Source organism: Saccoglossus kowalevskii, chromosome 10 (genome assembly GCF_978046115.1).
Source record: "Saccoglossus kowalevskii chromosome 10, keSacKowa6.1, whole genome shotgun sequence".
Classification (NCBI taxonomy): domain Eukaryota; kingdom Metazoa; phylum Hemichordata; class Enteropneusta; family Harrimaniidae; genus Saccoglossus; species Saccoglossus kowalevskii.
The window spans coordinates 27,209,875-27,354,053 of NC_140650.1; the positions used below are offsets into that span (position 1 = coordinate 27,209,875).

At 36.6% G+C, this 144,179-nt stretch overlaps 2 protein-coding genes across 2 annotated transcripts; one reads left to right on the plus strand and one right to left on the minus strand.

Moving 5' to 3' along the window:
* Positions 1-1,348: 1,348 nt before the first annotated feature.
* On the minus strand, positions 1,349-11,546 carry LOC144350404 (uncharacterized). Its single transcript, XM_085504662.1, has 4 exons — positions 11,466-11,546; positions 8,455-8,651; positions 5,629-5,705; positions 1,349-4,616 (listed from the first exon to the last, which is right to left on the minus strand). Exons 2-4 carry the CDS (start codon positions 8,633-8,635, stop codon positions 2,730-2,732), a joined length of 2,145 nt encoding a protein of 714 aa, XP_085360788.1. The 5' UTR covers positions 8,636-8,651; positions 11,466-11,546; the 3' UTR covers positions 1,349-2,729.
* A 100-nt stretch (positions 11,547-11,646) lies between these two features.
* On the plus strand, positions 11,647-121,226 carry LOC100374497 (protein mono-ADP-ribosyltransferase PARP14-like). Its single transcript, XM_085504445.1, has 24 exons — positions 11,647-11,920; positions 14,813-15,009; positions 22,101-22,749; positions 29,635-29,817; positions 32,191-32,301; positions 33,435-33,617; positions 84,094-84,357; positions 84,746-84,982; positions 85,429-87,171; positions 87,949-88,449; positions 91,979-92,175; positions 95,944-96,183; positions 102,564-102,785; positions 104,144-104,360; positions 104,891-105,058; positions 105,852-105,917; positions 107,453-107,623; positions 111,172-111,378; positions 111,617-111,780; positions 113,603-113,680; positions 114,092-114,461; positions 117,037-117,185; positions 118,131-118,308; positions 118,877-121,226. The coding sequence occupies exons 1-24, from the start codon at positions 11,728-11,730 to the stop codon at positions 119,164-119,166; spliced, it is 6,978 nt and encodes a 2,325-aa protein (XP_085360571.1). The 5' UTR covers positions 11,647-11,727; the 3' UTR covers positions 119,167-121,226.
* Positions 121,227-144,179: the final 22,953 nt, after the last annotated feature.

The window sequence follows — 144,179 nt, forward strand, 5'->3', positions numbered from 1 at the left end:
GTGACATAAGGTGATATGGGTTGATGTTTAGTGTCAGAAGGTGACATATGATGATAGGGGTTGGTGTTCGGTGTCAGAAGGTGACATACAGTGATATGGGTTGGTGTTTAGTGTCAGAAGGTGACATATGGTGATAGGGGTTGGTGTTCAGTGTCAGAAGGTGACATATGGCGATAGGGGTTGGTGTTCAGTGTCAGAAAGTGAAATATGGTGATAGGGGTTGGTGTTCAATGTCAGAAGATGACATATGGTGATAGGGGTTGGTGTTCAGTGTCAGAAGGTGAAATATGGTGATAGGGCTTGGTGTTCAGTGTCAGAAAGTGACATATGGTGATAGGGGTTGGTGTTCAGTGTCAGAAGGTGACATATGGCGATAGGGGTTGGTGTTCAGTGTCAGAAGGTGAAATATGGTGATAGGGCTTGGTGTTCAGTGTCAGAAAGTGACATATGGTGATAGGGGTTGGTGTTCAGTGTCAGAAGGTGACATATGGCGATAGGGGTTGGTGTTCAGTGTCAGAAAGTGACATATGGTGATAGGGGTTGGTGTTCAGTGTCAGAAGGTGACATATGGCGATAGGGGTTGGTGTTCAGTGTCAGAAAGTGAAATATGGTGATAGGGGTTGGTGTTCAATGTCAGAAGATGACATATGGTGATAGGGGTTGGTGTTCAGTGTCAGAAGGTGAAATATGGTGATAGAGCTTGGTGTTCAGTGTCAGAAAGTGACATATGGTGATAGCGGTTGGTGTTCAGTGTCAGAAGGTGACATATGGCGATAGGGGTTGGTGTTCAGTGTCAGAAGGTGAAATATGGTGATAGGGCTTGGTGTTCAGTGTCAGAAAGTGACATATGGTGATAGGGGTTGGTGTTCAGTGTCAGAAGGTGACATATGGCGATAGGGGTTAGTGTTCAGTGTCAGAAGGTGACATAAGGTGATAGGATAGGTGTTTAGTGTCAGAAGATGACATAAGGTGATAGGACAGGGTTGGTGTTCAGTGTTAGAAGGTAACATACGGTGATAGAGGTTGGTGTTCAGTGTCAGATGACATATGGCAATATGAGTAGGTGTTCAGTGTTAGGTGGCACATGGTGAGAAAGATTGGCGTATATAGTATTAGTAAATGATATACGGTGATGGGTGTTGACCTCCAGATTTAGAAGAAGTCATATGGTGATAAAAAGTAATGTCAGGTGTTTTGAATTTGTGTACAATGTTCTGACTGACTAATTCGCTAATTTACATTAATTATGCATTTGTGTTTAAGGCACTACCGTGAGAATTGTATTATTATATTTAGTAATTAAATCAACAAAAGCAATATTTACAAGTAAACAAGACAAGATGGTAAATAAAATTTGAATCATTATTTTAAAAATTTATTAAAATTGTCAATATTACTATCTGAAATATCAAAGTTGTCCATGTCATGATTGCTTAAATCTAAAAAGAATCATGGTATTATGAATAAAGACGTAGATATTTTCAATTATAACACTGTTAGTCGAAAGCAAGGCCTTGTATCTGGCACCAGAAGACCTGTGATCCTGCCATGAAACTGAATGAACTGGCTTAAATATCTAACTGAATCTAGATCATATGACTGTGGGCTCTGTTCATTGAAGGTGATTGAAGGTATGAGATCAACTGATCAAAGCAGGAAATAACCTGGTACCAGTATGAATTATTATTGCCAAATTCATATTGTGCATTTTGTGCATTTTCAAATTAAGCATGTGAAATTATCAATGCAGCCACTTGCCAGGCCCATCATATGCTTCGTAAATCGATGTAAATGCAAAAAATCACATTTAAAAAAAATTACTTTTTATAACTTTTTTTTGCTCTGTTTATGTGCCAAAATAAAGCATGATTGGTTTACAGGGAGTTCCTTGAAATATACTAGAATTGTTGTTGATTTTGTCATGCGTCTTGTATATATGTATGTTGTATGGAGTGTGTTTTAGTGCTGGAATTTGAATATAAAACACAACACAGTGGGTAAATTCTGATCCCTCAAAATGTGTTAAAATGTCAGTTGTCACAAATAAAACCTGTAATGTATGTGGAAATCATTATATAACACAATATAGTGAAAATCAGGGTATTTAGAATTATCAACAATTAAGTGTTTTTAAAAACATGAGGCTTTTCATCACCTTTTACAATAGTGATATAATCCAAGAAAGAATTGGAAATTAACACATAGGAATGTGATATAAACAACTATTTTGTAGTATATATTTGCTGTCCGAAATATGCTAATTTTACCTAGAGAAGTTTTAGATCCACCACCAAATACCCTGGCCTGTCATTTATAACCTCTGAATAATACCATGCATTGTCTCTATTAAGCATCAAATGTGCAACTATATTGTGCAGAACATTAACCCAGGGCTCAATCTTGAAAATAAATCAGCTCTCAAAATAAAGTAAACAAGTCACAACAAAAGTTGAAATGGTCACATGATTAGTCAGATCTACATGGAATGTTGCTGTATCATGTTTATGAATTATGTCTTTCAATAAACAAAACAACATTCAATCAGCTTTATACTATCAATAGTGATATAAATTTGGGAACGATTGTGTCTGTCAATATCAACATACAATGCAACATTCATAAGGTTACAAACTAAAAACACTGGCTAGTCTGCAGCCAGTGAATATGGACATGTATCTTCATAGATAACACGATATCATTCAAATACATACATACATACATGTTATTCGCTAGTTAATTAATTTAATTACCCATCCACCACTAGATGTTGAAGAGTCTCTGCTTGTTTCTCCTCCTACATTTCCCTTGTTCCCTTGACTACCAGAAGATTGATTTCCAGTCTTGGTATCATAATGTGGAGACGTTTCGTTTCCATGACTACCAAATGATTCATACTGAGTACTCTTGCGGGTAGTATGTTCAGATGTTACTCTGGATCCTTGACTACCAAAATATGTTTTCTGGCTGTGATATTGTCCAGTTGAACTCCCACGGTCATGAGATGAGCCATCCCGAGTTCTTGTTTTGTCACTATATCCTGAAGATATGTCTCTGCCTTCATGCCATGACTGCATGTGCCTATCACTTCCACCACCGCGGGATGAATATCTATCAATTTCAGATGAATAGACGCTGCGTCGCTGATACGATGATGGCTGAAATTTTTCCCAAAACTTGTCTTTTATAGCTGCAGTACTGTCATAATCAATATTTACTACATGAATTTCTTGCAGTATTCCACGGCGTTCCTTACACTCACAGAATTCATCTAGTGCATTGAATAGTGAATCAGAGCATATTTCTTTTGGAACTCCAAATATACCAGAGCTAAAAGCAGGGATAGCAAGTGAAGTTAATTCATTAATTTCTGCTTCCTTGAAACAGTTTAAAAAAGTCTGTTTTAGTAATTCTTTGCATTGACTTTTATCATGAAAGTCATACCATCTTGGTCCTACTGCATGAATAATCATTTTACATGGGAGCCTGTATGAATCAGTTGTTAATACTTCACTCACATTCAGAGATCCTTGATTGCGAATAATGCGATCACAGTCAGTTTGTAGTGTACGACCAGCAGCTTTTAAAATAGCACCAGCCAAACCTCCAATATGCGCCAGCCGTTCATTTGCTGCATTTACTATGGCATCTGTCTTTTCATGAGTTAAATCACCTCGATAGACCTTTATATTGATTCTTTTGTTTGTGGTAATATACAACTTTTCATTTTTTTCATTAATTTCAGCTGACAATGGACCAGATAAAGATTGTGAAATTCTGGCTCCACTCTCACTCTCCCATTTAACTGTAGGTATATCTGTCTTTGAAGCGGTTATAGTGCTGGATTCATCATCATAAGTTGATTCATCATGTTCCACATCTTTGCTATCTTTGGACATACCAAGTAATTTCAAACAAGCATCCTTGGCTTCCTTCACAGCTTCTTTAGTACCATACAGAACTACATGTTTTCCAGTCTCACCAATTTGGATGAAGACATTAGGATACTTCATTTGAATGTCACCCACTCTGTAAATGTCATCACCACAGTCAATATGTTCTTGTATTACTGTGGAAACCGTCTGACGGTATAGATCCATTGTTTTACGTGTTGCTTCATGAAGTTGCTCTCTTGATTGCAGAGTTAACGACTCTATGAAGAACTTTATTGAACCATCATGTGTTTTATTCTTACTTAACTTGACGTTATATTTACTTTCAACATCTTTCACCTTTTGACCAAATACATGCATAATGTAGGATAATATGTCAGGCGTCACATCATCAAGACAGTATCTGCCATCATCATCTGCTGGCTTTGTTGATTTTTCTTCATGTCTAAAAATACTTGCACTGGTGGCTTGGGAAGATTTCTGAATTCCAACACCTGCATCTTTTGGTGGATGCCTACTACGTTTGGTTTTGTGATGCTTATTCTCAGAAAAATGTTCGAGGCATTCCAAAGCATTTAGCAATTGGTAATAACTGCCACTGATTGTTACTTCAGGCCCTTCCTGTACGGCGACTCCAGTTTTTTTCAGCTCACTCAGGAATGCATTCTTACTTTGAAGCCCTTCAAGAAAGCCCTTGGTAACAGTTGCACTTATATTACTCAGAGGCTGTGGAACAGAACAAATGAAAATATGCATCAGTCCTTTGAAGTCTGTTAATTCATTCAGTGCAACTATCTATGTATAACCACAATAGAGCAAACAGTGTCGCACAGGGAGCTATTTATGGCCAAATTTGGCTGAGTTGATTTGCATACAAATGGGCAGGTCAACTTCTCAAGAATAAATTTCTATCTACACAACTGAAGGGAGTTACATGTACATACCAAGAGAAGAAGTGACCCATAGTAGTAATCCCCCGAAAACGTTTGGTACATTGGCAAGTCATACCAAACTACCATTATTTTCATTGTGACCTGAGACAATATTGTTCATGAGTTATGCATATTATAGTAATCTGACTCATTTTCAATGATTTGCAACATAATTAATAATAAACTACTCTAAATGTGTAATTTCTCTTTCCTGCTAACAATTTATTTTGTTGTTAATATACTGGAAATGCATTGTTGTTAATATACTGGAAATGCACAGATTTTTTCCAGTGGGTTCTATTGTTATTATTACATGTTTACATAGATTTAATTTAAAATAACGTATATAAAACCCAGTGTTTAATTAATGACTTATATCTAACAAATGTCAACTGTTATCCTATGACTTCTGTAAAAACAAAGTAGTTGACCAGTAATACAGTCAGCCGTAGAGGGCGCTGTATAACTATCTTGCAAGACATTGAACAGGCTTTCATCACATACATTGTTGTTGCTGTAATATGTTAGTTTTTATTCTCACTTGTAATTTATTTTCCGCGTCTTGGTGTCAGCAAAAATCAAGTCCAGGATTGTATACAATACATTATTTTGTAACCAGGTTTTAATTGTTTTGGTAAGTGAAATATGTTAAACTGAATCTTTGTGAACATATTAGACGGAAAATTAAACTTGTTGTTTGGTTTTTTGTATTTTAGTGTATAATTCAAATACAATATCTTATATTTAAATAACTTATTTTGTAATGTTTTGTTGCTGCCTTTTTCATGCATTTTATGATTGCTTACCTCTGGTGGATGCAGGCTAACATCAACATTATTGCCATTGATCTTGTGGTGCTGGAAGCCCACAATTTTTCTTGCAACTAGGAATTAAAAAGAATGAATAAATAGAATTGTAATGTATGCATTTCAGTTCACTTTACATGTATGACACATAAAATGTTTGCAGATAATTACATGTACATTACTGAAAACAAATATACATAAACAAGTGGTCATCTACATGTACATTGTTTCCAATTAAGCATACATTAATTATTTCACTGAAAAGTTATATCCTACACTCCTCCTGGTAGCTGTTAAGTAAAGACCAGTAGTTGACATGTATAGACTGGTAGCTGACACATATATACTGGTAGCTGACACATATATACTGGTAGCTGACACATATATACTGGTAGCTGACATATATATATACTGGTAGCTGACACATATATACTGGTAGCTGACACATATATACTGGTAGCTGACACATATATACTGGTAGCTGACATATATATATATATACTGGTAGCTGACACATATATACTGGTAGTTGACACATATATACTGGAAGCTGACACATATACTGGTAGCTGACACATATATACTGGTAGCTGATACGTATATACTGGTAGTTGACACATATATACTGGTAGCTGACACACATATACTGGTAGCTGACACATATATACTGGTAGCTGACACATATATACTTGTAGTTGACACATATATACTGGAAGCTGACACATATACTGGTAGCTGACACATATATACTGGTAGCTGATATGTATATACTGGTAGTTGACACATATATACTGGTAGCTGACACATATATACTGGTAGCTGACACATATATACTGGTAGCTGACACATATATACTGGTAGTTGACACATATATACTGGTAGTTGACACATATACTGGTAGCTGACACATATATACTGGTAGTTGACATATATACTGGTAGTTGACACATATATACTGGTAGTTGACACATATACTGGTAGCTGACACATATATACTGGTAGCTGACACATATATACTGGTAGCTGACACATATATACTGGTAGTTGACACATATATACTGGTAGTTGACACATATATACTGATAGTTGACATGTATATACTGGTAGTTGACACATATATACTGGTAGTTGACATGTATATACTGGTAGTTGACACATATATACTGGTAGTTGACATGTATGGACTGGTAGTTGACACATATATACTGGTAGCTGACACATATATACTGGTAGTTGACACATATATACTGGTAGTTGACACATATATACTGGTAGTTGACATGTATATACTGGTAGTTGACACATATATACTGGTAGTTGACATGTATAGACTGGTAGTTGACACATATATACTGGTAGCTGACACATATATACTGGTAGTTGACACATATATACTGGTAGTTGACATGTATATACTGGTATTTGAAATGTCTATACTGGTAGCTGACACATATATACTGGTATTTGATGACATATACTGGTAGTTGACATGTATATACTGCTATTTGAAATGTATATACTGGTAGTTGACACATATATACTGGTATTTGAAATGTACAAACTGGTAGCTGACACATATAGGCTGGTAGTTGACATGTATATGCTGGTAGTTGACATGTATATACTGGTAGTTGACATGCATAGATCTGTAGCTGACACATTTAGACTGATAGTTGATATGTATAGACAGGTAGTTGACATGTATATACTGGTAGTTGACACATATATACTGGCAGTTGACATGTATATACTGGTATTTGAAATGTATAAACTGGTAGCTGACACATATATACTGGTATTTGAAATGTACAAACTGGTAGCTGACACATATAGGCTGGTAGTTGACATGTATATGCTGGTAGTTGACATGTATATACTGGTAGTTGACATGCATAGATCTGTAGCTGACACATTTAGACTGATAGTTGATATGTATAGACAGGTAGTTGACATGTATAGACTGGTAGCTGACACATATATACTGGAAGATGCCCCATTTAGACTGGTAGTTGACTCATGTAGATCAGTAGCTGACATATAGGACTGGTAGTTGACATGTGTAGACTAGCAGTTGACATGAATGTATAGACTGGTAGCTATCACATATAAACTGGCAGTTTACATGTATATACTGGTAGCTGACAAAAATAGATGAGTAGCTGACATGTATAGACCTATAGTTGACCTGTATGGACTGGTAGTTGATATATATGAATTGGTAGTTGCCATATTTGAACCAGTAGTTGCCATATATGGACTGGTAGTTGATATATATGGATTGGTAGTTGCCATATTTGGACTGGTAGTTGCCATATTTGGACTGGTAGTTGACATATATGGACTGGTAGTTGACATATATGGACTAGTAGTTAACATATAAGAACTGTTATTTGACATATTTAGACTGGTAGTTGACATATAAGAACTGGTATTTGACATATTTGGACTAGTAGTTGACATATATCGACTGGTAGTTGCCATATTCGGACTTGTAGTTGACATATATGGACTTGTAGTTGTCATATATGGACTGGTAGTTGATATATATGGACTGGTAGTTGAGATATAAAGACTGGTAATTGACATATATGGACTTGTAGTTGACATATATGGACTGATTGTTGACATATAAAGACTGGTAGTTTAACCATATACTGGTAAAATGGTAGTTGGCATATATACAAAGTAATATATTTATATACATATTCACATATAAAAGGTTTGTCATTTTATGTCATTCAATGCTTTCAAAACCACCACATATTACATTGCAGCAAATGATATGATATACTAATTAAGCCATGCAAAATCATTTTAAGATCATACCTTTTGCATCAGGACAAATGATAATAGCAGAGTTTGGTTTTCTAGTTGACAAGACCACATCTACTGTATAACCTCCAACTTCTGGTTTCTTAAAATAGTCCTTGAGACATTTTTTAATACCGTCATCATTTTGAGGTGATATACGACTGAAACCAGACACTAGGACATTCTTTGTATTCATTATAAATAGTGCACTGCTGTGGGAAAAAAAAATATTATAAAAGTAAATTAACATCATAATGAAAATAAAGTCAAATTTATTAGTTTTGAGTAATGCCATATTTTATTTAGCTCTCTTAACAAAGCTAAAAATTATTATTACCAACTAACAGTGTTGGAAATTAGTCCTAGAGGGGTGAGAACAGTTATTCAAGAATCTCTCAAGTACGTTCTAAAACACCTGTCATCATTCCCCATTTAGATTCATTGTGGATTGAACTGCAATTATCACCGAGGTCCACATTTAGATATTATATATAGGAAACCAGGTACGAGTGTTGGAGAATTTACTTCAGGACTTGAAAGTTACCTAGAAAATATTAACTCCAGCCTGTTGATCTCATATTAACCATTTCAATGCACCCTCCTCCCCTAATTTTGAACAATTAATTTCACAGCCACCCCCAACATGATTAAAATCCGATGTAGGTATGAGGCTCCAATTTTTTTTTTTTTTTTTAAGAGGCGACTGGGACACGATTCTCCAAGAACTGATTAACGGCAAGTAAAACCAAAAAAATCTTCAAATCAAAATACAAATAAATATTATATAAAGAAATAATAATAAAAAAACAAAAATTGGTGCCTCAAACCTACATGGGATTTTAATCAGATTGAGCCAACCCAAAATAACAATTTACTTTGCAACGGTAACAGACCATATTTATGCCAACTATTCTGAACACTGTGACGATTGTGTAAGAGTTTTTACTGACATTATCGATTATCTTCTACTCATATTGACAAATTCCACAGAAAACTTATTTATAAATTGGTTCAATAATTTTAACAATGTTGACTCAGCATATAATAAATTTGTCAAGATCTTTAATGATATGTGTATGGCTTCATTAAAAATAAACACATCAAACCATAAAAATATAACTATATGCAAAACATGTTATAAGTAATTATGACCAAAAAGTTCAAAGAAATCACAATTTGTACAAAAATTATCTTACCTCTGTCCTAGATCGAAAAAAATGGTCTTAATAATAATATAATAAAAGAAGATGGTTTCACCACATATTCAGGGTTAAACTATTGATAAACATTTTACATGGAAACCCCACTAGTGAAAATAACACCACTTATTGGTCTGATTGGTAAACTATGGCAGTATCTTCCTATACATCTATAACTCACATATTTCATATGTTTTGGAGACAACGGGCAGACCACAGACGATATTCGAAACAGCCCCACCAAAGAAACCTAATGAAGCTATTGGTAGAAAAATTGTGGTATCCAAGAACATTGCTAAGACCTCATTGACTATTTATTTTTACCCTCAGTATATATTTTCTGCTATTTTATTAGATCTTGTATCATATTGTATTGTCAAAATATGTGGATTACTACTTCGTTAATGATCATTTGATTTTTAAAACAAATACATACCAAAACTGATTTAAGAGTTTTGTTACAATTAAAGTGCCTGTGAAATGCACACCCACACATTTCCCATTTTAGATTTGTGTAACACTGCGTAATTCAATATACTTTTACCCCGGTAATGGTATACATTTTTCGGTCAGAGTTTTTAGAAGTTGTTATGATGGTTAAACGTTTTGTGGGCGGATGCAGTAATACGTATAAACACAGGGAAAGTATTTACATGTTTCTAATTGATCCGAAGGTTGTCGACATTGTGGACAAAAGCAGTGAAAGCAACAAAGAAATGTTGAACCTTCTCCGTAAACATATGTGTACATTTTTTCTCTGATTTTTTTGCCGAACAACTGTCCTCATTTATGCACACAACTAGGTTTTAAAGAGAAACGCAGAAAACTTAAACCTGGTGCAATACCAACACTTTTTAAAGAACAAGATTCTGGACCAGCCCATGTTCACAGTGGCGTAATTTTAGAAGAGAGAAGGACGTCGAGTAAGCGTTTCAAATTTGACATTTTTGCAATCCTGAATATCGCTGTATAGAGACCATTTAGTTTGTGTTATGTAATAGGTAGCAATAATTTTGATAGTGATGCGATAACCGAAGTGTCGGACAAACAGGAAATTACGCAGAACTTACAAACTGCTAATTGTTTTTCAATTTCGCTGTCTAAAAGTTTCTGAATTGTGATCGGTGTTGAATGACGACTTCACATGTCTGTGATCTTTAATGGCAGCTTGATCTGTGTAATAATCTATGGAAAAGGAATACAGGCCTGGGCTGTGTTTAGACCAAGTAATTTTTATTTTGATGTCATAATTATGCCGGTGACAATTAATAATATTGATGTACCAATTTAGACGAGAAAGTAGCATGCATTTCACAGGCACTTTAAAGAGTGTTAAAATTTTATGGAGAGTACGTGGCATATGGTGGAAAATATGATGTACTAAACACGTCAGAATTTGATGATCAGTTCAGCTTCAAATTTGCATTGTGTTTTTTAACTATTGAATACATGTATACGAGTGCTTGTCAACCCCTAGATTTTGTGGGAATTCTGATAGTTTATCGTTTAGCTTATGGTATGATATCTCCCAATACTAAATATAGTGTTAAAATTAATAGTATATCAGAGTGCAATTAACATTTCACCGCGAATTAGAATCTAGAATAGATCCCTGTATTTACATCAAACACTTGAAACAATTGAATAGGTACGAATAGTGTATATGAACACCGTTAATATTAGTAGTCAGTGCAGTTGAATTGCATTCTAAAAGCAATTGCATTGGAACGATCGAATTGTCAACGACGTAAATACATCATCATAAACAATCTCGTCTTTGAATCATAATCAGTCCTATATGCTCTTTGGAATAATAATAATACTCACAAACGAGTCAACAGTCGAATAAAATAAAACGCTGAGGGAAATAAAAATGTCTTCTCTGCAACTCAGGGGTTGTGTGTCTGCGCAGTCGTGTTGTGAAAGATGGGAATTCCCGTATGACGTAAACGGTCCAACAACCAATCACGCAGGCTCAAATACCTGGGTTTCCCCGAACTGACGACTGGACAGTTTCTGCGTATACCCAGACACGGAAGAACCACTATGTAGCAGGTTTTTACAGACCATTTCAATTCATCACAGAGAAATGGCATATTCCTCTAAATCGATTTTAGTCGCGGGTGTTCCTGCCAACGCCGACGTCGATACAGTGACGAACAAATTGACCATACACTTTCAAAAAAAGGAATTTGGTGGCGAAGTCGAACAAGTGATACTTCTTGCCAACGATCGTCGCAATGGCGACCAGGTATGCTTGGTCGCATTTCATTCCCCTCAAGGTATGTATCGAGTTATAATTTTCACTTGAAAATATTAACATACTTTGTAGTGTCCGTGGTAAGTCATAGGTTGTGTTTTTCGGCACAGTATGTATGGAGCTCCGGGGGGGGGGGGGGGGGGGTACTTGGCTGCTGATATGGTATAGGTGTGTAGCCCACACTGCAAAACCCAGGGCCCATTTAAGACCAAATTGAACCAAAAATGTATACCCCATCTTAGACCAAAATGTTGTCTGGTAAACCCCATTTTAGACCCGCCATTTGTCCAGCAGACCCCATTTTAGTCTTGGCATATTAAAAGTAGACCGAAATTATCTTAATAAATACATATACTTTGTATTAAATCATACAAGTATGCATGCATTCCATCAAAACTATAGATAGCTGAATAAACCGCCTTTTTAGACCCATGTCCATTTGACAATCAGTCATTGTGGACCACATTTTAGACCAATGTCCTAAATTTGTGGATCTCATTTAAGACCAGATGGCTTAAAAAACACATCCCAAAGGGCGGCACATCCGCGTAAGGTAAATTGCAGGGAGTAGCCAATCCTCCCCCCCCCCTCCCCAGATGGAGCTTGGCCGTGTATACCGGCAGACAAAATCAATGATCCAGTACTCGCTGTTTCAATTCTGTGCTCCTAGTTTTCCACATTCGTGAAAATATTTATACCAATTTTATATGCCTTTTATAATTGTCTTCGTAATTTTCAACCACCAATCGCATATACTTTCGTTGACTTTGCATGATGGATGTCAGTGTCACAGCATTTCAAAATTCAGGTCTATTTTCAGCAAATCAAAAATCACTCATTACTGTAAAACCATTTATTTTCACTGACATTTAATTTCACTATATTGATATTTTGAGCATATTCATTGGGTTTTAAGTTCAAGAATTTACCAGTGAAACAATGGATTTAATTTAGCGGAATTTAATTTTTAGCAAAAATAGCAAAATTAAAACCCAGTGAACCCAGTTTTTTTTTTTTACCTTTGCATCTTAGTTTATTTAATATTTGCATTTGCATAACACCATAGACCATAGAAAACAAGGACATTCAAAAGATATTCCAACTTCCTGTGTGCAATTTGGGTTATAATCTTCAGTAAAGTAGATTACATTAGTCCATATAACTGTCAAATTTAGCATCTGGAAACAGTTTCAGTACAGTTGTTAATTATTTATAGCTTTTGATATATATATATGCTTTAAAATTTGTGCTGTGATAATATTTTTCATATTAGTATAATTGGTTAACAAGTCTATGCCAGTTTTAAATATTATAACAAATTCTATTTATCTATGGATACAAAAGTTGACAGGTCATTGTTTGATTTCAGGCAGTTTTGTTTTCTTGTATATAAAACTGGTTATTTTTGTTACTCTTTTCTGTTCTTATAATGAGATAAAAATCATTATTATCACAATAGTGGAAATGGATCGTCTATTTGCCCGAATAGTGGAAATGAATGTGATATTCGAATAACCACTGCCTATACAAAATGCGTCAAAAGATGCTTAAAAACTTTCTGCTTCACTGAATATATTGACATTTATACAGTTGTTTTTTAGCAACTTTGTGAAAAGCACACTTGGTTTGGCTGCCATATTGAATTTTTTTCAAACAGGAAGTATTTTTTTTTTACAGATATGCCTGATGTAGTTGTCCTATTTCTTCAAAATTTGCTATGTTGCATCTCTCAATCATGTAGTTTGTCCACCGTATTTTTGGCAAAAATTGCTACAATTTGGGGCATGTCCATGTGTCTCATGAATGTTTTAACCAATCAACTTGCTATTTTGCATGTATAACCAAAGCATCTTCTACATATCTATGTGTACATATTAGGCATATTCAGCCTTCAGCTTTAATTTTAGTGAATATTCTTGCCATTTTTGGTAAAAATTATGCTATTTTCACCTGTCAGACTAGCAGAGCTATATCAGCTAACATTTAAGCTACATGTTACTAAATTTAAGAGCCATGAGATGCAAATGTTATGTTTATTAAATTCAGTTGGTCTTTATTGAAAAATTTTGTAGCAGAATGGCGAAAGTAAATGGATTGATGTGTTCATCATATTTTTATGAGCATTGTCACAGAAGAAGACACAGCACAGATGTTCATATTATCAGCCATTGTTCATTGATCATTCGTGGTTCATCAACAATTCTATATTTTTGACTTCTTTTTTTATCTTCAATTCTCTACTTTGAGAACATAATTTTGTCATTTTTGGTAAAAATTGCTATTTTTATTTCTGCTTAAAAACTACATGTAACTGGCTAAATTGCTTTTGGTATTTGGGTTTCACCTCTGTGATATTTTATTTTTGTGACGATATTTTCAATTCTCTTTTTTTTTAATGTCAATATTTTTGTCCTATTCTGTAAAAAAATGCCATGGTATAGTTTAAAACAAGTTGATAGGAATTGTAATTGATGTAGAAAAAACGTGTAAACTACTATGTTTGTGATATGGTATGAACATTATGGGAACAATAACCATGGAAAATAGCTAATACCAGTACATCATCATATAGGACATTATCAACTTTTTCTAAGGAAGACACTCCACAAAGATAGCAGAGCTATTTTAATTTTGATCCTGAAGTCAATTGTTTAATTGAAATTTTCAGAAACCTATTAGCACACAACTGAGTTTTTAAACAACAATTATGCTTATACAAGTGACCATTAGTTTGCTAATTGGAGTATTGTACATGCCATGATACACCCGACAACCTGTGAGATCCATGCTGACATTGTCAATTCTGAATAAGAACAATTTAAAAAAACAAAATTTGTAGCCATATTTTAATTAATATTTCTACCTTTAGAACTTATAATAAATATTTATCATACATGTTTTATTTTATTTTTAGGAGTGAATGCAGCTCTTAGGACACATGATGACAAAGTACATAGGGTTAGATTTGGAACGGGTCAGCAAAAAGTTCAACTTACAGTCACTGCTTGTCCTCTGGATTTGGAATCAAAATATTTAGGTAAAGGGTCAGGTGATACATCAACCTCCAATGCACAAGCTGACAGTATACATGGAAAGAAACCATCAACAGAGGTGAGATTGTAATCTCTAGATGATTCACTGAGATTGGACTATATACATCTCACAATACAATGAACATAATTAGCACTTTTGAACATGCATACATATTAAATGCTCAAAAGGTACTAAGAAATAATTGTAAATTCCCCTGTCATTTGTTGGTGTTATTTCCTATATGTTATAAAAGTGACAATGCATTATGTAAATGTGTTACTTATACAAAAAGAGCAATTTAACTAAAGTGTGCTGAATCATTTTTATGCAGATTTTTGTCAGGATAGTACACACTTAAAACCTCAGTGGTGCCATGGGATACTATTAGTCATTTTCAGGCTACATGTAGTATGTACCAGCTAAGATTTAAGCTAATCTCATATGTTTGCATATTGGCCAGATGCACAGCCAGCATGAGAGAGGACACTGTTTAAACTTGTTTTAAGCTGTTGACATAGCTTTGTTTTAGGCAGAATTAATCCTATTAAAATAAGCTTTTTACACCATGATTGAGACCGCATATTTACTTATGCTAATTGCTGCGTTTCAAGATATTGCTGAACAAGAAAATGTTTTTCATTCATAAAAACGAATATGCATTTCATTTCATGATGATATCTTCAATTTTCTAATTTTGATGAATAATTTTGTTATTTTTGGTGAAAAGTTATCTTTTCGACTTCTTGTTAAAAACAGCTAGTCCGATTGCTTTGATACTATACATATTATTCATGTTCTAATGATATCTTCAGTTCTTAATTGAAATGTGCATTGCTAACAGCGGAGCTATCTCAGCCGAGAGGCTAATTGCTTGTCTAGACGATGTCAAACTTTTTACATGGAGGTAAAATAGGTGGTTTTTAATTATGATTGGTGGGTGTAGATGGATTATTTTTCAGGTCATTGAGTGTAGAGCGAGTAAATGTACAATATTCTAGTAACTCTGTTGGTTTTTTTACTGTAAATCGTTTATTTTTTATTTTTTTAAGTTGTTGCCTATCCGTGACCAATTTTATTAATTATAACATTTATGTGATGAGATGTTTTCAAATGTTTTTTTTTGTTTTTTTGTAATTATTTACTTTTCGTGTCACTTCAAGTAAAATACAATTCTGGCACTGCTCAAAATACATAATCGATATTCATCAAAGCTATACATTGACATTTACAAGTAGTCAGGTCAGTGCAACACTTTAAATAACTTTTCCCATTTTTTGATGCATTTCCCAAGCTTCCCGGTTTTATTTGCAATATAAAATTCAGTATTCTGAATGCCCTGAACAAAGTCCTGAAATCCCTCAAAACGTGGTATTTTTTGTTGACATCGTCCTATGTAAATAAACCTCTTGGCAACCAAGTTTTCACATGTTAGTGACATTACGGTTCAACATGGATTTCTATTTTTATTGTAGTCTTACAAGAAATTTATCAGATATACAACAGTTACTTTTGTGAGCATAAAGGCAAAACACCATGTCGTCTACTTCACAATTGAATATTTCATTTTGCAGTAATTATATATTTTACTATAGTTACTTTACTTTGTTTTTAAAGTATAACATGAAAATAGAAATTCCTATTTCGTATAGCAATTTGATGTAAAGGGCCAGATATTTACTGGGTTTTAATTTTGTCTATTTTGCGCTAATTTAAAACCCAGTGAATATATGTCTGAAATGATAAATCAGTGAAATTTAAACCAGGGAAAATTAGTCATTTTACCCATATGAAAATATCTGCTTACAACTGGTTTTAATCCGTGTCGAAAACATGCACAGAATGGTCATTTTGTGCATGTTTTCGACACGGCTTATCAGCCACCTCAAGCGCCAAATCCATGAAATAAACAGCCAATGTCAATAGAGTAGCCTAGGTGTTAAAAATGGTACAAAAACTACAAATCTGTCTAGATTTCACGTTTTCCTAGTAAAAGTGATGCTGGCTGTTTCCTCTGTGGACTCCCCCCTCGCGTATACTAGTACAACCAACTCCTACCATGTCCTTATTTGGTGACGAATGTCAAGCTATAAATGGGCACCAATACTCATTTTGCCCAATCTTTCGCTTTTATCGCATTTTGATCAACCGCATATCGCTTAATTTCCGACCAGAAAACGGACATATATTTATCCCTTTCTTTTCTCACTCGCTTATTAAAAACACTGACCGCTTGTTTAAACACTGAACACTGGTACATGAGTTGTCAAAATGGTTGTTTTAGTGCTAAAGTTTGAGGATTCAACGAGTATTAACCATTATTCAAATTCGAACGACACTTCCAATCCATCATACTTTGTATCGTTTGCGAATGCAACTTGAACTATGATCTTTTGTTATGTGAACGTTCCACAACAAGCTGTGTTCTGTTGGAATTCGTTTGCGAATGCAACTTGAACTATGACCTCTTGATATGTGAACGTTCAACAACAAGCTGTGTTCAGTTGGAATCCAGGATTGCAACCTCTTTTCAACAATATGATTATCGAGACATTTACGTGATACAGGCAACTCCTTAGGGCAGAAAGCACAGAAACCAGGAACATATTGATGTGTTTTCAAAAATATTTATGTAGGTCCAATCAGTACTGTTGTATCGTCTATTTCGTCAACCGAACGTTACAACCCGGACCTGCTCATACATCATACATTATATCAGACATACAACAATGTATGCACATGCATTTGTTTCATGATCTGATTTAAGATGGCCAATTGGCATCAATTTTAAGGCTTAAAACATGTCAAAATCACACATTTTAACCATGGTGCAACCTGATCTCAATCATGCATGGACGGATTATGTTCTAACTTGGTATATACATTGTACATAAATGGGTCTTTGATGGCCTCCATTTTATTATTCTGATTGGTTTTAAAATGGACATTTTAATTGTTTCAAAGAGTGCAGTTCCAGATTCATATACTATACTGACATGCCTGAACCGATTGAGTTCAAATTTTACACAAACATCCTATTGGACAAAAAGAAACATACATTTTTGTCTTTTTATCCAAAATGGCTGACTGGCAGTCATCTTGTTGAAACAAATGCAGTTCCATGGAGCCATATACTCGGACATATACTTCAGTCATATATCACACATTAGGTCACACCTATGCCAATAATTGTTATATGTGCTGTATAAGAAATATTATTATCTTGCATCTTTAAGGTAGCGAGACTATTATTTGTGTTGAAAACTATGATTTTCATATTTATTTATAAATTGATATTTGCATCCCTTTTGTTCCAGTGCGTGCAAACAATTAATAGAAAATAGGGTTCTTCCCACAGTCAGCTGGCGCACATCTGATATAATAAAATAAATGCGATATTTATTATAAGGGGGCCGCCATCTTGAATGACGCATAAAACTAAATAAGAGACAAGTTGTGAAACGCGTTTTTCAGATTCCTACAAATCAGGACAAAAATTCCAATCTTTCACAAAAATACGATCCGTTGGGGTTATATTAAGCCAACCGATAACAAAATTCGGCCGAATTCGTCGTTTTTGTGTGGAAAAGTCCCTTGCATACGAACACCTAATTACACGAAGAACATAGAACACTAAGCCGGGGTATTTGAAACTAAAAATTGGCATTCCAGCACAGCAGCCAATCAGCGACGGCCTAACGCTTAGATGACAATTTCGGTTTCAAATACCCCGGCTTAGTGTTCTATGTTCTTCGCGTAATTAGGTGTTCGTATGCAAGGGATTTTTCCACACAAAAACGACGATTTCGGCCGAATTTTGTTATCGGTTGGCTTAATATAACCCCAACGGACCTTATTTTTGTGAAAGATTGGTATTTTTGTCCTGATTTGTAGGAATCTGAAAAACACGTTTCACAACTTGTCTCTTATTTAGTTTTATGCGTCATTCAAGATGGCGGCCCCCATATAGTAAATATCGTATTTATTTTATTATCACGTGTGCGCCAGCTGACTGTGGTTCTTCCATATTGAGACAGAGATCAGTCAAAAACACTAATGTGAAAATATGACATTTAAAATTCAAGATTAATTTCTCTCGCTGCCTACTACGGCATGAAAGGTCCGACATACTAGAAGTTCTAATCACATACACCGCTGTAAGTATTGCAAAGTTCTGAGAAGTATGAATATTATTGTTCTCACTTTGAAATCAGACTACTATCTATAGTCATAGACGTGTTAGTACGTCCATGCTATAGTAGTCTGAGCCCTGAACAATCGAAGCAATTTTTCAAAACTAATCAGTTCTGGGAACGTCTATTGTACACCTGCCTGTGCCTTGGGTTTACGTTGTTGACTGCTTGATTATTTTATGGCCTTAACTAAATTAACTGCTGCTTGTCTGCATTTGGGGATCTCACACTCCTTCCCAACTCATGTAATCCATAAAGTTAGTACGGTAGCTATCTGATACACAATGAATGTTTACAAACATTTGAGTGGTTTGTCTCCACCCTTGTTTTTTCACAGATTAGCATTTGCATATGAATGTGTCAGATACACTCTGCCAATAAAAAGTCATTGATTTAGGTGTTCTCATCTTCCGATTTATTTTTTTGGTTTCCAATAGCCTTATACATTTGAATGGCCCTACAACATGTTAAGACAGACCTTGATGTGAAAATAAATCGCTTGTGCCGATAAACAAGCTTGAACATCTTTGCTGTGACTTCATCAACGTTTTTTAGGAGTTTATGTTTTTCAAAATACAAGGTCTTTAACAAAAAATAACGTATATATATTGTCGTCGGATTAACACCAAATTTTCATAGCTTTGAGGTAGAAGCCTACTCACAATTTTTGACAAAATTGGTCATGAATCGCATGACAATGTTCGTTAGTTTATTATGTACAATCATGAAATAGCATTATTTTGTGTGTTACAGTTAAGTTTGTTGAGAAACGTGTCCTAATATTTCTTGAAAATCACTATTTTTAGAACAATTCCATAGAACACAATGTTAAAGAAAAATTGCATTTTTTGACACTTTTTAAAACCCAGATTTTTAAAATAATTCAGAACAACAAAAAGTACTCCTGTCATTAACAATATATGATTTTTCCAGCCGATGTCACCAGGCTAGATTTTGAGATATTGCATAATATCTCTGCCATAGGAACCTATGATAAAAGCATTATGATTGTGCCAAAATGGCGACTTTCCACTAAAATAAAACCATCAATATCTCGAAAATAAGGCTGGTGACCCCCAACTTTTTTTAAGTCAATATCCCCATATTGCTTTGGAGTACAGTTATTGCAAAATGAATAAATTCTGGGTTTTTTTAATTTATGAGTAGGCTTCTACCTTAAGGTTACAATGAAAGAAACTTGAATGTGTCCAGACAAACTTTTTCGTGGATTATTTACCAACGTATTGTGGTTTGAGTTGGGTAATGCTACTAAAACTGCAATTAAATTCATAATAAATTCAGCACACTACTTTTTAAAACGCGTTGCTTGAATAAAACTGACAAGACGCATTCAATTTACCAGACTAATGAACCATTAGAGAAAGAGAAAGAGAAAAAAACACTTATTATCACCAGCATAAATGCGTAATTATTTTTTTTACTGAAAAAGTATTTTTTTTATCTTTAACGCGTCGTAGAATGCAGATACGGGCATGAAAAACACACGCTTGAAACTCTTGAAGTCTGGCGATTCCAAAAATATATACTTTTCTGTGTCTTATTGTAGTCATTTAGTCACAATTAGAAGATGAAAACAAGTATGCAAATAATAGTCTCGCTACCTCAATACAAACAGGGACGATGTTATTGACAATAACTTGTTTTCAAAAAACTGAAACTGTAGGTGGTCCCAACAAAACTGAAAAGCAAAAAAAATTTTATTCAAAAAAGTGGTTGTTTTGACTGGTAGGTCTATACACTACAGTGGTGCACACAGGAATGCGAGAGAAGGCAAGCCCAACTTATTTGGAAGCAACAGACAATATACGTGAACCCTGCATGTGGTTTGTTTATAATTGCCTGATATCATTTATTTGGCAGTTGTAAATTTAGTACACTTCAGGCTAAATTAATAATTTATTGTCAGAAATCATACTGCACAGAAAGATTACAGCTATAGAATAGTATCAGATCCAATACACTTAGGTCACTTGACTATTGATAATGACTGGACATAGTCCAAAATGGGGACTTAAGTTTTATAATCTGTCCGTGGGTACTGACATACCTGGACTGATTTAGTCTATGGTACAAAGATTTAGTCATTATTGATTTATTGTTTTTTTTGTTTTGATGACCTTTGACCGACTTGACGCCAACTCATAGAAAAGAAATACTTTGGCTAGTGCACCACTATATGTATCTATTCATGAACTTTTAAATAAATAAAGTTAAAATATTTGAATGCATATACTTTCGGATGTGCTAATTTACATGGCACAGTATCAGTGCATGCACCAATGGAGGTTGATTGTGGCACATGAGTTGAAATCTTGTGGTGCATGAGCCACAACAGTGAACCAGAAGACAGAAAATTTGTGGGATAATTGTTCCTCCCAAATCTTTAGTAAATTTACATTTATTATATCATATGAGCAACTATGAGCAGCAAACTTACAATGTTATGGCTTCGTCTTGTTGACAATGAGCTCCTTGGGTCATCGCTGTTTGGGTGAATATCGATTTGTATGTTCAAGTCAATTCTGAAAATGGGGATGATGTCATTGACGATGGCTTGTTTCAAATTATTTGATATTTCTTACATTAATTCATACCTTCACTCGATCAATTCCATATTCTCAATCAGCATACAGTAATATCAAAGCTGTCTTAGATTATTATTCTCTGTGACTCGATTAATAGTAATAAATTTCAAAAACATTTATTAACTTTGAATATTTGTCTTATTAAATCAGGTTATCACAGGCAGTTGTAGTTAGGCCTATGCTAACATGATAATTTTGTGATTTATTTCATTCATATAATAATAAACAGCAGTCCCCAATTATTTGAGGACCAGCGAAACATACATGAATGAATCATTTTGAACATTTGTGACATTTGTCTCCACTACCATTATGTCTATAACATATGTGATTTTGTTAACAATTATAAACATATTTTGATTTATTATTATAGGCTTCCTCCTCAACAAGCATTCCATCTGATGCCAGTAAACAAACAACGGGATCACCATTTAATTCAGTGCCACAAACTCACTATGGTGAGGGAGACAAAATGCCACCACTGGCTGGAATGGTGCCAGATGTAGTGATAAATAAACAGCCTGGTATCAACCTTCACAATCCAGGACAGTCAGGACTACCTCCAAACTATGCCTCTCAACCCGGTCAGACAGGACTACCTCCCCAATACCCTTCTCCACCAAGGCAGTCTGGCCCACCACCAAACTATGCCTCTCAATCCAGACAGTCAGGACCACCTCCCCAACAATCCTCCCCTGCAGGTCAGTCTGGACAACCTCCAAACTATGCCGTACACCCTGGACAGCCTGGAGTACCTTTTAGCTTTGACAATCCAATGGAACAATATGGACCACATTCTCAGCAACCATATTTTCATCCCCATCAACAACATCCTATGTTATTCATGCAACAACTGTTTCATAGCCTTCCACCTGCTAAACAACAAGAAATGATGATGATGATGATGAGCCAAAACATGTCTGCCAGTATGTCCACAAATCATCCAACTTCAGAGATAAGAACTGAAACACACCCAGAAAAAGAACAAAGTCCTGCTGACCCTATTTCTAGTGATGATGAAGGTGAGATTATTACTATCATTAAGAATTATAGCTAAATAGAACATTGAAGAAATTATATTGTGTACCATAGTTGTTTTTATATTTGTCTTTATGTTTTGGGTTCCGGCGTGATAGTCATCACTATCGCTATTGGTAAAAAATGTGAGATTATAGCGAGAAAGTGTCATTCACACAAATTCTTGGTGCACTATTGGCACAAAAACAAATTCTCACTGCTCCATTGCTTCTAATGCAAAATCTTGCCATTTATTAGGAATCAATACACCGATGATTAACTCTCTAGAGGGGGGGCAAGAGGGGTAGCTGGTACAGTTTTACCGGAAATGAAAAGGGCTTTATACAATTTACAAGAAAAAAAAGACGTTTTTACTGTTTACAATGAAAATTGAATTTTGCAGTGAATTGTGTCATATAGTAGTTTTATAGTTTCGAAAAAGTAATTTCCCTGGATCATTCTTTACGACTTTTTTTTATTTTGATGTAAATTTTTGTACGTATCGAGAAAAATTACAGATTTTTACAGTGTACGAAAACAAATATTTGATTGATTACATTGTACGACTTGCCTGTGATTACAGAATTACGGAATTTATTTTTTCAATTTACGTTGTACGAACATTAAAATATTGCAATTACGTCTCTAATTTTGATCAAGAAGATGAAAATTGGCTAATTATGCAAATTATGCAAATTATGCAAATCAGCTCTTCTGCATTTTTGACCAGGCACCTATGTTTTATTGAATCCAATTACAGGTTGGAAAGCTGAAAATTGGTTATTTATTTTGCAAATTAGAAAAGTATGCATAGTTCTTAACCTCAAACTGAGGTCTATGCATTGTCTCCTCTCGCCTTGGGGTAACAAGTTCCATTGAAACGTATTGAGAGGCAGAAAATTAATTATTTTCCAATTAGATAATTAATTCAGCTCTAAACTGCTAAGGTCTGTTCATTGTTCCTGAGCAACTATGTACTAAGTTTCATTGAGATGCAATAAATCAGTTTTTGAGATATCAGTGTAAAAGCTCACAAACTAATTATTATGCAAATTAGGTATATACAAAGAGATTAACCTAAGTTTCGTCAGGTCTTCACATTGTTCAAGATCATAAACCAAGTTTCAGTAAAATACAATGATTAGCACTTAAGATACCGGAAAAGCCAAAAGGTGAATAATTATTATTCAAGCTAGGTGATTAATATGCACATATTTTAAAGGTTTTACAATGTACCAGAGCATTTATCTACAAAGGTTCATTGAAATGTGATGATTAGTACAAAGGGAAAGTTGAAAATTGATTTTAACCCACAACTAATCAGATGTGTGCATTGTCCCAAAGCATCTATGTACAAAGTTTCATTGAAATGCAATGATAGTTTTTTGTGATAACGTTGGAACAGAAACACATACATATGGATCTAGAAAGACAGGCATACATACATACATACATACAGACATGTTCACACATACATGATTACATGTAACTGCAAAGATTCCCTTTGTGAATTTTGCACATGGAAGTTAAGAATGCTATAGAAATCTTTGGCTAATCTCATTGCTCTGAAATTTGATATATCATGTGTATAGTGAGTACATTCAAGTTTTTTTGTAATTGCATGGTCGCATGGTTCGGCACCTTTTATAATATTTCTGGGGTAATATTTTCTTTTATTTCTTCACTTGTTCAATACCTTAATGGTATTGATCAATGGATACTAATTTGACTCTGTCAGCTGTACAATAAACCAGTATTAAATATTGTGTAACACTCGGTAGGTGTATGACGACTCTATTGTGGCAGCCTGTCATCACAGATGCCTAATCTAAACCATGTTCTATTACTTCACATTTCAGAATATTTTTACTCTCAAATTGTTGTAATTTTTGATAACGAATGTTTTTTTTCAATTTTTGCAAATGAAATTTACTTGAAGGAGCTGATACATAGCAATTTGTTTGTAAGATGTAGATTATTTTAGTAAGATGTAGATCACTCTGTGAGGTAGAACTATATATACCATGAAAATTATTGTTTCCTTTACCTAGTTTTTTTAGCTCCGCTGTCGACTTTGTTGAGCGGAGCTTATCATATGAGTGATTGTCCGTCGTCGTCGTTCGTCGTCGTCCGTGTCAATCAATGTTTTACTTTTTCGACTTCTTCTTGAAAACTACAAGCCTAAATGCTTTGATACTTGGTGTATATGTACCTTGGGTAGACCTCTCTTAGTTAGGTTTGTTCATTTCATGTTGATATCTTTAATTCTCTAATTTTGGTGAATATTTTTGTCATTTTTGGTAAAAACTGATATTTTCGACTTCTTGTTAAAAACCGCAAGTGCAATTGCTTTGATATTACATCTATAGGTACTACATGTGGACCTCTCTCAGATTTGTTAATTTTGTAATGATATCTTTAATTTTTTAATTTTGGTGAATATTTTTGTCATTTTTGGTAAAAACTGATATTTTTGACTTCTTGTTAAAAACCGCAAGTCCAATTGCTTTGATACTACATAGATAGGTACTACATGTGGACCTCTCTCAGATTTGTTCATTTCGTGATGATATCTTCAATTCTCTAATTTTGGTGAATATTTTTGTCATTTTTGGTAAAAACTGATATTTTCGACTTCTTGTTAAAAACCGCAAGTGCAATTGCTTTGATATTACATATACAGGTACTACATGTGGACCTCTCTCAGATTTGTTCATTTTGTAATGATATCTTTAATTCTCTAATTTTGGTGAATATTTTTGTCATTTTTGGTAAAAACTGATATTTTCGACTTCTTGTTAAAAACCGCAAGTGCAATTGCTTTGATATTACATATATAGGTACTACATGTGGACCTCTCTCAGATTTGTTCATTTTGTAATGATATCTTTAATTCTCTAATTTTGGTGAATATTTTTGTCATTTTTGGTAAAAACTGATATTTTCGACTTCTTGTTAAAAACCGCAAGTGCAATTGCTTTGATATTACATATATAGGTACTACATGTGGACCTCTCTCAGATTTGTTCATTTTGTAATGATATCTTTAATTCTCTAATTTTGGTGAATATTTTTGTCATTTTTGGTAAAAACTGATATTTTCGACTTCTTGTTAAAAACCGCAAGTGCAAATGCTTTGATATTACATATATAGGTACTACATGTGGACCTCTCTCAGATTTGTTCATTTTGTGATGATATCTTCAATTCTCTAATTTTGGTGAATATTTTTGTCATTTTTGGTAAAAAGTGATATTTTCGACTTCTTGTTGAAAACTGTAAGTCCGATTGCTTTGATATTACATATATAGGTACTACATGTGGACCTCTCTCAGATTTGTTCGTTTTGTGATGATATCTTCAATTCTCTAATTAATTTATTTTGGTGAATATTTTTGTAATTTTTGGTAAAAAGTGATATTTTCGACTTCTTGTTAAAAACTGTAAGTCCGATTGCTTTGATACTATTCATATTGTTCATTTTCTAATGATGTCTTCAGTTCTTTAATTGAAATGTGCATTGCTAACAGCGGAGCTATCTCAGCCGATAGGCTGCTTGTTTTTAAGAACATGTGACTGTCAAATTTCTACAAACATCTTGAGAACCGCTAATCTAAATTCAATGAAACTGGACATAGGGATAATGTTAAATATTTATTATTAAATATTTTTTTAAATATGAAATAACATTTTATTCCCTTACTCCCAAATGATATGGCATCTGTTTTTTGGCAAAAGCCTTAGATGTACTGGCCAATTGGCCTATTTTTAAATTGTTTCAATTAATTGTAGATTCCAACACTTGAACAATTGCCGCTTGAATGTCTTTGATGCTATCATATGATGTGTGTCAAATAATTTAATATTTCCCACATTTATTCATTATCTCAATCACTTAAATCTATATTCTCGATCAGCATACAGTAATATCAAAGCTGTCCTTAATTGGTAAACTCTTTGACTCAATTGATTAAAATTATCATATTACTGACTCATATTAGTGTGACATTTTTGACTTCTTATTTTTTGAAAACCATTAGCCCCATTGCTTTGATATCTTTGTAGGTACCTTGAACAGACCTCTGTCAGATTTGTTCTTGATAAAATCTTCTAGTTTTGTCATTTTCCCCAATTGCATTGCTGTATTTTATATTAGCTATCTTGATGTCAGATTAGATAAATATAAATATAAAAAAAAGATAAAGCACTTGGGGCTTGAATTTTTGTCTGTTAGTTGTTCAGTAACATCAACAAATAAAAAATTCACACAGGAGAACTATCTAGCATCTCTAGTTTGAGAAATATTGACATTAAATGAATGAATTTTTTTTTACTATAAAACATATACAGATAATAATATATACATATGATATATAAACAAATGAGTACATTAAGTAAAATTAAGTACTAAATAATTGACTCTATAATTTGAATTTTGAGTTACCGGTATATTTTTGACTCCCGTGTGCGAAGCACAAAAAGGGAGTCTTTGCAGTTAGTGTGTCTGTATGTGTGTGTGTGTGTGTGTGTGTGTGTGTGGGTGTGGGTGTGTGTGTGGGTGTGTGTGTGTGTGTGTGTGTGTATGTGTGTCCGTCTGTTCCACTGATCTCAAGAACCATACATCAGTTTTTGATGAAACTTGGTGCATAGATGCTCTGGGCTAATGTGCAGATTTGATTAGGTTTTGGTAAAAATCCATGCATATTAATTACCTAATTTGCATGATAATTAGCTGATTTTTGGCTGTTTCATGACTGTTCCACTGATATCTAAAGAACCACTCATTGGATTTTGATGAAACTTGGCACACAGATGCTCCAAACTAATGCGCAGATTTGATTAGTTTTGGGTAAAAATCTGTGCAATATTGATTACCTAATTTGCATAATGATTAATCAAATTTCGGCTTTTCCACTGATATCTCAAGTACTAATTATCACATTTCAATAAAACTTGGTACATAGATGTCATAGGACACTGCACAAACCTGATAGCTTTTAGGGTAATATCAGTAGATATTAATTACCTAATTAGCATAATTAATTAATTTTCAGCTTTTGATATTTCAAGTAGTAATCATCACATTTCAATGAAACTTGGTACATAGATGTCATAGGACACTGCACAGACCTGATAGTTTTTAGGGTAATACGAGTACATATTAATTACCTAATTAGCATAACAAATTATTTTTCAGCTTTTGATATTTCAAGTAGTAATCATCACATTTCAATGAAATTTGGTACATAGATGTCATAGGCCACTGCACAGACCTGATAGTTTTTTGGGTAATATCAGTATATATTAATTAGCTAATTTGCATAATTAATTATATTTCAGCTTTTGATATTTCAAGTAGTAATCATCACATTTCATTGAAATTTGGTACATAGATGTCATAGGACACTGCACAGACCTGATAGTTTTTAAGGTAATATGAGTACATATTAATTACCTAATTTGCATAATTAATTAATTTTCAGCTTTTGATATTTCAAGAAGTAATCATCACATTTCAATGACACTTGGTACATAGATGTCATAGGACACTGCACAGACCTGATAGTTTTTTGGGTAATATCAGTATATATTAATTAGCTAATTTGCATAATTAATTAACTTTCAGCTTTTGATATTTCAAGTAGTAATCATCACATTTCAATGAAATTTGATACATAGATGTCATAGGACACTGCACAGACCTGATAGTTTTTAAGGTAATATGAAGACATATTAATTACCTAATTTGCATAATTAATTAATTTTCAGCTGTTGATATTTCAAGTAGTAATCATCACAATTCAATGACACTTGGTACATAGATGTCATAGGACACTGCACAGACCTGATAGTTTTTAGGGTAATATGAGTACATATTAATTACCTAATTTGCATAATTAATTAATTTTCAGCTTTTGATATTTCAAGTAGTAATCATCACATTTCAATGACACTTGGTACATAGCTGTCATAGGACACTGCACAGACCTGATAGTTTTTAGGGTAATATGAGTACATATTAATTACCTAATTTGCATAATTAATTAATTTTTAGCTTTTGATATATCAAGTAGTAATCATCACATTTCAATGACACTTGGTACATAGCTGTCATAGGACACTGCACAGACCTGATAGTTTTTAGGGTAATATGAGTACATATTAATTACCTAATTTGCATAATTAATTAATTTTTAGCTTTTGATATATCAAGTAGTACCTAATCATCATATTTCAATGAGACTTGCTACATAGATCTTCTAGGATTATGCAGAGACCTGATTAGTTTTAATTGGATATTAATTACCTAATTTGCATAATGTTCCACTGATATATAAAGAACCACAAATTGGATTTTAATGAAACTTTTAAAGAGAACTATGCAGAAACCCAATTAGTTTTTGGTAAATATTTATGCTTATTAATCACCTAATTAACATAATTAATTAACACTGATATTTCAATTACTGATCATCACATTTGAATAAACTTTGGTACATAAATGCTTTAGGACAATAGACAGGCCTGATTAATTTTGGGTTAAAATTTGTTCATATTAATTCTCTAATTAGCATAATAATTCATAATTTTTTTTGTTCATATTAGTTACCTGATGTACATAATTAGTTTTCAGCTTTTCCATCAATATCTCATGTACAAGTAATTTTGAATTAATTTTCTTCAATACTCTCAGCACACGGGAGTTCTTTCTAAGCTTTCTTTGATTAGATATTTAATATGTAAATTCGCTAGAACAAGTCTAGTCCATAAGCCTTGAAAAGAATATACAAAAAAAAAAAAACAGTAATTAATAATAAGTTATATATAAGTACATAGTTTTGTGAATATATGAATAGATTCAAAGTCTTAAATTGTTCATCTTATTTCAGAAATGGTTGATGTATCTGATGCTGATACCAATTACACTATAGAAGTTAGTAGTTGTAACCCAAACACTAGCGAAGAAACCATAGAGATGTATTTTGACAACAAACGTCGGTCTGGAGGTGGTGATGTCAGTAAATGTCGACAGGAAGGTGACAAGTTTTTTGTGACCTTTGAAAACCAAGATGGTCAGTACTGTTATAACATACATGTACCGGTACCCTATATTTAAAATATGTTTTTGAAATTCACTCCCTCATCTCTTTTGCTATTATCAATGATTTTTTGTCGCCTGAGTGATTAACATTTCCAATTTTGGTTCCTCGTGCAGCTCAAATGAATAACCTATCTAACCGCTGTACTGAATTAATGATATTATCAAAAAATCATAAAAGATTTGGCTAAAATCTGTTGTTTTTGGCATCAATGTATTTTCGCTCGGAAACACAAGGGCGATAAGAAACGATTTTCAAGTCCGAATCGGACTGTTTCTTTTGTTTTGAGTTCGTTGTGAGTCTAGAAACATAACATTGTTATTTTTTAGTGAATATGGAATTTGTTCTGTTTCAATACAAGATTTTGATATGCCAATCGGACAATTTTAACAATTTCTTACTGGAGCGTCTCCTGTATAAATAGTCCTCTACTCTCCAAAAATTGACAATGGTACTAGCCCAGAATGGACTTCCTGTTTAGCCCATCTTTGATTGTAGCAATGTTTACGACACTGTACGAAAATACACACACTCAAGAATTTGACAACATTCACTTGAGCATTTTAGGATAGTGGGAATAGAAACAAATAGAAGATTGATGATTTAATTGCTGGCCAGGATAACTGTATTTAGTAATCATTTTGATGTAATGTGTCTACACCTGCGATTTTCAAATTTGATGTGTAAAATCATATCGCTGCTGTGGATGGTGGCGGCTGACAGATAGTTGTAGTTCTGCGGTTCTCTTGGCACAAGCAACTAATTTTTAGCTTTCTTTTTTTTACTATTCTGACATTTTCTTGGTTGCAATTTGTATATATCAGTCAGACACTGATATTGCAAAACCGCCTATTGTGAACTGAACGTTTAAATCTCATTATCATTTCCACATTAGTATTCAATTTATTTTGTGACGATGCCTATATAATTCCCCCCTAGTTTTGGTGAATACTTTTGTCATTTTTGTTATAACAATGTTATTTTTGACTTGAGAACAATCAGCCTGATCACTTTGAAATATGTTATATTATGTTATATTAATATATTATTATTATTATATGTTATATATAATATAGTACCTTGGGTGGACTTCCATCAGATATTTTTTTCTTCAAATGTTTTGTGCCAGGTGACGGTGTCACTGTTGTCTCTCCTGCCTTTTTATATGTGCAAATTGCAAGTGCTAGTGCAGACACATAGTGCATTTTGCCACAGAAGCCATATTCATGTTTGGGGCTACAGGACTGTGCGGCCATCTCTCTATCAAATGGCAAGTTAATGCGTTATCCAGGCCCCGTCAAACACAAGCACCTTCCCATAAAGTCGCATATGTCAGTGAATGAATCTTGACCAGTGGAATTTGCCTTCCCATTGAGTCTGTGATACACTCACCCAGGGTAGGGGTCGACCCCCTTTTGGTGTTCAGCCTAAGGTAGGATTTGAACTAGGTTTTACCGATCATGAGTCTGATGCCGCAACCACTATGCTACCAGTGAATAGTCTATTAGATTTGTTCATTTCAGGCTGATATGATCAATGCTGTATAATTGGCAAATATTTTTGTAATTTTTGGTAAAAAATTATATTTTCAAATATTTCTTGAACATTACCAACATGATTGCTTGATATTTGAGGTATACATTATTTTTGTGAACAATTTTCTAGTTTTAGTGAATATTTTTTTCATTTTGGGTTAAAAATGCTGTTTTTGACTACTTCTTTAAAATTGCTAGTCATTTTAAAATGCTTTGATATTTTATATATTCATAGAACTTGGGTGCATCTCAGTCAGATTTTGTAATGATTCTAAAGTTGTTAGTGAATATTTTTGTCATATTAGATTGAATGTTGACTTCAGTTATTTAAATTTGAATTTTGATGAAATTTAGTTACACATCAGGCATCACAAATAACAAAATTTGAAACAAAACAATCTTAGCCATGCCTCTGTCGATTTCATTCATTCATAGTGGGTTACTGATGCATGTCAGTTTGTTTTGTGATTTCATTAAAAGTGGCTGACTTGCAGCCATGCTGGTTTTATTTTCATGTTTCTTAACCATTTCTCAGACATGCTTTAACTGATTATATGAACAAAACACTTTATGTTTTGTTTTGTTATTTGATTTATGTGTAGATTATATTGTAACAGTTTTACATGGTATGAGAATCATGTAGGTGTCAATTTTACAGAACAAAACCTGAATAAGGTGCCATTAGTGACTCCATATTTTTAGTATGTTGAATACTTTACCAACATTTAACTGTCAAAATCTATCCTTGTTTATAATTGTCAGTAAAAACTTATGTCACTGACATTGTATATATATGTTGATTGACTTTCAGCTATGATGAGAGTATTGGAACAATCAAGACATGTTGTTGAAGATTCAACACTAACAGTTCGAAAAGCAATAACAGATAACAAATCTACACTGAAAGCTGCTGGAGATGAGGGTAAATTTAGTATTTTAATTTTGTTGTCTGATTAATCTCTTTTATTATTTCTTTGATGGTGATTGTCTGCCATGTGTCAGTCTACTTTATGAAAGATAAGTTTCTTACTGCTAGTCTCATTGCTTAGATATTTGACATTTTAGTTTGGCAGCTTATGTTTCCGCTCGTTGCATTATCTCTATATAATACATCAACTAAAGTTGATATCTGTTACAATCCAGTTCAAGATGGTCGACTGTCAGCCATTTTGTTTGATAATTTGCTGTCTTATTAGATTGAAACTTTGTTTTTACAGGCAATTATGTTCTTTAGACTAGCATATCAACAACAGTTGATTTGTGTCACAATACAATCGAAGATGATTAACTAGCTGCCATAGACCATATCGCAATCCCAAATCATAGTGTATTGTGGGACAGTTGTGACATAACTTTGCCAATCATTAAGTGTGTCTGCTCTCGCAATCTGACATAACTATCTCACCATGCACTACAGTTTGGATATGATATATACGTTTTTACATTTTGCCAACATAGACATTAGAGACTCACACATGTTAAATTGTCTGGCAGTCATTAGTTCAATGTAGAACAGGTATACATACACTTGAACAAAAAGGAGTATACAAATGCTGACATTTTATTTGGCATCTTTTATGTACATTACGCTGTGACATTACCAATGGCTTGTTTGGTAAAATATTGTGTTTCTTCTTTCTCATTAAAATGCTTTTTACCATATAGTTTATTCTGCATTCTGTTATAAAGACAACTGATTTGTTTAGCCTTATGTTATACTGTGTTTATAGTATTATTTTAAATTCCAGTAAACTTGACTAATAGCACCACATACAAAATTATAATCTAAGTTATAGATTTATCAGCAATGTTGAAGACAATGTCATTGTATTTTGCATTATTGTCACCTCTTATCAAATCAATGTGAAAGATAAAGCCTATTTAACTATTTTATCTGAACTAAATGTTTAAATTCTTTTTTTTCCAAGACAACCAGAATTAAAACAACCCAAATGCTATGATTATAATTTCAAAGTAGGATCAGTTCAGAAAGCGATTTGTGATGTGGTATTATCACTAAATATGTTATATATATATAAATATTTGTTCTTCCAGATGTGTCACCTGAGGAGGATCCCTACATTGACTGTAGGCTAGAAGTCACTGGATTCAACCCAGAAACAAGTGTTGAAACATTAGAAATGTATTTTGAAAACAGACGATCTGGTGGAGGAAGTATAAGAAATATTGAGATGCAAGGTTCAGACAAGGTTATCATAACCTTTGAAAATTCTGAAGGTAACAACATAGTACTACATGTATGTATACAGTCATCTTCACCAGCCAAGGTTTGTTTATTCGACCATGGCCTCACCAATACACCTAAATATATGCTATACAGCCAATGTATATTTAAGTGCAGCCTCCCTGGCAATACAAGAGATTTTTTCTCCAGTGCAGTGTTTCGTCAGATTGTTCGTTATTGCTGCATCAAAGACAGAATTGTAGAAGATTTCCTTCCCAGCCATATATTGAGCTGACATTTTACAATTTGTTACTTGAGGGCTAAAATCCAGCCAAATAGGTCAACCATCATGAATAAAATCAACTGTGATGTCTTCTCTGTAGAATCCCAAACTGGTATGTGGGGAGTATGTTTACCGCAAAACGATGCAATTCGGACGAGAATAGTGAGAATAGTTAGAATACATTTAATTACAGATTTGTTAGTGAGAAATTTAAGCCAACCAGACTCACCAGTCACATGCTAGTGTTATTGATGTATGTAGATTTGGCTTTTCGGGCTTTTTAGTCATGATGTTGTTGTTAGTGAGGAATTTAAGATTGGCCAACTAGACTCACCAGTCAAACGCTAGTGCTATTGATGTATGTAGAGTTGGCCTTTCGGACTCTCAAGTCATGTTGTTGTTAGTGAGAAATTTAAGATTGGCCAACTAGACTCACCAGACACATTGCTAGTGTTATTGATGTATGTAGTTTTGGCCTTTCAGACTCTCAAGTCATGTTGTTGTTGGTGAGGAATTTAAGATTTAACAACCAGATTCAACAGTCACATTGCTAGTGCTATTGATGTATGTAGTGTTGGCCTTTCAGACTCTATAGTCATGTTGTTGTTGTTAGTGAGGAATTTAAGATTGGCCAACTAGACTCACCAGTCACATTGCTAGTGTTATTGATGTATGTAGGGTTGGCCTTTCAGAATCTCAAGTCATGTTGTTGTTGGTGAGGAATTTAAAATTTAACAACCAGATTCACCAGTCACATTGCTAGTGCTATTAATGTATGTAGTGTTGGCCTTTTAGACTCTCAAGTCATGTTATTGTTGTTGGTGAGGAATTTAAGATTTGACAACCAGATTCACCAGTCAAACGCTAGTGCTATTGGTGTATGTAGAGTTGGCTTTTCGGACTCTCAAGTCATGTTGTTGTTGGTGAGGAATTTAAGATCCGCCAACTCGACTCACCAGCCAAATGTTAGTGCTATTAATCTATGTAGAGTTGGCCTTTCGGACTCTCAAGTCATGTTGTTGTTGTTGGTGAGGAATTTAAGATTTGCCAACTCGACTCACCAGTCGAATGCTAGTGATATTGATGTATGTAGTGTTGGCCTTTTAGACTCTCAAGTCATGTTATTGTTGTTGGTGAGGAATTTAAGATTTGACAACCAGATTCACCAGTCACATTGCTAGTGCTATTGATGTATGTAGGGTATATAGTGTTATTGATGTATGTAGAGTTGGCTTTTCGGACTCTCAAGTCATGTTGTTGTTGTTGATAAGGAATTTAAGATTTAACAACCAGATTAACCAGTCACATTGCTAGTGCTATTGATGTATGTAGTGTTGGCCTTTCAGACTCTCAAGTCGTGTTGTTGTTGTTAGTAGTGAGGAATTTAAGATTGGCCAACTCGACTCATCAGTCGAATGCTAGTGTTATTGATGTATGTAGGGTTGGCCTTTCAGACTCTCAAGTCATGTTATTGTTGTTGGTGAGGAATTTAAGATTTGACAACCAGATTCACCAGTCACATTGCTAGTGCTATTGATGTATGTAGTGTTGGCCTTTCAGACTCTCAAGTCATGTTGCTGTTGTTAGGGTGGAATTTAAGATCCGCCAACTAGACTCACCAGCCAAATGCTAGTGCTATTAATCTATGTAGAGTTGGCCTCTCGGACTCTCAAGTCATGTTGTTGTTGTTGGTGAGGAATTTAAGATTGGTCAACTAGACTCACCAGTGAAATGCTAGTGTTATTGATGTATGTAGGGTTGCCCTTTCAGACTCTCAAGTCATGTTGTTGTTGTTAGTGAGAAATTTAAGATTGGCCAACTAGACTCACCAGACACATTGCTAGTGTTATTGATGTATGTAGTGTTGGCCTTTCAGACTCTCAAGTCATGTTGTTGTTGTTGATAAGGAATTTAAGATTTAACAACCAGATTCACCAGTCACATTGCTAGTGCTATTGATGTATGTAGTGTTGGCCTTTCAGACTCTCAAGTCATGTTGTTGTTGTTAGGGTGGAATTTAAGATTGGCCAACTAGACTCACCAGCCAAATGCTAGTGCTATTAATCTATGTAGAGTTGGCCTTTCGGACTCTCAAGTCATGTTGTTGTTGTTGGTGAGGAATTTAAGATTGGTCAACTAGACTCACCAGTCAAATGCTAGTGTTATTGATGTGTGTAGGGTTGCCCTTTCAGACTCTCAAGTCATGTTGTTGTTGTTAGTGAGGAATTTAAGATTGGCCAACTAGACTCACCAGACACATTGCTAGTGTTATTGATGTATGTAGGGATGGTCTTTCAGACTCTCAAGTCATGTTGTTGTTGTTGTTAGGGTGGAATTTAAGATCTGCCAACTAGACTCACCAGCCAAATGCTAGTGCTATTAATCTATGTAGAGTTGGCCGGTCGGACTCTCAAGTCATGTTGTTGTTGTTGGTGAGGAATTTAAGATTGGTCAACTAGACTCACCAGTCAAATGCTAGTGTTATTGATGTATGTAGGGTTGGCCTTTCAGACTCTCAAGTCATGTTGTTGTTGTTAGTGAGGAATTTAAGATTGGCTAACTAGACTCACCAGACACATTGCTAGTGTTATTGATGTATGTAGGGTTGGTCTTTCAGACTCTCAAGTCATGTTGTTGTTGTTGTTAGGGTGGAATTTAAGATCTGCCAACTAGACTCACCAGCCAAATGCTAGTGCTATTAATCTATGTAGAGTTGGTCGGTCGGACTCTCAAGTCATGTTGTTGTTGTTGGTGAGGAATTTAAGATTGGTCAACTAGACTCACCAGTCAAATGCTAGTGTTATTGATGTATGTAGGGTTGGCCTTTCAGACTCTCAAGTCATGTTGTTGTTGGTGAGGAATTTAAGATTGGCCAACTAGACTCACCAGTCACACGCTAGTGCTATTAATGTATGTAGTGTTGGCCTTTCAGGCTCTCAAGTCATGTTGTTGTTGTTGTTAGGGTGGAATTTAAGATCTGCCAACTAGACTCACCAGCCAAATGCTAGTGCTATTAATCTATGTAGAGTTGGTCGGTCGGACTCTCAAGTCATGTTGTTGTTGTTGGTGAGGAATTTAAGATTGGTCAACTAGACTCACCAGTCAAATGCTAGTGTTATTGATGTATGTAGGGTTGGCCTTTCAGACTCTCAAGTCATGTTGTTGTTGTTGGTGAGGAATTTAAGATTGGCCAACTAGACTCACCAGTCACATTGCTAATGCTATTAATGTATGTAGTGTTGGCCTTTCAGACTCTCAAGTCATGTTGTTGTTAGTGAGAAATTTAAGATTTAACAACCAGATTCACCAGTCACATTGCTAGTGCTATTAATGTATGTAGTGTTGGCCTTTTAGACTCTCAAGTCATGTTATTGTTGTTGGTGAGGAATTTAAGATTTGACAACCAGATTCACCAGTCAAACGCTAGTGCTATTGGTGTATGTAGAGTTGGCTTTTCGGACTCTCAAGTCATGTTGTTGTTGGTGAGGAATTTAAGATCCGCCAACTCGACTCACCAGCCAAATGTTAGTGCTATTAATCTATGTAGAGTTGGCCTTTCGGACTCTCAAGTCATGTTGTTGTTGTTGGTGAGGAATTTAAGATTTGCCAACTCGACTCACCAGTCGAATGCTAGTGATATTGATGTATGTAGTGTTGGCCTTTTAGACTCTCAAGTCATGTTATTGTTGTTGGTGAGGAATTTAAGATTTGACAACCAGATTCACCAGTCACATTGCTAGTGCTATTGATGTATGTAGGGTATATAGTGTTATTGATGTATGTAGAGTTGGCTTTTCGGACTCTCAAGTCATGTTGTTGTTGTTGATAAGGAATTTAAGATTTAACAACCAGATTAACCAGTCACATTGCTAGTGCTATTGATGTATGTAGTGTTGGCCTTTCAGACTCTCAAGTCGTGTTGTTGTTGTTAGTAGTGAGGAATTTAAGATTGGCCAACTCGACTCATCAGTCGAATGCTAGTGTTATTGATGTATGTAGGGTTGGCCTTTCAGACTCTCAAGTCATGTTATTGTTGTTGGTGAGGAATTTAAGATTTGACAACCAGATTCACCAGTCACATTGCTAGTGCTATTGATGTATGTAGTGTTGGCCTTTCAGACTCTCAAGTCATGTTGCTGTTGTTAGGGTGGAATTTAAGATCCGCCAACTAGACTCACCAGCCAAATGCTAGTGCTATTAATCTATGTAGAGTTGGCCTCTCGGACTCTCAAGTCATGTTGTTGTTGTTGGTGAGGAATTTAAGATTGGTCAACTAGACTCACCAGTGAAATGCTAGTGTTATTGATGTATGTAGGGTTGGCCTTTCAGACTCTCAAGTCATGTTGTTGTTGTTAGTGAGAAATTTAAGATTGGCCAACTAGACTCACCAGACACATTGCTAGTGTTATTGATGTATGTAGTGTTGGCCTTTCAGACTCTCAAGTCATGTTGTTGTTGTTGATAATGAATTTAAGATTTAACAACCAGATTCACCAGTCACATTGCTAGTGCTATTGATGTATGTAGTGTTGGCCTTTCAGACTCTCAAGTCATGTTGTTGTTGTTAGGGTGGAATTTAAGATTGGCCAACTAGACTCACCAGCCAAATGCTAGTGCTATTAATCTATGTAGAGTTGGCCTTTCGGACTCTCAAGTCATGTTGTTGTTGTTGGTGAGGAATTTAAGATTGGTCAACTAGACTCACCAGTCAAATGCTAGTGTTATTGATGTGTGTAGGGTTGCCCTTTCAGACTCTCAAGTCATGTTGTTGTTGTTAGTGAGGAATTTAAGATTGGCCAACTAGACTCCCCAGACACATTGCTAGTGTTATTGATGTATGTAGGGATGGTCTTTCAGACTCTCAAGTCATGTTGTTGTTGTTGTTAGGGTGGAATTTAAGATCTGCCAACTAGACTCACCAGCCAAATGCTAGTGCTATTAATCTATGTAGAGTTGGTCGGTCGGACTCTCAAGTCATGTTGTTGTTGTTGGTGAGGAATTTAAGATTGGTCAACTAGACTCACCAGTCAAATGCTAGTGTTATTGATGTATGTAGGGTTGGCCTTTCAGACTCTCAAGTCATGTTGTTGTTGTTGGTGAGGAATTTAAGATTGGCCAACTAGACTCACCAGTCACATTGCTAATGCTATTAATGTATGTAGTGTTGGCCTTTCAGACTCTCAAGTCATGTTGTTGTTAGTGAGAAATTTAAGATTGGCCAACTAGACTCACCAGACACATTGCTAGTGTTATTGATGTATGTAGTTTTGGCCTTTCAGACTCTCAAGTCATGTTGTTGTTGGTGAGGAATTTAAGATTTAACAACCAGATTCAACAGTCACATTGCTAGTGCTATTGATGTATGTAGTGTTGGCCTTTCAGACACTATAGTCATGTTGTTGTTGTTAGTGAGGAATTTAAGATTGGCCAACTAGACTCACCAGTCACATTGCTAGTGTTATTGATGTATGTAGGGTTGGCCTTTCAGACTCTCAAGTCATGTTGTTGTTGGTGAGGAATTTAAAATTTAACAACCAGATTCACCAGTCACATTGCTAGTGCTATTAATGTATGTAGTGTTGGCCTTTTAGACTCTCAAGTCATGTTATTGTTGTTGGTGAGGAATTTAAGATTTGACAACCAGATTCACTAGTCAAACGCTAGTGCTATTGGTGTATGTAGAGTTGGCTTTTCGGACTCTCAAGTCATGTTGTTGTTGGTGAGGAATTTAAGATCCACCAACTCGACTCACCAGCCAAATGCTAGTGCTATTAATCTATGTAGAGTTGGCCTTTCGGACTCTCAAGTCATGTTGTTGTTGTTGGTGAGGAATTTAAGATTTGCCAACTCGACTCACCAGTCGAATGCTAGTGATATTGATGTATGTAGTGTTGGCCTTTTAGACTCTCAAGTCATGTTATTGTTGTTGGTGAGGAATTTAAGATTTGACAACCAGATTCACCAGTCACATTGCTAGTGCTATTGATGTATGTAGGGTATATAGTGTTATTGATGTATGTAGAGTTGGCTTTTCGGACTCTCAAGTCATGTTGTTGTTGTTGATAAGGAATTTAAGATTTAACAACCAGATTAACCAGTCACATTGCTAGTGCTATTGATGTATGTAGTGTTGGCCTTTCAGACTCTCAAGTCGTGTTGTTGTTGTTAGTAGTGAGGAATTTAAGATTGGCCAACTCGACTCATAAGTCGAATGCTAGTGTTATTGATGTATGTAGGGTTGGCCTTTCAGACTCTCAAGTCATGTTATTGTTGTTGGTGAGGAATTTAAGATTTGACAACCAGATTCACCAGTCACATTGCTAGTGCTATTGATGTATGTAGTGTTGGCCTTTCAGACTCTCAAGTCATGTTGCTGTTGTTAGGGTGGAATTTAAGATCCGCCAACTAGACTCACCAGCCAAATGCTAGTGCTATTAATCTATGTAGAGTTGGCCTCTCGGACTCTCAAGTCATGTTGTTGTTGTTGGTGAGGAATTTAAGATTGGTCAACTAGACTCACCAGTGAAATGCTAGTGTTATTGATGTATGTAGGGTTGCCCTTTCAGACTCTCAAGTCATGTTGTTGTTGTTAGTGAGAAATTTAAGATTGGCCAACTAGACTCACCAGACACATTGCTAGTGTTATTGATGTATGTAGTGTTGGCCTTTCAGACTCTCAAGTCATGTTGTTGTTGTTGATAAGGAATTTAAGATTTAACAACCAGATTAACCAGTCACATTGCTAGTGCTATTGATGTATGTAGTGTTGGCCTTTCAGACTCTCAAGTCGTGTTGTTGTTGTTAGTAGTGAGGAATTTAAGATTGGCCAACTCGACTCATCAGTCGAATGCTAGTGTTATTGATGTATGTAGGGTTGGCCTTTCAGACTCTCAAGTCATGTTATTGTTGTTGGTGAGGAATTTAAGATTTGACAACCAGATTCACCAGTCACATTGCTAGTGCTATTGATGTATGTAGTGTTGGCCTTTCAGACTCTCAAGTCATGTTGTTGTTGTTAGGGTGGAATTTAAGATTGGCCAACTAGACTCACCAGCCAAATGCTAGTGCTATTAATCTATGTAGAGTTGGCCGGTCGGACTCTCAAGTCATGTTGTTGTTGTTGGTGAGGAATTTAAGATTGGTCAACTAGACTCACCAGTCAAATGCTAGTGTTATTGATGTATGTAGGGTTGGCCTTTCAGACTATCAAGTCATGTTCTTGTTGTTAGTGAGGAATTTAAGATTGGCCAACTAGACTCACCAGACACATTGCTCGTGTTATTGATGTATGTAGGGTTTGCCTTTCGGACTCTCTAGTCATGTTGTTGTTGGTGAGGAATTTAAGATTGGCCAACTAGACTCATCAGTCAAACGCTAGTATTATTGATGTATGTAGTGTTGGCCTTTCAGACTGTCAAGTCATGTTGTTGTTGGTGAGGAATTTAAGATTGGCCAACTAGACTCACCAGTCACATTGCTAATGCTATTAATGTATGTAGTGTTGGCCTTTCAGACTCTCAAGTCATGTTGTTGTTGTTAGTGAGGAATTTAAGATTGGCCAACTAGACTCACCAGACACATTGCTCGTGTTATTGATGTATGTAGGGTTTGCCTTTCGGACTCTCTAGTCATGTTGTTGTTGGTGAGGAATTTAAGATTGGCCAACTAGACTCATCAGTCAAACGCTAGTGCTATTGATGTATGTAGAGTTGGCCTTTCGGACTCTCAAGTCATGTTGTTGTTGGTGAGGAATTTAAGATTGGCCAACTAGACTCACCAGTCACACGCTAGTGCTATTAATGTATGTAGTGTTGGCCTTTCAGGCTCTCAAGTCATGTTGTTGTTGTTGTTAGGGTGGAATTTAAGATCTGCCAACTAGACTCACCAGCCAAATGCTAGTGCTATTAATCTATGTAGAGTTGGCCGGTCGGACTCTCAAGTCATGTTGTTGTTGTTGGTGAGGAATTTAAGATTGGTCAACCAGACTCACCAGTCAAATGCTAGTGTTATTGATGTATGTAGGGTTGGCCTTTCAGACTATCAAGTCATGTTCTTGTTAGTGAGGAATTTAAGATTGGCCAACTAGACTCACCAGACACATTGCTCGTGTTATTGATGTATGTAGGGTTTGCCTTTCGGACTCTCTAGTCATGTTGTTGTTGGTGAGGAATTTAAGATTGGCCAACTAGACTCACCAGTCACATTGCTAATGCTATTAATGTATGTAGTGTTGGCCTTTCAGACTCTCAAGTCATGTTGTTGTTGTTAGTGAGGAATTTAAGATTGGCCAACTAGACTCACCAGACACATTGCTCGTGTTATTGATGTATGTAGGGTTTGCCTTTCGGACTCTCTAGTCATGTTGTTGTTGGTGAGGAATTTAAGATTGGCCAACTAGACTCATCAGTCAAACGCTAGTGCTATTGATGTATGTAGAGTTGGCCTTTCGGACTCTCAAGTCATGTTGTTGTTGGTGAGGAATTTAAGATTGGCCAACTAGACTCACCAGTCACACGCTAGTGCTATTAATGTATGTAGTGTTGGCCTTTCAGGCTCTCAAGTCATGTTGTTGTTGTTGTTAGGGTGGAATTTAAGATCTGCCAACTAGACTCACCAGCCAAATGCTAGTGCTATTAATCTATGTAGAGTTGGCCGGTCGGACTCTCAAGTCATGTTGTTGTTGTTGGTGAGGAATTTAAGATTGGTCAACTAGACTCACCAGTCAAATGCTAGTGTTATTGATGTATGTAGGGTTGGCCTTTCAGACTATCAAGTCATGTTCTTGTTGTTAGTGAGAAATTTAAGATTGGCCAACTAGACTCACCAGACACATTGCTAGTGTTATTGATGTATGTAGTGTTGGCCTTTCAGACTCTCAAGTCATGTTGTTGTTGTTGATAAGGAATTTAAGATTTAACAACCAGATTAACCAGTCACATTGCTAGTGCTATTGATGTATGTAGTGTTGGCCTTTCAGACTCTCAAGTCGTGTTGTTGTTGTTAGTAGTGAGGAATTTAAGATTGGCCAACTCGACTCATCAGTCGAATGCTAGTGTTATTGATGTATGTAGGGTTGGCCTTTCAGACTCTCAAGTCATGTTATTGTTGTTGGTGAGGAATTTAAGATTTGACAACCAGATTCACCAGTCACATTGCTAGTGCTATTGATGTATGTAGTGTTGGCCTTTCAGACTCTCAAGTCATGTTGTTGTTGTTAGGGTGGAATTTAAGATTGGCCAACTAGACTCACCAGCCAAATGCTAGTGCTATTAATCTATGTAGAGTTGGCCGGTCGGACTCTCAAGTCATGTTGTTGTTGTTGGTGAGGAATTTAAGATTGGTCAACTAGACTCACCAGTCAAATGCTAGTGTTATTGATGTATGTAGGGTTGGCCTTTCAGACTATCAAGTCATGTTCTTGTTGTTAGTGAGGAATTTAAGATTGGCCAACTAGACTCACCAGACACATTGCTCGTGTTATTGATGTATGTAGGGTTTGCCTTTCGGACTCTCTAGTCATGTTGTTGTTGGTGAGGAATTTAAGATTGGCCAACTAGACTCATCAGTCAAACGCTAGTATTATTGATGTATGTAGTGTTGGCCTTTCAGACTGTCAAGTCATGTTGTTGTTGGTGAGGAATTTAAGATTGGCCAACTAGACTCACCAGTCACATTGCTAATGCTATTAATGTATGTAGTGTTGGCCTTTCAGACTCTCAAGTCATGTTGTTGTTGTTAGTGAGGAATTTAAGATTGGCCAACTAGACTCACCAGACACATTGCTCGTGTTATTGATGTATGTAGGGTTTGCCTTTCGGACTCTCTAGTCATGTTGTTGTTGGTGAGGAATTTAAGATTGGCCAACTAGACTCATCAGTCAAACGCTAGTGCTATTGATGTATGTAGAGTTGGCCTTTCGGACTCTCAAGTCATGTTGTTGTTGGTGAGGAATTTAAGATTGGCCAACTAGACTCACCAGTCACACGCTAGTGCTATTAATGTATGTAGTGTTGGCCTTTCAGGCTCTCAAGTCATGTTGTTGTTGTTGTTAGGGTGGAATTTAAGATCTGCCAACTAGACTCACCAGCCAAATGCTAGTGCTATTAATCTATGTAGAGTTGGCCGGTCGGACTCTCAAGTCATGTTGTTGTTGTTGGTGAGGAATTTAAGATTGGTCAACCAGACTCACCAGTCAAATGCTAGTGTTATTGATGTATGTAGGGTTGGCCTTTCAGACTATCAAGTCATGTTCTTGTTAGTGAGGAATTTAAGATTGGCCAACTAGACTCACCAGACACATTGCTCGTGTTATTGATGTATGTAGGGTTTGCCTTTCGGACTCTCTAGTCATGTTGTTGTTGGTGAGGAATTTAAGATTGGCCAACTAGACTCATCAGTCAAACGCTAGTATTATTGATGTATGTAGTGTTGGCCTTTCAGACTGTCAAGTCATGTTGTTGTTGGTGAGGAATTTAAGATTGGCCAACTAGACTCACCAGTCACATTGCTAATGCTATTAATGTATGTAGTGTTGGCCTTTCAGACTCTCAAGTCATGTTGTTGTTGTTAGTGAGGAATTTAAGATTGGCCAACTAGACTCACCAGACACATTGCTCGTGTTATTGATGTATGTAGGGTTTGCCTTTCGGACTCTCTAGTCATGTTGTTGTTGGTGAGGAATTTAAGATTGGCCAACTAGACTCATCAGTCAAACGCTAGTGCTATTGATGTATGTAGAGTTGGCCTTTCGGACTCTCAAGTCATGTTGTTGTTGGTGAGGAATTTAAGATTGGCCAACTAGACTCACCAGTCACACGCTAGTGCTATTAATGTATGTAGTGTTGGCCTTTCAGGCTCTCAAGTCATGTTGTTGTTGTTGTTAGGGTGGAATTTAAGATCTGCCAACTAGACTCACCAGCCAAATGCTAGTGCTATTAATCTATGTAGAGTTGGCCGGTCGGACTCTCAAGTCATGTTGTTGTTGTTGGTGAGGAATTTAAGATTGGTCAACTAGACTCACCAGTCAAATGCTAGTGTTATTGATGTATGTAGGGTTGGCCTTTCAGACTATCAAGTCATGTTCTTGTTGTTAGTGAGGAATTTAAGATTGGCCAACTAGACTCACCAGACACATTGCTCGTGTTATTGATGTATGTAGGGTTTGCCTTTCGGACTCTCTAGTCATGTTGTTGTTGGTGAGGAATTTAAGATTGGCCAACTAGACTCATCAGTCAAACGCTAGTATTATTGATGTATGTAGTGTTGGCCTTTCAGACTGTCAAGTCATGTTGTTGTTGGTGAGGAATTTAAGATTGGCCAACTAGACTCACCAGTCACATTGCTAATGCTATTAATGTATGTAGTGTTGGCCTTTCAGACTCTCAAGTCATGTTGTTGTTGTTAGTGAGGAATTTAAGATTGGCCAACTAGACTCACCAGACACATTGCTCGTGTTATTGATGTATGTAGGGTTTGCCTTTCGGACTCTCTAGTCATGTTGTTGTTGGTGAGGAATTTAAGATTGGCCAACTAGACTCATCAGTCAAACGCTAATGCTATTGATGTATGTAGAGTTGGCCTTTCGGACTCTCAAGTCATGTTGTTGTTGGTGAGAAATTTAAGATTGGCCAACTAGACTCACCAGTCACACGCTAGTGCTATTAATGTATGTAGTGTTGGCCTTTCAGGCTCTCAAGTCATGTTGTTGTTGTTGTTAGGGTGGAATTTAAGATCTGCCAACTAGACTCACCAGCCAAATGCTAGTGCTATTAATCTATGTAGAGTTGGTCAGTCGGACTCTCAAGTCATGTTGTTGTTGTTGGTGAGGAATTTAAGATTGGTCAACTAGACTCACCAGTCAAATGCTAGTGTTATTGATGTATGTAGGGTTGGCCTTTCAGACTCTCAAGTCATGTTGTTGTTGTTGGTGAGGAATTTAAGATTGGCCAACTAGACTCACCAGTCACATTGCTAATGCTATTAATGTATGTAGTGTTGGCCTTTCAGACTCTCTAGTCGTGTTGTTGTTAGTGAGGAATTTAAGATTGGCCAACTAGACTCACCAGACACATTGCTAGTGCTATTAATCTATGTAGAGTTGGCCTTTCGGACTCTCAAGTCATGTTGTTGTTGTTGGTGAGGAATTTAAGATTGGTCAACTAGACTCACCAGTCAAATGCTAGTGTTATTGATGTATGTAGGGTTGGCCTTTCAGACTCTCAAGTCATGTTGTTGTTGTTAGTGAGGAATTTAAGATTGGCCAACTAGACTCACCAGACACATTGCTCGTGTTATTGATGTATGTAGGGTTTGCCTTTCGGACTCTCTAGTCATGTTGTTGTTGGTGAGGAATTTAAGATTGGCAAACTAGACTCATCAGTCAAACGCTAGTGCTATTGATGTATGTAGTGTTGGCCTTTCAGACTCTCAAGTCATGTTGTTGTTGGTGAGGAATTTAAGATTGGCCAACTAGACTCACCAGTCACTTTGCTAATGCTATTAATGTATGTAGTGTTGGCCTTTCAGACTCTCAAGTCATGTTGTTGTTGTTAGTGAGGAATTTAAGATTGGCTAACTAGACTCACCAGACACATTGCTAGTGTTATTGATGTATGTAGGGTTGGTCTTTCAGACTCTCAAGTCATGTTGTTGTTGTTGTTAGGGTGGAATTTAAGATGTGCCAACTAGACTCACCAGCCAAATGCTAGTGCTATTAATCTATGTAGAGTTGGTCGGTCGGACTCTCAAGTCATGTTGCTGTTGTTGGTGAGGAATTTAAGATTGGTCAACTAGACTCACCAGTCAAATGCTAGTGTTATTGATGTATGTAGGGTTGGCCTTTCAGACTCTCAAGTCATGTTGTTGTTGTTGTTGGTGAGGAATTTAAGATTGGCCAACTAGACTCACCAGTCACATTGCTAATGCTATTAATGTATGTAGTGTTGGCCTTTCAGACTCTCTAGTCATGTTGTTGTTAGTGAGGAATTTAAGATTGGCCAACTAGACTCACCAGACACATTGCTAGTGCTATTAATCTATGTAGAGTTGGCCTTTCGGACTCTCAAGTCATGTTGTTGTTGTTGGTGAGGAATTTAAGATTGGTCAACTAGACTCACCAGTCAAATGCTAGTGTTATTGATGTATGTAGGGTTGGCCTTTCAGACTCTCAAGTCATGTTGTTGTTGTTAGTGAGGAATTTAAGATTGGCCAACTAGACTCACCAGACACATTGCTCGTGTTATTGATGTATGTAGGGTTTGCCTTTCGGACTCTCTAGTCATGTTGTTGTTGGTGAGGAATTTAAGATTGGCCAACTAGACTCATCAGTCAAACACTAGTGCTATTGATGTATGTAGTGTTGGCCTTTCAGACTCTCAAGTCATGTTGTTGTTGGTGAGGAATTTAAGATTGGCCAACTAGACTCACCAGTCTCATTGCTAATGCTATTAATGTATGTAGTGTTGGCCTTTCAGACTCTCAAGTCATGTTGTTGTTGTTAGTGAGGAATTTAAGATTGGCTAACTAGACTCACCAGACACATTGCTAGTGTTATTGATGTATGTAGGGTTGGTCTTTCAGACTCTCAAGTCATGTTGTTGTTGTTGTTAGGGTGGAATTTAAGATCTGCCAACTAGACTCACCAGCCAAATGCTAGTGCTATTAATCTATGTAGAGTTGGTCGGTCGGACTCTCAAGTCATGTTGTTGTTGTTGGTGAGGAATTTAAGATTGGTCAACTAGACTCACCAGTCACATTGCTAATGCTATTAATGTATGTAGTGTTGGCCTTTCAGACTCTCAAGTCATGTTGTTGTTAGTGAGAAATTTAAGATTGGCCAACTAGACTCACCAGACACATTGCTAGTGTTGTTGATGTATGTAGTGTTGGCCTTTCAGACTCTCAAGTCATGTTGTTGTTGTTAGTGAGGAATTTAAGATTGGCCAACTCGACTCATCAGTCGAATGCTAGTGTTATTGATGTATGTAGGGTTGGCCTTTCAGACTCTCAAGTCATGGTATTGTTGTTGGTGAGGAATTTAAGATTTGGCAACCAGATTCACCAGTCACATTGCTAGTGTTGTTGATGTATGTAGTGTTGGCCTTTCAGACTCTCAAGTCATGTTGTTGTTGTTAGTGAGGAATTTAAGATTGGCCAACTTGACTCACTAGTCAAATGCTAGTGTTATTGATGTATTTAGGTAGAGTTGGCCTTTCAGACTCTCAAGTCATGTTATTTTTGTTGGTGATGAATTTAAGATTTAACAACCAGATTTAACAGTAACATTGCTAGTGCTATTGATGTATGTAGTGTTGGCCCTTTAGACTCTCAAGTCATGTTGTTGTTGTTAGTGAGGAATTTAAGATTGGCCAACTAGACTAACCAGTCACATTGCTAGTGTTATTGATGTATGTAGGGTTGGCCTTTCAGACTCTCAAATCATGTTGTTGTTGGTGAGGAATTTAAAATTTAACAACCAGATTCACCAGTCACATTGCTAGTGCTATTAATGTATGTAGTGTTGGCCTTTCAGACTCTCAAGTCATGTTATTTTTGTTGGTGAGGAATTTAAGATTTGACAACCAGATGCACCACTCACATTGCTAGTGCTATTGATGTATGTAGGGTATATAGTGTTATTGGTGTATGTAGAGTTGGCTTTTCGGACTCTCAAGTCATGTTGTTGTTGGTGAGGAATTTACGATCCGCCAACTCGACTCACCAGCCAAATGCTAGTGCAATTAATCTATGTAGAGTTGGCCTTTCGGACTCTCAAGTCATGTTGTTGTTGTTGGTGAGGAATTTAAGATTTGCCAACTCGACTCACCAGTCGAATGCTAGTGATATTGATGTATGTAGTGTTGGCCTTTTAGACTCTCAAGTCATGTTATTGTTGTTGGTGAGGAATTTAAGATTTGACAACCAGATTCACCAGTCACATTGCTAGTGCTATTGATGTATGTAGGGTATATAGTGTTATTGATGTATGTAGAGTTGGCTTTTCGGACTCTCAAGTCATGTTGTTGTTGGTAAGGAATTTAAGATCTGCCAACTCGACTCACCAGCCAAATGCTAGTGCTATTAATCTATGTAGAGTTGGTCGGTCGGACTCTCAAGTCATGTTGTTGTTGTTGGTGAGGAATTTAAGATTGGCTAACTAGACTCACCAGACACATTGCTAGTGTTATTGATGTATGTAGGGTTGGTCTTTCAGACTCTCAAGTCATGTTGTTGTTGTTGTTAGGGTGGAATTTAAGATCTGCCAACTAGACTCACCAGCCAAATGCTAGTGCTATTAATCTATGTAGAGTTGGTCGGTCGGACTCTCAAGTCATGTTGTTGTTGTTGGTGAGGAATTTAAGATTGGCTAACTAGACTCACCAGACACATTGCTAGTGTTATTGATGTATGTAGGGTTGGTCTTTCAGACTCTCAAGTCATGTTGTTGTTGTTAGTGAGGAATTTAAGATTGGCTAACTAGACTCACCAGTCACATTGCTAGTGTTATTGATGTATGTAGGGTTGGTCTTTCAGACTCTCAAGTCATGTTGTTGTTGTTGTTAGGGTGGAATTTAAGATCTGCCAACTAGACTCACCAGTCAAATGCTAGTGTTATTGATGTATGTAGGGTTGGCCTTTCAGACTCTCAAGTCATGTTGTTGTTGTTGGTGAGGAATTTAAGATTGGCCAACTAGACTCACCAGTCACATTGCTAATGCTATTAATGTATGTAGTGTTGGCCTTTCAGACTCTCAAGTCATGTTGTTGTTAGTGAGAAATTTAAGATTGGCCAACTAGACTCACCAGACACATTGCTAGTGTTGTTGATGTATGTAGTGTTGGCCTTTCAGACTCTCAAGTCATGTTGTTGTTGTTAGTGAGGAATTTAAGATTGGCCAACTCGACTCATCAGTCGAATGCTAGTGTTATTGATGTATGTAGGGTTGGCCTTTCAGACTCTCAAGTCATGGTATTGTTGTTGGTGAGGAATTTAAGATTTGGCAACCAGATTCACCAGTCACATTGCTAGTGTTGTTGATGTATGTAGTGTTGGCCTTTCAGACTCTCAAGTCATGTTGTTGTTGTTAGTGAGGAATTTAAGATTGGCCAACTTGACTCACTAGTCAAATGCTAGTGTTATTGATGTATTTAGGTAGAGTTGGCCTTTCAGACTCTCAAGTCATGTTATTTTTGTTGGTGAGGAATTTAAGATTGGCCAACTAGTCTCACCAGTCAAATGCTAGTGCTATTAATCTATGTAGAGTTGGCCTTTCAGACTCTCAAGTCATGTTGTTGTTGTTAGTGAGGAATTTAAGATTGGCCAACTAGACTCAGCAGACACATTGCTCGTGTTATTGATGTATGTAGGGTTTGCCTTTCGGACTCTCTAGTCATGTTGTTGTTGGTGAGGAATTTAAGATTGGCCAACTAGACTCATCAGTCAAACGCTAGTGCTATTGATGTATTTAGAGTTGGCCTTTCGGACTCTCAAGTCATGTTGTTGTTGGTGAGGAATTTAAGATTGGCCAACTAGACTCACCAGTCACACGCTAGTGCTATTAATGTATGTAGTGTTGGCCTTTCAGGCTCTCAAGTCATGTTGTTGTTGGTGAGGAATTTAAGATTGGCCAACTAGACTCACCAGTCACATTGCTAATGCTATTAATGTATGTAGTGTTGGCCTTTCAGACTCTCAAGTCATGTTGTTGTTGTTAGTGAGGAATTTAAGATTGGCCAACTAGACTCACCAGACACATTGCTAGTGTTATTGATGTATGTAGGGTTGGTCTTTCAGACTCTCAAGTCATGTTGTTGTTAGGGTGGAATTTAAGATCTGCCAACTAGACTCACCAGCCAAATGCTAGTGCTATTAATCTATGTAGAGTTGGCCGGTCGGACTCTCAAGTCATGTTGTTGATGTTGGTGAGGAATTTAAGATTGGTCAACTAGACTCACCAGTCAAATGCTAGTGTTATTGATGTATGTAGGGTTGGCCTTTCAGACTATCAAGTCATATTGTTGTTGTTGGTGAGGAATTTAAGATTGGCCAACTAGACTCACCAGTCACATTGCTAATGCTATTAATGTATGTAGTGTTGGCCTTTCAGACTCTCAAGTCATGTTGTTGTTAGTGAGAAATTTAAGATTGGCCAACTAGACTCACCAGACACATTGCTAGTGTTATTGATGTATGTAGGGTTGGCCTTTCAGACTCTCAAGTCATGTTGTTGTTGTTGGTGAGGAATTTAAGATTTGGCAACCAGATTCACCAGTCACATTGCTAGTGCTATTGATGTATGTAGTGTTGGCCTTCCATACTCTCAAGTCATGTTGTTGTTGTTAGGGTGAAATTTAAAATCCACAAACTAGACTCACCAGCCAAATGCTAGTGCTGTTAATCTATGTAGAGTTGGCCTTTTGGACTCTCAAGTCATGTTGTTGTTGTTGGTGAGGAATTTAAGATTGGTCAACTAGACTCACCAGACACATTGCTAGTGTTATTGATGTATGTAGGGTTGGCCTTTCAGACTCTCTAGTCATGTTGTTGTTGGTGAGGAATTTAAGATTGGCCAACTTGACCCACTAGTCAAATGCTAGTGTTATTGATGTATGTAGGGTTGGCCTTTCAGACTCTCAAGTCATGTTATTGTTGTTGGTGAGGAATTTAAGATTGGCCAACTAGACTCACCAGTCACTTTGCTAATGCTATTTATGTATGTAGTGTTGGCCTTTCAGACTCTCAAGTCATGTTGTTGTTAGTGAGAAATTTAAGATTGGCCAACTAGACTCACCAGACACATTGCTAGTGTTATTGATGTATGTAGTGTTGGCCTTTCAGACTCTCAAGTCATGTTGTTGTTGTTAGTGAGGAATTTAAGATTGGCCAACTAGACTCACCAGACACATTGCTAGTATTATTGATGTGTGTAGGGTTGGCCTTTCAGACTCTCTAGTCATGTTATTGTTGTTGGTGAGGAATTTAAGATTTGGCAACCAGATTCACCAGTCACATTGCTAGTGCTATTGATGTATGTAGTGTTGGCCTTCCATACTCTCAAGTCATGTTGTTGTTAGTGAGAAATTTAAGATTGGCCAACTAGACTCACCAGACACATTGCTAGTGTTATTGATGTATGTAGTGTTGGCCTTTCAGACTCTCAAGTCATGTTGTTGTTGTTAGTGAGGAATTTAAGATTGGCCAACTAGACTCACCAGACACATTGCTAGTATTATTGATGTATGTAGGGTTGGCCTTTCAGGCTCTCTAGTCATGTTGTTGTTAGTGAGGAATTTAAGATTGGCCAACTAGACTCACCAGACACATTGCTAGTGCTATTAATCTATGTAGAGTTGGCCTTTCGGACTCTCAAGTCATGTTGTTGTTGTTGGTGAGGAATTTAAGATTTGCCAACTCGACTCACCAGTCGAATGCTAGTGATATTGATGTATGTAGTGTTGGCCTTTTAGACTCTCAAGTCATGTTATTGTTGTTGGTGAGGAATTTAAGATTTGACAACCAGATTCATCAGTCACATTGCTAGTGCTATTGATGTATGTAGGGTATATAGTGTTATTGATGTATGTAGAGTTGGCTTTTCGGACTCTCAAGTCATGTTGTTGTTGGTGAGGAATTTAAGATCTGCCAACTCGACTCACCAGTCAAATGCTAGCGCTATTAATCTATGTAGAGTTGGCCTTTCAGACTCTCAAGTCATGTTGTTGTTGTTGGTGAGGAATTTAAGATTGGTCAACTAGACTCACCATTCAAATGCTAGTGTTATTGATGTATGTAGGGTTGGCCTTTCAGACTCTCAAGTCATGTTGTTGTTGTTGGTGAGGAATTTAAGATTGGCCAACTAGACTCACCAGTCACACGCTAGTGCTAGTAATGTATGTAGTGTTGGCCTTTCAGACTCTCAAGTCATGTTGTTGTTGTTGGTGAGGAATTTAAGATTGGCCAACTAGACTCGCCAGTCACATTGCTAATGCTATTAATGTATGTAGTGTTGGCCTTTCAGACTCTCAAGTCATGTTGTTGTTAGTGAGAAATTTAAGATTGGCCAACTAGACTCACCAGACACATTGCTAGTGTTGTTGATGTATGTAGTGTTGGCCTTTCAGACTCTCAAGTCATGTTGTTGTTGTTAGTGAGGAATTTAAGATTGGCCAACTCGACTCATCAGTCGAATGCTAGTGTTATTGATGTATGTAGGGTTGGCCTTTCAGACTCTCAAGTCATGGTATTGTTGTTGGTGAGGAATTTAAGATTTGGCAACCAGATTCACCAGTCACATTGCTAGTGTTGTTGATGTATGTAGTGTTGGCCTTTCAGACTCTCAAGTCATGTTGTTGTTGTTAGTGAGGAATTTAAGATTGGCCAACTTGACTCACTAGTCAAATGCTAGTGTTATTGATGTATTTAGGTAGAGTTGGCCTTTCAGACTCTCAAGTCATGTTATTTTTGTTGGTGATGAATTTAAGATTTAACAACCAGATTTAACAGTAACATTGCTAGTGCTATTGATGTATGTAGTGTTGGCCCTTTAGACTCTCAAGTCATGTTGTTGTTGTTAGTGAGGAATTTAAGATTGGCCAACTAGACTAACCAGTCACATTGCTAGTGTTATTGATGTATGTAGGGTTGGCCTTTCAGACTCTCAAATCATGTTGTTGTTGGTGAGGAATTTAAAATTTAACAACCAGATTCACCAGTCACATTGCTAGTGCTATTAATGTATGTAGTGTTGGCCTTTCAGACTCTCAAGTCATGTTATTTTTGTTGGTGAGGAATTTAAGATTTGACAACCAGATGCACCACTCACATTGCTAGTGCTATTGATGTATGTAGGGTATATAGTGTTATTGGTGTATGTAGAGTTGGCTTTTCGGACTCTCAAGTCATGTTGTTGTTGGTGAGGAATTTACGATCCGCCAACTCGACTCACCAGCCAAATGCTAGTGCTATTAATCTATGTAGAGTTGGCCTTTCGGACTCTCAAGTCATGTTGTTGTTGTTGGTGAGGAATTTAAGATTTGCCAACTCGACTCACCAGTCGAATGCTAGTGATATTGATGTATGTAGTGTTGGCCTTTTAGACTCTCAAGTCATGTTATTGTTGTTGGTGAGGAATTTAAGATTTGACAACCAGATTCACCAGTCACATTGCTAGTGCTATTGATGTATGTAGGGTATATAGTGTTATTGATGTATGTAGAGTTGGCTTTTCGGACTCTCAAGTCATGTTGTTGTTGGTAAGGAATTTAAGATCTGCCAACTCGACTCACCAGCCAAATGCTAGTGCTATTAATCTATGTAGAGTTGGTCGGTCGGACTCTCAAGTCATGTTGTTGTTGTTGGTGAGGAATTTAAGATTGGCTAACTAGACTCACCAGACACATTGCTAGTGTTATTGATATATGTAGGGTTGGTCTTTCAGACTCTCAAGTCATGTTGTTGTTGTTGTTAGGGTGGAATTTAAGATCTGCCAACTAGACTCACCAGCCAAATGCTAGTGCTATTAATCTATGTAGAGTTGGTCGGTCGGACTCTCAAGTCATGTTGTTGTTGTTGGTGAGGAATTTAAGATCGGCTAACTAGACTCACCAGACACATTGCTAGTGTTATTGATGTATGTAGGGTTGGTCTTTCAGACTCTCAAGTCATGTTGTTGTTGTTAGTGAGGAATTTAAGATTGGCTAACTAGACTCACCAGTCACATTGCTAGTGTTATTGATGTATGTAGGGTTTGTCTTTCAGACTCTCAAGTCATGTTGTTGTTGTTGTTAGGGTGGAATTTAAGATCTGCCAACTAGACTCACCAGTCAAATGCTAGTGTTATTGATGTATGTAGGGTTGGCCTTTCAGACTCTCAAGTCATGTTGTTGTTGTTGGTGAGGAATTTAAGATTGGCCAACTAGACTCACCAGTCACATTGCTAATGCTATTAATGTATGTAGTGTTGGCCTTTCAGACTCTCAAGTCATGTTGTTGTTAGTGAGAAATTTAAGATTGGCCAACTAGACTCACCAGACACATTGCTAGTGTTGTTGATGTATGTAGTGTTGGCCTTTCATACTCTCAAGTCATGTTGTTGTTGTTAGTGAGGAATTTAAGATTGGCCAACTCGACTCATCAGTCGAATGCTAGTGTTATTGATGTATGTAGGGTTGGCCTTTCAGACTCTCAAGTCATGGTATTGTTGTTGGTGAGGAATTTAAGATTTGGCAACCAGATTCACCAGTCACATTGCTAGTGTTGTTGATGTATGTAGTGTTGGCCTTTCAGACTCTCAAGTCATGTTGTTGTTGTTAGTGAGGAATTTAAGATTGGCCAACTTGACTCACTAGTCAAATGCTAGTGTTATTGATGTATTTAGGTAGAGTTGGCCTTTCAGACTCTCAAGTCATGTTATTTTTGTTGGGGAGGAATTTAAGATTGGCCAACTAGACTCACCAGTCAAATGCTAGTGCTATTAATCTATGTAGAGTTGGCCTTTCAGACTCTCAAGTCATGTTGTTGTTGTTAGTGAGGAATTTAAGATTGGCCAACTAGACTCACCAGACACATTGCTCGTGTTATTGATGTATGTAGGGTTTGCCTTTCGGACTCTCTAGTCATGTTGTTGTTGGTGAGGAATTTAAGATTGGCCAACTAGACTCATCAGTCAAACGCTAGTGCTATTGATGTATTTAGAGTTGGCCTTTCGGACTCTCAAGTCATGTTGTTGTTGGTGAGGAATTTAAGATTGGCCAACTAGACTCACCAGTCACACGCTAGTGCTATTAATGTATGTAGTGTTGGCCTTTCAGGCTCACAAGTCATGTTGTTGTTGGTGAGGAATTTAAGATTGGCCAACTAGACTCACCAGTCACATTGCTAATGCTATTAATGTATGTAGTGTTGGCCTTTCAGACTCTCAAGTCATGTTGTTGTTGTTAGTGAGGAATTTAAGATTGGCCTACTAGACTCACCAGACACATTGCTAGTGTTATTGATGTATGTAGGGTTGGTCTTTCAGACTCTCAAGTCATGTTGTTGTTAGGGTGGAATTTAAGATCTGCCAACTAGACTCACCAGCCAAATGCTAGTGCTATTAATCTATGTAGAGTTGGCCGGTCGGACTCTCAAGTCATGTTGTTGTTGTTGGTGAGGAATTTAAGATTGGTCAACTAGACTCACCAGTCAAATGCTAGTGTTATTGATGTATGTAGGGTTGGCCTTTCAGACTCTCAAGTCATGTTGTTGTTGTTGGTGAGGAATTTAAGATTGGCCAACTAGACTCACCAGTCACATTGCTAATGCTATTAATGTATGTAGTGTTGGCCTTTCAGACTCTCAAGTCATGTTGTTGTTAGTGAGAAATTTAAGATTGGCCAACTAGACTCACCAGACACATTGCTAGTGTTATTGATGTATGTAGGGTTGGCCTTTCAGACTCTCAAGTCATGTTGTTGTTGTTGGTGAGGAATTTAAGATTTGGCAACCAGATTCACCAGTCACATTGCTAGTGCTATTGATGTATGTAGTGTTGGCCTTCCATACTCTCAAGTCATGTTGTTGTTGTTAGGGTGAAATTTAAAATCCACAAACTAGACTCACCAGCCAAATTCTAGTGCTGTTAATCTATGTAGAGTTGGCCTTTTGGACTCTCAAGTCATGTTGTTGTTGTTGGTGAGGAATTTAAGATTGGTCAACTAGACTCACCAGACACATTGCTAGTGTTATTGATGTATGTAGGGTTGGCCTTTCAGACTCTCTAGTCATGTTGTTGTTGGTGAGGAATTTAAGATTGGCCAACTTGACCCACTAGTCAAATGCTAGTGTTATTGATGTATGTAGGGTTGGCCTTTCAGACTCTCAAGTCATGTTATTGTTGTTGGTGAGGAATTTAAGATTGGCCAACTAGACTCACCAGTCACATTGCTAATGCTATTTATGTATGTAGTGTTGGCCTTTCAGACTCTCAAGTCATGTTGTTGTTAGTGAGAAATTTAAGATTGGCCAACTAGACTCACCAGACACATTGCTAGTGTTATTGATGTATGTAGTGTTGGCCTTTCAGACTCTCAAGTCATGTTGTTGTTGTTAGTGAGGAATTTAAGATTGGCCAACTAGACTCACCAGACACATTGCTAGTATTATTGATGTGTGTAGGGTTGGCCTTTCAGACTCTCTAGTCATGTTATTGTTGTTGGTGAGGAATTTAAGATTTGGCAACCAGATTCACCAGTCACATTGCTAGTGCTATTGATGTATGTAGTGTTGGCCTTCCATACTCTCAAGTCATGTTGTTGTTAGTGAGAAATTTAAGATTGGCCAACTAGACTCACCAGACACATTGCTAGTGTTATTGATGTATGTAGTGTTGGCCTTTCAGACTCTCAAGTCATGTTGTTGTTGTTAGTGAGGAATTTAAGATTGGCCAACTAGACTCACCAGACACATTGCTAGTATTATTGATGTATGTAGGGTTGGCCTTTCAGGCTCTCTAGTCATGTTGTTGTTAGTGAGGAATTTAAGATTGGCCAACTAGACTCACCAGACACATTGCTAGTGCTATTAATCTATGTAGAGTTGGCCTTTCGGACTCTCAAGTCATGTTGTTGTTGTTGGTGAGGAATTTAAGATTTGCCAACTCGACTCACCAGTCGAATGCTAGTGATATTGATGTATGTAGTGTTGGCCTTTTAGACTCTCAAGTCATGTTATTGTTGTTGGTGAGGAATTTAAGATTTGACAACCAGATTCACCAGTCACATTGCTAGTGCTATTGATGTATGTAGGGTATATAGTGTTATTGATGTATGTAGAGTTGGCTTTTCGGACTCTCAAGTCATGTTGTTGTTGGTGAGGAATTTAAGATCTGCCAACTCGACTCACCAGTCAAATGCTAGTGCTATTAATCTATGTAGAGTTGGCCTTTCAGACTCTCAAGTCATGTTGTTGTTGTTGGTGAGGAATTTAAGATTGGTCAACTAGACTCACCATTCAAATGCTAGTGTTATTGATGTATGTAGGGTTGGCCTTTCAGACTCTCAAGTCATGTTGTTGTTGTTGGTGAGGAATTTAAGATTGGCCAACTAGACTCACCAGTCACACGCTAGTGCTATTAATGTATGTAGTGTTGGCCTTTCAGACTCTCAAGTCATGTTGATGTTGGTGAGGAATTTAAGATTGGCCAACTAGACTCACCAGTCACATTGCTAATGCTATTAATGTATGTAGTGTTGGCCTTTCAGACTCTCAAGTCATGTTGTTGTTAGTGAGAAATTTAAGATTGGCCAACTAGACTCACCAGACACATTGCTAGTGTTATTGATGTATGTAGTGTTGGCCTTTCAGACTCTCAAGTCATGTTGTTGTTGTTAGTGAGGAATTTAAGACTGGCCAACTCGACTCTTCAGTCGAATGCTAGTGTTATTGATGTATGTAGGGTTGGCCTTTCAGACTCTCAAGTCATGTTATTGTTGTTGGTGAGGAATTTAAGATATGGCAACCAGATTCACCAGTCACATTGCTAGTGCTATTGATGTATGTAGTGTTGGCCTTCCATACTCTCAAGTCATGTTGTTGTTGTTAGGGTGAAATTTAAAATCCACCAACTAGAATCACCAGCCAAATGCTAGTGCTATTAATCTATGTAGAGTTGGCCTTTCGGACTCTCAAGTCATGTTGTTGTTGTTGGTGAGGAATTTAAGATTGGTCAACTAGACTCACCAGTCAAATGCTAGTGTTATTGATGTATGTAAGATTGGCCTTTCAGACTCTCAAGTCATGTTGTTGTTGTTAGTGAGGAATTTAAGATTGGCCAACTAGACTCACCAGACACATTGCTAGTATTATTGATGTATGTAGGGTTGGCCTTTCAGACTCTCTAGTCATGTTGTTGTTAGTGAGGAATTTAAGATTGGCCAACTAGACTCACCAGACACATTGCTAGTGTTATTGATGTATGTAGGGTTGTCCTTTCAGACTCTCTAGTCATGTTGTTGTTGGTGAGGAATTTAAGATTGGCCAACTTGACTCACTAGTCAAATGCTAGTGTTATTGATGTATTTAGGTAGAGTTGGCCTTTCGGACTCTCAAGTCATGTTGTTGTTGGTGAGGAATTTAAGATTGGCCAACTAGACTCACCAGTCACACGCTAGTGCTATTAATGTATGTAGTGTTGGCCTTTCAGGCTCTCAAGTCATGTTGTTGTTGGTGAGGAATTTAAGATTGACCACCTAGACTCACCAGTCACATTGCTAATGCTATTAATGTATGTAGTGTTGGCCTTTCAGACTCTCAAGTCATGTTGTTGTTGTTAGTGAGGAATTTAAGATTGGCCAACTAGACTCACCAGACACATTGCTAGTGTTATTGATGTATGTAGGGTTGGTCTTTCAGACTCTCAAGTCATGTTGTTGTTGTTGTTAGGGTGGAATTTAAGATCTGCCAACTAGACTCACCAGCCAAATGCTAGTGCTATTAATCTATGTAGAGTTGGCCGGTCGGACTCTCAAGTCATGTTGTTGTTGTTGGTGAGGAATTTAAGATTGGTCAACTAGACTCACCAGTCAAATGCTAGTGTTATTGATGTATGTAGGGTTGGCCTTTCAGACTCTCAAGTCATGTTGTTGTTGTTGGTGAGGAATTTAAGATTGGCCAACTAGACTCACCAGTCACATTGCTAATGCTATTAATGTATGTAGTGTTGGCCTTTCAGACTCTCAAGTCATGTTGTTGTTAGTGAGAAATTTAAGATTGGCCAACTAGACTCACCAGACACATTGCTAGTGTTATTTATGTATGTAGGGTTGGCCTTTCAGACTCTCAAGTCATGTTGTTGTTGTTAGGGTGAAATTTAAAATCCACAAACTAGACTCACCAGCCAAATGCTAGTGCTGTTAATCTATGTAGAGTTGGCCTTTCGGACTCTCAAGTCATGTTGTTGTTGTTGGTGAGGAATTTAAGATTGGTCAACTAGACTCACCAGACACATTGCTAGTGTTATTGATGTATGTAGGGTTGGCCTTTCAGACTCTCTAGTCATGTTGTTGTTGGTGAGGAATTTAAGATTGGCCAACTTGACTCACTAGTCAAATGCTAGTGTTATTGATGTATTTAGGTAGAGTTGGCCTTTCAGACTCTCAAGTCATGTTGTTGTTGTTGGTGAGGAATTTAAGATTTGGCAACCAGATTCACCAGTCACATTGCTAGTGCTATTGATGTATGTAGTGTTGGCCTTCCATACTCTCAAGTCATGTTGTTGTTGTTAGGGTGAAATTTAAAATCCACCAACTAGACTCACCAGCCAAATGCTAGTGCTATTAATCTATGTAGAGTTGGCCTTTCGGACTCTCAAGTCATGTTGTTGTTGTTGGTGAGGAATTTAAGATTGGTCAACTATACTCACCAGCCAAATGCTAGTGCTATTAATCTATGTAGTGTTGGCCTTTCAGACTCTCAAGTCATGTTGTTGTTGGTGAGGAATTTAAGATTGGCCAACTAGACTCACCAGTCACATTGCTAATGCTATTAATGTATGTAGTGTTGGCCTTTCAGACTCTCAAGTCATGTTGTTGTTGTTAGTGAGGAATTTAAGATTGGCCAACTAGACTCACCAGACACATTGCTAGTGTTATTGATGTATGTAGGGTTGGTCTTTCAGACTCTCAAGTCATGTTGTTGTTGTTGTTAGGGTGGAATTTAAGATCTGCCAACTAGACTCACCAGCCAAATGCTAGTGATATTAATCTATGTAGAGTTGGCCGGTCGGACTCTCAAGTCATGTTGTTGTTGTTGGTGAGGAATTTAAGATTGGTCAACTAGACTCACCAGTCAAATGCTAGTGTTATTGATGTATGTAGGGTTGGCCTTTCAGACTCTCAAGTCATGTTGTTGTTGTTGGTGAGGAATTTAAGATTGGCCAACTAGACTCACCAGTCACACGCTAGTGCTATTAATGTATGTAGTGTTGGCCTTTCAGACTCTCAAGTCATGTTGATGTTGGTGAGGAATTTAAGATTGGCCAACTAGACTCACCAGTCACATTGCTAATGCTATTGATGTATGTAGTGTTGGCCTTTCAGACTCTCAAGTCATGTTGTTGTTGTTAGTGAGGAATTTAAGACTGGCCAACTCGACTCTTCAGTCGAATGCTAGTGTTATTGATGTATGTAGGGTTGGCCTTTCAGACTCTCAAGTCATGTTATTGTTGTTGGTGAGGAATTTAAGATATGGCAACCAGATTCACCAGTCACATTGCTAGTGCTATTGATGTATGTAGTGTTGGCCTTCCATACTCTCAAGTCATGTTGTTGTTGTTAGGGTGAAATTTAAAATCCACCAACTAGACTCACCAGCCAAATGCTAGTGCTATTAATCTATGTAGAGTTGGCCTTTCGGACTCTCAAGTCATGTTGTTGTTGTTGGTGAGGAATTTAAGATTGGTCAACTAGACTCACCAGTCAAATGCTAGTGTTATTGATGTATGTAAGATTGGCCTTTCAGACTCTCAAGTCATGTTGTTGTTGTTAGTGAGGAATTTAAGATTGGCCAACTAGACTCACCAGACACATTGCTAGTATTATTGATGTATGTAGGGTTGGCCTTTCAGACTCTCTAGTCATGTTGTTGTTAGTGAGGAATTTAAGATTGGCCAACTAGACTCACCAGACACATTGCTCGTGTTATTGATGTATGTAGGGTTGTCCTTTCAGACTCTCTAGTCATGTTGTTGTTGGTGAGGAATTTAAGATTGGCCAACTTGACTCACTAGTCAAATGCTAGTGTTATTGATGTATTTAGGTAGAGTTGGCCTTTCAGACTCTCAAGTCATGTTGTTGTTGGTGAGGAATTTAAGATTGGCCAACTGGACTCATCAGTCAAACGCTAGTGCTATTGATGTATGTAGAGTTGGCCTTTCGGACTCTCAAGTCATGTTGTTGTTGGTGAGGAATTTAAGATTGGCCAACTAGACTCACCAGTCACACGCTAGTGCTCTTAATGTATGTAGTGTTGGCCTTTCAGGCTCTCAAGTCATGTTGTTGTTGGTGAGGAATTTAAGATTGGCCACCTAGACTCACCAGTCACATTGCTAATGCTATTAATGTATGTAGTGTTGGCCTTTCAGACACTCAAGTCATGTTGTTGTTGTTAGTGAGGAATTTACGATTGGCCAACTAGACTCACCAGACACATTGCTAGTGTTATTGATGTATGTAGGGTTGGTCTTTCAGACTCTCAAGTCATGTTGTTGTTGTTGTTAGGGTGGAATTTAAGATCTGCCAACTAGACTCACCAGCCAAATGCTAGTGCTATTAATCTATGTAGAGTTGGCCGGTCGGACTCTCAAGTCATGTTGTTGTTGTTGGTGAGGAATTTAAGATTGGTCAACTAGACTCACCAGTCAAATGCTAGTGTTATTGATGTATGTAGGGTTGGCCTTTCAGACTCTCAAGTCATGTTGTTGTTGTTGGTGAGGAATTTAAGATTGGCCAACTAGACTCACCAGTCACATTGCTAATGCTATTAATGTATGTAGTGTTGGCCTTTCAGACTCTCAAGTCATGTTGTTGTTAGTGAGAAATTTAAGATTGGCCAACTAGACTCACCAGACACATTGCTAGTGTTATTGATGTATGTAGGGTTGGCCTTTCAGACTCTCAAGTCATGTTGTTGTTGTTGGTGAGGAATTTAAGATTTGGCAACCAAATTCACCAGTCACATTGCTAGTGATATTGATGTATGTAGTGTTGGCCTTCCATACTCTCAAGTCATGTTGTTGTTGTTAGTGAGGAATTTAAGATTGGCCAACTAGACTCACCAGTCAAATGCTAGTGTTATTGATGTATGTAGGGTTGGCCTTTCAGACTCTCAAGTCATGTTGTTGTTGTTGGTGAGGAATTTAAGATTGGCCAACTAGACTCACCAGTCACATTGCTAATGCTATTAATGTATGTAGTGTTGGCCTTTCAGACTCTCAAGTCATGTTGTTGTTAGTGAGAAATTTAAGATTGGCCAACTAGACTCACCAGACACATTGCTAGTGTTATTGATGTATGTAGGGTTGGCCTTTCAGACTCTCAAGTCATGTTGTTGTTGTTGGTGAGGAATTTAAGATTTGGCAACCAGATTCACCAGTCACATTGCTAGTGCTATTGATGTATGTAGTGTTGGCCTTCCATACTCTCAAGTCATGTTGTTGTTGTTAGGGTGAAATTTAAAATCCACAAACTAGACTCACCAGCCAAATGCTAGTGCTGTTAATCTATGTAGAGTTGGCCTTTCGGACTCTCAAGTCATGTTGTTGTTGTTGGTGAGGAATTTAAGATTGGTCAACTAGACTCACCAGACACATTGCTAGTGTTATTGATGTATGTAGGGTTAGCCTTTCAGACTCTCTAGTCATGTTGTTGTTGGTGAGGAATTTAAGACTGGCCAACTCGACTCTTCAGTCGAATGCTAGTGTTATTGATGTATGTAGGGTTGGCCTTTCAGACTCTCAAGTCATGTTATTGTTGTTGGTGAGGAATTTAAGATATGGCAACCAGATTCACCAGTCACATTGCTAGTGCTATTGATGTATGTAGTGTTGGCCTTCCATACTCTCAAGTCATGTTGTTGTTGTTAGGGTGAAATTTAAAATCCACCAACTAGACTCACCAGCCAAATGCTAGTGCTATTAATCTATGTAGAGTTGGCCTTTCGGACTCTCAAGTCATGTTGTTGTTGTTGGTGAGGAATTTAAGATTGGTCAATTAGACTCACCAGTCAAATGCTAGTATTATTGATGTATGTAGGGTTGGCCTTTCAGACTCTCTAGTCATGTTGTTGTTAGTGAGGAATTTAAGATTGGCCAACTAGACTCACCAGACACATTGCTCGTGTTATTGATGTATGTAGGGTTGTCCTTTCAGACTCTCTAGTCATGTTGTTGTTGGTGAGGAATTTAAGATTGGCCAACTTGACTCACTAGTCAAATGCTAGTGTTATTGATGTATTTAGGTAGAGTTGGCCTTTCAGACTCTCAAGTCATGTTGTTGTTGGTGAGGAATTTAAGATTGGCCAACTGGACTCATCAGTCAAACGCTAGTGCTATTGATGTATGTAGAGTTGGCCTTTCGGACTCTCAAGTCATGTTGTTGTTGGTGAGGAATTTAAGATTGGCCAACTAGACTCACCAGTCACACGCTAGTGCTATTAATGTATGTAGTGTTGGCCTTTCAGGCTCTCAAGTCATGTTGTTGTTGGTGAGGAATTTAAGATTGGCCACCTAGACTCACCAGTCACATTGCTAATGCTATTAATGTATGTAGTGTTGGCCTTTCAGACACTCAAGTCATGTTGTTGTTGTTAGTGAGGAATTTAAGATTGGCCAACTAGACTCACCAGACACATTGCTAGTGTTATTGATGTATGTAGGGTTGGTCTTTCAGACTCTCAAGTCATGTTGTTGTTGTTGTTAGGGTGGAATTTAAGATCTGCCAACTAGACTCACCAGCCAAATGCTAGTGCTATTAATCTATGTAGAGTTGGCCGGTCGGACTCTCAAGTCATGTTGTTGTTGTTGGTGAGGAATTTAAGATTGGTCAACTAGACTCACCAGTCAAAGGCTAGTGTTATTGATGTATGTAGGGTTGGCCTTTCAGACTCTCAAATCATGTTGTTGTTGTTGGTGAGGAATTTAAGATTGGCCAACTAGACTCACCAGTCACATTGCTAATGCTATTAATGTATGTAGTGTTGACCTTTCAGACTCTCAAGTCATGTTGTTGTTAGTGAGAAATTTAAGATTGGCCAACTAGACTCACCAGACACATTGCTAGTGTTATTGATGTATGTAGGGTTGGCCTTTCAGACTCTCAAGTCATGTTGTTGTTGTTGGTGAGGAATTTAAGATTTGGCAACCAGATTCACCAGTCACATTGCTAGTGCTATTGATGTATGTAGTGTTGGCCTTCCATACTCTCAAGTCATGTTGTTGTTGTTAGTGAGGAATTTAAGATTGGCCAACTAGACCCACCAGTCAAATGCTAGTGTTATTGATGTATGTAGGGTTGGCCTTTCAGACTCTCAAGTCATGTTGTTGTTGTTGGTGAGGAATTTAAGATTGGCCAACTAGACTCACCAGTCACATTGCTAATGCTATTAATGTATGTAGTGTTGGCCTTTCAGACTCTCAAGTCATGTTGTTGTTAGTGAGAAATTTAAGATTGGCCAACTAGACTCACCAGACACATTGCTAGTGTTATTGATGTATGTAGGGTTGGCCTTTCAGACTCTCAAGTCATGTTGTTGTTGTTGGTGAGGAATTTAAGATTTGGCAACCAGATTCACCAGTCACATTGCTAGTGCTATTGATGTATGTAGTGTTGGCCTTCCATACTCTCAAGTCATGTTGTTGTTGTTAGGGTGAAATTTAAAATCCACAAACTAGACTCACCAGCCAAATGCTAGTGCTGTTAATCTATGTAGAGTTGGCCTTTCGGACTCTCAAGTCATGTTGTTGTTGTTGGTGAGGAATTTAAGATTGGTCAACTAGACTCACCAGACACATTGCTAGTGTTATTGATGTATGTAGGGTTAGCCTTTCAGACTCTCTAGTCATGTTGTTGTTGGTGAGGAATTTAAGATTGGCCAACTTGACTCACTAGTCAAATGCTAGTGTTATTGATGTATTTAGGTAGAGTTGGCCTTTCAGACTCTCAAGTCATGTTGTTGTTGTTGGTGAGGAATTTAAGATTTGGCAACCAGATTCACCAGTCACATTGCTAGTGCTATTGATGTATGTAGTGTTGGCCTTCCATACTCTCAAGTCATGTTGTTGTTGTTAGGGTGAAATTTAAAATCCACCAACTAGACTCACCAGCCAAATGCTAGTGCTATTAATCTATGTAGAGTTGGCCTTTCGGACTCTCAAGTCATGTTGTTGTTGGTGAGGAATTTAAGATTGGCCAACTAGACTCACCAGTCACATTGCTAGTGCTATTAATGTATGTAGTGTTGGCCTTTCAGACTCTCAAGTCATGTTGTTGTTGTTAGTGAGGAATTTAAGATTGGCCAACTAGACTCACCAGACACATTGCTAGTGTTATTGATGTATGTAGGGTTGGTCTTTCAGACTCTCAAGTCATGTTGTTGTTGTTGTTAGGGTGGAATTTAAGATCTGCCAACTAGACTCACCAGCCAAATGCTAGTGCTATTAATGTATGTAGTGTTGGCCTTTCAGACTCTCAAGTCATGTTGATGTTGGTGAGGAATTTAAGATTGGTCAACTAGACTCACCAGTCACATTGCTAATGCTATTAATGTATGTAGTGTTGGCCTTTCAGACTCTCAAGTCATGTTGTTGTTGTTGGTGAGGAATTTAAGATTGGCCAACTAGACTCACCAGTCACACGCTAGTGCTATTAATGTATGTAGTGTTGGCCTTTCAGACTCTCAAGTCATGTTGATGTTGGTGAGGAATTTAAGATTGGCCAACTAGACTCACCAGTCACATTGCTAATGCTATTAATGTATGTAGTGTTGGCCTTTCAGACTCTCAAGTCATGTTGTTGTTAGTGAGAAATTTAAGATTGGCCAACTAGACTCACCAGACACATTGCTAGTGTTATTGATGTATGTAGAGTTGGCCTTTCAGACTCTCAAGTCATGTTGTTGTTGTTAGTGAGGAATTTAAGATTGGCCAACTCGACTCATCAGTCGAATGCTAGTGTTATTGATGTATGTAGGGTTGGCCTTTCAGACTCTCAAGTCATGTTATTGTTGTTGGTGAGGAATTTAAGATATGGCAACCAGATTCACCAGTCACATTGCTAGTGCTATTGATGTATGTAGTGTTGGCCTTCCATACTCTCAAGTCATGTTGTTGTTGTTAGGGTGAAATTGAAAATCCACCAACTAGACTCACCAGCCAAATGCTAGTGCTATTAATCTATGTAGAGTTGGCCTTTCGGACTCTCAAGTCATGTTGTTGTTGTTGGTGAGGAATTTAAGATTGGTCAACTAGACTCACCAGTCAAATGCTAGTGTTATTGATGTATGTAAGATTGGCCTTTCAGACTCTCAAGTCATGTTGTTGTTGTTAGTGAGGAATTTAAGATTGGCCAACTAGAATCACCAGACACATTGCTAGTATTATTGATGTTTGTAGGGTTGGCCTTTCAGACTCTCTAGTCATGTTGTTGTTAGTGAGGAATTTAAGATTGGCCAACTAGACTCACCAGACACATTGCTCGTGTTATTGATGTATGTAGGGTTGTCCTTTCAGACTCTCTAGTCATGTTGTTGTTGGTGAGGAATTTAAGATTGGCCAACTTGACTCACTAGTCAAATGCTAGTGTTATTGATGTATTTAGGTAGAGTTGGCCTTTCAGACTCTCAAGTCATGTTGTTGTTGGTGAGGAATTTAAGATTGGCCAACTAGACTCACCAGACACATTGCTAGTATTATTGATGTATGTAGGGTTGGCCTTTCAGACTCTCTAGTCATGTTGTTGTTAGTGAGGAATTTAAGATTGACCAACTAGACTCACCAGACACATTGCTAGTGTTATTGATGTATGTAGGGTTGTCCTTTCAGACTCTCTAGTCATGTTGTTGTTGGTGAGGAATTTAAGATTGGCCAACTTGACTCACTAGTCAAATGCTAGTGTTATTGATGTATTTAGGTAGAGTTGGCCTTTCAGACTCTCAAGTCATGTTGTTGTTGTTGGTGAGGAATTTAAGATTGGCCAACTAGACTCACCAGTCACATTGCTAATGCTATTAATGTATGTAGTGTTGGCCTTTCAGACTCTCAAGTCATGTTGTTGTTAGTGAGAAATTTAAGATTGGCCAACTAGACTCACCAGACACATTGCTAGTGTTATTGATGTATGTAGGGTTGGCCTTTCAGACTCTCAAGTCATGTTGTTGTTGTTGGTGAGGAATTTAAGATTGGCCAACTAGACTCACCAGACACATTGCTAGTGTTATTGATGTATGTAGGGTTGGCCTTTCAGACTCTCAAGTCATGTTGTTGTTGTTGGTGAGGAATTTAAGATTTGGCAACCAGATTCACCAGTCACATTGCTAGTGCTATTGATGTATGTAGTGTTGGCCTTCCATACTCTCAAGTCATGTTGTTGTTGTTAGGGTGAAATTTAAAATCCACAAACTAGACTCACCAGCCAAATGCTAGTGCTGTTAATCTATGTAGAGTTGGCCTTTCGGACTCTCAAGTCATGTTGTTGTTGTTGGTGAGGAATTTAAGATTGGTCAACTAGACTCACCAGACACATTGCTAGTGTTATTGATGTATGTAGGGTTAGCCTTTCAGACTCTCTAGTCATGTTGTTGTTGGTGAGGAATTTAAGATTGGCCAACTTGACTCACTAGTCAAATGCTAGTGTTATTGATGTATTTAGGTAGAGTTGGCCTTTCAGACTCTCAAGTCATGTTGTTGTTGTTGGTGAGGAATTTAAGATTTGGCAACCAGATTCACCAGTCACATTGCTAGTGCTATTGATGTATGTAGTGTTGGCCTTCCATACTCTCAAGTCATGTTGTTGTTGTTAGGGTGAAATTTAAAATCCACAAACTAGACTCACCAGCCAAATGCTAGTGCTGTTAATCTATGTAGAGTTGGCCTTTCGGACTCTCAAGTCATGTTGTTGTTGTTGGTGAGGAATTTAAGATTGGTCAACTAGACTCACCAGACACATTGCTAGTGTTATTGATGTATGTAGGGTTAGCCTTTCAGACTCTCTAGTCATGTTGTTGTTGGTGAGGAATTTAAGACTGGCCAACTCGACTCTTCAGTCGAATGCTAGTGTTATTGATGTATGTAGGGTTGGCCTTTCAGACTCTCAAGTCATGTTATTGTTGTTGGTGAGGAATTTAAGATATGGCAACCAGATTCACCAGTCACATTGCTAGTGCTATTGATGTATGTAGTGTTGGCCTTCCATACTCTCAAGTCATGTTGTTGTTGTTAGGGTGAAATTTAAAATCCACCAACTAGACTCACCAGCCAAATGCTAGTGCTATTAATCTATGTAGAGTTGGCCTTTCGGACTCTCAAGTCATGTTGTTGTTGTTGGTGAGGAATTTAAGATTGGTCAATTAGACTCACCAGTCAAATGCTAGTATTATTGATGTATGTAGGGTTGGCCTTTCAGACTCTCTAGTCATGTTGTTGTTAGTGAGGAATTTAAGATTGGCCAACTAGACTCACCAGACACATTGCTCGTGTTATTGATGTATGTAGGGTTGTCCTTTCAGACTCTCTAGTCATGTTGTTGTTGGTGAGGAATTTAAGATTGGCCAACTTGACTCACTAGTCAAATGCTAGTGTTATTGATGTATTTAGGTAGAGTTGGCCTTTCAGACTCTCAAGTCATGTTGTTGTTGGTGAGGAATTTAAGATTGGCCAACTGGACTCATCAGTCAAACGCTAGTGCTATTGATGTATGTAGAGTTGGCCTTTCGGACTCTCAAGTCATGTTGTTGTTGGTGAGGAATTTAAGATTGGCCAACTAGACTCACCAGTCACACGCTAGTGCTATTAATGTATGTAGTGTTGGCCTTTCAGGCTCTCAAGTCATGTTGTTGTTGGTGAGGAATTTAAGATTGGCCACCTAGACTCACCAGTCACATTGCTAATGCTATTAATGTATGTAGTGTTGGCCTTTCAGACACTCAAGTCATGTTGTTGTTGTTAGTGAGGAATTTAAGATTGGCCAACTAGACTCACCAGACACATTGCTAGTGTTATTGATGTATGTAGGGTTGGTCTTTCAGACTCTCAAGTCATGTTGTTGTTGTTGTTAGGGTGGAATTTAAGATCTGCCAACTAGACTCACCAGCCAAATGCTAGTGCTATTAATCTATGTAGAGTTGGCCGGTCGGACTCTCAAGTCATGTTGTTGTTGTTGGTGAGGAATTTAAGATTGGTCAACTAGACTCACCAGTCAAAGGCTAGTGTTATTGATGTATGTAGGGTTGGCCTTTCAGACTCTCAAATCATGTTGTTGTTGTTGGTGAGGAATTTAAGATTGGCCAACTAGACTCACCAGTCACATTGCTAATGCTATTAATGTATGTAGTGTTGACCTTTCAGACTCTCAAGTCATGTTGTTGTTAGTGAGAAATTTAAGATTGGCCAACTAGACTCACCAGACACATTGCTAGTGTTATTGATGTATGTAGGGTTGGCCTTTCAGACTCTCAAGTCATGTTGTTGTTGTTGGTGAGGAATTTAAGATTTGGCAACCAGATTCACCAGTCACATTGCTAGTGCTATTGATGTATGTAGTGTTGGCCTTCCATACTCTCAAGTCATGTTGTTGTTGTTAGTGAGGAATTTAAGATTGGCCAACTAGACCCACCAGTCAAATGCTAGTGTTATTGATGTATGTAGGGTTGGCCTTTCAGACTCTCAAGTCATGTTGTTGTTGTTGGTGAGGAATTTAAGATTGGCCAACTAGACTCACCAGTCACATTGCTAATGCTATTAATGTATGTAGTGTTGGCCTTTCAGACTCTCAAGTCATGTTGTTGTTAGTGAGAAATTTAAGATTGGCCAACTAGACTCACCAGACACATTGCTAGTGTTATTGATGTATGTAGGGTTGGCCTTTCAGACTCTCAAGTCATGTTGTTGTTGTTGGTGAGGAATTTAAGATTTGGCAACCAGATTCACCAGTCACATTGCTAGTGCTATTGATGTATGTAGTGTTGGCCTTCCATACTCTCAAGTCATGTTGTTGTTGTTAGGGTGAAATTTAAAATCCACAAACTAGACTCACCAGCCAAATGCTAGTGCTGTTAATCTATGTAGAGTTGGCCTTTCGGACTCTCAAGTCATGTTGTTGTTGTTGGTGAGGAATTTAAGATTGGTCAACTAGACTCACCAGACACATTGCTAGTGTTATTGATGTATGTAGGGTTAGCCTTTCAGACTCTCTAGTCATGTTGTTGTTGGTGAGGAATTTAAGATTGGCCAACTTGACTCACTAGTCAAATGCTAGTGTTATTGATGTATTTAGGTAGAGTTGGCCTTTCAGACTCTCAAGTCATGTTGTTGTTGTTGGTGAGGAATTTAAGATTTGGCAACCAGATTCACCAGTCACATTGCTAGTGCTATTGATGTATGTAGTGTTGGCCTTCCATACTCTCAAGTCATGTTGTTGTTGTTAGGGTGAAATTTAAAATCCACCAACTAGACTCACCAGCCAAATGCTAGTGCTATTAATCTATGTAGAGTTGGCCTTTCGGACTCTCAAGTCATGTTGTTGTTGGTGAGGAATTTAAGATTGGCCAACTAGACTCACCAGTCACATTGCTAGTGCTATTAATGTATGTAGTGTTGGCCTTTCAGACTCTCAAGTCATGTTGTTGTTGTTAGTGAGGAATTTAAGATTGGCCAACTAGACTCACCAGACACATTGCTAGTGTTATTGATGTATGTAGGGTTGGTCTTTCAGACTCTCAAGTCATGTTGTTGTTGTTGTTAGGGTGGAATTTAAGATCTGCCAACTAGACTCACCAGCCAAATGCTAGTGCTATTAATGTATGTAGTGTTGGCCTTTCAGACTCTCAAGTCATGTTGATGTTGGTGAGGAATTTAAGATTGGTCAACTAGACTCACCAGTCACATTGCTAATGCTATTAATGTATGTAGTGTTGGCCTTTCAGACTCTCAAGTCATGTTGTTGTTGTTGGTGAGGAATTTAAGATTGGCCAACTAGACTCACCAGTCACACGCTAGTGCTATTAATGTATGTAGTGTTGGCCTTTCAGACTCTCAAGTCATGTTGATGTTGGTGAGGAATTTAAGATTGGCCAACTAGACTCACCAGTCACATTGCTAATGCTATTAATGTATGTAGTGTTGGCCTTTCAGACTCTCAAGTCATGTTGTTGTTAGTGAGAAATTTAAGATTGGCCAACTAGACTCACCAGACACATTGCTAGTGTTATTGATGTATGTAGAGTTGGCCTTTCAGACTCTCAAGTCATGTTGTTGTTGTTAGTGAGGAATTTAAGATTGGCCAACTCGACTCATCAGTCGAATGCTAGTGTTATTGATGTATGTAGGGTTGGCCTTTCAGACTCTCAAGTCATGTTATTGTTGTTGGTGAGGAATTTAAGATATGGCAACCAGATTCACCAGTCACATTGCTAGTGCTATTGATGTATGTAGTGTTGGCCTTCCATACTCTCAAGTCATGTTGTTGTTGTTAGGGTGAAATTGAAAATCCACCAACTAGACTCACCAGCCAAATGCTAGTGCTATTAATCTATGTAGAGTTGGCCTTTCGGACTCTCAAGTCATGTTGTTGTTGTTGGTGAGGAATTTAAGATTGGTCAACTAGACTCACCAGTCAAATGCTAGTGTTATTGATGTATGTAAGATTGGCCTTTCAGACTCTCAAGTCATGTTGTTGTTGTTAGTGAGGAATTTAAGATTGGCCAACTAGAATCACCAGACACATTGCTAGTATTATTGATGTTTGTAGGGTTGGCCTTTCAGACTCTCTAGTCATGTTGTTGTTAGTGAGGAATTTAAGATTGGCCAACTAGACTCACCAGACACATTGCTCGTGTTATTGATGTATGTAGGGTTGTCCTTTCAGACTCTCTAGTCATGTTGTTGTTGGTGAGGAATTTAAGATTGGCCAACTTGACTCACTAGTCAAATGCTAGTGTTATTGATGTATTTAGGTAGAGTTGGCCTTTCAGACTCTCAAGTCATGTTGTTGTTGGTGAGGAATTTAAGATTGGCCAACTAGACTCACCAGACACATTGCTAGTATTATTGATGTATGTAGGGTTGGCCTTTCAGACTCTCTAGTCATGTTGTTGTTAGTGAGGAATTTAAGATTGACCAACTAGACTCACCAGACACATTGCTAGTGTTATTGATGTATGTAGGGTTGTCCTTTCAGACTCTCTAGTCATGTTGTTGTTGGTGAGGAATTTAAGATTGGCCAACTTGACTCACTAGTCAAATGCTAGTGTTATTGATGTATTTAGGTAGAGTTGGCCTTTCAGACTCTCAAGTCATGTTGTTGTTGTTGGTGAGGAATTTAAGATTGGCCAACTAGACTCACCAGTCACATTGCTAATGCTATTAATGTATGTAGTGTTGGCCTTTCAGACTCTCAAGTCATGTTGTTGTTAGTGAGAAATTTAAGATTGGCCAACTAGACTCACCAGACACATTGCTAGTGTTATTGATGTATGTAGGGTTGGCCTTTCAGACTCTCAAGTCATGTTGTTGTTGTTGGTGAGGAATTTAAGATTGGCCAACTAGACTCACCAGACACATTGCTAGTGTTATTGATGTATGTAGGGTTGGCCTTTCAGACTCTCAAGTCATGTTGTTGTTGTTGGTGAGGAATTTAAGATTTGGCAACCAGATTCACCAGTCACATTGCTAGTGCTATTGATGTATGTAGTGTTGGCCTTCCATACTCTCAAGTCATGTTGTTGTTGTTAGGGTGAAATTTAAAATCCACAAACTAGACTCACCAGCCAAATGCTAGTGCTGTTAATCTATGTAGAGTTGGCCTTTCGGACTCTCAAGTCATGTTGTTGTTGTTGGTGAGGAATTTAAGATTGGTCAACTAGACTCACCAGACACATTGCTAGTGTTATTGATGTATGTAGGGTTAGCCTTTCAGACTCTCTAGTCATGTTGTTGTTGGTGAGGAATTTAAGATTGGCCAACTTGACTCACTAGTCAAATGCTAGTGTTATTGATGTATTTAGGTAGAGTTGGCCTTTCAGACTCTCAAGTCATGTTGTTGTTGTTGGTGAGGAATTTAAGATTTGGCAACCAGATTCACCAGTCACATTGCTAGTGCTATTGATGTATGTAGTGTTGGCCTTCCATACTCTCAAGTCATGTTGTTGTTGTTAGGGTGAAATTTAAAATCCACCAACTAGACTCACCAGCCAAATGCTAGTGCTATTAATCTATGTAGAGTTGGCCTTTCGGACTCTCAAGTCATATTGTTGTTGTTGGTGAGGAATTTAAGATTGGTCAACTAGACTCACCAGCCAAATGCTAGTGCTATTAATCTATGTAGTGTTGGCCTTTCAGACTCTCAAGTCATGTTGTTGTTGGTGAGGAATTTAAGATTGGCCAACTAGACTCACCAGTCACATTGCTAGTGCTATTAATGTATGTAGTGTTGGCCTTTCAGACTCTCAAGTCATGTTGTTGTTGTTAGTGAGGAATTTAAGATTGGCCAACTAGACTCACCAGACACATTGCTAGTGTTATTGATGTATGTAGGGTTGGTCTTTCAGACTCTCAAGTCATGTTGTTGTTGTTGGTGAGGAATTTAAGATTTGGCAACCAGATTCACCAGTCACATTGCTAGTGCTATTGATGTATGTAGTGTTGGCCTTCCATACTCTCAAGTCATGTTGTTGTTGTTAGGGTGAAATTTAAAATCCACAAACTAGACTCACCAGCCAAATGCTAGTGCTGTTAATCTATGTAGAGTTGGCCTTTCGGACTCTCAAGTCATGTTGTTGTTGTTGGTGAGGAATTTAAGATTGGTCAACTAGACTCACCAGACACATTGCTAGTGTTATTGATGTATGTAGGGTTAGCCTTTCAGACTCTCTAGTCATGTTGTTGTTGGTGAGGAATTTAAGATTGGCCAACTTGACTCACTAGTCAAATGCTAGTGTTATTGATGTATTTAGGTAGAGTTGGCCTTTCAGACTCTCAAGTCATGTTGTTGTTGTTGGTGAGGAATTTAAGATTTGGCAACCAGATTCACCAGTCACATTGCTAGTGCTATTGATGTATGTAGTGTTGGCCTTCCATACTCTCAAGTCATGTTGTTGTTGTTAGGGTGAAATTTAAAATCCACCAACTAGACTCACCAGCCAAATGCTAGTGCTATTAATCTATGTAGAGTTGGCCTTTCGGACTCTCAAGTCATATTGTTGTTGTTGGTGAGGAATTTAAGATTGGTCAACTAGACTCACCAGCCAAATGCTAGTGCTATTAATCTATGTAGTGTTGGCCTTTCAGACTCTCAAGTCATGTTGTTGTTGGTGAGGAATTTAAGATTGGCCAACTAGACTCACCAGTCACATTGCTAGTGCTATTAATGTATGTAGTGTTGGCCTTTCAGACTCTCAAGTCATGTTGTTGTTGTTAGTGAGGAATTTAAGATTGGCCAACTAGACTCACCAGACACATTGCTAGTGTTATTGATGTATGTAGGGTTGGTCTTTCAGACTCTCAAGTCATGTTGTTGTTGTTGTTAGGGTGGAATTTAAGATCTGCCAACTAGACTCACCAGCCAAATGCTAGTGCTATTAATCTATGTAGAGTTGGCCGGTCGGACTCTCAAGTCATGTTGTTGTTGTTGGTGAGGAATTTAAGATTGGTCAACTAGTCTCACCAGTCAAATGCTAGTGTTATTGATGTATGTAGGGTTGGCCTTTCAGACTCTCAAGTCATGTTGTTGTTGTTGGTGAGGAATTTAAGATTGGCCAACTAGACTCACCAGTCACACGCTAGTGCTATTAATGTATGTAGTGTTGGCCTTTCAGACTCTCAAGTCATGTTGATGTTGGTGAGGAATTTAAGATTGGCCAACTAGACTCACCAGTCACATTGCTAATGCTATTAATGTATGTAGTGTTGGCCTTTCAGACTCTCAAGTCATGTTGTTGTTAGTGAGAAATTTAAGATTGGCCAACTAGACTCACCAGACACATTGCTAGTGTTATTGATGTATGTAGAGTTGGCCTTTCAGACTCTCAAGTCATGTTGTTGTTGTTAGTGAGGAATTTAAGATTGGCCAACTCGACTCATCAGTCGAATGCTAGTGTTATTGATGTATGTAGGGTTGGCCTTTCAGACTCTCAAGTCATGTTATTGTTGTTGGTGAGGAATTTAAGATATGGCAACCAGATTCACCAGTCACATTGCTAGTGCTATTGATGTATGTAGTGTTGGCCTTCCATACTCTCAAGTCATGTTGTTGTTGTTAGGGTGAAATTTAAAATCCACCAACTAGACTCACCAGCCAAATGCTAGTGCTATTAATCTATGTAGAGTTGGCCTTTCGGACTCTCAAGTCATGTTGTTGTTGGTGAGGAATTTAAGATTGGCCAACTAGACTCACCAGTCACATTGCTAGTGCTATTAATGTATGTAGTGTTGGCCTTTCAGACTCTCAAGTCATGTTGTTGTTGTTAGTGAGGAATTTAAGATTGGCCAACTAGACTCACCAGACACATTGCTAGTGTTATTGATGTATGTAGGGTTGGTCTTTCAGACTCTCAAGTCATGTTGTTGTTGTTGTTAGGGTGGAATTTAAGATCTGCCAACTAGACTCACCAGCCAAATGCTAGTGCTATTAATGTATGTAGTGTTGGCCTTTCAGACTCTCAAGTCATGTTGATGTTGGTGAGGAATTTAAGATTGGTCAACTAGACTCACCAGTCACATTGCTAATGCTATTAATGTATGTAGTGTTGGCCTTTCAGACTCTCAAGTCATGTTGTTGTTGTTGGTGAGGAATTTAAGATTGGCCAACTAGACTCACCAGTCACACGCTAGTGCTATTAATGTATGTAGTGTTGGCCTTTCAGACTCTCAAGTCATGTTGATGTTGGTGAGGAATTTAAGATTGGCCAACTAGACTCACCAGTCACATTGCTAATGCTATTAATGTATGTAGTGTTGGCCTTTCAGACTCTCAAGTCATGTTGTTGTTAGTGAGAAATTTAAGATTGGCCAACTAGACTCACCAGACACATTGCTAGTGTTATTGATGTATGTAGAGTTGGCCTTTCAGACTCTCAAGTCATGTTGTTGTTGTTAGTGAGGAATTTAAGATTGGCCAACTCGACTCATCAGTCGAATGCTAGTGTTATTGATGTATGTAGGGTTGGCCTTTCAGACTCTCAAGTCATGTTATTGTTGTTGGTGAGGAATTTAAGATATGGCAACCAGATTCACCAGTCACATTGCTAGTGCTATTGATGTATGTAGTGTTGGCCTTCCATACTCTCAAGTCATGTTGTTGTTGTTAGGGTGAAATTGAAAATCCACCAACTAGACTCACCAGCCAAATGCTAGTGCTATTAATCTATGTAGAGTTGGCCTTTCGGACTCTCAAGTCATGTTGTTGTTGTTGGTGAGGAATTTAAGATTGGTCAACTAGACTCACCAGTCAAATGCTAGTGTTATTGATGTATGTAAGATTGGCCTTTCAGACTCTCAAGTCATGTTGTTGTTGTTAGTGAGGAATTTAAGATTGGCCAACTAGAATCACCAGACACATTGCTAGTATTATTGATGTTTGTAGGGTTGGCCTTTCAGACTCTCTAGTCATGTTGTTGTTAGTGAGGAATTTAAGATTGGCCAACTAGACTCACCAGACACATTGCTCGTGTTATTGATGTATGTAGGGTTGTCCTTTCAGACTCTCTAGTCATGTTGTTGTTGGTGAGGAATTTAAGATTGGCCAACTTGACTCACTAGTCAAATGCTAGTGTTATTGATGTATTTAGGTAGAGTTGGCCTTTCAGACTCTCAAGTCATGTTGTTGTTGGTGAGGAATTTAAGATTGGCCAACTAGACTCACCAGTCACACGCTAGTGCTATTAATGTATGTAGTGTTGGCCTTTCAGACTCTCAAGTCATGTTGATGTTGGTGAGGAATTTAAGATTGGCCAACTAGACTCACCAGTCACATTGCTAATGCTATTAATGTATGTAGTGTTGGCCTTTCAGACTCTCAAGTCATGTTGTTGTTAGTGAGAAATTTAAGATTGGCCAACTAGACTCACCAGACACATTGCTAGTGTTATTGATGTATGTAGAGTTGGCCTTTCAGACTCTCAAGTCATGTTGTTGTTGTTAGTGAGGAATTTAAGATTGGCCAACTCGACTCATCAGTCGAATGCTAGTGTTATTGATGTATGTAGGGTTGGCCTTTCAGACTCTCAAGTCATGTTATTGTTGTTGGTGAGGAATTTAAGATATGGCAACCAGATTCACCAGTCACATTGCTAGTGCTATTGATGTATGTAGTGTTGGCCTTCCATACTCTCAAGTCATGTTGTTGTTGTTAGGGTGAAATTTAAAATCCACCAACTAGACTCACCAGCCAAATGCTAGTGCTATTAATCTATGTAGAGTTGGCCTTTCGGACTCTCAAGTCATGTTGTTGTTGGTGAGGAATTTAAGATTGGCCAACTAGACTCACCAGTCACATTGCTAGTGCTATTAATGTATGTAGTGTTGGCCTTTCAGACTCTCAAGTCATGTTGTTGTTGTTAGTGAGGAATTTAAGATTGGCCAACTAGACTCACCAGACACATTGCTAGTGTTATTGATGTATGTAGGGTTGGTCTTTCAGACTCTCAAGTCATGTTGTTGTTGTTGTTAGGGTGGAATTTAAGATCTGCCAACTAGACTCACCAGCCAAATGCTAGTGCTATTAATGTATGTAGTGTTGGCCTTTCAGACTCTCAAGTCATGTTGATGTTGGTGAGGAATTTAAGATTGGTCAACTAGACTCACCAGTCACATTGCTAATGCTATTAATGTATGTAGTGTTGGCCTTTCAGACTCTCAAGTCATGTTGTTGTTGTTGGTGAGGAATTTAAGATTGGCCAACTAGACTCACCAGTCACACGCTAGTGCTATTAATGTATGTAGTGTTGGCCTTTCAGACTCTCAAGTCATGTTGATGTTGGTGAGGAATTTAAGATTGGCCAACTAGACTCACCAGTCACATTGCTAATGCTATTAATGTATGTAGTGTTGGCCTTTCAGACTCTCAAGTCATGTTGTTGTTAGTGAGAAATTTAAGATTGGCCAACTAGACTCACCAGACACATTGCTAGTGTTATTGATGTATGTAGAGTTGGCCTTTCAGACTCTCAAGTCATGTTGTTGTTGTTAGTGAGGAATTTAAGATTGGCCAACTCGACTCATCAGTCGAATGCTAGTGTTATTGATGTATGTAGGGTTGGCCTTTCAGACTCTCAAGTCATGTTATTGTTGTTGGTGAGGAATTTAAGATATGGCAACCAGATTCACCAGTCACATTGCTAGTGCTATTGATGTATGTAGTGTTGGCCTTCCATACTCTCAAGTCATGTTGTTGTTGTTAGGGTGAAATTGAAAATCCACCAACTAGACTCACCAGCCAAATGCTAGTGCTATTAATCTATGTAGAGTTGGCCTTTCGGACTCTCAAGTCATGTTGTTGTTGTTGGTGAGGAATTTAAGATTGGTCAACTAGACTCACCAGTCAAATGCTAGTGTTATTGATGTATGTAAGATTGGCCTTTCAGACTCTCAAGTCATGTTGTTGTTGTTAGTGAGGAATTTAAGATTGGCCAACTAGACTCACCAGACACATTGCTCGTGTTATTGATGTATGTAGGGTTGTCCTTTCAGACTCTCTAGTCATGTTGTTGTTGGTGAGGAATTTAAGATTGGCCAACTTGACTCACTAGTCAAATGCTAGTGTTATTGATGTATTTAGGTAGAGTTGGCCTTTCAGACTCTCAAGTCATGTTGTTGTTGGTGAGGAATTTAAGATTGGCCAACTAGACTCACCAGACACATTGCTAGTATTATTGATGTATGTAGGGTTGGCCTTTCAGACTCTCTAGTCATGTTGTTGTTAGTGAGGAATTTAAGATTGACCAACTAGACTCACCAGACACATTGCTAGTGTTATTGATGTATGTAGGGTTGTCCTTTCAGACTCTCTAGTCATGTTGTTGTTGGTGAGGAATTTAAGATTGGCCAACTTGACTCACTAGTCAAATGCTAGTGTTATTGATGTATTTAGGTAGAGTTGGCCTTTCAGACTCTCAAGTCATGTTGTTGTTGTTGGTGAGGAATTTAAGATTGGCCAACTAGACTCACCAGTCACATTGCTAATGCTATTAATGTATGTAGTGTTGGCCTTTCAGACTCTCAAGTCATGTTGTTGTTAGTGAGAAATTTAAGATTGCCAACTAGACTCACCAGACACATTGCTAGTGTTATTGATGTATGTAGGGTTGGCCTTTCAGACTCTCAAGTCATGTTGTTGTTGTTGGTGAGGAATTTAAGATTGGCCAACTAGACTCACCAGACACATTGCTAGTGTTATTGATGTATGTAGGGTTGGCCTTTCAGACTCTCAAGTCATGTTGTTGTTGTTGGTGAGGAATTTAAGATTTGGCAACCAGATTCACCAGTCACATTGCTAGTGCTATTGATGTATGTAGTGTTGGCCTTCCATACTCTCAAGTCATGTTGTTGTTGTTAGGGTGAAATTTAAAATCCACAAACTAGACTCACCAGCCAAATGCTAGTGCTGTTAATCTATGTAGAGTTGGCCTTTCGGACTCTCAAGTCATGTTGTTGTTGTTGGTGAGGAATTTAAGATTGGTCAACTAGACTCACCAGACACATTGCTAGTGTTATTGATGTATGTAGGGTTAGCCTTTCAGACTCTCTAGTCATGTTGTTGTTGGTGAGGAATTTAAGATTGGCCAACTTGACTCACTAGTCAAATGCTAGTGTTATTGATGTATTTAGGTAGAGTTGGCCTTTCAGACTCTCAAGTCATGTTGTTGTTGTTGGTGAGGAATTTAAGATTTGGCAACCAGATTCACCAGTCACATTGCTAGTGCTATTGATGTATGTAGTGTTGGCCTTCCATACTCTCAAGTCATGTTGTTGTTGTTAGGGTGAAATTTAAAATCCACCAACTAGACTCACCAGCCAAATGCTAGTGCTATTAATCTATGTAGAGTTGGCCTTTCGGACTCTCAAGTCATATTGTTGTTGTTGGTGAGGAATTTAAGATTGGTCAACTAGACTCACCAGCCAAATGCTAGTGCTATTAATCTATGTAGTGTTGGCCTTTCAGACTCTCAAGTCATGTTGTTGTTGGTGAGGAATTTAAGATTGGCCAACTAGACTCACCAGTCACATTGCTAGTGCTATTAATGTATGTAGTGTTGGCCTTTCAGACTCTCAAGTCATGTTGTTGTTGTTAGTGAGGAATTTAAGATTGGCCAACTAGACTCACCAGACACATTGCTAGTGTTATTGATGTATGTAGGGTTGGTCTTTCAGACTCTCAAGTCATGTTGTTGTTGTTGGTGAGGAATTTAAGATTTGGCAACCAGATTCACCAGTCACATTGCTAGTGCTATTGATGTATGTAGTGTTGGCCTTCCATACTCTCAAGTCATGTTGTTGTTGTTAGGGTGAAATTTAAAATCCACAAACTAGACTCACCAGCCAAATGCTAGTGCTGTTAATCTATGTAGAGTTGGCCTTTCGGACTCTCAAGTCATGTTGTTGTTGTTGGTGAGGAATTTAAGATTGGTCAACTAGACTCACCAGACACATTGCTAGTGTTATTGATGTATGTAGGGTTAGCCTTTCAGACTCTCTAGTCATGTTGTTGTTGGTGAGGAATTTAAGATTGGCCAACTTGACTCACTAGTCAAATGCTAGTGTTATTGATGTATTTAGGTAGAGTTGGCCTTTCAGACTCTCAAGTCATGTTGTTGTTGTTGGTGAGGAATTTAAGATTTGGCAACCAGATTCACCAGTCACATTGCTAGTGCTATTGATGTATGTAGTGTTGGCCTTCCATACTCTCAAGTCATGTTGTTGTTGTTAGGGTGAAATTTAAAATCCACCAACTAGACTCACCAGCCAAATGCTAGTGCTATTAATCTATGTAGAGTTGGCCTTTCGGACTCTCAAGTCATATTGTTGTTGTTGGTGAGGAATTTAAGATTGGTCAACTAGACTCACCAGCCAAATGCTAGTGCTATTAATCTATGTAGTGTTGGCCTTTCAGACTCTCAAGTCATGTTGTTGTTGGTGAGGAATTTAAGATTGGCCAACTAGACTCACCAGTCACATTGCTAGTGCTATTAATGTATGTAGTGTTGGCCTTTCAGACTCTCAAGTCATGTTGTTGTTGTTAGTGAGGAATTTAAGATTGGCCAACTAGACTCACCAGACACATTGCTAGTGTTATTGATGTATGTAGGGTTGGTCTTTCAGACTCTCAAGTCATGTTGTTGTTGTTGTTAGGGTGGAATTTAAGATCTGCCAACTAGACTCACCAGCCAAATGCTAGTGCTATTAATCTATGTAGAGTTGGCCGGTCGGACTCTCAAGTCATGTTGTTGTTGTTGGTGAGGAATTTAAGATTGGTCAACTAGTCTCACCAGTCAAATGCTAGTGTTATTGATGTATGTAGGGTTGGCCTTTCAGACTCTCAAGTCATGTTGTTGTTGTTGGTGAGGAATTTAAGATTGGCCAACTAGACTCACCAGTCACACGCTAGTGCTATTAATGTATGTAGTGTTGGCCTTTCAGACTCTCAAGTCATGTTGATGTTGGTGAGGAATTTAAGATTGGCCAACTAGACTCACCAGTCACATTGCTAATGCTATTAATGTATGTAGTGTTGGCCTTTCAGACTCTCAAGTCATGTTGTTGTTAGTGAGAAATTTAAGATTGGCCAACTAGACTCACCAGACACATTGCTAGTGTTATTGATGTATGTAGAGTTGGCCTTTCAGACTCTCAAGTCATGTTGTTGTTGTTAGTGAGGAATTTAAGATTGGCCAACTCGACTCATCAGTCGAATGCTAGTGTTATTGATGTATGTAGGGTTGGCCTTTCAGACTCTCAAGTCATGTTATTGTTGTTGGTGAGGAATTTAAGATATGGCAACCAGATTCACCAGTCACATTGCTAGTGCTATTGATGTATGTAGTGTTGGCCTTCCATACTCTCAAGTCATGTTGTTGTTGTTAGGGTGAAATTGAAAATCCACCAACTAGACTCACCAGCCAAATGCTAGTGCTATTAATCTATGTAGAGTTGGCCTTTCGGACTCTCAAGTCATGTTGTTGTTGTTGGTGAGGAATTTAAGATTGGTCAACTAGACTCACCAGTCAAATGCTAGTGTTATTGATGTATGTAAGATTGGCCTTTCAGACTCTCAAGTCATGTTGTTGTTGTTAGTGAGGAATTTAAGATTGGCCAACTAGAATCACCAGACACATTGCTAGTATTATTGATGTATGTAGGGTTGGCCTTTCAGACTCTCTAGTCATGTTGTTGTTAGTGAGGAATTTAAGATTGGCCAACTAGACTCACCAGACACATTGCTCGTGTTATTGATGTATGTAGGGTTGTCCTTTCAGACTCTCTAGTCATGTTGTTGTTGGTGAGGAATTTAAGATTGGCCAACTTGACTCACTAGTCAAATGCTAGTGTTATTGATGTATTTAGGTAGAGTTGGCCTTTCAGACTCTCAAGTCATGTTGTTGTTGGTGAGGAATTTAAGATTGGCCAACTAGACTCACCAGACACATTGCTAGTATTATTGATGTATGTAGGGTTGGCCTTTCAGACTCTCTAGTCATGTTGTTGTTAGTGAGGAATTTAAGATTGACCAACTAGACTCACCAGACACATTGCTAGTGTTATTGATGTATGTAGGGTTGTCCTTTCAGACTCTCTAGTCATGTTGTTGTTGGTGAGGAATTTAAGATTGGCCAACTTGACTCACTAGTCAAATGCTAGTGTTATTGATGTATTTAGGTAGAGTTGGCCTTTCAGACTCTCAAGTCATGTTGTTGTTGGTGAGGAATTTAAGATTGGACAACTAGACTCACCAGTCACATTGATAGTGCTATTGATGTGTTTAGGGTTGTCCTGTTCACAGTCCCATCATTTTGCGAACCAATGCCTGAATGGCAGCCATTTTTGTAATAAAAATTCATAAATTCATGCATTTCTGCCATTCTGAAGCTTGATCATGCATATACTGATTTCATTCAAACATGTATAGACATTTGATGGGATTCTGATGCACATTATCTTGATTTCAGATTAGATCCTAAAAACAAACATTTTGGCTAGTTGTTATCAAATTTTGTTCCAGAGCTACTGCCCTGACTGATTCCAACTTTCTGACATTTTGTGGCACATATAAATGCACAGATTGTTCACTGGTGGTTCTTTTAATATTATAAATTCATAAAAATCAACCATTTCTGCTAATTTGGAACCGGGTCTTGGTTGTGCATGTCTGGATTTTGTTACTCATTAATGACAGATATATTAGAAGATATGTATCCTATGTATATTTGTTGATACAACACTGACTATATCAATATTTATATTTGCAAATATATGATGCCACATAACTAGTCAATTTTCTTTATTCATTTATTTCAGTTATGAAGCGAGTGCTTGAACGTACGCATGTTATAGATAAGACCCCTTTAACAGTAAAAGAACCACCAAAAAAACGAAAGCCAAGGATGAAACAACTACCAATGGACAAAAAATGCTTACTATTAAAAGGACTAGCAGATAATACATCAAAAGAGAATATACTGCTGTTTCTTGAAAATAGAACTCGCATAGAAGAGGATCCAGAACTGTTATTTGGTGTAGAACCAGGCACAGTGTTGGCGAGATACCAAGAAGACATACCAGGTTTGCATAGTACTGTTTATAACAAAGCAGAATATGACCAAATTTTGTTTTGTTTTGTTTTCTTTTGTATATGTTCAGTTTAATGTTAATGTATTTGCAACAGAAAGATTATATCATAGTTTTATTCTGCAATAATTTCTGCCAACAAAGTGGCTGTTAATTCCAAGTGCGAAATAACTGCTGAAATGGTTATGAAATTATTCTAAATTAATAAAAACTTTTGAAACAGAGGAATATTTTTAATACTGACTTTATTTTGAATGACAAATTCAAATTAATAAGAGGTTCAAGTTGTCATATGTGAAGACATTACATGCATGTACAGGAAAGTTACAGATTGATTAAATGAACTGAATAAATATATAAATATGTGTAATTTTTTAATTAGATTTTGACACTATTGTCCAGAGAATTAGAATGCGTAAGCTGAATGGTGCAAGCCTTGTGGCTCAACCGATGACTCTAACAAACAGTATTTTAGTCCTGAATTTACCAACGAATATCACCAATGATACAATTGAATTGTATTTTGAGAATAAAAGGAAAAGTGGTGGTGGTGATGTAGAGGAGGTTAATATAGATTACGAAAAGCATGTTGCTGTGATATACTTTGAAGACTATCAAGGTATGACCAATTATATTCTTTACTTATCAACAATGTATGTTATTGTCAATTTTTTTCTGTTTTCAATTTTGTATCAACCTTAGGAAGTGCACCATGAGAATAGGGTGGATAGATTGTAATAGCTTTGTACCACAGCTGTCTTGAATTAGTCAATAAATGTTCTAGAGTTCATTTGGTTTCATTCTGTACCCTGGTTTGAAAACACAACAAATTGACTGCAAATTAACCTATTGGGGCTAAAGTCTTCCTAAATTGAGACCTCCATGGTATAAATTTGTTAAATCATGGTCATGTGGGAATAAACCATTCACACATTGTGTCTATAGTTTTCATGCATAAATTTTCACATGACTGTGGTTTAACTAGTACTTCAAATAATATATGAATTTAGATAGCAATGTTAACTTTTCTAAATATTTATTAAATATTTTATTTATCCTATACAGTTGTCAATTCCGTAATTTCAAGACGTCATGTTATAAACAAAGTCCAGCTTGATGTCCAGCCTTACCATGAATGCCTTGGGTTTACTGTTAGTAGTGATGGGCCAACACCAAGAATACCACAACCATTTACATACACCGTTAATTCGGATATCATTGGTTTCATTATGAATAACAATCAGGAAGAGTTTGAACATTTACACCAACAGTTATATGTTCAAGTGGAATGGCCTCATCTGGACAAATCTGATGTTGTTTTATTGAAACCAAACCTGTCACAAGACACAAAGAATCTTCATCAAATTACCAAAACATGGGTGAATGATGTTAAAAGTGGTCTTGATAAATACCTTCATAGTTTTAAGGCTGTCCAAATTCCTGTGATGGAAGGTATTTGGCTACAAGTTGTCGGTCAGTTGAAGGGATGGTCTCAGAATAAAGATGTGCATATAATTATGGATCAGTCAACCTCCATCATCAATCTGACTGGAAAGTCTGATTATGTTCACAAACTTGAATCAAGAATAAAAAGTGTCATCAAAGACATTGAAGATGAAATGCAAAAAGCAAAAGAGAGAACCTCAGAGACTGTGAAAATTAATAGCATTCAAGCAAGACAGCTTTTGATGTGTAAATTCAGCAAAGTTGTGCAGAACAAATATCCTGATGTTGATGTGAAGATAAATCCGAAAACAGAAACTTTATCTTTAAAAGGACTTCCTCATGACATATTGAATACTAGAGTGATGATGTACGAGATATTGAAAGATATCCCAATTATTAAAATGAAACCACCAACTATGTCATTATTGCAGTACCTCAAGATTAGTGAAGTCTCTAAAAGACTCCATGCTGAATTCAGTTCTGCAAAGATACAAGCGTTTATTGTTTTACAAGATGATGAGATAGTGTGTTCTGCTACTGACAAGGTCGGTATCAACAAAGCGGTTGAAATAATTCAAACCAGCATAAAAGAACTGAGAATAGACATCAAACCTCAGTCAATGGCAGCTTTACAGAAACAGGAATGGCGCACAATGGCATCAGGTCTGGAAGAACGCCAAACTGTCCGGATCTCACATGAGCCCAACAGTGTTTTAATTATTGGCTTTGAAACTGAAGCAAATATGGTGAAGGCTGAATTGCAAGAATTCATTCAGGTACATACTATTGTGGACAATTTGTTTGAAACAGAAAATGGTAAACTGCGCTTCGTCTTTGAATACAGGAAAGATGACATTTCAAAAATACAGTCTGAATCCAGAATAACACCTCTCAACATCAAGCCATGCTACAAAGGTGCAGCGACTGGATTCCTTATCAAAGGCACAGAAGATGATGTCAAGACAGCAACAGTAAAGATCCAGAAGCTGACTGATGATATCCATGGGCGCCCTTACCCAGTTGACAAACCAGGTATGCCAAAACTGTTTAAAGAAGAAAAAGGAAAAAACTATATTAAGTTAGTTGAAAACGAAATAAAATGTAAAATAGACATCAATGACCCATCTGAAGAAATTGAAACAAGAGCTGATGAGGAAGACATGGAAGAAGACTTTGAAGAGTTGATGCAAGATCCATCACCAACGTTTGACATATTATGTCATCATACAATCCATGGTGGGAGAAGAATTGTGGTTGGGAAAGGTGATTTAACCAAAATGCATGTTGATGTTGTTGTCAACGCTGCAAATCCATCTCTGGATCATTCAGGTGGTGGCTTAACTAAAGCAATTGTCGTTGCAGGTATGTTGTTTAAGATATTTACATTTTTTAATACTTTTTCAACATTTTTATGCTATATTGTAAGAGTTAGTATAACACAATATTTCAAATCAAAGGATTCTGTACCAGATTATAATTATATAATGAATGATAACAAACTATATAACAATATGTACCAGTATGTACATATAGACCCTTCTCTTCAATATAATTTTCTTAATGAAATTAATATATATAATAATATATCAGCCACTTGTTATGTGTTTTATGATTATTCTTTTTTTAAAGTCTCTGTTAAAAAAAATTTGCCAAATTCAAAAATGTGTGACAGTTTATTGGTTTTCACTAACAATTATTTAACGTTGCCATTTTGTTTTTCTATTGCACTAATTGCACTCAAATCAACCAAAAACAAATTTTAGGAAACAGATCTCAGTCATGTATGGACCGATTTCATTATAACTTGTTACATACATAAAACCATGAGGAATCTTGATGCATGTCACTTTGTTTTATTTTATTTTAATGTTACAATAATTTTATTATTAGATTTAATATGTATTTCATTTCAGTTTTTATTATTATTTCGCAATGGGGATGTGTTGACTTGTTTTTGTTTCACAATTTTAAACTTGTTAATACCATTGTTCAGCTATTATTACAAAGATTTGGAATCACTCCAAAAATAAGGAAAGTATCAAAAATGCAATAAGAAGATGTGTCTCGTCCTTAACTAGTTTAAACCAGTTGTGTGTATTATTAATAATGTATTGGTTATGTATATTTCCTTACTGTTAGGTGGGCCTAAAATTAACCAAGAAATTGCAGGTATATTAAGGAAACAATCTGGAAGACTGCATGCAGGTCAAGTTGTACACACATCTGGTGGTAATATGCCATGTAAAATAGTCATCCATGCTATTGGACCCACATGGAACAAGAGCTTTAACCAATCTTCATATGGGTACTATACACAGAAGAAATCTCAAGAAGAAAATATGCTTGCTGATGCAGTAAGCAACAGTCTTTCTATGGCTGACTATTTGAAATTCAGTTCAATTGCCATACCAGCAATCAGCTCAGGGGGAATGGGATTTCCACTTGATTTATGCACACAAACGATTGTCAATGCCGTTCATGAATGGGCTAAGAAATCGCCGCCCGGGTTATTATCAGAGATACGGTTGATGGATAACTCTGACAAGACTTGTGAGAGTTTTAAGAATGCTATTTTAAAGGAATTTGGAGAGGATAAAGTTTCTCTTACATCGGATGATACTAGTACTACTTTATATACAGGTAATGTCAAATATTTTGCTAATTTAATTGTCAAAGTTGTTATGCCCTGGTTCAGGTACAGCTCAAAACAAGAGCTTTGAATGAGTGATGTTACTGATATTTTTTTCTAGTTTGTGTCATTACTAGCCTATTACTACCACTAATTTGTATGATTAAGATAGTGTCTAAGTATTCAGATAATGATGCATAAATCTGTAGTACTACACAAACATCACAGCTCCCCGGAATCCTAAACAGGAATTAGATCGGGACATCATGCTTATATATAAACGAAACAAGCGAATGTTATTATATGACACTTATTGGTAACAATGCATATAGTACATTTGTAAATGTTGCTTAAAGCAGGAGAGTTGTCACCTGCGTATACATCAAACGGCCATAGCGTGTCAGTGTTTAAAAGGGTCTACCCAGTATGCAATCAGCTTGATGGTATCGACATGTATAGTACATCCCTTGACATGATTAGAATGTTGTATCCCAGGAGAGAATTAATCTCTACTGAATGGTTGATGAGAAGCAATGATCTCATCCCTCCTTCTTCATTGAGGTAGGTGACAGAATGGGCACACCACACATGAAATTGTCTGCTTTGTAACGCTTGTTGATGTGTCTGGATGGTTTATAGGTGTCCCAGTGTTCCCATTCAACCCCATCTCACGAACAAAACCTCAGTCAAAACTGAGACAGTCAGGCACGATAAGTTAAAGATAATCCTGAACAATAAGTGCTTGTTAATTTGAGAATGATCCACCACAACATGGATCGGGTAAGTCAACAGGCAAGTCTAGATTCTTTGCCCACTGCAATCTTAGGTAATACGTAATTCAGTGATATTTCTAATTGAGATATCCATTGATTATACATCTCATCAATCGCAGAAATTGTAATGTGTATATTGAAAGTGTTGGACTGGATCATTCTCCTTTGATGGATGGTGGAGAAACTAGTTGTCTTTATATGGGTAAATGAAGAAGATCCTGGCATAAACACCAGTGATGCTGAGTCTGAACACATTCACTCTAAACTAGTATGATGCCCTTTCATGAAAAACAGGTTGACAGTTTGGGTGTATTGAATATGGTTTGAACACAGTCCCTCTATCCCCGGTCTGGAAACGACTAGCGTTCTTTTGTCTCGAACCGCAGTGCGGGTAAACAAACCATTCACACGCGGGCCGAGGGAGTCAGGAAGTCAGACAGATTACAATACCTTCAAAAGTTACCGTCATGCAAAGCGATACCTCATTGTATGACTTCACTTTGACTTCAAATTCGGGCAACCACATCGTAAACAAACATGTAAACAAAATTATCACTATGAAATTCGGGTTTTTTGAACCCTGATACGCATCACAACCAGCCTACCAACTCATAAACATCCAGTTCCTGCAATTCAAAGATTAATATCGGGAATTATGTTCATTCTCTCGTTTTAATAGGGAAAAAACTTCGCGTGCCAACATGCTGACATCGCTAAACAAATCTTGTCAAAATCGCGTCGTTTATGTTAACGTAGTCGATCGAAAAACCTGTGATATTTCTGATTCTTGGGGGGGTTCATAATAGTTCAAGTCAACTATACCACAACTAATGACTTTATTCTATGCAAAAGTATATAACAATGCTTCAATGTTTGTATATAAATGATTTTTTTAGCACTGAATTGAGTACATTGCCATTTCAAAACGTCGCCATTTGCATTTACGATCTAAAAAGCATCCATAGAAGTCGCTCAATTTAACATTAATAAAATGCGGTGTGACAAATAACAAATCAGCCCACCAATTTTTAATGATATTTATTTATTTATTTATTTATTTATTTATTTATTTATTTATTTATTTATTTATTTATTTATTTATTTATTTATTTATTTATTTATTGCTTCCCTTTTGTAACAGGGGCTCACTATGTAAACTAGGAGCTGCACCAAATAAATAATACATTTCACTCAAAGACTTATGAAAAAAAAACTTTTGATAGACAAAAAGAAATTAAGTTACATGAACTAAAATAACAAAATATAACAACAACAACAAACATCTAAAAGTAGCAAAAAAAAAAAGAAAAAAAAATATGAGAACTAAAATATAAGAAGTACACTGGAAAAATATTAAATATTATCTGTATACCTCTTTCTACTGTCCATGGCATCAACTAAGAATTTTTTCGATCATAAAATGTCAAAATCGAAGACAAATATTGGTTTCGCACCGAGAAGTATGGTAAATAAAATTGAGTTAATTTCAATCACCCCAAAATCAAAAACGACAAATATCTGGGTAAAGGTATGAAAATTTGTTGCAAAAATGTGTCGCTGCTGGTAAAATAGATGAATTAAAGAACTACTCGCCGGCTAAAATATGACCTTATACAGATATCCTGATTAAAAAATTATGTGAAAAAGTACGAATTCTGGAATAAACAACTAAGTTGTAAAAAAATACATAACACTGACGATGTCAAATCACGTACTGATCACGTGACAATACTTTGCCCACACCCGCAATGCGCCTTTGCCAGGGAAGGAGACCAATTCACACCTAATACAATGACCGTTTCTAGACCGGGGATAGAGGGACTGTGGTTTGAAGTATGTTCAAAATTTGAAAAGTTGTTCAAAATGAACTACTGCCTGAACTAGCCAAAAAGAGCAGGTCCAGAGGGACAAGATCAAAATGTATACTAGCCAAGAAACTAGGATCAGATATCTAAGGTGATATCAAAGATGTGCTCCTCTTTGGACTGGAAACAGTTCACACAGTGCCTGCATTGTCACAGGAGGTGTGGAGTGGAATGGTATTGTACCCATACTGTGTGAAAAGAACTAGACATTGCCAGTAAGCCTCACACAAGGTCAGATTTCTAATGTAAAGTAAGCTACCTAAAAATTGCAAAAACTATTGCCATGCATACAACAAAACAGGTGACAGTGGCTGCCAAATGAAAATACTCAGCCTGAGATAGAGCACTAAATGCAAAACGAGTACAGAGTATATTCAAGGTTTCACTGTAGATAGCAACATGGAATGAATTAGTGAAATTAGTGAGTTTGTTGTGGAATGCATAATAAGCGCTCACACCATTGAACCAAGCAACAAGGATACTTATTTTACGGAAGTGCAGGAGTCGCATTATGCAAACGTTTCTCTGAGTGGAGACTTCCTAGATGGGAAAGTCATCAAAGCATAGCAGCCATTTTGTCCGCAGATGACCATACACTACTTAGCAAGATTTTTTTACATTCTAATCAAAATCGCTAGAGCAAGGCTAATGATAAATCAGCTCAGCAAAAGTGTCCTAATGGGTTAGACAAATAGAAAATATGAATACAGAGTACTCCAAGGGTGGTCGGCAACTTGGAAGGCCATTTCCTCTTAAAATTTGTTTACCTATAGTGGTATAGATTTTGCACTAATGAAGCCCATTTGTATAGTTAAGACTATGCAAATCAGTGGTAGTAACTGGCTAGTAACAATTATATGCATTTGTATTTGTAAGAACTGTAATATTAATATCTTACACAGATCATCATCGTGGCAGACAAACACTACGAGGAATGGGCAATCAACCGGGACAGGGAGGTGGAATTATTGGTAACTATCCAGATGATGAGCCTCTGCCTGGAGGTCATGGTATCCATGGCTCATCTAAACCTGGAGAAATTAAAACAAAAGAGGGAAAGACAATATGCTTGGTAAAAGGAAGTATAGCACAACAAAAGGTGAATATTAAAAAGATAACGAGAGCAGCAGTTGTCCAGGGGGCTGTTGTCTTGCTACCGTCTCGCACTGTCAAATAATTTTCAGCAAATATACCTTTTTTTACATTTAACTAAAACTGAAAATAAATTCCATACAAAACACCCAAAAAGTCTTTTCTGCAATAATTAATTCCAGCTAAAATAGTATTTTCAGTAAATTCACTACGTTTAATTACCCACCATAGACTCCGGTCAGTCAAAATTACAGTCAAGAGGTCAGTGCCATCTTGCCTTATGCTCACTCTCTGTTTTCTCTGCACCAAGTGTGCATCGCAGCAAAACAGTGCAGTTCACTCAGCAGTTTTTGAGGTACATTGTACTCCTGTGACAGTTGGTAACAGTAAGATGTGGTGTCTGGTAGGATGAACATTTTTCTTATTAGGGGCCGTGTTCTTTTTTGTATCTCACAAACAAATATCTGGTGACGCATTTGACCATTTTTGCAGGGCTTCATTGTGTCAGTTGCAACTGTTTTTTCGTCCTACTCATGTGTACCTTGTTCATTTCTTAGTGTAGCTAAAATGGCCAACTAGAAGAAAGAAAGCACTCCTAGAAGATCTCCTCACCTCCTGTGTTGTCACCCCAAAGTTCGACTTGGTCTAGGGGAATTGCCACTGGGATCTTCCGGGTTGGAACCCCTATAGTAGATTTATGTTTAAAATGTGTGCGGAGTTCGAATTTCTTTGCAATGAGGTTGTGTGTTCAAATTGGGATGCTAGAACTGGGATGAGCTCCAAGACCGCATTCATGTTGCAGAGGCTGACCGTGCTGCTTGGGTTTGGGCTTGCCTCACAGTCAGTTCTGGTGGCCCTGGGGGCATGACTGAGAGGAATTCTAGTATGGGTGGGAAGTCCCCCCATTCGTCTACCAGTACCTTGGATGCCGCATTGATGAGTGGGGGGCCCAACAGCGATAGAACCAAGGCCTGCTCAATCGTACCGGCAACAACGAGGTCGTGCCCCTGGAGCCTATTGCTCCTATGGGGCCTGTTGTGGGTCACTCACTGGTTACCGGGTTTGGCTCCAAGATTTGGCTACTGCCGAGGGCCTGTCAGGACAACTTTCGTCCCTTGCAGGTCGGGTAGACAAGCTGCAAGTGGAGCGGGTTGCCTCCACTGCAGGTGCCTTTTGGTCGGCAAATGAGAAAAGACACACTTGAAAGTGATATTCACATTCAACAGGTGCTTCCTCCCGGGATCCTCTTGATCCCCATCTGACCTCCCCATTGATTGGGAAGCAGGTGGGGTGCAGGCCAGTGGTACTGGGTCTCCGTTGAGGCCTAGTCCCCAGAAGGCTGACGGGGGCCGACGGTCAGGGCACCTCGGTCAGCCCCTCTGAGCCCATTCTCTGAAACGACTCTGTGAACTACGCTATTGGGGTGATGCGGGAAGTCATTGGTCCTGGTGACCCGATGTTCAAACCCTCACCCTTGATCCTTAGGTAGTCACGCTTGGTAGTGTTGTGGCTTCCGGGATCCCAGATGGCAGGATCCAAAGCAACACCGACTGTGTGGCCCACCTGGTCCGGCTGATTGCTGAATGTGGCGGAGGGTGCATGGAGCCAGCAGAATCCCTGGGTTCCTTCCCTCAACCCAGGTAAACGGGGATGGCCATGTTCTGTCGAGTTTCTCGGCATGTTAGTCAGAATCAGTCCACCATGCCCTGAAAGCAGAGTTGTGACCCATTAACTTTTTGTGGCCAGCACACTGGAATGTATTACGGTGTGTATCGAGGACTCAGTCTCAGAGACGGAACACACCAGCCTTCTAGACCAGCAGACATATTTGTTGGTGGGACATCACACAGCTATGTGTGATATCATGCAGTGTCATCTGGCTCTCTTGACAGGGGCTACCTCTGTGCGGCAAACTGAGCCACAGGGAACTTCACTGCTCAGTTATGCAGACTGTACCTCCTCCACGCTCTTTGATGGGGAGATCGAGGCTGCAGTCTCGGAGCTTTGGAAAGCCAACAACCAGATGGTATAGGTGGAATCCGCACTGGCCGGAGTCTGCACCCACTGCCCAGAAGCAGCCCGGGGAGAGGAGTAGGGACCAGGTGATGGATCCTCCTCTTCCTTGGGTGGTCTCCCTCTCCAGGTCACAGGGAAGCGAGTTTTAGTGGTGGGCATACGTTGATTGATGTAGTGGAAGGGAGGTTGATCCTTGCCACCCCACTGTTGGTCAGGTAGCTAATTTTTACGTCCATGTGTTTGCCGAGTTAGGATTGTTCTATACAGCAATAGTTTGTTATAGGTCAGCTTTGTTACCCACCATCGAGAATTCTTTGGGGACAAAACTAGCTGATTGATTGTCCTTTTATTAGGAGACTGTTTACTGCTTTTCATAATCAGAGGTCTAGACACCAATCTAGGGAACCACCCAATTGGGATTTGTCGGTTGTGTTGTCAGCTCTAAGTGGACCACCCTTTGAACCGCTGGAAATATTTGATGTGGAAAACAGTCTTCTTAACAGAATTAAGTTTCTCGCAGAGAATCAAATCCCAGGGCACGATCCACAGTCGATCATCATCCCCCATTTGCGCCAATGTTGTCATCTCAGAGAATCAGAAGTAGTTGCTTCTATGTCTGGTTTGAGCTTTGAGTTGCTATGAGAGACATACTAGGGAGTCAAGGCAAGGCAGCAAGCATATGTTTATGTCTATGGCCAGGATAAGCAGGATAGACCAGCCTCACCAACTATTTTAGGTGGATCACTTTGACAGTGTTTGAGGTTTATGACTGACTGGCATCCTCAGCACAGGGTCTACAGAGACACCAAGTATGAGCACATTAGGAAGGTCTTTTTGGGGTGGGTCCTGTCGTCACGGGTCAGACTTTGATTGTTGACCCAGCCGGGATGACCACAAGGATCCCTGCGCATAGGTGATAGCGCAGTCTTGGCTACAGATTTGTGCAAAGAAGTTTCTTCTATCAGCGCTCCTTGGACATTCCCAGGTCTCGCTTTTGATCATGCCCTCTTGCAGCCTCTTCCTTTTGGAATGCTATAGTTACCCCCAGAATCGGGTTTGAGTCTAGCGTCCTCAGGCAATGACTACCCCGTCACGCCATCATGCAGCAATATGCTTTTACTATGGGACGACACTGACAAGGTAAGGCACTGTTTTTCACTTGTCTTAGCTAGGTAGTAGTCATAAGTAATTACAAAATTTTCCTTTATTTTCTGTTTTGCTAAGAAATCTTTCATCTCTCGTTATCTGACTGACTACAATTCAAAATAGTCATTTTGACAGACTGGAGGCTATGGTGGGTAATTAAACGTAGCGAATTTAGGCAGAGGGTTTTCAATCCGCCTATTTACCTAGTTCATACCTACCATAGACTCTAGGTCCCTCTCAACCACCCCACTTTCCATAGCGATTGGCTTTAAATCCTTGTATACGGAGAAAACATTGGAGTGAACATAAGGCAAGATGGACTAACCCCTTTCCCTTGGTCATGTGTTACATGAGGTGGAAGAAAATCTATGAGGTCATGGCCTAGATTTCTCTCTCCGTCATTGGCTGAATCGCAGATTAATACCTACAGTTTAAAATAGTCATTTTGACTGACCAGAGTCTATGGTGGGTATGAACTAGGTGAATGGGCAGGTTAAAAACCCTTTGCCTTATTTCCTGATTCAATCACTGCATGTTTCATTATTAGATCAACTATTTATATGTTTGTACTGATATATAAACCTAATTTTAATTACTTATTGTTTATTCTCAGGTGGATGTGATTGTGAACACAACACAATCCACTTTGAATCTCAACACTGGTGCAGTTTCTAAATCCATATTGCTAGCAGGAGGAATGAGGCTTCAGCAAGAAATCAATAGCCAAAAAATGAGTGGCATTACTACTAATGAAGGGGATGTTATTGTAACCAGTGGAGGAAACATGCAATGTACTAATATATACCATGTACTGTGCTGTTCATGGGATCCTAGAGGAACGAATGCTAGTCAGGTATGGAAATTAGCGACTTCATGTCAGCATTTGAACAAGTCCAAGAACATGCGTACACACCTCTATCTGTCTTGGCCGATCATAGTCAAACTTCACATATATATCGTATATCTTGGGATGAATATGCACATCTATTCGTTTCACATTCTGATGCAATATGGCTGAACAACATATTACTGAGACCTTGATGCATGTAATTTTGTTTTCAGATTGAATTCAAAATGGCCAACTGATTTTTTTTAAGAAATGCTGTTCCAAAGCACATCACTGACATGCCTTGACCAATCACTTTCAAACTTTACATCGATACATACACATGTATGCACGTTTATTTGTCGAATGGCGGCAATTTTATTTAAGCATCTCTGCCATTCCAGACGCAGATCTATGTCATGTATGGATGAATGTAATTTGTTCAAACAGACTTAAGCTGTGCGTAATTTTGTTTATCAGATTGAATTTGAAATGGCTAACTTACTACCATTTTAAACAGATGCTTTAATTTGTGGGGCCATATCTCTGACATGTTTATAGATACATCATGTCGTATTTATTTGTACCACCATCAAATTCAAAACTGGCTGATTGGCGGCCATTTTAATGTTACAATTCATCAAAATCAAGCATTTCAGCCATTTTGGATTCAGATCAATTTGTCAATTTTTGTACATACAATGAACATATATAACAGGACCATAATGTTTTTTTCAGATCGAATCCAAAATGGGTGAATGCAAATGCTGTTATAGAGCTTCTTCTCTGACATTCATTGACTGATCGCAATCTAACTTATAACTACATGACATGAAAAACAGTAGAAGCAGAAATAAAATTTGTATAATAAAAAACTCCCTTAATACTCCCATGTAATTTGTTTCATGTTCTGATTTAAAATGGCAGCCCCAAAACAGGGTCTTATGGTTTGACCTCTGTGTGTCTGTGTGTCCTTGCATCCTAGACCTATACGGTTCCAGAGCCATATCTCTGACATGCTTTGACTGATTATGTTCAAATTTTACATATTCATTATACATCATGTCATAGATATACAGATGTATTCAAAATGGCCAACCGGTGGCCATTTTGTTAGTCCCCGAAAACGGGGACTTGTGTTTTGATCTCTGTGTGTCCGTGTGTGCGTGCGTGCGTGCGTCTGTGCGTGCGTGCGTCCGGACCTGTATCTTAGAAATGCCTGGACCAATCACAATCAAACTTCACACATACATCATACATGATATTATACATATGCACATCAATTTGTTTCACGATCTGATTCAAGTGGCCGAATGGCGGCCATTTTTGTGCTAAAAATCATCAATTTGTAAAGACACACCGCACACAGAAGATATAAATTGAATTACATTTAATAAAAAAGCACATACAAAATCAACACATACAAACCAAAAAACTTACTAATTATGCAATAATAAAAAACAGTTAACTCTACAAAAAACAAAAAATCATATTTCTAATAAAACTATAAATTGGGCAAGGGGTCCCTTCAGTCTAACTTACCAGGCCAAGGGCATAAGTGAGATCAACGTCAAGGCCACGAAGTGACCTTGTAGCTGAAGGTCACTATGCTGCCCAGGGGATGAAGGTCACCGTGCCACCAAGGTCGTGTGTGACCGTGAAGGTGGCCGAGCAAGTGAGGAGTAGCCTGGGGAGTGGCTACTGAGAAACTGAATGGGGGGCAGGATGAAATCCCTGGCCCAGTAAGTCAGAATGAAGGGGCCAAAAGGCGGAAGATGGGGATGGTGGTGGGATTGACGATAATGCACTGTGCACTGTAGCGTGATAAAAAAAAAAAACTGAATGAATGAGTGGTAACAATAGAGACAAAAGAAATTTAGGTGACGCTAAGTGTCATGTACAAGTGAGAACTGATTGGCTGCCAAATTAAATTAAGCGCTTAATTAAACAGGGTTGCAAAGACTATCTAAGGGGTGCTAAGCAAATCCTCCTAGCAGTGAGCTAAGTGTCCCTACAAAATATTTTCAGATTAGATTCAAAATGGCCGACTGCTTGCTTCCACTGATTATGTTCAGATTTTAAATATTCATTATACATCATGTCATGGCTATACGAATATATTGGTTTGACGATCCTATTCAAAATGGCCGAATGGTGGCCATTTTTGTGCTAAAAAATCATCAAATATTAAGCATTTCTGGCATTTATGGATAGATTTTATTCAAACTTAGTACATACATTAGACATTATGGGTTCCTGATGCACATCATTTTATTTGTCAGATCAGATTCAAAATGGCTGTCTGGCGGCCATTTTGTTTTAATGAATGGGTTTCCAGACCCATACAGTGTATGTCTGACTTGTTTTGACTGATTATGTTCAAATTTTTAATATTCATTATACATCATGTCATGGATATACGAATATATTGGTTTGACGATTCTTTCAAAGTGGCCAAATGGTGGCTATTTTTGTGCTAAAAAAATCCTCAAATATCAAGCATTTCTTGCATTTATGGATGGATTTTGTTCCAACGTATAACATACATTAGACATTACAGGTTCCTGATGCACATCATTTTATTTTTCAGATTGGATTCAAAATAGCTGACTGGCAGCCATTTTGTTTTAATGATTGGCTTCGAGAGCCATACATGTATCTCTTAAATGCTTTGACTGATTATATTCAAATTTTATATATTCGTTATATATAATGTTATATATATATATACATGTATTCAAAATGGATGATTTTGAATGCTGTTCCAGAGCAATATCTCTCAATATGGACAAGTACTTGTTTGACGATCAGATACAAATGTCAATCATTTTAATAATAAAAAAATCATATTCCTGACATGGTTATATTCCAGCTATATTACCATAAACAAAACTATATATCTTAAGTTTGATAACTAACTAGGACTGTGCCATGCATGGCTTGTTTATTATATGTCTCTTGGTGCTTTAAGATGCATACAGTTGTCAACATTAAAATTAAAGGTAAATTTTGAGTCTCAAGTCTGATATGAGTGTATGATAAGGCCAAGAACAGTAAGAAAACAGTTCTGGTCATTTTCTTTTTCCAAAATAGATATAATTTAGTTGTTTTTTATTGTGTTTTTTTTCAAAAATTCAGAAAAAGCATGTTTGGGTCTAGTATGAATGAATTATATAATTCATAAACAAAATATGAACTTAATTTTTGACTCCTGTGTGCGAAGCACAAAAAGGGAGTCTTTGCAGTTAGTGTGTCTGTATGTGTGTATGTGTGTGTGTGTGTGTATGTGTGTCCGTCTGTTCCACTGATATCTCAAGAACCATAAATCAGTTTTTGATGAAACTTGGTGCATAGATGCTCTGGGCCAATGCGCAGATTTGATTAGGTTTTGGTAAAAATCCATGCATATTAATTACCTAATTTGCATGATAATTAGCTGATTTTTGGCTGTTTCATGACTGTTCCACTGATATCTAAAGAACCACTCATTGGATTTTGATGAAACTTGGCACACAGATGCTCCAAACTAATGCGCAGATTTGATTAGTTTTGGGTAAAAATCTGTGCAATATTAATTACCTAATTTGCATAATGATTAATCAATTTTCGGCTTTTCCACTGATATCTCAAGTACTAATCATCACATTTCAATAAAACTTGGTACATAGATGTCATAGGACACTGCACAAACCTGAAAGTTTTTAGGGTAATATCAGTAGATATTAATTACCTAATTAGCACAATTAATTAATTTTCAGCTTTTGATATTTCAAGTAGTAATTGTCACATTTCAATGAAACTTGGTACATAGATGTCATAGGACACTGCACAGACCTGATAGTTTTTAGGGTAATACGAGTACATATTAATTACCTAATTAGCATAATTAATTATATTTCAGCTTTTGATATATCAAGTAGTAATCATCATATTTCAATGAGACTTGCTACATAGATCTTCTAGGATTATGCAGAGACCTAATTAGTTTTAATTGGATATTAATTACCTAATTTGCATAATGATTAATCAATTTTCGGCTTTTCCACTGATATCTCAAGCACTAATCATCACATTTCAATGAAATTTGGTACATAGATGTCATAGGACACTGCACAGACCTGATAGTTTTTTGGGTAATATCAGTAGATATTAATTACCTAATTAGCATAATTAATTAATTTTCAGCTTTTGATATTTCAAGTAGTAATCATCACATTTCAATGACACTTGGTACATAGATGTCATAGGACACTGCACAGACCTGATAGTTTTTTAAGGTAATATGAGTACATATTAATTACCTAATTTGCATAATTAATTAATTTTCAGCTTTTGATATTTCAAGTAGTAATCATCACATTTCAATGACACTTGGTACATAGATGTCATAGGACACTGCACAGACCTGATAGTTTTTAAGGTAATACGAGTACATATTAATTACCTAATTTGCATAATTAATTAATTTTCAGCTTCTGATGTTTCAAGTAGTAATCATCACATTTCAACGAAATTTGGTACATAGACATCATAGGACACTGCACAGACCTGATAATTTTAGGCTAATATCAGTATATATTAATTAGCTAATTTGCATAATTAATTAATTTTCAGCTTTTGATATTTCAAGTAGTAATCATCACATTTCAATGACACTTGGTACATAGATGTCATATGACACTGCGCAAACCTGGTAGTTTTTAGGGTAATATGAGTACATATTAATTATCTAATTTGCATAATTAATTAAGTTTCAGCTTTTGATATATCAAGTAGTAATCACCATATTTCAATGAGACTTGCTACATAGATCTTCTAGGATTATGCAGAGACCTAATTAGTTTTAATTGGATATTAATTACCTAATTTGAATAATGTTCCACTGATAAAGAACCACAAATTGGATTTTAATGAAACTTTTAAAGAGAACTATGCAGAAACCCAATTAGTTTTTGGTAAATATTTAATCTCCTAATTAACATAATTAATTAACACTGATATCTCAATTACTGATCATCACATTTGAATAAAATTTAATACATAAATGCTCTAGGACAATAGACAGGCCTGATTAATTTTGGGTTAAAATTTGTTCATATTAATTCTCTAATTAGCATAATAATTCATAATTTTTTTGTTCTGTTCTGTTCATATTAGTTACCTGATGTACATAATTAGTTTTCAGCTTTTCTATCAATATCTCATGTACAAACAATTTTGAATTAATTTTTAATGTGTCTTCAATACTCTCAGCACACGGGAGTTCTTTCTAAGCTTTCTTTGATTGTTCTTGTGCTATCAGAATTCACTAAATATCTAATTTGTAAAAATTACATTATGATATACAGGGAATGTTTGCTTTTATTGTTATTAATTATCACATTTACTAACCTCACCAACTGGCCATGTCAGTTCCATGGTTTATTCACCTGCATCTCATAAAGTAGGACATATCATGGAAATACTTTTTTAGTTCCCATTCGAATGAAGTCGAAAATAGGAACTTATAATTTAGTCGCTATATCTCTAATTCTGCCATCATGTTTCAGAACCCCCTGGACCAAATCTGTTCATTTTTTCCATGTGCTTAGTACTTTGTCCCACGCATGTGCACATGTAGTGGTTGAGCAATTTGACCCAATATGGCCGACTGGCAGCCATTTTGTTTTTAGCTCTGCTGTTGACTTTGAGTGATTGTCCGTCATCTGTCGTCCACGTCTACTTTTTACTTTTTCGACTTCTTGTTGAAAACCACAAGTAAGATTGCTTTGATATTATATATACATGTATAGGTACTAAAGGTTGATCTCTCTTAAATTTGTTCATTTTGTGGTATCTTCAATTCTTTATTTGAAATGTGCATTGATAACAGCGAATATCTCAGCTGAGAGGCTGCTTGATGAAAATGTGGTATCTTGGACATGCTTTGTCAGTTTTATTCAAATTTAGTACATACATTATATATGTTACAATAAATCTCTGTATTGAGTTGTTTTGTGCCGGAATCAAAAATGGCTGACTGGCAGTAATATTGTTTGAAAATGTAATGTTAACAAGCTTTTTTTTTCTTTAAATTCTACATGGTAGAACACATGTCCATAACAGTTAGTTTCACCATCGTATCAAAGATTGTTGACTGGCAGCCATTTCCTTTTTTTGGCCATTTCCAGGCATGTCTGGATTTGACTGTATTCAAACGTGACTTTATATTTGATAGGTTAACTGATGCACATTTAGTTTGTTTGTGATTTGATTGAAAATGACCAACTGGCATCCATTTCTCAGTCATTAATTGACCAATTTTGCTCAACTCTAGATGTCTTTAAAAAGTGAGTTTTACTGATGTACATCATTTATGTTTGTGATGTTATTCAAAACAATTTTTCATGGTCCTATCAATGTTTCAGGTTCTGAGGAAGATTATGCAAACATGTCTAAACACAGCTTCACAAAATGGGTACTCATCCATCGCTTTCCCCGCTATTGGTACTGGTGGATTACAATTTCCAAGAGATGCAACTGCTAGAATAATGTATGAAGAAGTCACTTCTTACAGCTCTAACAATCCTGCCAGTTCAATTTCTAATATATTATTTGTAGTATATGACCAAGACTTCCCAACAATACAGGTGAGTACTTTTTGGTTAACCATTTATATAAAAACTAAACCATGGTTTTACTTACTGTTTCATATTAGATGTTTATAGGATGTTTACGTAATTGTGACTGCAATTAACAACAAATTCTGCTCACGTAGTTAATTGACAAAGTTTGAAAATGTAGAAATGAAATTTAAATATTTTTTAACACTTAACACATCAACGTCTGACCTCATTTTGTACACATCATAAGTGGATATGTGTTCCTTCATTTGTGAAGTGATGATGTTTATTTCTGGGAGAGAAATAAGTGCTCTCAAAAACATTCACGTTTTCAAAAAAAGTTTGAGAAAGTAGTTGCGTAATTGTAATTCAATAAATTTGGAGGGTATTAATCTCTCAAATATAGGGAAGTGAATTTTTGGTGCATTATGCATGGTATGCATCATTACAAACCTCATGATCAGACATTATATTATATGCACATGCATTTGTTTCACTATCCAATTAAATATCATACGTTTTCATGATTCTGGAACCGAATCTCAGTTGTGCATATACAGATAATCTCTGTTCAAAGTTTGTACAAACTGTGAACATAATTGGACCTTGGTGCATGGCTTTTCATTTTTCGGATTGGGTTCAAAATGGCCGACTGGTTGCCATTTCATATATTCGATGTGGCTGGACTGATCAAGTTGAAACTGCACTCATACATCTGATGTCATATCGCACAAACATGTATGCATTAAATCCCCCTTGTTTATATGAATGCAGTTCCATGGAGCGATATCTTGTACATGCCTGGACCAATTTCCACATATACACGACACATTAGGTCATTTATATATCTCACGTCTGTAATATGAACATGGACTACATGTATTTCATTGACAATGATTTGTTTTATTCCAAATACATAACCCATTCTCAACACTCAAAATTTTGTTATCAATGAAGGATTTCCAACTGAGATGTGTTGACATCAACTGCAATTAATAAAAACTAAATACAATGAACAAAACACAATCAAAGAAGCAAGCGGTATATGTATATTAGTATATCCTTTCCTGAATCAAAAGATTTTTTTTTGCGTTGTTTGAGTGACTGATTTGCTCAGTACTGTGAAAATGAAAGAAAAACACGGAAAAAGGCAGGAACAAATTATTGTATGTAGTTCAACTTGACCATACACGCTGTCAATAAATATTTTACCAGCAGTCAATTAATTAATTGATATTCATTTGATTTATGTATCAAGAAACAAATTATATTGTAAAACAGCACAAGTAACAAATAAGTGACATGACTACCGGTATACTGTATTTTTATATGTTTTGCAAAAACTAAGTATTTATTGTTTGTTGTCATCAACAATATTATTTCAGGCATTTGAAGATGAGATCGGAAGACTGACTGGGGTGCCATTGAAGAAACGACATGGCCATGGCAGTGGTGGAAGTGCTGCTGCTAGTAGGATTGGTGCCAACAGTTCTGCATATGGTGGTTTTACTCCAGTGAAACCAAAAAAGAAGAAAGGAAAAGTTAGTCCTGGACAAACATTCCAGGGAGCTTCAGGTTATGCAGCATCAGCTTCTAGAGGTGGTAAGGGAGTTTTTCTCAAAGTATAAAGTGGTTATTATGTCATACTACTTGTAGCTCGATAACTACCATATATATTATGCACATGTACTGTAAGAGAATGGAGATAATTTCCCTTCATGTAGCATATTTCAAGATAACATACATAAATTGCACCTAAAAATTGGATGTATCAGCTGATTGCCTTGCCTGTAATGTTATTATGAAGGCCAAAAGGTATTTAAAATGTCTGTTGGTGTTGTTGCTGTTAATATTAATTTTAACAATAATTTTATCCAAACAATATCTAGCCTTGTTATATTGTTCATATAAAATAAAGTATACAATCTTGCCTATCAAGTTTGATTGGGGTGTGTCTAGTGTGAAACACATGAAATATTTTTAATTGAGTACAATTGACAGCTTAGATTAGAATAAATATAAGCATTACTTGTTTTGATACTATGAAGGAGACAATTGTATGAGTGACAAAAAGCAAGGTAACCAAAGTCTTAACTATGTTGCTCATCATATTTATAAAAAATTTATTGCAGAAGCAGAAGATACGCTTTATATGCAATTTAAGGAGAAGCCAGGGGGGTCTGGTGACTGTCAAATGATGGTTGGAAATGTCTTAGTGCAATTACAGAAAGGTGATATTACAAATGAAATGACTGATGCTATTGTGAACAGTTCCAATGTTAACCTAGACCTCAGACAAGGTATGGATATCAGATTTTTCCATTTGCTTAAAAATAATTAAAAAACTTTGGAAGTGGAAAACTAAAAGATGAATAATAATAAGTTTGTATCAACCATCATGATGGAAGACACATTTGTGTTTTTCAAAGATTGTTTAAATTTATCAATGCATTAAATTGAGTTGAAATTAGTAACTGGAAAATATAACATTTATAAGTTTATGTGCAGGCAGTACAAATCTGAATACCACTTGATTTAATTCAATGTTACCTGTGTATTCAAATTAAGCATATAATGTATGATTATTAAAATTTCTAAATCTGAAACACACCATACAATCAAATGATTTAATTAAATTTTGTAATCATGTTATCAATGTTTTAAAGATGTATATATTGAAGATGCAATATGGAAATTTTAATATAGTTGTTCAATACTGTAGATGAAATCAAACTATGATTATGTTGCATATTGTACAGTATTCGTTAAATGACAAATCAGAACAACTATTATGCAATTGCAGTGATTGTTTTTTCATTGTTTCGTTGAACCAATACAAGAACAGTATTTTCAGGTCATGGTTAATCATAGTCCAAAGGTAATTAGCGTGATTATGAATACAATATATAATCTGTGTTAATCGTGATATGCATCGACTAAGCTGGCATCCTCCTCTCGTATTTTCATTCCTCCCTTGCCCAAAGGTTGATGTCAGGTGAACTGGTCATAGGGAATTGATGATACTATAGTTGGACTATATGTATTGTATTGTAATGTAATGGACTAAGTGTTACTTTGTTGATCAATTCACAGGTGCAGTATCTCAAGCTATTTTGAAAAAAGGTGGAGGGTCGATTGTGGCAGAATGTCAGAGATTAGGTAAATAACATTGCACCCATGTTGTATTGATGTCTAGTGTTTATGAAATCTAAAATAATTTTTGACTCCCATGTGTGAAGCACACAATGGGAGTCTTTGCAGTTAGTGTGTCTGTATGTGTGTGTGTGTGTGTGTGTATGTATGTGTGTATGTGTGTCCGTCTGTTCCACTGCTATCTCAAGAACCATACATCAGTTTTTGATGAAACTTGGTGCATAGATGCTCTGGGCCAATGTGCAGATTTGATTAGGTAGAAATCCATGCATATTAATTACCTAATTTGCATGATAATTAGCTAATTTTTAGCTGTTCCATGACTGTTCCACTGATATCTAAAGAACCACTCATTAGATTTTGATGAAACTTGGTACATAGATGCTCTGAACTTATGCTCAGATTTGATTACTGTAGTTTTTGGTAAAAATCCGTGCATATTAATTACCCAATTTGCATGATAATTAGCTAATTTTAGCTGTTCCATGACTGTTCCACTGATATCTAAACAACTACTCATTGGATTTTGATGAAGCTTGGTACATAGATGCTCTGAACTAATGCTAGGATTTGATTAGTTTTTGGTTAAAATCTGTGCATATTAATTATCTAATTTGAATAATGATTAGTCAATTTTTGTTTTTTCCACTGATATCTCAAGTTACTAATCATCACATTTCAATGAAACTTGGTACATAGATGTCATAGGACACTGCACAGACGTGATAGTTTTAGGGTAATATCAGTACATATTAATTACCTAATTTGCATAATTAATTATTGTTCAGCTTTTGATATTTCAAGTACATTACATTTCAATGAAACCGGGTACATAGATACTCAAGGACTATGCAGAGATTGTTTTGGGATAAAAATGTGTGCATATTAATCACCTAATTTGCATAATTAGTTAATTTTCAGCTTTTCCACAAATATCTCAAGTACTAATCATCACATTTCAATAAAACTTGGTACATAGATCCTCTGAGACTATGCAGAGACCTGATTAGTTTTAGGGTAAATAATTGTGCATATTAATCACCTAACTTACAACTGTACATGGATGCTGTAGGAAAATATACAGACCTGATTAATTGTGGGTTAAAATCTGTACATATTAATTACCTAATTTGCATAATTGACCAATTTTGAGCTATGACACTGATATCTAAAGTACTAATTATTCCATTTCGATGAAACTTAGTACTACGATGCTCTAGGACAATATTGATTATTTTAGGGTTAAAATCTGTTCATATTAATTCACTAATTAGCATAAGAATTCATAATTGTTTGGTTCTAATTACATTTCAATAAAACTTGATGGTATGTTACATTGCGCAGACCTCATTAGTTTTACACGCAAATCTGTTCATATTAATTTTCTGATTTGCATTATTAGTTTTCAGCTTTTCCATCAATATCTCAAGTACAAGTATTTTCGAATTATTTTTAATGTGTTTCCAATACTCTCAGCAGATGGGAGTTCTTTCTAAGCTTTCTTTGAGTTTTTTTTAACACTGAAAATTATTTTTTTGTAGGTAGACAACAAGAGGATTCTGTTGTCATGACAAATGCTGGCAATATGAAATGTACTAAGATAATTCATATGATAACACCATACAGGAAGTTAGAAGACAGTATAATTGAGATGTTGCTGTTTGCTGAGAAACAGAGACTGAGTTCTATTGCTATGCCTGCAGTTGGAACAGGTACAATGCATAATCTCTATAAACATTAAATGGCATTCAAACTAATTTGGGGAAATCCATTGATGTTTATTATATGAGCAAATGATAACCATTCAAATGAATATTCTCATGATGGGTTACTGGGTCAAGTGTCTTTGTACATGTATTGATGTTTGTTTCAAAATGGCCAACTGGTGACCATTTTTTTTGTTTAACACAAAAATTAGTGTTAATGCTACAATAAATGATACAAGACACAAGGTTTTGGCAAAAGTGGAAGGGGGAGCGAATTGCGGATGCAGGCGTCGCAGCGAACAGCTCCATGATGCGACTCGCCTGTGAATTGCATCATGACGCTGAGCGGGTGGTACCTGGTTGCAACCTTCCACCAGCAGAGAATGTACAGACGGGCGTCATGGCTGGCGTCCCCCTGGCGGGAGCCTGCAGATACACTCACAACCCCAGGAGAATGAACAGCGTGGGTACCCGTGTAAAGTCTGCTTGGTCTGTGGTGGAAACCCCCAAATTTAAAGGCAGGATGATGTGTTGTGGGAGATGGGCTTTACACGAAGAGTAAAACTAACTGAAAATTTACCAAAAAAAAAAAGCAAATTGAAAAACTTAACAAACATACTGTAAATAAGAAAAAGAAACACGCTAAAGAAACTGATAAAATTACAAAGTCTATCGCAATAAGATAAAACAAAGCAGGGTTAGACCGATAAAACATTAAACTAAATACACTGCAAATACACGTAGCGAAAACGAAATGAAATCTCAAAACAAATGACGAAGATACAGTTAAAAGAAGAGCAGTCAGCAATGGACAAGTGACCCGGACCTGATCGGATAATGCTGGGGGGTGTGCTAATTTAGGTCTGGTAGGCGTCGCTGCGCCACCTGCCCAGTGCCTTGATCAACCAGTCCGGGAGATTTGCGTCAGCAGCTGTCGTGGCTGCACCACTGCGGAAACTGTGAGTAGTGTAACAGTTAACATCTGGCACAGATGCGCGAGTGAGAAGGTCTTGAATGTGGTTGCTAACAGCTTGCCGCGTGAGGAAAGTACTGTTGGCGTACTGGAATGCAGGTAGGTGAGTGACAGAACTACAATGTATGTAGTGCTTTGTACGCCTGGTATGCCTGCACAGCCCAGACCGATGACTGTGAGGGTGCGATGATGATGTTACATCCCCGGCGAAATGGGTTTGTCTTAGAAGCCTTGAGCGGAATGACGAGGTCTGTGTTGCAAGTGATGTCTGCCATCAGTAAAGTGCGTTGTAGGTCGAAGGTGGTTGACGCGGGTGCGACAAATTCGCTGACTCTCAAGAAGCCGAAGAATGCCAGTGTGAAGGCAGACCACAACATAGCTTTGTCATGGTTGCAAATAGTGGGATGGTTTGCGACGGTGTCCTTAAGAATTCGCATCAGTGCAATGGTGATTGGGAGTTTTACACGATTTGGCACGCCGTGATGTCTTTTAATGCCTTGCATAGTGAAGTGAAGCAGGAGGTCGTCGCGTATTGATGAGGTGAAGCCAGCTTCGATGTGTGCACGGATGATAGCTGCGAGGTAAACTTTTAGCGTACCATAGGTAAGTGACGACGTTGCAAGATGTGTCATAAACAGAATCGTTGAGCGTTGCGTTAGTGGATAAGGATTCATTCCATACATGCGACAGAAGAGAAGATAGCGAGTTTGTCCCGCATGATATGTCCGTCGTGTACCTGGTGCAATGCTCAGGTTGATGTAGTGGCAGGCTTGTTGTGTGAGGTTGACGGGACAACGTCGCACATCGGAGCCGTTAAGAGGGTGCACAGGTCTGGAGTTTGGTTGGGACCCAACATGAAAGTTATTAGATGCTGCAGTAAAGAACAGCAGTCGGACAAGTTGCATAATCCGTGGACATGATGAGGAGCCTTTTTTTCATATTTGGACGACTGATATGTTATCGCAGTGAAACCGTATTCGAAGACCATACCACAAGTGGCCGCCAGTATAAATTTGGTACAATAAGACAAAACCTAATGGGTTGAATGTAGTTTCTATAACTACTATGGCATTATCAGGCACGCTTATATTGATTTCATTCAAACTTGATATGAATGTATGAATGCATGATGTGTTAGTGTTGCATGTCTAAAGTCTATGGGATTACCCTGTCTGTGTATTATATCTGTGTGTGTGTGTATGTTCTTGGATTGTATGTTGTGAGGACAAAAATACAGATATATACCAACTTCCGAGGTCCTTTTTCGTAGTACTCGGAAAACATAATTTATATTAATAGTTAATTCGATTATTAATACGTTTTGCGTAGCTTAGGTTTAGTAAATGTGGAGGTATGATACAGTTTATATCAATATTAATATAATTGTACCATACCTTCCCCCTTTACTAAACCTAAGCTTCACAAACATTTCTATGTTCAGTCTCTGGATATTAAATTTTTATTTAATTAAACTTAATTAAAATGTAATTCTACGTTGAGTTTAATCTTATTTACATAATAATTTGTCAATTTTCGGCTTTTTTATGAACATCTCCGGAACTAATCATAGAATTCAAATGAAACTTGGAGAATGCCCAGACCTGACTAATTTTGTTGTTCAAATCCATGGATATAAACTACATTACAAATTTTCCTAATAATGAGCCAATTTTCAGTTTTTTCACCAATTTCTCAATAAGCATCAGATTTCTGTGAAATTATAGGTGCTCTTTGATAATCCACAGATCTGATTATATTAGATTAAAATGTCTATTTATATTAATATCGCATCCATTAAGGTAGAGATGCAGGTTAGGACACTATATTTTTAATTGGCTGTAATTGCACGAGTAAAATATACTTTTTACCCATCAAGTTATATATCATTTGAAAGAGTTTTATTTAAACTTTGGAGTTTTATGGTTTACAATAATGTACTGTGATACCATATTAAGTGATGTTGATTTTGGGTTAAAATCATGCATTTTAGGTGAAAGTGCACTTAAAACTATTTAACTTTTGAATGCATACCCTGATTTTAATTTAAAAACACTTCTTTAAAACTTCTGTTTACTAGAAACATGATGACTTATTTATTAGTGTTTCCATTGAAAAGTTTTTACACAGTGCTCTTTGAAACATTGACATTTTATAAATCGCTCATCGGTAATTTGACTGCGTAATTGTATGTATCTCAAGCACTATTGCATATATGACAATGCAACAGGTGTATTATTGAAGGCATTTGTCATTCGACCATATTAAGTCATACATTCTCATTGATATGCATAATCTAAAAATATTACCTCATTAATAAGCATAACAACAATTATAATATTTATGTTGTCAGACAATTTATGTGATTGAAATATCAAACCATCACATATTTATTTATACCTGGCCATGGGAACCATCTGCCTCTCCCCAGGTCTTGTATTCCAATTGATTTCTTTTCTTTTCCACAGTTCTTCTCCAATTTTAATACTAAAAGTGTTTTGTTTCAAAATTATTATGGGAAATTATACCTTTTATATAACTGCTTTGATCAGCTCTAAGCTAAGTAATGTTCTTTGTGTTACAGGAGCCCTTGCAATTCCTCCGAAAACAGTTGCTCATATAATCTTGGATGCTATTGGTGACTTTGTACAACAAAACAATCCAAAGTTCTTGAAAGTTATTAGAATTACAATATTCCAACCACCACTAGTTGCAGTATTCAATAAAGAAATGAAGAGTATGATTGGCACCCCTATGAAAGACACCAGATCGGTGATAGGGAAAGCATGGGGTAAGTTTTTCCCATAAGAATGTGATTGACATCCCCATTAAGGACTCACGAGGTGTACTTGGTGAAGCATATTTACATATCAAATATTTACAATATTGTGTGTATAATATGATACATAAAGCTATGTGTTTAGGGAAAAAAAATGAACTAGGACAAAAATTGATCTTTTTAAAATTATTTTTATTTATAATTTATTGCTAGAAATAATGTATTGTTTTGAATAATGATCATTATACAGGAAGTTTCAAATCTTGGGTTGGTGCTTCTGATAACCCTCCCAAAAAGGACTTTGCCAGGATGGCCGACACTATTATTTTATATATATATGCTGAAAGTAAGAACGATATTGATGCAGCTATTACCAAAATAGAGAATTTAATGGCCACTGAGTTCATTGACACTGTAAGTTGACATACTTTATACCATTGATATACATTTTAGTAGACTCCTTTGTTTCAGTTCACTGATGATACTTATCAGTTCACACATTTGTATTCATTTTTAATTTATTATTTTAGCTAAAATTAGTTGCTGAAAAGACACATTTTGGTTGTTTGATATTAATTTTATTTCCACTAATTTTTGTTGAGTTGAATGTCAAATATTAGAAAAGGGTGCATTTCAATTACTCCTTTCACTGAATTTTTTTTTTATTATTTGAAGTAATCAACAGTACCTAATTTTCATAATCTATTCTTAGACTGTCACACGAATCACTCAACATACATGTATTTCAGCAAAACTTGGTACATTTTGGTCTCACAGTGTGAAGTTTGTGCATAATAATGACCTAATTTGAATAATAATTAGCTAATTTCAACTCCACAACTGATATACACTCGCATTTATTTTTTACTTATTATTTTTTATCAACTTAAAATTGTAGATAATATATTGCGTGCAAATTGTGCACCACAGTCACTTAATTCCATTTGTTAATTAGTTTTATACATTCAGTATTTGCATTCATCATCCTAAACTATTTGATAATTATTTTTCAAAATTTATGAAAGTTTGTCAGGGAATCCATCTGTTTGTTTAGAAATCAGGAAGGTGTAAACAATCAGGAGATATGCCCAGGTCATATACATGACTTTGTAAGATATGTATATGCACTGAAATATTGTCAAAATAATTTATTACATATTTTACAAAACTTATGGGAATTGAGTCAAAATCCTAAAACTGACTTATAATATATTATGATATTTCAATGTTGTTTTAATTTTATTTAATGTTGGTTAATATTGCTACCAGACTGTATAAATTGTGTACTTGACTTTTGAAAAATTGTTTTTTTGGTGATTTAAAAAAAAAAAATATTTTAAGTGTATAGTATACACAATGTATAAGAAAACTGTAGTTGTTGAGACCTTTACTTTGCTAGTGGTAGATAGACAGATCAAATGCCATGTTTTATTTTGTTTTGTCTTTATGTTATTCATATTTCTTATCGAATTATTATTTTTTTGCCTTTTTTCAGCATTTTCTTTTATCTTTCATGTCACTTGCACCATATGTTTGAACACAGGGGTCAGATCATTGAACTTAAATTAACAGAATGAATAACCTCAATGCTTTCATTTCTGTGTCTGCTTTTAGATTCTTTTAACCTTTTCACAACTTGACATTCTTGCCATAATTTTGCTGCACTTTTTTCTTATATTCTTCAATATTTCTGGAAATGAACTCTAATTTTAGTAGAAACAAACAACATTTGAGTCAATTATCATTTTTTACTCAAAACTTTTGGCTATTTTGTCCCAATCATATGAAGGAAAGTGCAGAATATATACGAGACTATTTTGTGAATTTGTGATGAACAGAGGGAACTGGTGGTGAAAAGGTTAAATTGTTTTTTGAGTCTTGAATAACTTACATATTTTAATTAGATGATTATTATCAAACTTACATAATTATATGGTTCATCTGTATGCATAGATGACCTTCACCACCTATGATCTTCCCACCCTATGGGATATCTTCCCACTCTATACAGTGATCTTCCCTATCCTTAGTAGTCCATCTCATCATCATGATGAGATCTGCCTCATCTATGTTATGATATCCCCTATGCTATCGTCTGCTCACCCTTACAAGCCATGTGTGGTTCAACTATGTTTTTAAATTAATACCTACCCCTGGTAACTGTACTGCCCATAAGTTTTGCATTAACATTTAGTTTGTATATGATTGTTTAATAAGTTTCAAATTATTATAACAGACCATTGTAAAGGATACAGTTAAGAAACTCACAGATGAAGACATGTCTGAAATATACCAAGTAGCTGAACCCTTAAAGGTAATAATTATATTGTATATTATAATGCACTTGTTAGATGTTACTCTAGTTTTCTTTAAATGCAGCTTTATATGTACATGTAAATCTTGTGTTCATTATTTGTTCTTTAAATGTAACTGTAGTTTTTTATAACATTTCCTAGGGTGTGTTTAGTGTGCTTTATAAGTACAAAACTCTCATATTCTTCAAACGTTTATTTATTAAGTCTGAACCATTCTCTTGCTTTGCAGTAGATATATATATGTATATGTGCCATGATTACGGAATACAGGACTTTGGTTCAAAACGCATCTCCTTTTCAATACAAAATTTTAGATTCAAACCTTGGAGTCTGGGTAAAATACTGTCAGCTAGCTTCTCTTCAGTTATGGAACAGAAAATTGTTGTGTAAATCTATAACTTAAATTTCAGGTCAAAGTAGAACAAATTGATACAGGACGTGTCAAGCAGCTACGAATACAAGGAATCACACAATCTGTCATGCAAGTACTAAGTATTGCTAACTCCATACTAGATCGTATCAGTGCCGAGGAGGGGAGAAAACGAGAAGCCATGCTCCTTGCCAAAAATGTTAAGTGGATGTTTCTTAATGAGACTGGAGATTTTGAAGCATATGATGATGAAATCTGTGGAATAATTGAACAGGCAAGAAATTCTGGAAACCCCCAGGTAGATTTCAAAATTGAAGGAGGAACTTATAGAATTGACTTTAAGAGAATGATAGAGATGGATGTAGATAATTTAACTTCTACTGTAGAGGTCCGCCGGGAACTGAAAGAAGGTAAGGATCTCAGTAATTATAAAACCTGTTACTAAAAACAATATGTATATTTTCTGAGCTAGAACTTGGACATCGGACCATATAACAAGACCATGGTGCATATATATGTCATCTAGTGTGTGAATATTTAATTTCGCTGCTAATAATTGTTTAATGTTTGTCATCACTCTGGAGATAGAAAAACAAATCAACCATTATATAATTCAAACCAAATAGTGTTGCTAATGCATTTTGTGTTGTTTCATAAGATGGTTGATTTTGGACTGCTATTACAAACAACTCTCGTTTAATTATTTTCCACCATTACAAGTTGTTAAATGTCTCACCAAGTATTTGAGACTTATTTTGGTGTAAACAACTTGCATTTGATTGATTCCCATTATTACAAGTAGTTAAATTAAGAGAATAAATGTGTGGACAAATATTTGATACTCATTTGGTGTAAGCAACTCATGTTTAATTATTTTACACCATTAAGAATTTTTAAATTGAGAGATTAAATGTCTCAACAAATATTTGAGACTTATTTTGGTGTAAACAAGTCACGTTTAATTAATTCCCATCATTGCAAGTTGTTAAATTGACAGACTAAATGTGTCGACAAATATTTGATACTTATTCTGGTGTTAACAAGTTGCGTTTAATTAATTTCCCCAATTACAAGTCGTTAAATTGAGAGAATAAATTTTGGTGTAAACTCGCATTTGAGTCAAAAAACCTGGAAAACTGCATGTATCCACTACGATAAGTCTGTAACTGTTGAAAGCCATAAGCAGTTGAAATCTGAGGCTATATCTGGGTTACCCTGCAAAATGGAAGGCACAGAGTATTGTGCTAAATGAGTCTGCTATTTCGTTATTAACTCCAGGGAGATAACGAGCTAAAACATTAAAATTATGTTGCATAGCTGTTAATGTTAACCGTTGCATGAGCTTATGTAGAATCTGGCAACCACAAGATGATGATGATGATGATTTGGACTGCAGCATGCAAGGTTGTCACAATTGAAACAAATGCGCTGGGTAGACCAGTTGCAACCCCAACGCATTGCCGCCACTACAATAGGATACAACTCTAAAAGAGCCATTGAAAACTCATCTTGCTGCTCCAGATCCAACTCCATAGACCACTTGTTGCAAAACCACTGACCTTGATAAAAAAAAAAACGAAACCAACCTTAGAAGAAATTTCTATATCCGAAGCATAGGCCACAGAAATGTGAAGAAAGAAATCTATCCTATTCCAGGCTTCTAAGTATTCACCCCACATAGACAATTCCATTTGGCAACCTCGGTTCAGTGCCACATGGAAATGAAATTTGGAAACTGAAGCTGATAACAGCAACAAGTAAGAAATAAACGACCTTCCAAGCAAAATAACCACAGCAGCAAAATTAAGGTGTCCCAACAATGATAATAAATCTCGTTTAGAAACAGAATTCTTTGATGAAGCATGAACAATCTTATCAATAATACAAGCCTTCTTATTGGCTGACAAAATTGCCAACATATTCCTAGCATTAAGCAAAATATGAAGATACTCCAATTCTTGAGTAGGACCCACAGTTTTATGCTTAGATAAATGAATCTGAAGAGAATTGAAAATGAAGGACATAATAGCCATTGAATGCATAGCAGTCTCTTGATTAGAATCTATAGTCAAAAAATCATCTAACAAATGCAGAATGAACGGAACACCATACTTATGCTTGGCAATCCAGCAAATTGCAACAAACAACATGTCAAAAATCTTAGAACTGGAACGGCTGCCAAAAACCAGTCTAACAAAGAAATAATAGCAGCCATTCTATTTGATACCATGCAAATTCTAAACAGATGGATGTAAAGGAATCTACTATAAGTCTTTTCTTCCCTGAATATTTCCCCACAGCTACTCCTAGTGAGTTTATATCGTATACCTGATAAAGGGGTTTTAAAAAAAAAACAATGAGGTGACCTTTTCTAACTTCCGCTTGAATAAGATCTTTAACAGCTAGTGGATTATTTGTGGCAGACAAATTATTTGTACACTCAAAAGATGCAGTAGGTGGATTGTCTATGCCAGTTAAGAAACCCTCTCTGAGGCCAGTGCACAAATTTGAAACAAAGTTATTGTCTGGATGTCCAGTTAAATCTTGTTCTAAAAAGTTCACATTAATTGGTGTACTTGGTGTTGATATAGTCACTGTTGAGCAGGGCTCTTAGTAAATGCTGGTTGCTTTTTGCATGCAGAGCAAACATGAGACAAAGGACAAACCGCCCCAGAACAACCTTTATCTCCACTCGTTATTACAAATTTCTTGTCCCTGCCGGAAAAGTCTTTATCTACATCTAATGTCGTTAAACTGTAAACTTAGGCTGATATTTGTGTCCCCTGCACATGAGTGAATTGTTTACAAGGGCAATTGTTAAAAGTTAATTCAAGATGGCGCCACAACGAACTACAATGAAAACACATCAGCATCATGTGACCATCTTTTCTTGGGAGGAAGCAATTAACATGAGAAACCATGAGATCTGCATCACAAATACTGTTTAACACTTTGCATTAAACACGCATTTATTTTTTTACTTAGGTGGCGTGCAACTTCCATCACATTGGACTATAATGCCTAGTCATGAGAGAGTGAGAGTGGAAAACGTTCCTTCTAATTCTTCTGAATACCAAAGTGTTGAAACAAGATTCAAGGCCACACTTCGTGGGTCTCATAACAATGTGATAAAGGTAAATATGGAGTGGACTCATTGACACTCATACTTATCAGTGAGATGCTGCATATAAATATACTGAGATAGTAAACCAGGTCGTTTAAAAACATTCAATTTACACATCAGGACAATGCAAATTAATTGTCATGAGATTAATTGATTTGTAATTGCATTGCACTCATTTTAGTATGTAATATGACTACTAAAACATCTTTCACCTGGAGCTTATCATCCAACTTAACTTAATTTTGTAATTTTTTTTTTTGACTAGCGTGCCTGTAAATGTGCCCTCTATTGTCTATAAACACTGGTTACCATGTAGATATTCACCATATTAGCAGCTATCTAAACACTGGTTACCATGTAGATATTCACCCTATTAGCAGCTATCTAAACACTGGTTACCATGTAGATATTCACCCTATTAGCATCTATCTAAACACTGGTTACCATGTAGATATTCACCCTACTGTAAAGGGGTTAATTATTCACTGGGTTTTAATTTTGCCTATTTGGCTGACTGGAAAATGCGCTAAATTAAAACCCATTGAATATGTGAAATTAAGCATAGAACACATTATCTAAAAGATAAAACCGTGAATTTAAAACCCACTGAATATGCCTGAAATGCTAAATTAGTGAAATTTAAACCTAGTGAAAATTAATCATTTTACTGTATTAGCAGCTATCTAAACACTGGTTATCATGTAGGTATTCACCCTATTTGCAGCTATCTAAACATTGGTTACCATGTAGATATTCACCATATTAGCAGCTATCTAAACACTGGTTATCATGTAGATATTCACACTATTAGCAACTAACTAAACACTGTTTACTATGTATTTGTTCAAGTTTTTGTAGGCAATTCACTTTGATAAAAAATGATATGACAGTATCAATTTAACTATTAAGATTGCCATGTAGATATTCATGTAGATTTCTCTAAATTGTGTTGAAGATTGAACGCATACAAAACCCAAGATTGTATCGACAATATGTAATCCTTAAACAAACCATGGATGCTAAAAACAAACAAGGAACAAACAACGAAAGGATTTTATATCATGGCACGAGTAGTGACAGTGTTGGTAAAATCAATACTGGTGGGTTTAACAGAAGCTTTGCTGGTAAAAATGGTGAGTGCTTTATAGATTTCATGTCATCAATACTGACTATCATTTCATAGTGTTTGAAATGAATATTATGAAATTATGATCATCAAAATAATAATCCCATTAGCATATAAAGCACAAAACAACCCATGGTCCCATGAGTTTTATGGAGACAATAACTTCTCATGTGTAAATTAAAATCAAACGCATGGTGAATTGTGAGTATGTGTAGTAGCAGTACACAAAACTTTGGGCTCTATGAGTAGAACCTAATTTTCATATTGTTACATGTTTGGTAAAACAGAAATGTACAAGCTGATTTCATTGAAACTTGGTATGAGTGCATGTTACCGTAGCAAGATTTGATTCAATCTGATAATTTATTTAAATTTATAATCTTACAGAGAAGGCTTTTTTTACCATGTATTGAATGGGCTTAAATTACCTTAGGGAATTGCTAATCCTTAAGTTGAGTTAAAACTTGAATTTTTTATACTGTTCCACAACAATAGCATTTGGAGGGAGGGTCATATTGCCTATTTAATCGTGATTCCAAGAAAGAGATTATAGATTTTGTTACCATTTTTTACAGCAACTTATTATGGTGCTGGCAGCTATTTTGCTGTGGAATCCAGCTATTCAGCAAGTAAGACCTATTCACCTGTAGATCCTAATACTGGTCATAAGCATGTCTACCACTGCAAGGTGTTAACTGGTGAATTTACTACAGGTAGCCAAGGACTGCTTGTACCACCATCTAAGAATCCAAATGATCCAACAGATTGTTATGATAGTGTTACAGATAATGTCCAAAGTCCTACACTCTTTGTTGTCTTTAACGATGCTATGGCTTATCCTGAGTACCATATTACTTTCACATAAAATATATGGTAGTAATAATAAAAACAAAAGAATTTTCTACTCTGAATATTGGTGGTGCTCTAAAATTGTTGCAGCTGTTGTAATGTTGAATTAGGTTGAGGTGATTTTTAGAAATGCTTTTTATAAATATACAAGCTAAGTTTCCATGCCACAATTTGTTGTCAGGAGTGTATGTTTTTACCATATATATCATTAATTCACATGTAAGATTATGGTGATTCTATATATTGATTTTAGAGTAACACTTTCGCAAGTCTGCACATTTGTGAATTATTGTAGCATTGACAATTTTCCTGGGGTCTTTAAGACAGGGAGTTACACTGACTTTTGTAATTTTGTTCTTTCAAATTTCTGGTGATGAAAATTTGACAGTTTCATCTTTAGATATGCATGACCTCCCCCTAGATAATTATAGAGATATACTACATGTACATGTACATGTCTCATCACTTGTGCTGGCTATGAATATATAACTAAACTTCTTCTGTATGTTTGCCATTTCTGTTGGGTTTCAATAAAACCACTTGTGAAATGATTAATCCTAATATTTTTTTTTCTCTGTAATGTATTAGATTAGTTTCTTTTATTTTATCTATTTACTTTTTTATAACCTTTTGTTCCTTCTTAAATTTTTGTAACCATTGCCAATCCCTCCGGGGAATGTGTAAGTGTTATTAAATTATTAAAGTGTGATAATGTTATGTATAGGTGATTACCATAAACACTTAACACTTTGTGAAGTATTCAAATCAATTAAATCACTGTATTTACAGCTCTACTTTAACATGGTTGGGGACTATGTATTACCGGTATTTCCTGTAATATTATTCATTTAATTTAATTAGAAATAGTGTGTTTATTATGATCAAGCCAATGTATTTCAGTTACAGAGTAGTATTTTTTAGCATCACTAAATACCATTCATACAAGTCTACTACATATTAAATTGCAATTCTAATACACTTTCTGATATATACTGATATGTTTGTTTCTTTGATATAATTTTTTAATTTATGTGCATAGCTTACAACTGCATTACATCAGATGTATCCACAGTATTGGTTAACCTAATTAGAATTTTCAGCATTTTTATTTTGGCAACTTAACTGTTTCATTTTCATGACTGTTTTTATTCATTTCAGATTGATAAATATACTGGTAGTTTCATTTTCCTTTCTTGTGCAGGTTTATGACTATATATAAGAAAGCTAATTTTGTTTTAACTAATGCTTAAGTTTTGTAATCACAACCAAAAAAAAAGCCATCAAATCTGTATTTATTTGGTCAAAATGAGTAAAAGATTTGTTGTAATTGTGAAAGAGTTGTGTTTTACTTTTTAGTTCCCATTTAGAAACAGTTCGTAAAAGGGGACTTGCCTGTCATTTAAACATACTTAGACTGATCACATTAAAACTTTACACATACATCTTAAATCTTGGGATCACGTAATCACGTCCATTCATTTTACAATGCGATTCAAATGGTGATCATTTTTGTGTTCAAAATCAAGATCAAGCATTTCTGTCGTTCTGGAATCTGATTTTAGTTGTGTATTGGTTTCATTCAAACTTGGTACAAACAATTTAGACATTATTGGACTTTGATGAACGTCATTTTTTTCCAGATCGGATTAAAAATGTCCAACTGACAGCCATTTTGTTTTAAGTGCTTTCCTGGAGCCATGTTAAACCTGTTATGTATATATCATGTCACACATATATTCATTTAATGATCTGATTCAACATGGTCGAATAGCAACCATTTCAATGTTAAAATTCATCAAAATAGAGCATTTTTGCCATTCAAGAACTGGATCTTGGTCGTGCATGGACAAATTTGTGTTCATTGAACATGAGGGGACGTTGCTGTCCCATCATTGTTTTCCAGATAAAATTCAAAATGGTCGTCTGGTGGCCATTTTGTTTTTAATAATACAGTTCCAGGCATTCTCTAACCTTTCATGTTCAAACATATATTTCTTAAACAGGGATTATGTAATGCAAATACTTGTTTACTTTATGTATTTACTCCGTAATAAAATAACACATTTTTCTCGAAAATCTTTCTGGTACATGACTTTATATAATCACCATTCTCTTCACTAAATGTCAGCAATTTCTTGAGACTTTCATAAAAGTGCATTGATCAATCTTAATATTTTACAAACTAAATATTATATTTAACTCGTGCCTTAAAACCTGATGGTAAAATGAATAAATTTGAAAAAAAATAAAGCTTCCATGTGCAATGCTTTTAATAGTCAGTCAATGTGCGAGTCTATTGCAGTACTAATCACATTTCATATAGAACTGAATCATCCTAGGAAAGCAATATCGCTTTGTCAATGGCATGCTGATTGGTTACAGGTGTAATTCTCCTTTACTGCGTGTTCTTTATTCCTTAATTCATTATTATCATGTACATCCCATTCTCACTGAATATACCTGGAATATACAGCTATATAGTAAAAAAGTGGGCTGTTACAGATGTCCTTAATAATCACTTAAAGATATGAATGAATATTTTGAACAATATTATTCAATTTGAAACTGAATTAGAGAATGTTTAGTGAATATTGTGGTTGATGAATTATATATATATAAAATATATAAAATAAACTTGTTATCTTTGAACAATGGTGATGTAATACATCTGTCTTCCAGGAAAAAACCATGAGAAGAATTTGAGGGACAAAGTTATTAAACTATGTATTTCCGTTTGTGTCAAGTTAACATTGTCCCTGAAAGATTTTGTGGTCAATATCCTGCATGTCTGAACTTGGAAAGTGTTTATTCAATATTGTTTGAAGTAAAGCCACTCATTCACTGATACAGCAGTGGATTATATGTAGTAAATCCAACAATCACACACAATGTCACAATTATTGGTGTATATTCACTCAAATGGAACCACTCATTCTTTCCTTTGAATACACACACCTCACCTAGTCTAATTATTATTATACATCTGTCACCGTCAAGCCAAAAGTTACAGCATGCCGTGATTGTGTGATATTTTACAGGGTATTTTCATCCTACCATATTAGGAAATGCGAACTCCAAATATGGAATGATTATGCACGTACTTAAGCTTCCTCTAATACTGAAAACAAACATAGCTGCAGCTAGGGTTTGACCGGACTCCATACAAAGAAGTTTGCTGATTCTGTTCTAAACTTTTGGATGTTGGCATTTCCATTATGTATCCTTTGAAGGGAAGGATGTATAATAACAAAGTATGACGTTATTACGAGGATACCTCAAAGTATGCACTCAGACGGTACACCGTCATATCGATTGTTCCGCTGTACTGTTTTCGTGCATACTTTGAGATATTCTCGTAATAACGTCATACTATTTTATATTCAATCAATGTAGCAATTTCATCAAACTACTAAAAAGGGGATCAAAAAGGCTGGTGGATTGACGAACATCTTACCGACTGAGGGCAGTATTGCATTAGTTAACTAAATACGTAACGTGTATTCTGTATGATACTGACAAAAGTAAACACGGAAAAAATATTGGAAGCGAAACTGAATACGAAGAAATGTCGACACGGCACACAAATTGATCCGTAATTGGACTATTCACTTGTGTGATGGTGCTGTTTCGGGATCCTTATTGAACCCATCATCAGTCGAAACAGTAATTGACCGAATCTTTCAATTTATTTATAGCTTTCACAATCATGTTTGACGTTATTTGTTTCATTATACAGTTAAAATGGAAAGTCGTCGTTTTCACGAGTTATTGCGTTGAGTATTTGTACTTGTAAGTTTATCTTTTAAGATTTTATTTCTACAAAATGCAATTGGGGGGGGGGGGTTGTAAACGTGTCACTGGTCTTTACGAATTATGTCCCAGTTTTTTTAATAGGGTTCTTTTGAGCATAAACCCTTGTATACACATATATGGGTTGAATGTAGTTGTGAATATTGTTTGGCCTTCACCTAAATTTGTCATACGATTGTTATGTTCATTAACTGAAGAGTATCTTTCGATTTCACTATCTGTGTGATCTCTTTCACGCAATGTTTCAATAAATAGATCACGTTTTTGTAAGAAATCGTTTAGATTATTGCATGTTTGAGCATACCGAATTGTTTCACCTTTTGTAAATCCTTTTAAGAATTTCGTTTTAAATATTAAAACGTTTCCGTTGTCTTTGTGTGCGTTTTCAGAGCATGGAAGCATTGTCCTTTATATCGGTCAAGGTACGTGACTTGCGTTAGGGAGTATTCAAATGTGAGTCGGTATTTGTTATGAAGCATGTTAGCTTCCTTAACGAATTAGTTTACTACTGGCACGGTACCATTGAATACCATGAAGATGTCAATCTAAAAACGGTTCCAAGTTTGGATTTATTGAGCACTGAGTAGTGAAATTTGAATTTCCAATAGGTGGAATTTTGTGTCAGCAATCTCAGGTGAATCTGGTGATCACATGCTAACTCATGTATATTTGGGTATAATTTTCATTTTTAAACTCGATATGTTTCTTTTCAAAATGATTTCGAGTAGTTTAAGTATATATCCACAAGGTAGTGATTTCAGAGGCCTGTCACCGAAATTGTGATTCGATTGTTTGCATTGGTGGTTGCTTGGATCAATTCTTTGTGAACAGTATTAGTATACATTGATACGACAACCACGGTTACCAGAACGTTATTTTCAGATTTTGTTAATAAAATCGGTAGTATCTCCGATGTATGTATGTTGCCTTTTAACGATTGGAATTTTAAAATGGTCAATCAGTTCTGATATTTTTTGTGTTGGACCATATCAACCACTTATTATTGATCTAACGTAGATTCCCTTACAAATAAAAGTACTCTAGTCTACCTCTGGCGGTGGTTTGTGTACTTTTGGCAGTAAATACCACCGGAGCGTTCGATACGTGTTGTAATCGATTAATTTCATGTTGCACATTTCTGTAACGAGCTCAAGGACTAAATTAGCTCTAACTATAGTATCGTTAGCTTTATTTTTTATAGTATTGTTCGTTGTTTATAGACCGTTGTATTCATGATTGCTATGCCACGAATAGTTTTATTACAGTTGTGTTCTCATGACGTAGTCTATTTTATTGCTGCTCTGGTAGAATTCAGGTCTTGTTTGGGTTTATTGCTAGTCATTTTTGATATCTTAACTGTGGTTGCCTCAATGTAGTTTTCGAGGCTACTGTTATGTGAGTCTGGTGGGTCCCAGGTCGATTTTATTTTGAAAGGGTTTTCTTGAGTTTATTTATAAAAACAAATGTATATATTGCCCGTTACTCGAAGTTTGGTTAACCGTTAATTGAACATCGAGTTATAATTTAGGCCTGGTTTTGTATATGTGGGCGTGGTTTCTAAAATATGGGCGTGGTCAGTTAGTAACTCGATGATCATAATGGAACTCTAATTCACTTCATTTATTTTTCGGATTTAATATGGTCGACTGCTGGCGTATTTGTTTCAAAATAAATGCCTTACATCTGCCTTGCCTGGACCGACCATGTTGAAAGTTCAAACCACAGTCCCTGTGTTCAAACTTCACATAAACATCGGACATCCTATCTAACACACACACGAGCATTTGCGTCATCATCAAATAACATAGTTGAACTATGGTGACCTTGCCCTTTATAATAGTATTCCCTTTATCATAGTTTGTTTCAATATGAATATGCATTGTCATAATTAATTTTGAATACAAGTTTTGGGGTTGAAACAACAGTGGGAAAGCAGTTTACCGAATGTCCTTGATAGATGTAAATATCACACAAAAACATTGGTGCCTAATTTGTTTTATTATTTTAATGGACATAATTTCCAACTTTATTCAAAGTAATTCAGATGTTTTATTATAAAAACAAATGCAGCATTTCAGAAAAAAGTGCTGCATTTAGACGTGAATAGATTCATAAATCATACAAGATACCAGAAAATCTTAGCTTGCTTTTACCCAAGTATTTTGTGCAGGTGTCTGTCAAAAAAATAATGATTCACTGAAAAAAATATGAACTTCCTCATTATATTCATTGTGTGACTACTGTATTTTTTGAAAAGTAAAAAGCTCTGCTGTATAATGCATATCAACTTAAATAGTTAGCAGGTGTCCAGTGAAGAAAGAAGTCAACAGTACCTTTGCTCCTGAGAATCTACATCTTCAAACACTGCAATCTTTGTTTTTAAAGTCCGTTCTTAAATTAGTATTATAATAGCTGAAACAAATTCTTGTGAATTTCATTTGTAGAATGAACCTATTTTTGAGTACAATTTTCTTTTCAAAATGTGGATGAAACTTTTTGCTTTTTATGTATTGTTTTTGATTTGATAACTTAAAAACTCTCTCCATGAGTTGGTTTTGAAACCCAGTCTAGTATTCCCATGGGATTTGTGAGATACATTACCAAGGACATTTGCCTCATTGAACACAGACAACAATGCATATTTCCACTGAGATCAGTGACCTTTGAATGTGTATCACCAGTGATCAGTCATGTAGAAACAGTCAAAATATGTTATCCGATTTGTTTAATTTGTGCATGATATTTTCATACAGGACATATGTCGTTCATACTCAGGGAAGACTTTATACTGAGGAATACAGTGACCAAGTTTGATAAGGTTTGGAATAGAATTAGTAAAGTTATTGTGCACACAATAACAATTATTAACGACGACGACGACGACGCCGGACAGAATTCTTTCCCTTAATATACTTTTTGCTTCCATCTTTGATGTTACGGGCAAGGTAAAAAAAATGGCTGACTGGAGGTCATCTTGTTAAAACAAATGCAGTTTTATGTAGCCATATACATGTGTGGGCCAATCAAGTTTGAACTTCACACATACATATATATATATGTACATATGAAACAAACTAGAACTTTGTTATTGACAATGACTTGTCAAATGAACCCACTTATTAGTCACTTACAGCACGGGTTTGATAAATACACAATCTTTTTTTGTTATGACAAAATACGCTAATTCAAGGTGACTTTGTCACATATCGATAAACCTTGACTTTAAAATTATGACAAAATAAGCTAACTCTCTGAAAACCACCTATAACTGCTATCGGCGAGTTGTTATTTGAAGAAATATAAACTGTGTGCAGCGCCACCACACGTGCTTATTTGCAACTGCGTCAAATTGAGGGCGCAATAAGCGATTGATAAGTGAAAAAGCGTGCACCATCATAGGTGATGGGATCTGCAGTCGTGTTTTACAAGTTCAATATTACATTTCTTGACACATTTTTTTTATTTGTTTTTGGTTTGTTTTACGTACTCTGCTTTGTGTCGTATTGCGTTTGTCTTGGATGTGATTTTACTTCTAAATATATATACACTGATATAATGTACTGCATGAACTACTTCGCCTTAGAGATCTTAGTTTCAGAAATGTGTGATGCAACGTTCCTATTAGTGTTTTTTCACCCATATGGCTACACGCTCGTCATTAGTCGCATTTGGACATCATGTGCTCATGTTCTAAATGCAACATTTTAAAATATATTTTCTCCTGATTGTAACAGTAATACTTTCAATGTCAAGAAGTTTGTCTTCAGCCAGTATCGGATATAAATACAAGGCATACACACTAAACAAATTGAATCGAATTGGATTCATACGTCAAACCAACTGCGACTATGAAAAAACAAACTTTGAATGAATATGTCTTTTGAAATATTATAGAGAAAGCATCTTTACATTAATATCAACCACACAAGTAGTCTGTCATAGCTTATAATAGGTTTTTCGATGTAACACAATATGTTTTCATTACGTAATGCCCTAAGAACTATAGCGCATGTGCCCGTACTGTGGTCACTTCTACATTGTGAAAACGCTTTGCTTTCAACACTCTTTCCCTGGAATCATAAAAATGAAATACAGAATGAAATACAAATTGTTTGTATATAGTGCATATGTGAGTATAGAAATTGAAGAGCTTCGAGTTGAACATTAGATGGATTAGAAGGGATATTGAATTAGGTTGAGTCACAATTCATCGAATATAAATGAAGTATAACAGCGCAACGCCTTGGGCGGCGGAGATGAGATCGTTTGCACGGTCTGATCGCTGTCTGTTGTACATCATGTGTGTATCATTTGCAGGGTTATCATGTCTTAGATACTCCCCACTGGTAGACTAGTATACATTGTATGAATATTGTTCATAGTTCCTACCATATATAGGTATAGTGTAGCGTATGATGTTATGTGTATGTGATGTTTCTGAATTTATGAAGTTTCCATCATGGGTACAATAATAATTGGAATAGACGCAAAATTGATGGCAATTAATTTATTATGAAACATTCTAGACTTACAAATGTGTCCATTATATGTTTCAATGAACACAGTCATTCCGTAATGTTTTGATTTTATGATGCATAAACTTGGTACAGTGGCAGCGGCACCGGGAGGGGAAAAGGGCGCCTCCTCAAAAATCAAGTTGAAATCCTTTGTTTTATGTTATGTATGTCAGCAAAATGCAGGAAATGCCTCGGACCTCCTAGTAAAGCCGCGCCTTCGATGAGAAGATGGCGATCAGCTCTCACCCACCCATGCAACATTTTGTGCCGCCGCCTCCTGTGGTATGACTACGTTACCATGCAAATGACGACTGGCCATACAATACCTATATCTATTAACGCATATCTATTAACCTCTCTGTTTGGATTCATTGGACACCTTAATTCTTTTCAATATTATTTGGATAAACTTTGACTTAACTTCTGACAGTTCTATCAAAATATGCCATTTCCAATTACATTGTAAATTGTGCGGGCCAGTGGGTTTTTATGTGCGTGACTTAAGTCTAGCTAATGTCGTTACTAGAGAATCGATAGAGAATAATCATCTAAAAACTGACAAAATTTCTGTTTTTGCAAATTACCGTTTACTACATATGACACATAATAATAGAAATGAAAATTGAATAAAATTGTATTAATAAATTTATATGGAGGCATTTGAATTATAAGGTATAAATTGCCAGCATATTGCCTAATTTACTACGTAATGATTTACAGACGCCACGTCGTACATGGTCTAGAAGTGATCCAGGTGTTTACAAAAGGGTCATCACTTTCTATTCTTCATTTGACCCCGATGTATATCAATGCCTCATCATTGGTTGAACTACAAGAACACCAGTAGGTATTATCTTGGGGAGAAAGTTCAAGGAGATTTATTTTGAGTGTATTTATGAACTTGTTCTTGTTCTCTGCTCTTAAAAAATCTTGAAGATTATTCCAAAAACATAGGGCCAGCATATGTTATTACACATTTCTCCATGGGAGTAATCATTTTTTGTACTGCAATCCCCCCCCCCCCCGATTTTTCTGTCGGGCGTTGATATTGTGATGGGTATAGTTTAAATTGTACATAAGCATATGGAGTGTGGAGTTTTCCCATGGATAAGGTCATAAATGAAGTTAGAAAGGTGGACTTGGAGAAGCATAACAATGTCAATGATTTTGAGTCGTTTAACAATGGGTGCAGAGAGCACGGTGAAATCGGAGATTATGTTTTGTCTAGTTGCAATACTTTTCAAATGTGAACAATGTTTATTTCCCCTGATTTCTAAACCATATGTGAGGTGAGGCTGGGTCAGTGTATTATAAAAAAAGTAAGAGAGTGTGCCTGGCGACAAAGTGCCGCAATCTTAGCAAAATGCCGATATTGCTCATCAGTAACTTGTTTTTTTTTATTAATCCAAGTGAGTTGTTTGTCAATTTCAATGTCAACAAATGTAACTGATTCAGCCTCGTTCACATGAATATAGTTGATGGAAAGGAAGCCTTCTACCTCTAACGATTTACGACGCCCTCTTATTATTATGTTACTATCGTCGTTTTAAAACGATTAGCATCACACCAGCATGCTACCTCGTCCAAATGTTTACTCACTGTTGTAAGATCAATATCAACGCCTGATGAACATGTAGGAAACAGATTCGAATCATCTGCAAACAACCTAAAAATAAAGAGTCTAGTTGAATTTGGAAGATCATTGATTTATAAGAGTTGGGTCGAGGAGAGAACCTTAGGGGGCACCACACGTTATTGGGAACTGCTGAGAAGTCAGTCCATTTTAAGAAATAAATTGCGACCTATTCTCAAGGTAGTTTTTAAGCGAAGGTTGGGAATCCCCCGTATACCATAGCGATCCAATTTAGACATAAGTATGGTGTGGTTAATTGTGTCGAGGGCCTTGGTAAAGTCAATAAATACCCCCAATTCTGGTCTACCCTTGTCAATTTCTAGTAATAAATTATTAACAAAGAACGTTTTGTACTGTAGTTATGTTTAAACAAAATGTTACGTTTCTCAAGGTAAAGCTGTATTTGATTATTGACTATTATTTAAAGAATTTTACTACAGAGGGGTTGGATCGAAATGGCCTATAATACCAAGGGGCACATTTGCATAGATGGGAGTGACTTTTGTAATTTTAAGGTGGTCTGGGAACTTTCCAATTGAGAAGGAAAAATGAAAGTGCGTGGCTTTGAAATAAAATTTGAGGCTTCTTTAAGTAGCTTAGCTTGGGGTCAAGACTATATAGCATCAATGCAACTAGCCACATCAGAGTTAATTTTGTTATTTCATGCTGGCTGCCAATAATTTCATTGATTGTGTCCCTTGTCTTTTCTGTATCATTTTGATAATAAACACATTTTGCTGTATAGTAAATTTTTCAGCTTCACGAATATACCAATAAAAATATTTGTGTAATTCTTGTAGTCTCATGATGTCAGATGTTGTTTAGCATAGTTTGTCTGAATGATTTTTAGTTAATGCATTGATAGATCGATATATCGATATTGAAATCGCCAATAAGGATATAATTATGTTTATCTACTTTAAGCTAAAATCACTCATTAAACTTGTTTCGAATTCGCCTTATCTTTTAAGATGCGATCTCGAGCCAAATTCTCTCAGAGTGTTGTACCTTGTAGTTTAGGATTTTGTAATCAACAGAGTTATGAATGTGTACTCCATCCCCTCCCCTCTCCTTTCGGTATCCCTGTTTCTGGATTCAAATGAGTATGATAGTAATCAAAATAAATTAGGATTCTCAATTTGCCAAGTTGCGAATATACCGACTATTTTAAATTCATTGGAGAATGTACGATCATGATATATCTTAAACTCAAAACAATTGTTGCTCAAAGAACGCACATTAATATGTGAAATGGTTGACAAAGTGTGCAAAATTTGACTAAAATTATTTATTGAAACTTGAAGAAGACAGTCTATTGTTTATATGTATAGATAAGATCAATACCATTGTTGAATGTGGGATGCATTAAAAACAATAATCACAAAAGAGCCGCAATTTCAATTGTTATTTCGTCGAACTTTCTGTTCATGAACGCCACAAAGTTTTCCACTTTTTCTTGCCCTGCCTTTACCTCGCTGATATCGACGCTGATGACGGTGAGCTTGCTTAAGCTTCACACTCGTTACAAACCGCAAGATTGTCAGATGTTATTGTGACCCCTTTTGGAAAGGTAGTCACGTAATGATTGCCACTGACTTTGACACTTTGACAGTGAACTTGGCTAACAATGAAGATACAGTCACAGTTACATGCGGGAAATGATTATCTTCATATTATCTGCAAGCCGAGATCTATCGATAGTTGAGACGGTCGATACACTTAGTAAATATCTTCATGATTCACTTATGCTGAGACTTACGACGTAACGTTATCCAGGGGTGAAACACTTCCAGTAATTGGGGACGAACCATGGTCATAAAAAAAAACATTAATTAGTGTCTAACACTTCATCACCCGAAAACTATTTTGCATTAGAATCAGCATCTGTAAAACGAAAAAACGTAAATCAAGATCCCATTATTATCAATCTATGAGATCCAATTAAGATACACGCTCAGAGCACAGATATACTTACTTTATGTACTATATGCAATGGTAGAAGTGTTCAACAGAATCATAGTTGGGATATACAGGTATGTATATTGGTATTTATATTACCTAACATATGTAGACTTATCATATGATCCACATGACGATCAGTGCAACACATATACCACAATAATAACTCATTTAAATCGATTAGTATTTATGAGACCTAGACAGTATGACATTGTGTGGATGTTATGTGGCTAAAAATAAACGTAAGAACTATTTTATCATACATGGTTTCGGGCTATAACTGTTCCGCTTTTGAGAGCACATCAAAGCATTATTCACGTGTTAGTGTTTGACCTTTTTGACATCTATTTACTCCCCTGCAGGAGTAATTCTATACTACGCCTGAAACATGTTCAGAGCGATTGTTAATAAAGACCACGCAATCACTCAACTTTTTACAATGTAGTTTTAAATGATTACAAAATACATTTCACCGCTGAAAAATAAACATATGCTATATAATGCTTGAGTAATTCTATACTACGCCTTAAATTTGTTTGGAGGTTTGTTAATAAAGACCATGCAATCACTCAACTTCACAGCGTATTACTAAATGATTACAAAATACATATCACCGCCGGAAAAAAAAAAACGTGGTATATTGCTTTGATCTTTGTTTCACCCGTTCATTAGCAAATTGTTAGTTGCATAATTCCACGTGCTTAGTGTGTGTACAGTCGCAGCATGCGCTAAGTGCCACTGATACAATATTATCTAACACCAGCTGTAAAAATATAGCAATAACATGTATTGGTTCAAAAAGAACTAAAGTACACACATGGGTCAAGCACCATGATTTACCCATGAAATAACAAGACACGATTCAATATTGTTACACCCTGGATGAAATACCCCTGACAATTATCGCCACCTTGGAACGTGTGCGTGGTATACTTCTAATAACGACAACACGTTATGCTATCCCATTTCTAGATTACAACAAAGTATACCGAGAACGCGTTATGCTATCCCATTTCTAGATTACAACAAAGTATACCGAGAACGCGTTATGCTATCCCATTTCTAGATTACAACAAAGTATACCGAGAACTATTCCTGAAAGCATAACATGGAGTATGCACTAATAGTTAATACATTCCGCTCAAACTATGTAGAGGTTTTTTTTTGCACAACCGTACCGCAACAAGCAGAGAATGGAATACACTATCTTCGTGTATACAACTATTTTAATAAGCAGTTGTCATACATTAGGTTATACGGTATCCCAGAAATTAAATCTTGTTGAAAATAATTTGTGACTTCAAATACATCTAGAGCATAGAACAAATTACAGCCCAAGAGAACGATTAAAATGACAAAATAAGTGTCAGCACCTAGAAAAACATAAAACACTCGATACAGTTGTCAGTTCGTCGACCTAGTTTATATAAATATAGAGAAGGTGGGAAAACATGTGCGCGTAATATTTTCAATACATATGTCAGCATGTGATACTAATAAACGACAGAACTGGGTCAGTTTTAATGATGGATTAATTCGCCTGTATATTATTCGGGGTCAATTGTGTGGGAACAAAACCACCCACCCACTAGTGATCAACGCGAATTACGTGGATTTGGTGTTGGCTCTACTGCAGCTTATCGCGGAGTTAGACAGCAAATAAACCGTTCAGTTGTGTAAATAACGTTTACTGTGACCCATTTATCTTTTATATTTTTTTTTCAAAAAATAACATCAATACATAGATTGGCCATGTTTCCCGATCCACTCGTTTGGAGATTGTATATATCAGTTTGAAGACAGAACAGTTCATGCAAAATGAGTAATTGATCTGATCAGACAGAAGTTCAAATAATACCCATTGTTCCACACACGAGGCGATTCAATGGGCAGCACACCGGTTTACTAATACACAAGGCAACAGACGGTGCGATTTGTCGGCAATCGTCATTTTGCGCATGAGCAGAACACTATCGTAACGTAAATACTTTGCCGCGCAATTTTACTTTTACATCCCGGCCGCAGTTTGCATTACAATACAAATAAGTTAATCTTAATAATTAGGATCACGAATAATTAGTAAACAAATCGAGCTATATTTCATTAGTATTGCTTTCCATAACACAGATTTACGTGTGAGAATTTGTAAAATGTCTTAACATTTACAAGCCCGCTTCAATACCCTTCAGGGGTGTCGTGAAACAGTTAAGACATAAGTGGGCTAATAACCCAGATTATGTAATAACCCGGATAAAATGATGCAAAATATGCTTTAATGAAAGCGAGTTCATTATTTGTGAAACACAAACAAAAAAAACAACAACACAAGCCTTTTTATTATAAGCCATCTCGCTAATCAAATATTGTTTGTTTCTCCGGATGGCATTCAACGCTAAACGAAAAATGTTTCCTTGCATATGTGCAATGGCCGAAGTTCAATTCTGCGCACGAGGCGACTAACTTTGGTAATGGACGACATCCCTGACAGTAGACGCGATTGTTTCATAAAACGAGACAAATCGTTAGTCAACTATATGTGTGCTCTATACAATGACACGTAAAACGCTTCGTGTGAGACGGTGTTTATACGTTAAGAATACATCATGGTCATTTTATTAATTTGAGACCGTTTTTCCGTCGGGATTCCAGAATAACCTTGTTGATGTTATTGTTGTTCTCACACTTTATAGCAATTCCGCCCAAATATCTAATATCGATTTTTCAATTTCGAAAGGAACTAGTTAAATAGTATTTTCCCCGATGTATCTTCGATGATGAAATGAATCGATATTGCTCTTTCGTATTGAATTGTTAAATCATTGTTTGTCAGTTCTTATATGAAATGATGTGATCTAGTCTTAACACTTCAGTAATACACACTGCGCATGACTTGTTTTAGTTCAATTGCATTCACCCAGGATCAATGGAAAAATATGGCAACTATTTTTATTTGGGAAATGTGATAAATAATTATTGAACACTAGGTATGTAATGAATTCCAATCAACGCCAAGATCACGCTACGAATGCTAAATATCTCACCCCCTGGAGAGGAGTTACGCACATCCCAATTCCAGTTATCAGTTGGTATAATGAGAGGCAATGTATCCATATATCAAAACTAAAAGCAACGAAATATTTTCATATAAAAGAAAATTTAGTTTTAATGCGGTATTTTATTTGAAGTATAGAACCGAGAGTAAACCTATTAACGAAGATCACATAGTATACCTGCCCGACATACTGACAAATATCAGCACGTGATTAAACTAATCAATTTACAGTATAACCCCCACCCCCAACCCCGCCCCACCCGATGCTAGAGGCTGTCTGAGCATAATGGTTAACAATTCAAAGAACTACACAATCACGGAAATTGAAAGTGCAATGATTCGGGAATACAGACGCACTTCCAGCGTTATAACAAGACAACAACGAGGATGTGTGCAAATAATGAACCGGGGGTAGACGAGACCATAATCAAAACGAATATCCCCCATCTCAGGACGTCATACAATCAAGACAGTGCGTGCTATTTCAATTATAGTCGATTACCAAAAAATGACGCCTGAATTTCTGTAATATGAAAACAACATGGATATCGTAAATTAAAAGAATCATGATGGCCGTGTTGTTATTACGTGAGTTGATTGCAGTGAAACTCGAGTAATTATGGAGAACCATTTATAGTTTATGCATCCCCATATTCATTTTTCGACTTTACATTGATAATTTATAGTAATTTTGACAGGGTAATTGTTTCGTCCCATCAATACTCTATTGTACAATACTTAACAATTTCAATGTATTGTCTAATACAGAAGTAGCACCATGATTCAAGTTCAAATCCCAAATGCAGGTTAACAAAGAATGTCGGCAATTGATATAAATATTGCCAAAGCGATCTGTGATAATCAACATCGGGGATTCTAGACCTCGTCCAATCCCAACCTCCTCATGTGTGAAGTCGGCAGTGAAACCATCAACACGATTTGAAAACAGTGAATCACTGTGGCAACTGTTATTAATTATATATTGTTATATATTATTTTATATTTGCAATATATGCTTCTTTCCTACTTTCCTACTTTCAGAAAAGAATTAATTCTTTCAGGTATCGACAAACCATAACCACCTATGCCGGTGATGCACATCTGTAAACTATAGATATGTTATCACCGTTGTTTGGGTAGAAGTGACCAGTTCGGTTCTATTATTTAGACTGTACGATGCTCTGTGTACCATGTCAAAATCCGCCCTCACACAGATGTTCTAATCACTCTCCGAGATGGGCGCATTTGGTCGACATCGGAACAACACGAAAATTCCTTATTATGTGTCTACCGATTAAATCAGAAGAGTTCCTGATTAAATCGGTAGACACATCAGAGAGGTGTGAATTGGCAAATTATATATTGATTGGAAAGTGACGAAAATCGTAGATATGAGACGTTTTAGAATTCATTTATTGGTAAATACACAATTACCTATAACTATGCGAGGAATTGGGTCATTCCGGAGTTCTCTACTTGCCTCGTAAGATTGGACGATACACGAAATTTCCACACAATCATGTCAGGATCTATAAAACACTTATTGGAGTCATTGCAGCTAAAGTAGGGTGTGCTTGCTGCTCTTCGTCACAATCCCCTGGCCAAACCTCGTTCACTAACACGGGTGAGTAAAACGTTGTTAATCAGAAAATGTTGCTTTTTATCTAACAGTATTAATCAGGAAAAATGAATAAATGTCAACAAATTCTATTAAGGTGATGGGATCAGACCTATCTGGGTAGAGAGGATCATTTCAGTTTACGTGGTACGTCGGCTCCAGTAACTTTAGACTGTGGAACGACTGGACTGTTTCTACTACTGAGTGTGATAACCTCCGCGTCACCCATTGACTGGACTGTCAATTCAACCGTAGTATTATTGTGGCCAAGTTGTTGGAATAAATCACATTAGTGGACACTGACAGTAGTCGCACTTGAACGTTCAATAGAACTCCTTAGGTGGTCTACAAGTAACAGTATTATCGACAAGCTATCATTTACCCATTAGCGCACTGACAAATTGCGCCAAGATAAATATATCTTCCAAAATATCATTGTTGTCAGTATCAAAGAACTTAGTCTGACCGAAGTGCTCAACAGCCAAGTACCGTCAAACGTGCAAGCTTTGCCGTAGTAAAAGTAACCGGTGAACAAATCAAATCGCAGCCAAATAAATATTTAAGTTGCAAATTGCACCACATATAGATATCAAATATTCAGTCCACCTCTAGCTCCATCCATATTTATTTAGCATGCGTTATATTATTTTAATATATAACCTAGTTTTCTTTTCAAACAATATAATCGAACTTGAATAAGCCATCCTTTGCACAAAAACATGTTTCTCAAACACATTAGAATGTATAATTTTATTTGTGAGTTAATTAAGAATGCTGCTAATTAGACGCTTATATCAAAGCACTGCTTCCACTCAGGTATGTCAGCTATTCCAAATCAAGACAGCGGATCTTTAAAGTCAATTGGTGTTTGTTTAGAAAAGCCGTAATCGGTTCATTTGTATGCGGAATAATGCATGCATTTGTACTTGATTGTACCTAGTGATTCGGCCTTTTGTTGCCCTAATACTAAAAATACTTTCCCGGCGGTTTAAAAAACAACTACCAACAGGTGCAAAACCCCCAAAATGCTCGTTCATTGACTGATAACTTATCTGTGAACATACACCCCAACTACGGCATGTGTACAGAACGGCGTTTGTTCGTCCAGTAAGTTATTTTATGTAGCACGTAGTTCCATTTGTATGTGTGTTCAAGATTATTACCATGCTGGACATTGTCTTTAACATTCCAATATTTTTCTGTAGTAAACGTGTCAACTTCTTTGTTAGTTTTATTGTTCTCCAGAGAAATGTACACTCGTGTAAACATACTATTACAGCATTTGTCCGTATGCAGTATTTATGTCCGTCGTTATCTTAGTTGTTGATATCCAGCAACATTTCAAAGACATTCCAACCTGTGACGTGGAGTATTTGTCATTGGATATATGTTTAAATATGCAGCATTGACGTCAGTTCAGAACAGGACAATTCATTACTGTGTCAATACGCTTGAAGTTTGGGAAATGCGTTTCTGGAGTTGGTCTGTTGATGTATCAGTTCATTCTAAGTTGTTACTCCCAACACGTAGTATTCATAGTGTATCGTGCAATACCACACGTTGTATTCGTTTTAGCTACAAAAACATCTGTATTTTATATTTAATTACTATTCATATAGATGTTACATTTTTAATTAAACTCAGAAATAATTTCGAATGTGATTATTTATGAAATATACCCACCATGTTAATGAAATCACCGTCAAATGTTACCTCTTCCCAGAAGACTGGAAACGAGTTATATAGCGCAAAATATTATTGCCAAATGTAAACAAGACGGTAAGCTGATAGGCGATCCGTTCCGCTAATAAAACTCATTTTTATTTATTTGTTTGTTTGATTTTTCAGACCAAAGACTAAGTTTGGTCATGGCAACACTACGACAGAACTATTTTTTCCTCAAATTCGTCCACCTGCCTGTTAAGTTTGACCAATATAAGCCCAGCCCCCGGAAAAATCACAGAAAAGTTAAAAAGCTGTTTCTGGCGAAAAGTTACGCCAACTTTAGGTTTATTTTTTCGGTAATGGAAAAAAGATTTCAAAAAACAAATGGTAATTTGGTAAGATTTGTAGGAAGAGAAACATTTAGCGAGAAGTATTCAATATCAGTTTTGGTTGACAACGAAAGGCCAGGATTCTTTTCAGAATGTTACCACCTAATTAAAGTGGTGTTACAAGGACCTGCCTGCCAAATTTGAACTAAAAAAAATCACAGAATAGTTAAAACTTAAAGACGCCACACACACAAACACACACACACATACACACACACACACGCGCACACACACACACACACACACACACACACACACACACACACACACACACACACACACACACACACACACACACACACACACACACACACACACACACACACACACACACACACACACACACACACACACACACACACACACACACACACACACACACACACACACACACACACACACACACACACACACCCAAGTTGTCATAAGGGCAATCCTAGAGCAGATTGCCAATAGCGATAACATGCATGACTTATATAAGTAACGTATCAAGAACTATCTGGTATCATTAGATTTGTGGAGGCGGTGATTCAGGGTTATGGCAGAGGTCGGAAGTGAGACAAAAAGTTATGACTAGCAAAACGCATTAAAATAATACGCATAAGAAACTTAAATAGGCTTATTTTTTTATATAATTTCATGATATTTTTCCTTGGTTTGACGTCAGCAGACGCAAGTGATTACCTCAATAGTGTTGTATCATTCGAGCCGCAGGCGAGGATTTGCTCCACTGAGGCGGTAATCACGAGTGTCTGTTGACGTCAAACGAAGAGAGAATATCGTGGGATTATATATATATATCACACGCCTATATAGTATTAGTTCAGAACGAACTCAGATTAGAGATGACCTATTTATTATAGAATGCGATATGACTGACGGACCTATATTTACATTGAAACCACTAAGCCATTTCAAACTTTTTGATGCTGAATGGTTGTTATTCCTGGCACTGTGATTTGTTTTTCTGCCGGAAATTTCTGTTAGCTGGTAATTAATTCTTTTTCACAGTTAGCTTGCGTACAATTGACAATCAAGTAAATGCGATTACTGTCTCGAAAGATATTTACTTTATGATGGTAGCTATCTCAAGTACGGCTTGACACTAAATGAAGAGACAAGTTGAGAAACCGGGGTTTCTCAGATACATACAAACCAAGGAAAATTACAAACTTCCACAGCCAAACGATCCGTTGGGGTAGCATTAAGCCAACAAAATTCGGCCGAATTCGACGTTTTTATGTGAAAAAATCTCTTGCTTACTAACACCACTTTACGCGTAGAAAATCAGAACACCGGGGTAATTCAAACTGAAATCGTCATCTAACTGTGAGGCGTTCATTTGTTCTTGAGTTGAAACAAATAAATGTTCATATTGAATGACTATCTCACCGGGAAAACGTAATCCTTTATTACGGCTTAATTCTCGTGTTATTAAACTTTCTGAGGTACCAGGGATTTTAACGTTCACGACCATTTGACTGAACAAAGAGACACATACAACTAGAAGTCTTAGTCGCTCGCCAAGAACTCACAAAGACAGAACGCCTCGAGGGAAAAGTCTCTCAAGGCTGACCCAAGACTGCGTGCCTGTGTTGTTCTGCAAAGACCGACTAAGATTCCTTTATTCCCTTCTTAACTCTTAGCCAATAACAAAGGAGTATACAGACTTTAAGGCGTAGCCTTCAATCATACAGCCAATCACACGAAGTACTGGACACGTCATATCTACTGATTAATAATCTACTACAACGGAAAATTACACATACCAAACTGTCAGAAATAGTTCCAGTCAATGATTTCAGTTCCGAAGACGAAGGCGCCGCGTGGGTCTAAATGGTGGCAGATAAGACACAGCCATTAACTAGAAATCAGCTAACCAAGCCGGTAAACAGATTCACAAAACAAATTAATGACATCAATTTGCATAAACATTCACTTAGAAAAAATGTTGCTGATGCTTATAATTTATATTGCTGTTACAGTCACATACATTTAAACCGATTACCGTTTTGTAAAATGTTATATATAGTATATGTTAGTATATACGCAATAATAATTACAAAGTTACAAAATAATGAAACAAAACATAGTACTATAAAATATAAAATTTCAAAATAATACACGCTGTACAATATCAGATTAAAACGGGTATCGATCTGGGTTTTCCGGTAAGACAAACGTTTTGGATGCGTAATTAAAGGCTAATGATGATCAATCATACCCAACCGTTGGTCTGTGTATAAAAACCGTATAATGGAATCTGAAAGTCCGAGAACACTGAGCAAACGAGTGCAATCAACAAAGCAATCCACAAGAACAAATCAAATGATAAATACATTACACAGGGTAGGTATGTACATCTGACGGAAAAGGGAAGGGCGTTTTATGCATCTGCCGCCCATGTAAACATGGGTAATTTCCAGCTTCTACATGAACTGGTTAACTATATTGTTGGTACTTCCGGTGGTGGTGTTCTTTGATTGTTATTGGTGAATCAGTTTGACCTTGTCGATGTGTGTGAATGTCACATATATGAAACATTGTTTTATGATTCTCCATTAGCTTAAATGTTTTCTTCATTCGAAATATCGTCAACGAGGTTTTATCCTGATTGAGCTGTTGTACTGAACGAAATAGTTCAGCTGTTTTATTCAGCCGACATTTATACCGCTCTAAAACAACGTGAACAATTGAAATTAAACTCCCCATTTTTCCTTCAAACCAATATTTTTAATCGCCCATCAACACACGGAAAACAAATTCTTCAATTAAAAAGAAGTACTTATTTTATTACGTGAATAATCGTGGTGACACTGAGCAGCTATTTAAAATTGATTGTATTGAAGATAGTTCTGTAAAGTGACGTCACACTGTTGAGTTATGGGTTTTGATCTTTTCTGCATTAAGTCACACTGTAGTGATAGACATACGGTAAATCACAGTAGCGAGCTCTGAAATGCACCAAATTTGATTTTATTCGGTCCTCCAAATATTGAACAAGGTATAATTTTTTTATTCAATTATATTATTCTCGTTGCCATGGTGCATCGATATTGTTACGCAAAACTGGTAAAATACGAAAATTAGAAAGACTCACAAATACAAGGCTATTTCACAGCTTTGCGTACGTGTTAACGGCAACATCTTCCTTTTACGTTGATTTCACAGTGCCGTACACATGCTACCATAGTTGACCAATGTTTGACATAGGGATCACAAAGATTCACCAAGTTTGTATAGACGAATATTAATCTCGTTTTCAAATCCCGTATGTGTATCATCGACGATATATTACGACATACATCACTTCAATCCAGAGTTGACTCGTTTCCTTCTGTGACGTTGGGTCATCAAATAGAAACCCTAGGAGTCATCTAAATTGATTGATTTTTTAGACGTCATGCGTACGCTGCAAACAGACGCTAGAATGCAATTATAACACGGATTACCACCGAAATCGCTGTCTACAATTGTGAACGCATTAAACAGAAAGGATGTAACGCTATACCTTAGTAACCTCTAATCGTTCCCATGCAACAAGTTATTATACGTAATACCGAAAGTGTAGGCAAGAATGTTTACATACACTTTACTTCACGCGACATGCCATATACGTTGCGCTTGGTCGACCCTCAACGTTATAACTCGAAAAGATATGTACTTGTTGCCGATGATACAGCAACCCTAAGTATTAGATAAAATATGTTTCATAACATTCATCTTATTCTAATTATTTTTTATCTGGTATATATTTTTTGGATAAATCAAAACCGATGACATAAACACGCGGAAGTAGGAATACCGTTGAAAGCTGTGAATGCGACGTTGTATCGAATCGACTTCGATTTTCGGATGTATAAGATCATATGTGCATGTATTTCTCGAGGGATCAAGTCTAGACTTAGGTTAAATATATGTATTAAAATAAGCCGAAAGCCATGTTTCCTAGATTCTCGTGAGATCACGGGGTTAGCACGCCTCATTTAGGTCGTATGACAGTAATTGTGAGCTTGTTGACAAGTAAAATCAAATTCATCATTTCACTAAAATTGGATTAATGGAACTGCACTCGACTTTACTCTTTTACTTTGGATCTGTGCTTGAAAAGTACGCATTGCGCTTGTAAAGTGGTGTTTTTTCCGAGCGCTTTGTCCCGAAAACAATAATCATTGGTATTATCATTGGGTTCATCCGATGATTCTTACTCTCATACTCTCAGATGGCTGTTACTTTCATTATATAGTTGTTACTTTCATCATATAGTTGTTACTTTCATCATATAGTTGTTACTTTCATCATATGGTTGTTACTTTCATCATATAGTTGTTACTTTCATCATATAATTGCTACTTTCATCATATAGTTGTTACTTTCATCATATAGTTGTTACTTTCATCATATGTTTGTTACTTTCATCATATAGTTGTTACTTTCATCATATAATTGCTACTTTCATCATATATATATATATAGTTGTTACTTTCATCATATAGTTGTTACTTTCATCAATAGTTGTTAATTTCATCATATAATTGCTATAGTTGTTACTTTCATCATATAGTTGTTACTTGCATCATATAGTTGCTACTTTCATCATATAGTTGTTACTTTCATCATATAATTGCTACTTTCATCATATAGTTGTTAATTTCATCATATAGTTGTTACTTTTATCATATAGTTGTTACTTTCATCATGTAATTGCTACTTTCATCATATAGTTGCTACTGTCATCATATAGTTGTTACTTTCATCATATAATTGCTACTTTCATCATATAGTTGTTACTTTCATCATATAGTTGCTATTTTCATTATATAGTTGTTACTTTCATCATATAGTTGTTACTTTTATCATATAGTTGTTACTTTCGCATAGGTGTTCGACTCGATTCAACGCAATTTTCTGTGGTCGAAACTAATCAATTATGGTTTACATGGCAAATTCTTGTCGGTTATCCTCTCAATGTGCAGTAAGTTGCATATCTGGTAGTCTCATTGAATATTTTAAATGCACTATCGGAACACGTCAACGTTGAATGCTTAGCCCTATATTATTTACTATGTTTATCAATGATCACGTGTCATACACTAGTAGTGTTGGATGTGAGGGTGTTTGCATTGACAACGATCTTCACAACCTTAATATCTTGATGTACGCGGATGACGATACACACTCATTGACAAATAAATAAAGTGCACCAATTTTGGTCTCACTGGGGTCTAACTCTGAACTAGATAATTGTTTTTCTCAGTGGTGGTTATCTAAAACAACGTGAAAAATGATTCTATCGCGATCATAAAATTAAGATTGAACCTCAGTAAAAGTGTCTTGGTGTATTATTTTCATGTAGACTAAGTTGGAATCCGACCAAATTAAATCAATCAGCCCAGAGTAAAAAAGCAATGTTTCAACTTAAAGTATTGATTCGAAAACGTGGTGGTATGACCCTATCTGATTCATTTAAATTATTTGATTCCATCATTGTGCCAATCTTATTATATGGTAGTGAAATCTGGGGTTGTGAGAACGATCCTCAAATTAAACAAGTTCTGAATCAGTTTTTGTAAATTTCGACTCGGTGTAAGTAATAACTTAAGCGATATATCAGCTGTTGGCAAATGTGGTCGATTTCTTCTCTATGTTATTTACTTTAAAGCTACTGGCTGAGATTATTACAAATGAATGTTTATAGATATCCTCATAAATGTTATGTTGAAAAGATTATCCGACCAACGTGTTTCTTTCACATAGAAAATTAAATTGTGCGCAACAAGTATGGTACGACGACACTGCTTCTTCCCCCAAACTCCGTTCCTATCACAATTTTAAATCGTCACTTGATCAAGAAAAATTATTGTCTTGCATACATGTTTTCAAAATTAGAGCTGCGTTGTCAAGGTTACGTTGTTCTTTTCATAATCAACTTTATATTGAAGACGAATGTCATTTTATAGCTATTTGCCCTCATTATCAACGTATTGGAGCAGAATTTTTGTCTGTATTGTTTTGCACTAACCCCACTTACAGCATATTTATCTCGTTCATGAGTTCACGAAATGATGTCAATTTAAACCAGTTAGCTAGTTATGTTTATTTTTCCATGAAAAGCAGAAATTGAATGATTTTTATTGTTACCATTGTTAAATTGTATTTGGTTTTGGGGCCAATGGCCTTTTGCTTTGCAATAAACAAACAAACAAACATACTTTCATAAGATGGTTGCTTCTTCCATCAGGGGTTTGCTTTTTTATCACCTAATTGCTCTTTTCATCTGATAATTGCAACTTTTATTACATGGCTTCTTCTTTTATCTGATGAGTGTTGCTTTCATCTGATATTTGCTTCTTTTATCAAGTGATTTCTACTTGCATCCAATGGTG

Excerpts from the sequence above, each read along its gene's own strand:
- LOC100374497 (XM_085504445.1), top strand. The coding sequence starts at position 11,728 with ATGGCATATTCCTCTAAATCGATTTTAGTCGCGGGTGTTCCTGCCAAC. Across the intron at positions 107,624-111,171 it reads TATGCCTGCAGTTGGAACAG|GAGCCCTTGCAATTCCTCCG; the intron begins GTACAATGCATA and ends TTTGTGTTACAG. Across the intron at positions 113,681-114,091 it reads AAGTAGCTGAACCCTTAAAG|GTCAAAGTAGAACAAATTGA; the intron begins GTAATAATTATA and ends CTTAAATTTCAG.
- LOC144350404 (XM_085504662.1), bottom strand. The coding sequence starts at position 8,635 with ATGAATACAAAGAATGTCCTAGTGTCTGGTTTCAGTCGTATATCACCT. Across the intron at positions 5,706-8,454 it reads CATTTGTCCTGATGCAAAAG|TTGCAAGAAAAATTGTGGGC; the intron begins GTATGATCTTAA and ends TTTAATTCCTAG. Across the intron at positions 4,617-5,628 it reads TTAGCCTGCATCCACCAGAG|CCTCTGAGTAATATAAGTGC; the intron begins GTAAGCAATCAT and ends TCTGTTCCACAG.